This window comes from Gossypium arboreum, chromosome 9, assembly GCF_025698485.1.
Source record: "Gossypium arboreum isolate Shixiya-1 chromosome 9, ASM2569848v2, whole genome shotgun sequence".
Taxonomy (NCBI): domain Eukaryota; kingdom Viridiplantae; phylum Streptophyta; class Magnoliopsida; order Malvales; family Malvaceae; genus Gossypium; species Gossypium arboreum.
Genome location: NC_069078.1, coordinates 2,252,260 through 2,396,438, shown reverse-complemented (window position 1 = coordinate 2,396,438; position 144,179 = coordinate 2,252,260). Strand labels below are relative to the sequence as shown.

The following is a 144,179-nucleotide window of genomic DNA, read 5'->3' as shown; positions in this document are numbered from 1 at the left end:
CCATTGCTCACATTTAATGATAGAAAAACAGGATCAAGGCATGCAAGAAATGAAGACCAGTTTTATCTGTTAATATAGCTTAGTTGACATCAAAATGTGTAACGCCCCAATTTTCGGGAATCCTGTGAATGTTGGCATAGGTTTAATTATGTTACAGGGCCTCTAGAAGGCCCAAGCTTAAGATAGAACCCGGTAATTTTAGTTAATTTTTGTTCCATAAGAAAAAGGGAGTGAAATTATGAAATAGGACCTATGTGAAAATGTTTGAAAATGCTATAGGCTAAATTGAAGTGACCAAATAAATAGGAGTGCAAAAAAGGAGGATTTGCATGACAAACCTCCCATTTTACATGAAGTGGCCAGCCATCATGTTGTTGTAGACAAAATGTGCACTTGATATCCATAATTTATGGTACAAATTGATACAAATTGATACAAATTGATAATAGGTTAGGTAAATGTTCCATGATAATAGGTTAGGTAAATGTTCCATGATAATGGGTTAGGTAAATGTTTCATGATAATGGGTTAGGTAAATGTTTCATGATAAGAATTTCATGTCTTTTGTATTAAAGAATTAAATGGATGAAATATGAAGTTTTATTAAAAGAAAAAGGGGTGAAAAGAACAAAGTTTTGTCCATCTTTGTTCATCATAGCTGAAAGTTAGAGAAGAGAAAGGAGAGGAGAAAGCTCTTGAGTATTCTGTCATTAGGAGGAGGAAAATTGAAGGTAAGTTCTTGGTATCTTGTTTCTATTTTGAGGTTCATGAGTTCTTCTTGATTCTACCTTAACTCTTGAAACATATTTTGGTTTTTGGTTGTGTTGTGAGCATTTGGTCATGAATTAAAATGAAGGGAATGGTTGTTGTTTCATGTTCTTTTGATGAAAAATGGAAGATAGGTGAAGTTGAGCCAAACAAATGAGCATGCATGTGCCTTAGATGCTAAGGGAAAAATCGGCTAACATGTTGTGCTTTAAAATGATGAAATGGAGATTATACTTAAGTAAAATCATAGATATGTGATGATTGATTGGTGATATACATGTTTAAATAACAAGCATGCAAGTTAGGTGTGAAAGAGTGATTTGGTAATAAATCTGCTTGGGACAGCAGCAGTAATGTGACTTTGGAAAATCACCATAAATTGTGGGAGATGAATTAGAAGTTGAATAAATTATGTAATTAAAGCTTAATGAGTCTAGTTTCAAATGGAATAAACGAGAACATATTTTGAATTCTGTACAATGAAAAATTTGATTCGTAATGAAGAGTGGTCAGATTAGTCAAACAGTGAAACATGGGAAACTTTATGAAAAATCTGGTATTGATTGGCTAAACCAAAAATTCTGAAAATTTTATGGATAGAAGATATATGAGTCTATTTTCAGGTAAAATTAACGTCACTTGATTTGGAGTTTCATAGCTCCAGTTATAAATGATTTAGTGACTGTTGTTTAGGAAGACAGCTTGCAGTGAGATTATGATTATGTGGTAAACATTGACAAAAATTTGTTAATGAGTTGCTTATTGATTTCTTATAAGCTTACTATGATCTGTAGGTGTGGTTTGCTGAATATTGTAAGGGGTTAATACGTAGTTCGTATTTGAACAGTTAGATTAATGTGTTAGTAATCCAATTGTAGGCAGTTCTTGTGTGGATCTCGTCAGCATATCGTCGCAAACAGGTGTGTAACTAACACCCTCTTTCTTGGTCTAGATCGGCAAAACTTGAAAAGTCGAAATGCCGAAAATCGGTATTTTGAAGATTTGCGAATGTGCGAATGCTCGTGAGGTAAATCGATTAATGTTTTTGGTAAGCTGCAATGTTTGGACCGCAAAGTGTATGATTTCGTGCCTCGATATTTTTGGGCTTAATGGGCCAAAATTGAATGATGGGCCAACAGCCCAATTCAGTAAGAACCCTCAGTAGTGATTCTGTTAGTACGTGAAAGGTAGGAATATGCATGAAAACCCTAAAATAGATAAATTACTGAAATACCTTTAAAAGTGGAAAATTTACGCTTTACCCCTAGGAGATAAATTACCAAATACCCTTAGGGTTAAATTGACTTAAATGCATGTTTGATCGTTGTTATTTATCGCATGCCATGTTGTTATTATCTCGATGCATGGACTGGGATATTGACGAGGAAGTACTGAAAGTGGCTTGTCCATATCTTGGAGGCTTTGCCTCAATTTATCGTTAATCGAGCAGTTAAGGTCAAGAATCGTGGAGTGTTGGGGTTGGGTTGAGCTATTCCCACATGAAGTGTAGTGGTTGGTGGGTTTAGTAGTCTCCCCAAATGGGTTTGCATATGTTATTGATGTTGCATGTATTTTGAAATGGGCCTATGGGCCATATTGTTATCTGAATAAGGGCTAAGGCCCGCTTTATTGTAATCAAAAGGGCTCGTCCAAGACCACTTCATACTGAATGGGCTTAGGCCCAATAGGCTTGAGCTGACTTGGGCTTTGAATGAGTTTTCCTTACACACCGAGTTTCCCAAACTCACCCTTTTATTTTTATCCACGCAAGAAATCCCCAACCATAGTGGGCTTGGAGTCGTGAGGGAATTCGGAGTGGCCACCCGCTCAAAGTTTGGTTTTCTTCCGTGAATGGACATCCTATTATTTATGTTGAGGATTGGGTTTTTAAATGTAATAAGGCCGCTTAATTATTTTTGATGGTTTTAATATGTATTACTAAGATAGGTATTACTTATTTTAACTGTTGAAATTGGATAGCTTTAGGGCGCGTTTTCAAAAAAAAAAAAACAACAATTGATTTCAAAATAACAAGACAACAAGCAAAGCTTCCGCAATGAAAGTATTTTTCAAAATTAATCACTTTTCCTAAAAATGACTTAATCAAATCGGTTTCCTAGAAATATACATGACGTTAAGGTGTGGCAATGGCGGTGTACATGTCTAGGATTGGATCCGAAGGGAGCTTGGTACTTAAGTAGTCCGATAGACTCACCTCCTCTTTTCCAGTTTCCTACCTGGTGCACAGCTTCCATTCACTTTAACCTATAATGAAATTATCTTTTAAAACACTAAGTTGGTTTTTCTGTATCAACAATATAAAATGTTTTGTGTTGCGACGAAAAAAATTTTACGCTTGGTCGCTAATTATGGTGATTTATTAAACATTTGAAAACCAACTTCCGATTTTATTAACAAAGGGAGTCGCCACCGATCCTTTTTATAGGTGTGATCGGACACCTAATAAAATTATTTTAAAACAAAAAGAAGGCCAAATTTAGGTCTACGTGAAAGTTCGAGAGAAAATTGGGGTTCGGAGTCGATTCTGCGAGGAAGGTATTAGCACCCTCACGACGCCCAAAATTGGTATCTCATAAACATGTATTGACTTGATTTTCAAAAATACGAGTTCAATATAATATTTAATCGTGATCCGATTGAAAAATAGGAATTTTTAGTTTTCGATTTTTTTTTTAGAAAGGGTGTCCCGTTTCACAAGCCGATTTAATTTCACCCAACATAGCGATGAAATCGATAGCTTAATATTAAATCGGTACATTGCCTTATTTTTGAAATTAATTAAAACATGAGAAAAATATTCCTAAAGTGAGAAATTAAAATAGATAAAGAACATAAAAAAAAATGATATCATTAATGAAAATATTAACATGGAATACTAGAATATTAAAATAACAATAATAATGATATTTACAAAATAGAAACAAGTCATGTACTAATAATAAAATAGGAAAAATGATATATTTGGTAATAATAATATAAAATAATAATATGTACATAAAAATACATATATATGTATATATATATAATAAAAGTATTTAATAATAATAATATCTACAATAAAAGAATATATTGGGAAACGTACATAAAAAATATATACATAAAAATTTACAACAATAATATAAAATAATGATATGTGCAAAAAAAATATATATATATATATATATACATATGTATATAAAATATACACTAATATAATAATAGTTATAATAATACTAGCAATAGTAATAATTTGTAATAATAATATATACACAATATGGAATTTAAAATATACATATATATATATATATGTATATAATAGTATTTAAGAATATATACATAAGAAATATATAACTAATGGCATATATACATAATATATATATATAATACACATAATATATATATATATACATATTAGAAATGATAAAAATATTAACACACTACATAAGTGAATAAAATATAATAATAATACTAAAATAATTGATTTAAATAGTAAAATAACTAAAAGGATTAAGTTGAGCTAAAAACAAAATATTTGGGGCAAAATTGAAATAAAAATAAAAGGAAAGGACTATATTAAACACACGCGGAAACATCAGGGGACCAAAACAGCAAATATTCCTTCCCATAAAATGCAGCACATCATTGTGGACTAAATTGAAAATCGCGACAAATTTCGGGCCAAATTAAAAAACAAAAATGACTTAATTGTAAAGTAATAAAAGCGGAAGGGCTAAAAGCGCAATTTGCCCTTCCTTTAAAAACACGCGATCCTAGGCGGTCGGGTCGGGTCGAATCGTCCAAGTCAAAACGACGTCGTTTTGGGTTTAATGACAACCCCAAAACGACGTCGTTTTGAGGGCTATATAAGGCCAAAAATAACCCAAAAAATCATTTGGAGGAGGGAAAGAAAAAAGGAAGAGAGAGGAAGAGAGAAGGAGAGAGAAGGGAGGGGGAAGGAAATCCGGTCAGGCGACCATCACACGGAGGCTCGCGGCCGCGCCACGGCCACCATACACCTGCTGTTTGAAAGGTAAAAAAAAAATCTTCTTTTTTTTTTTTTTATTTTATTTTATTTATATTTTATGTTTTAATATATATAGGTTAAAAACTTAAAATCGGATTAAAATAAAATATAAAAAAATCACCTTAGATTTTTTGTTTCTTCAATATCTAATTTGAATTTGTTTTGGGTCGTTCTATTGTTTTTTTTTGGTTTTTTTTTTGGAAATTTTTTCTCGAATTTTTTTGGTGCTGGAATTTTTGTCGGATTTTTTTTTTGCTTCCCTCTTTATCTCTCCTCCTTTCTTGATTAAGGTTTCAACACCCATCATCACCGCGATTCACCGTGTTAAACGGAAAGGGAGCGCCACGGGTAGATCCGTAATACTCTTTTCTTCCTTGATTCTTTTTCGTTTTAAAGTAAGTTAAAGAAAAAAATAAAACAAAGCAAAGATAAATGAAAGATTGAGATAACAGAGAAAAATTGAAGTTCACCTTCCGAGCTTTCCTTTTTTGTGTTCTTGATACAAACTTTTTATCCCTTTTTTTTTGTTGTTTGGGTGGCTTTATATAGCCTAATTTTTACATACTTTATTATTATTCTCTATTCTTGCTTCATTTTTACTTGTTTGCGGGGCATGAGCATGGACAATGGGGTGTGTGATGGTGTCTTTGGCGGCAGACAAAGATGGGAGAGTGGGAGTGGTCTTTGGTGGCGAGACAGATGGGAGAGTGGGAATGGTGCTGGTGGCGATAAAGCATGGGAGAGTGGGAAGAGGCAAGTGGGAGTCTAGGGTTTTGGAATTGGGCTTGGATGTTGGGTTAGGTTAATTTTAGGTTTTGGGTTTGAGGATGGGTTAAATGGTTTAATGGGCACGGGTATTTTGTAAGCGGCCAAAATTGGCCTACAACAATGCCCTCTTTGCTTATTGTCGTAACGGGAATAGAGCAAAGATACAAAGAAAGGCCAATTTTGCCCGTCTTGCCGAATCTTGACCTCCTCGGCGCTCTTCTTGCTCGGTAGTCTCCTTCTAGTCCATTGCATCCTCGTAGCTTTGATTCAATCCACTTGCACCTTCGATATGTGCCTCGTAGCTTTAATCTATTCCAAAGTAACTTCGAGGATATGAAATTTGTGGCTTCGATCTGCTTCACTGCCACTTCAGGAAGATAAGATCTACAACTTCAATCTGCTCTTCTATTGCTTCAAAGGAAATAACGTTTGGGTCTTCTCTTGGTGAGGCCAAATCTGGTGTCTTCCATCAGCTCTAATCTTTATTCTTTATTCAGCATGTGATCTTGAGCTCAACTCATTTCTCGCAATAGGAATTGACTCTTTAAAAGCAAACATTAAAAACAGAAATTGAAAATAACTCAAAGACGTGAGCCAAAGCTCAACTCATCTCTCACAACATGAGCTAGTCTTTTGAAACTTAATTTGAAAAAGAGATTTTGAAAATACCTCGACATATGACCTAAGGCTCAACTCATTTCTCGCAATATGAGTTGATTTTTGAAAAACAAAAGGTACAACTCACCTCTCGCAATATGAGTTGCTTTTTGAAAGACGTAATTATCAGTGCTCAACTCACCTCTCGCAATGTGAGTTGATTTTTGAAAAACAGAATTGGAAAGTAGAGATCGAAAATACCTCAACGTGCCCCGAGGCTCAACTCACCTATGAGTTGATTTTTGAAACATAAATTGAAATTACCTCAACGTGTCTTGAGGCTCAACTCACCTCTCGCCATATGAGTTGATTTTGAAACATAAATTGAAAATTGAAATTACCTCAACGTGTTTTGAGGCTCAACTCACCTCTCGCAATATGAGTTGATTTTGAAACATAAATTGAAATTACCTCAACGTGTCTTGAGGCTTAACTCACCTCTCGCAATATGAGTTGATTTTGAAACATAAATTGAAATTACCTCAACGTGTCTTGAGGCTCAACTCACCTCTCGCAATATGAGTTGATTTTGAAACATAAATTGAAATTACCTCAACGTGTCTTGAGGCTCAACTCACCTCTCGCAATGTGAGTTTATTTTCTGTCACTTGGTAGAACTTAGGTGTCTTTTCCTTTGATTCAGTGCAGCTATCATCACGTCCTCTTGCTTTACTGGATTACCTGTATATGCCATGCATGATGTCATCATGATATGCACATGTTTGTCTTAAATGCCTTTATGCCTACGTGATTATGCAGTGCTCCTTAAGCATATCTGTCGTATGTCCTTTTCGCCCTGATTGTTGAGGATCTGCGTTCATTGCTTTGATTCTTGACTTCCTCTTCAGGCTTCGTACCCGTCTTCGAGTGATCGACGTTTCTCAGATATCACTCTTCTGCCCCCGATTGAACTTTGTTCTTACTTTGAGACTCTTGCGCTTAGTAACTTTTCATCCAGGTAATGCTTAACATTTCTTTTGTTTAGAGCATGTCATTTCACCATTTATCATGTAAATAAACACATAATGAAAATAGTCAGGTAGGGACAAAAGGATATCTCGTATTCCTTTATTTCAAATGTGGCAAACAAAGAAAGTTAATCGATGATAGTACAAAAATGTCAAAAAAAAAAAGGGTCGATTCAACGGATACAAATGCTCTAGATATTCAACACATGAACTCTTCCACGTTCCTCAATCAATAATCTTTTCGAGCATGGCTTCTTGCGTAGAAGATTTCAAGCTTTCAAAGATGCTTCAAATCTTGTAGTCTCACCGCTTGTTTGTCGTCAGATTTAAAACACCTTGCCTTGTGTTTAATATTTGCTTCATTAGAACGCCTCTTGGGTTTTCATCCTAATCTTTTATGTTTAACCAAAGCGCCCTTTTCGGGTTTTCGCTCGATCCTTTTTTTTTAGATGCCCTTTTCGGTTTTCATCCTAAGCATAATATTTCTTCATCTTGCATCCGAGTTCACCGGATTCGACAACTCTTTCCCATCCATCTCGGTAAGGATCAAAGCTCACCGAGAATGCCTTTTTACAACGTATGGTCCTTCCCAATTTGGTACCTATTTTCCTCGCAGTCTTTTTGTCTTGGGAGAATCTTTCTCAACCGAGTTCTCCTTCATGGAATTCTCTTGGTCGTACCTTCTTGTCATGGGTGCGATCATTCTCTTTTGGTACATTTGCCCGTGACAAATTGCCCTTAGGCGTTTTCTTCAATGAGGTTCAATCGATCATATCGAGCTCGAACCCATTCTCGCTTCTTCTAACTCGATTCCATCAATACTTGCGAGAGGGATCTCAACCTCGATAGGTAGCACAGCTTCCATTCCATAGACTAGAGAGAAAGGAGTTGCTCCCGTAGATGTTCGCACAGATGTGCGATATGCAAACAAAGCAAATGGAAGTTTCTCGTGCCAATCTTTATATGTCTCAGTCATTTTCCCAATGATCCTCTTGATATTCTTGTTAGTCGCCTCAATGACCCGTTCATCTTTGGGCGATAGGGCGAGGAATTATGATGCTTTATTTTGAATTGCTCGCACATTTCTTTCATCATCTTATTGTTTAGATTCGTGGCATTATCTGAAATGATTCTTTCAGGCAAACCATACCGGCAAATGATTTCCTTTTTCAAAAACTTACAAACTGCAGTCTTCGTCACATTGGCAAACGAAGCAGCTTCTATCCATTTTGTGAAGTAATCGATAACCACAAAATGAATCCATGCCCCACATAGAAAAAGGCCACAGAGAAGTCATGACGTGAAGGGGCGAAGGGGCTACATGAATTTTATCGCCATAGATTTGACATTTGTGGCATTTTCCGCAAAACTAATACAATCGCTTTCCATCGTCACCCAAGAGTAACCGAGTCTCATAATCTTTCCGCCATCTCGAAACCATTGGCATGTGTCCCATGATTCCTTCATGGACATCTTCAAGTATCTTTAAAGCTTCGACATCCTCCACGCATCTTAAAAGTACTTGATCCTTTCCCTTTATATAGGATATCCCCATCGAGAACAAATCCTGCGCCATTCTTCCGATTGTTCTTTTGTCATTCTCATTCGCTTGTTCGGATAGCTTTGATTCTTGATATATTCTAAGATATCATAGAACCATGGTCGTCGATCGCCTCTTTCTCAATGCTACAACGATTGTGCGGGGACCTCGTATATGCTCATTTTAGGGGCATTATTTCGCTTCTTTACTTGCTTTGAACATTGAAGCCAAAGTGGCCAAGGCATCTGCCATTGGTTCTCTTCTCGTGGAAGTAATGAAAAGTTGTTTCTTTGAATTCCTTGATCAATCTAGCCACTAAATCATTGTATTTAATCAATTTCGAGTCCTCACTTCCCACTCTCCACGGATTTGGTAAATCACTAGGTTTGAGTCCCCATACACCTCCAAGATCTCGATGTTTCGCTTCGATAGGTATCGAAGCCCCATGATACAGGCCTCATATTCTGTGATATTATTAGTACAGAAGAAGTTTAGTCTTGCAGTGAACGGATAATGATTCCCGTCTAGTGATACCAGAATTGCTCCAATTCCATGCCCTAAAGCATTTGACGCACCATCAAAGCACATCTTCCATGACTTCTTTTCTGATGATTCGGACTCTATTTCTGTGATGCACATTAAGTCTTCGTCTGGGAAATCAAATCTTAAAGGCTCATATTCCTTTGTCGTTCGAGTTGCTAAGAAGTCAGCTATTGCACTCCCTTTTATCGACTTCTGACTTATATAGGTAATGTCATATTCCGAAAGGAGGATCTGCCATCGCGCCATTCTTCCTGATAGTGCCGGCGATTCTATCATGTATTTTATCGGGTCCAGCTTTGAAATCAGCCATATCATATGGTACAACATGTATTGTCTAAGTCTCCGAGCTACCCGAACCAGAGCACAACAATATTTCTCAATGGATGAATATTTTGCCTCATATTGATGAACTTTTGCCGAGGTAGTAGATCGCTTTTCTTTCTTTCTGACTCGTCGTGTTGCCCCAAAGATGCAACCCATTGAACTTTCGAACACGATCAAATACAATATCAATGGTCTTCCAGAGTTGGCGGTACTAATCTTGGAGGACTAGACAAATATTGTTTTATCTTATCAAAGGCCACCTGGCATTCCTCATTCCATTCTCCCGGGTTATGTTTTCGAAGAAGCCGAAAGATTGGGTCACATTGGTTGGTAAGTTGAGCGATAAATCGGGTGATGTAGTTTAATCTCCCTAAAAATCCTCTAACTTCCTTTTGCGTGCGCGGATGTGGTAATTCTTGGATGGCTTTTATTTTATCTGGATCAACTTCGATACCTCTTTTACTGACAATGAAGCCTAGCAGCTTTCCCGAGGTAGCCCCAAATGTACATTTGGTTGGATTAAGCTTTAGTTGAAACTTTCTCAGCCTCTCGAACAACTTCTTGAGGTTCACTACATGCTCTTCTTCCCCTTGGGATTTAGCAATCATGTCGTCGACGTAGACCTCTATTTCTTTGTGCATCATGTCATGAAATAACGTTACCATAGCCCTCTGATATGTTGCCCCAGCATTCTTTAACCCGAATGGCATCACCTTGTAGCAGAACGTTCCCCACATTGTTATAAAGGTAGTTTTCTCCATATCCTTAGGGGCCATCTTGATCTGATTATACCCCGAGAATCCGTCCATAAAAGAAAACAATGAATGTTTTGCTGTGTTGTCCACCAACGTGTCAATATGTGGCAAAGGAAAATTATCTTTTGGGCTTGCTCGATTTAGGTCGCGGTAATCCACGCACATTCGTACTTTTCCATCTTTCTTTGGTACCGGGACTATGTTAGCCACCCATTCTGGATATTTGGAGGCTTGTAGGAAGCCAGCGTCAAACTGCTTCTTGACTTCCTCTTTTATTTTCAACAAGATTTGGGTCTCATTCGTCTTAATTTTTTTTGGATGGGCTTGCATTCGCTTTAATGGGAGCTTATGGACCACTAAATCTTCATCTAGCCCCAGCATGTCTGGTATGACCATGCGAAAACATCTTTGTATTCATGAGTAAAGTGATCAAACTATGCCCGGTACTCTCTAAAATAGAAGTCCCAATCTTCACTTCTTGTTTCCTCTCTTGATTGCCCAAATTTATTGTTTCCACAGATTCTTCATGAGGCAGAATCTGTTTATCCTCTTGTTCTACCATCTTTAACAATTCAGGAGACGAGACATAATCTTCAGCATTTTCTTCGGCTTCAAGTTCTCCTAAGCAAATAGGCTTCTCAAAATCAATTTCAAGATTCAGAATCGGGCTTATTCATGTCGTCAATATCCGAGCACCGAAAGTTGAATGGAAAAGGAAGCTATAGGGGACATCCAAGTATTGGAAACAACAAACAAAATGTTATGTCATGGCAATGAGGCAAATGTAAGGATAGGCTATGAAATGAGAAAATGATTATGAAATTAGTGATAACGCGAAAAATCGTGACAACATGCATCTTCAATGATATTCATTTAAATGATAAAGAGCGAATGCAAGCTCTTACAAAAGAATTCTATTATATCTAAAGACACAATAGAAGGTTAATGTTTAGCATTACTCAAGACTTATGAACTACAAGAAGCTCCTCGCCAATCAATTGTTCAACATAAAACCAGGAGGGCAAAGGCGTATCCTCGAGACATCTTTACTTGCACCACTTTCTTTGTCAATGACACTTATCTTGACATTCGAAAACCCTTTCAATTAACCCCAAGATGTTTCGTGGATCATCTTGTCCGGTACAACATTCTCGCAGATGTAAATGTTTTTGACAAATGAGGTACTCTATCGGTCCCTATTCGGTTCTCGGCCTAAAGTTCTTGCAATTCTTCTCTCTTGTTCCTTCTTCCATTGTCTTCTTCTTTGGCGCATGTCATTTGGAACCCCAAACCGTGTCGGGCCTTGTGGTGCAATCGGCTTTAAAGCCCTAACTATTCCTTGTAGATGTCTCTCTAGACCTCTTCTCGCACGAGCTCCCCTTCCTACGGTCAACTTGACACCCATTCTGGTATTTCTCGATAGTTTTGGCATCGAAATTCTGCTTCCTTCAAATGATGAAAGTGGCATTGACGAATTCAAGGGATCGAAGGAATATTCCACTGCGTTCTTGCTTACTTCGGTATGGCGCATCAGCAGAAATAGATGCAACAATGTCTTCTTCGCCCTCGACTGTGACCAAACAGCCATCCATGATAAATTTCATCTTTTGATGGAGGGATGATGGGACTGCTCCAGCAGAATAGATCCAAGGTCTTCCCAAAAGGCAGTTATAAGAGGGTGTAATGTCCATGACTTGGAACTCGACCTCATAGATGTAAGGCCCACTTCCAAAGGATTTCGATCTTTCCCATGACTTCGCGCCTCGTCGTCGAATGCCCTTACCATGGAATGACAGGGCCTTAAGTAGGATAAATCCATCGGTATTCTGGAAAGCGTGGCCAATGGCATAACATTTAATGCTGACCCATTATCGATGAGTACGTTCGGTATTATGTAGCCCTTGCAACGAGTCGTGATATGCAGCGCTTTCACCAAGCCTCTACCATTTGGCGGTATCTCATCATCACTAAAAGAGATAAAATTGTTCGCATTCAGATTGTTTACCCATCTATCAAGCTTTTCGACAGATATGTTGTTGGCCACATAAGCTTGATTTAACACCTTCAATAAAGCATTAGATGTGGTTACAATTTAACAAAGAGAGATAGAATCAAATTTCGTCTTTGGTTGCTTGCTCAATTGTTCCACCACACTATACTTGCTGTGCTTAATAAATTTCAAGAATTCTTGAGCTTCTTCCTCATTCACAGGCTTTTTAGTTTCTTGCACGGTGAAATTTCTTGCTCGACCTCGACTTCGTGCATCATCGCTTTCCTTTTTGTTTTGAGTCGCTACTTTTCTTTACCTGGCTCAACTTCTTTAGAATAGTATCGTCCACTTGAGTAAAATGACCTACCTCCCCAACATCTTCGCTATGGCTTTGGACTTTTCAACTTCCGGTGTAACGATATTAACATCATATCTCCATGGTACTGTTTTGTTGTCCTTATACGGGAAAGGAGAAGGTACTTCAATTACCATCTGTGGTTTCAACGGCTCTCTCATCGCGTCGTAATAAATTATCAACGGTCGATCAGCACTATAAGGAGGCCCTGATGATTGGTTATCAGAGACGCATACTTCTCTTTCGTTGGCATCTTCCCTCTTATTAAGGACCTTGATCTCCTTATTATCCATCCGGTCTTGAAGTAACCTTTTAAAGTCCTCACATGACTGAATGTCATGTCCAACAATCCCATGAAAATTGCAAAAACTTTGACCTTCTTCTCCAAAAATTCTATCAGAGTGACTGAGCAATCCTTTCTTAACCAATACCTCCCAGATTTTCTGTAGAGGCGTCCTTATTTCTGAAACACATCTCCTGTCCTTCCATTCATCCTCTTTCCCCACTGTGTTCACATTCCCTTCGGTATGGTTAGGAAGCGGGTTCCCGTGGCGTTCTTGGCACTATCGAATCGTAGGATACCCGTCAATGAGTCCTTGAACTCTTCTTTTGAAAGCAAGACAGTTCTCGATGAGTGCCCTGGTTTCTGCGTGATATGCACAACTAGCGTTTGGATCGTACCATTTGGTGTGGAGGTTTAAGGGTGCCATGTAATGGGGTGATATTAATTGCTTCTCCAAAAGTTTTGGGTACAATTCCCCATATGATACAGGAATAAGGGTGAATTGCTGTCTCTCGGGATTGGGCCTTGTTGGTCTTGGTTCATTTCTGGGTTGGCTTTGAGTGGGTAGAGTGTTTTGTGGGAATGTGGTGATGGGTCTTTGGTTGTTGGTGGCGTATACGGGGTAGGACGGATGTGGTGCTTGGTAGTAAGGGGTTTGAGGGGGATAATAGAAATTTGGGGGTGGATAATTTTGAAGTCGGGGTTGGTTAGGATACGAATTGGGAATGTAACGACTCTCAGTTCCCACCATGTGGGCTTCTGGTTCTTTCTTCCTTACGGTTGCTGCTTTCTTTGAGCCTTCTGATCCTTTCATTCTACCACTTTTGACGGCATTCTCTATGAGTTCACCGGATATTACGATATCCGAAAAATCCTTCGTAGCACTTCCCACCAGCTTGTCATAGAATGGTGCTTTTAGAGTATTGATGAAAAGGACCGTTATCTCAGTCTTAGTCAGTGGAGGCTCCACTTGGGCCGAGATATCTCTCCATCTTTGCGCGTACTGTCTAAAGGATTCTCTTGGTTTCTTCTCCATCATCTGCAAGGTCATACGGTGCGGCACCATATCCGATACATGCTTGTCTTGCTCGCAAAATGCTGACGCCAAGTCCTTCCAAGATCGAATCTTTTCTCTACTAAGTTGATTGTACCACCAAAGAGCTGACCCTGTTAGACTATCTTGAAAGCAATGTATGAGTAGTTTATCCTCATTCACATAACCAGTCATTTTTCGCAAAACATGACCAGATCGCCTTTGGACATCTTGTCCCATCATACTTCTCAAAATCAGGCACTTTGAACTTCGGGGGCAAAATCAGATCAGGTACCAAACTGAGTTCTTTGGCACCTAGTGCGGAGAAGACTTCAGTGCCTTCTATCGCTTTGAGCCTTTCCTCTAGACCCCTATATTTTGCGTCATGGTTATCCGATTTCAACTTGGCTACCTCTGCTGGGTCATCCAGATCTGGGACTAGTGGATTAGCAGGACTAGCCCCTGGGTTTGACGCGAATATTCCTTGCCCCAAATTAGTGGGTGGAGCAGGTGGCATAGGTCGATGTTCCAATCCAGTGGGTTCCCCTTGAGTATATCCTCTCTGTGTTGTATATGCGAGCGGTGGAGTGAATCCTGGGGGATAGAGTGGATCCTGATCGTGGTGAATTCTTGATCGAGACTCCTCGATGTCAAGGCTCCACATGGGTCCTTTTCCTTTAACTAGAGCTGACATCATCTCCATCATCTTGGCCATTTGATCTCTTTGCTTGAGTGATTCCTCTCGAGATCTCACCATTAGGTCTCTCGTCTCTTGTTGCGATTTGGCCAGTTGCTCTTGCAATTCTCTTTGAGCCTTTTCCATCCTTTCAATTCTCTCATTGAATTCAGCTTCCATCACTCTAGCTTGTCGGCGCGTTTTATACTGATGACGTGGTTCCAGTCTTGTGGTATTACAACTGCGAATTATATATTTTGTCTTCAGCGACCGAGTATGGGATATGCAATGTATGGATGAATGCATGAATGAATGCACGAATGTCAAAATGTTAATATGTTAATTATGCAAGGAATGCAAAAAATTGGTGTTAATTTCAAGGTAGCCCCATATTTAGGCATTTCATTTATCAACATAGTCTATTACACTAAGTTTCCATTTTTCCAACGGTTACACAAATTTCCTAGCCACATTGCCTTGTTTCTTCACTTGCTCTAAAAACTCTGATATGCTCGATCTTCACTTCGAGGAATTGGCAACCGAGAGCTTCTTCATCGATAATTGAACAACTTGTATAGCCGCTTTGCAATTTCATTGATCAAGAAGTCGAGTTGCATTTCTTTTTCTTTGAGAGTTCCTTCATACGCGTGAATGTCCCTATCGTCTCGCTCACTCTTTTCTTCTAGAGTCTTGAAGGTTATCTAATTGTTGTTAACGAGATTGCGTATATTTTCTAGATCTCGTGTTTTCCTTTTAATTCTTGATGTTCGATGACTATTCGCCAATTCTACGATCCACTATTTCATACTCGGCGTTTTTCCTTCTTAACTCTATCACAGTAGCACAATTTTTTTCTTCCTCTTTCTTTGCTTTTCCCTTCCAAAACTTTATTCCTTCCTTGATATTTCTAATTTCTTCCTTCCATTCTGCTGTCGACTTGCCCAACCCGCTATTCTTTATAGTGCTTCTTAATTTCTTATTTTCCAAATGAAGGTCCCTTAAGTCGTTTCTCACAATCTCGGCTTCTCTTTGTACTTTTTTAGTTCTGGACCTTTCAACCTGAACTTCAATCTTCAGTTGGTAGTTTTCTTCTTGAAGGGCACTAAGGTCCCGAGACATCTTGGCCTTTTCTCGTTCGAATTTTTGTCTTGCCATTTCTAGCTCAAACGGCGTTTCCTTCGAGAAAGGATTCTGGATGGGGTGGTTTGTTGACGAGATTTGCTGACTATTTACCTGTTGCTTCCTCCATACGTCGTAATCTTGGGTAAGGGTATCAGCATACAAAGCTAATTCCATGAAATGAATTTCCTTCCAAGACTTTGCAGTGTCTCGGATTCTCTTCATATATCCTTCACCCATGAAAGCTTAACTCGAATCGCTAATCCTCCGATTATGGGAAGAATTGTCGCAAGAAAATTGCCTTTGAACCAATAGCGGAACATATCCAACTCCTCCCCATAACCCAAGTAAAGGTACCCAATCTTGGCTTCCACATTTGTATAGCAGAACTGAAGGACAGATCCAGGGTGCTCTCCATGTTATATCCTCTGCGCGAAGATTCTGAAAGACTGATACCCAATGTTGCTTGGTGACTTCCTTCGGCTATTCTTTCTTGAGGAAAGCTTCTAGCGGGAAGAATGTTTTAGAAAACATATGGAATGGAGTGCGCTCTACCTTCCAGAAGTGACTCAAGATCCAAACATTGAGCAATCACAGATCCGATAAATCGTCCCTCCCTTTTCTTCGACAACTACTCGGGGACCGAGGTCTCGGCTAGGATGGTTGGGACAGGTTGATTCCTTGTTTTAACCTTTCAAGAAATCAACTCTGCAACTTCGAGATGTCCGAGAACCTTTGGGAAAATAACCAAACCATAAATGGCCAAAGCGAATAGATTTACCCTTTTCAAAGATGTCGGGATGGTTCGAGTCAAATCTCGTAGGAGGACCATGGAATGCAAATGGTTTCGTTCTTCTTCTTTATCTCTTTTCAGCCCATGCATCGGTCATGTCTGTCGGTCTCACTAACTTTTTCTTGAAGGTCATCGGCTTAGGCTCCTTCACATATATTTTGCCGAATTGTACATTGTCGATCTTTGAGTAAAGCAAAGATACTCTTCTATGGTTGAGTCATGTCTTCTTGATTGAAGGTGAAACACCGATAAGCTGGGTCCCGAACCGAACCATGGCTTGAATCAACTGTTCATCTACGGATGGTGATCGGTGAGCTATATCTCCATACCTCTCGGTGAAAATGTCTCTAGTGTCCGAATCCCATCGATTCCAAATTTGAACCAAATCTTGAGGTTATTTTGGCGAACATTCACGCTTATTTGTTCGGCAAATTGGCAGACACCTTTCCACAAGACTATCCCCTTATCCCTCTCGAGTTTTTAGAGACCAGTCCGAACCACGGCATTCTTCTCGATCATTTGTGTAATTGACTCCTCTATCGAAACCCGTTTTTGGCAACCAACCTTTAATCAACACCTTCCTAATATGATGCCTACGATGCATGATGAAAATAAAAATAAAACAAACAAACTCGGTTAGTAAACACAACAATTATAATTTGAAAAACAAATTAAACTACCCAATCCAATTCTCTTGAAAGGTAAAAGGCATTTTCCCCGTGTACTTATTAGAGGTTCGTCATGGCTCCAATTGGATAGCTCGTATGGTTCATTATATGCAGTCTCGGTTTTAGACAGGTACTCGAATTGCTCGTACTATCATCTACTAAGATTAGCACAAAGCCTCGGTCATAACCCATCACAGGCTCACGAGTTCAATTCGAGGGATTACATTTACTTATGCTTATGCGGAGGGACAAGTTAACTCACGAAAGCATAAGTCATATGTAACCCAAAAGTATTCACTAGCCTGTGCGGAGGGACGAGTTAACTCACGAAGGCATAGCGTTTACTTTCACTTAAGCAGACGAGCCGGGTAGAGAGCTTTATGTTATGCAAAATGCAAGTGCACGGTGTATGGGAGAAAAACTCATAAACCTTTGTGTTTTACTTAAAGGAACTAAACCAAAACCATAAAAGTTGAAAACTGAAAAACAAACAAATAAGCAAGTTAGAAGAGATACAAATGCAGGAATTTTGAAAACGAGATTTTCGGATCACGACCAAATATTTACTTTGAACAAGGAAATTTGAAAATTTTAACAACACATGCTTAACTCGACTCGACTCTCAAAAACGCGTCCCCAGTGGAGTCGCCAGCTGTTGCGACGAAAAAAAAATTTTACGCTTGGTCACTAATTATGGTGATTTATTAAACATTTGAAAACCAACTTCCGATTTTATTAACAAAGGGAGTCGCCACCGATCCTTTTTATAGGTGTGATCGGACACCTAATAAAATTATTTTAAAACAAAAAGAAGGCCAAATTTAGGTCTACGTGAAAGTTCAGAGAAAAATTGGGGTTCGGAGTCGATTCTGCGAGGAAGGTATTAGCACCTCACGACGCCCAAAATTGGTATCTCATAAACATGTATTGACTTGATTTTCAAAAATACGAGTTCAATATAATATTTAATCGTGATCCGATTGAAAAATAGGAATTTTAGTTTTCGATTTTTTTTAGAAAGGGTGTCCTGTTTCACAAGCCGGCAATTTCACCCAACATAGCGATGAAATCGATAGCTTAATATTAAATCGGTACATTGCCTTATTTTTGAAATTAATTAAAACATGAGAAAAATATTCCTAAAGTGAGAAATTAAAATAGATAAAGAACATAAAAAATGATATCATTAATGAAAATATTAACATGGAATACTAGAATATTAAAATAACAATAATAATGATATTTACAAAATAGAAACAAGTCATGTACTAATAATAAAATAGGAAAAATGATATATTTGGTAATAATAATATAAAATAATAATATGTACATAAAAATACATATATATGTATATATATATAATAAAAGTATTTAATAATAATAATAATAATATCTACAATAAAAGAAAATATTGGGAAACGTTACATAAAAAATATATACATAAAAATTTACAACAATAATATAAAATAATGATATGTGCAAAAAAAATATATATATATATATATACATATGTATATAAAATATACACTAATATAATAATAGTTATAATAATACTAGCAATAGTAATAATTTGTAATAATAATATATACACAATATGGAATTTAAAATATACATATATATATATATATATATATAATAGTATTTAAGAATATATACATAAGAAATATATAACTAATGGCATATATACATAATATATATATAATACACATAATATATATATATATATATACATATTAGAAATGATAAAAATATTAACACACTACATAAGTGAATAAAATATAATAATAATACTAAAATAATTGATTTAAATAGTAAAATAACTAAAAGGATTAAGTTGAGCTAAAAACAAAATATTTGGGGCAAAATTGAAATAAAAATAAAAGGAAAGGACTATATTAAACACACGCGGAAACATCAGGGACCAAAACAACAAATATTCCTTCCCATAAAATGCAGCACATCATTGTGGACTAAATTGAAAATCGCGACAAATTCGGGCCAAATTAAAAAACAAAAATGACTTAATTGTAAAGTAATAAAAGCGGAAGGGCTAAAAGCGCAATTTTCCTTCCTTTAAAAAACACGCGGATCCTAGGCGGGTCGGGTCGGATCGAACGGTCCAAGTCAAAACGACGTCGTTTTGGGGTTAATGACAACCCCAAAACGACGTCGTTTTGAGGGCTATATAAGGCCAAAATAACCCAAAAAATCATTTGGAGGAGGGAAGAAAAAAGGAAGAGAGAGGGAAGAGAGAAGGAGAGAGAAGGGAGGGGAAGGAATTCGATCAGGCGACCGGTCACGGAGGCTTGTTTAAGACGGCGCCGGCCACCGCATACCCTGATTCTTGAAAAGGTAAAAAAATCTTCTTTTTTTTTGTTTTTATTTTATTTTATTTATATTTAATGTTTTAATATATATAGGTTAAAAACTTAAAATCGATTAAAATAAAATATAAAAAAATCACCTTAGATTTTTTGTTTCTTCAATCTCTAATTTGAATTTGTTTTGGGTCGTTCTATTGTTTTTTTTGGTTTTTTTTTGCTGGAAATTTTTTCTGAAATTTTTTTGGTGCTGGAATTTTTTGTGGATTTTTTTTTGCTTCCCTCTTTATCTCTCCTCCTTTCTTGATTAAGGTTTCAACACCCATCATCACCGTGATTTACCGTGCCGAACGGAAAGGGAGCGCCACGGGTAGATCCGTAATACTCTTTTCTTCCTTGATTCTTTTTCGTTTTAAAGTAAGTTAAAGAAAAAAATAAAACAAAGCAAAGATAAACAGAAGATTGAGATAACAGAGAAAAATTGAAGTTCACCTTCCGAGCTTTCCTTTTTTGTGTTCTTGATACAAACTTTTTATCCCTTTTTTTGTTGTTGTTTGGGTGGCTTTTATAGCCTAATTTTACATACTTTATTATTATTCTCTATTCTTGCTTCATTTTGCTTGTTTGCGGGGCATGGGCATGGACAATGGGGTGTGTGATGGTGTTTGGCAGAGACAAAGATGGGAGAGTGGGAGTGGTCTTTGGTGGCGAGAAGATGGGAGAGTGGGAAGAGGCAAGTGGGAGTCTAGGGTTTTGGAATTGGGCTTGGATGTTGGGCTAGGTTAATTTTAGGTTTTGGGTTTGAGGATGGGTTAAATGGTTTAATGGGCCTGGGTATTTTGTAAACGGGCCAAAATTGGCCTACAACATTTTGAACGCTTCGATGTGGCATGTCGGATCCGGCCATAACTTCTGGGCCTGGTTTGGGGTGTTACAAAATGGGATGGTCTGCATATGCAATATGAGTCCAGATAAATATTCTGGACAAGTATCAATCTTGATATATAGGATCTTACATTAAACAATGTCAAGAAACAAAATTAGTATGTGGTCTAATGCTCTCTTAGCAAACTTTAGAACCCCATATACAGGATCTGGAAACCTTAAAAATTATGAAAATTGTAAAGATTTTAGTGTTTTTTTTTCCATGTCATGAGTACTGTCCAAAACAGAGTGCAGTTGCGTGTGTTTGCATAGCATGGGCAGAAAGCAGAGAGTGCAATGCGACCTTTTTCCAAACATAACCAAAGATTCCCATCACTAAAATCACCACCAACAATTTGCCTCATTAAACACACTAACAAACTATCAATTCTTGTAGCAGAAACATCAACCATTTCTTTAACCCAAATTAATTGTTCCTTTACCGAATCAACAAGCTTACTATACAATTTATTAACAATTCCAACAAGTAATCTTAAAAACATCTTATACCTATCAATGACAATAGCATGTAAGTGCTTAATAGGGTTCAATTAAAACAATATTCTTGGGGATCTGGGATAGTTAACAAAAAAGGGGGTCTTAATTTCGATTGAAGAAGGTCAAAATCTTACCTTGTCAGCAAACTGCTTCACTCGATTCAGCATCGATTTAACATCTGGGTGTTGGATCGATAGCCCTTTCCTCTCACACCGAAGTCAGATTTTCTCGAGAAAACTAAGAGGAAATTGAAACTGTTGAGCTTGAGGATGAATTTGTGGAGGCTAAGAGGATTGTTGGAAGGAAATGGGAATCAGAGGTGAAAAAAAGAAGAAGAAAATGCTCAGATGAAAAAGAAATGAGAAGGGTAAAGATGAAAACTTTTAATGCTGAATTGGTATTTGGTGGGGGGAGGCAGGAATTGTAAACGGTGATTTTTCTTGAATAAGGCTGTAATGCATAGGGCTGTAATAGCCAATTCAGCCAACCAAACAATGTAATAAGGTTGGGCTCACTGAATAAGGCTGTAATGGTTTAGTATTACAGCCAACCAAACATGCTGTAAGACTTTGAATGAGATTGAAGTATCAACAACCTGAATATTTTTACTTAAATATGTATATCTTTCATAACATATGTCATTGATATGATTAAAAAAATAGCAACCATTTTAAAAAAGAAAATTATTTTATTTGGTGACCTTTACCAAATGTATTATGTTGTCTATTAGATTATTTCTAATAGAGTCACACATGATTTGTGAGTATAAACGAATTTGACTTTTATATAAATAAAGCAAAAACCATTATTTCTAATAATCTACATGAAGCATTAAAAGTGAAATATCTAATTGCAAAAGATCCTCTTTGACTCTTGAATTGCATAATAATTTGAAAGAATAATTTGACTATTAAAAACAATAATACTCTCTAAAGCTTGTTATGATTGAAATATTCTATGTGCTCATGCAACAACAATATTATGAAAAATGCTTTCAAAGTATTTTAAAACGATTTCATGCCTTCTAGTGAAAAAGATTTCATTGCTTGAAGTGAATATAATAATACATAACATAAAAAAAATCAAAATATAGAGATTGTGGTTGTCGTTGTAATTGAGGATGTGGTTGGAGACATATTAATAATTGTTATCATGGTGGTTATAATAGTGGTACTTCTAACCACTCGAAAAAGAATAATAAGAAAAAAGAATAAAAAAATGGTGGATGAAATATTCAAAGGTTATCGAAAATTTATGCTACCAATGTGATATGAAAATGCATCGATCACGTACCTGTTGTATGTTTAAGCATCTAGTAAAATTTTATCAAAGCATCCATTAAAAAAATACAATATTGAGATAAATTTCAATATCCCAAAATGAGAAATGGAGGATAAATTTTTAGCAAAAGATGAAATTTTTTACTATAATGCTAAAGCTGACCATGCATATAAGGATGGTTAATATTTTCTTAGTTTGTGTCAAAATTTTGTCGGGATCTAACCATTGAAATTTAATTATTTGGTTTAAGAATCATTAAAATCAATGTCTACTTAATATTTACTTGGGGAAGATCTTTTTCTTTTCATTACAAAGGATGCTTATAATCACTGCTTCTTATCCATGGTAACCTAAGTTAGTCTAATCAACTTCTTTTGAAATTTGATTTGATTTCTATTAAGAAGTTTAATTTATATAATTCTATATCCATAATTCTATGAATTTTAAATCTCTCCATGTATTTAGTTATTGAGATTTTTATGTGGAGATAAATGTTTTTATTTTTATTGGTTCATTTTAATAGAATTGATTGGTTTAATTTCAATTTTGATTAAGATATATGATTATTGAGTAAAAGTACTTGTCATGAATTTTGGGATATTCACCATGTCTGGATAGTTTCATAATTGAGGTAGAGATTAAAAAATATTTATGTTTAAACCTTTATAGCTACAAAGTTACTTTAATCTGACCTTATAATGTTACAAGCCAATTTTTAACCCAAATACCCCTAAACCCATTTACAATTTAAACCAAAAAATTACCAGACCCAATACAACTTAGCCCAACTAAAGCCTAAACCATCTAACTACCCATTCATCCCAATACAAAACAACCCAATTACAATCAAACCCAAACCCATAAAACACTAGCCCAAACCCGAATGGCCCACTAACCCTAACCCTAATCAGCTCCCACTTGTTTCTGCCCCTAACAACCCCTGAGTACCCCAGCGCCGCAATGTCCCATCGCCCATGCTTCTGCCACCACCTGCTCCACCGTCGCCAACTACCACCTGCACATCAAACACGCAAAGCAGCAAGACAATGTAACAAAACAGGCTATAAAAGCCGAATAGAAAACTGAAAATAGGGTTCTTTTTCTCTTTCTTTTTTCTTTGTAAACATCAACTAAAAAGAGAGTTTAAGATTTCAATAAACATACATAGGTCGTATTTCAAACAAACAAAAGGGATTCGAGAATCAAATCAGATCAGAGGAAAAAGGTGACTCCTTTCTACGAGTATTTTTCATTCAAGCATATATATACGAAAATATAAAAAGAAAACAAATAAAAAGCAAAAAAAAAGAAAAAAAATTAGAGTTTTACCTTCTCCGGCCACCGTGCACGGAGGTCGTGCCAGCGCGCCGACGAAGGTCCAATGGATTTGACCAGTGGCCAAGCACCCATGAATCCTCCCTCTCCTCCTCTCTCTTTCTCTCTTTCTTTTTTTTTTTCCTTTCCCCTCACAAATGATTTTTTTTCTGAAATTAGGCCTATTTATAGCCTTCCAAAACGGCGTCGTTTTGGGGGCTATACTTAAGCCCCAAAACGATGTCATTTTAGCCTTACCCGATCCGACCCGACCCTCAGGCCTAGGGTCCGCGTGTTTTTGAATGGAAGGGCTAATTGCACATTTAGCCCTTCCGCCTTTTTTTAATTTACAATCAAGTTTTAATTTACTTTAATTTGGACCTGAAAGTTGTTGCGTGATTCGATTTAGTCCCCTTACTGTTGTGCGTTTTAAAATAGTTCGGAAAATTGCATTTTTAGCCCCCCTTAGTGTTGCCCGTGTTCAAATAAGTCCCTTTCTTTGTTTTTATTTTTAAAATTACCCCAAAACTTTGTTTTTGTTTTAAATTTAGTACTTTCTTCAGATTTAAATTTATTTTCGTATTGTAACACCCCGTACCCGAGACCGTTGCCAGAGTCGAACACAAGGTGTTAACGGACTTAATTCATTAATTAAACAGCTCATACAATTCATTTTAAAATTTCCAGACAAGCTGGCTAACTGCATCACAGTCGCTTTAAAATCATATCTCGAGTTACAAAACTCAAATCCAATTCCGTAAATTTTTCCTGAAACTAGACTCATATATATATCTACTAATTTTTTCTAGAATTTTGGTTGGGCCAATTAGTACAGTTTATTAGTTAAAATCTCCCTGTTTTAGGGTTCAACTACTCTGACCTCTGTGTATTACGAATCAGATATCTCCCTGTACAGAGCTTCAATGACTATACCGTTTGTCTCTAATAAAACTAGACTCAATAAGGAATCTGTACATATAAAGCGTGACTTCTAATTATCTTTGTAAAATTTATGGTGAATTTTCAAAGTCAGAATAGGGGATCCAGAAATTGCTCTGGCCCTATTTCACAAAAATTTAAACATCTCATAAAATATAGCTCATATACCTGTTTCGCTTATTCCATATGAAAATAGACTCATCAAGCTTCGATTCCATAACTTATTCATTATTTAATTCCATTTCTACTATTTTTAGTGATTTTTTAAACTCACGTCACTGCTGCTGTCTGAATCTATTTTATGGTAAATTTTACCTATTTCATGGTTTCCATGGATTAGCTAGCAATTTGACATACATAATACCAAATATGATCATGATTAGCCATTCCAATGGCTAATCATTACCAAGCATTTCTATTTCCATACAACTCAATAACCATATCATAAGACCATATATACAAAATGATTATAATGCTATACATGCCATACTCAAAATATACAAGCCATTATGCCAAGATGGTATACGGATAGTGTGGCGTGCCTCCGACCGTTTCCGATTTCCGAGCTGGCTTGTCAACACTACAAGGAATGAAAAGGAGGAGTAAGCATAAATGCTTAGTAAGCTCACATGCAAATAGCAAGTAACATAACCATATAAGCAAACATAAAACATCATTTGCATAATCATCACCAAGACATTCATATCACCTTTTCATTTATCATCTTACCATATTGTTGTTATATCGAGTTTTCAACCCGAGGGTTAAGTACATACCTGTTCAAATTATCCATTTCACAACACTTACCAATACGTCCCTTTCATCTTGAGTATTCCTCCATTTGAGTAGAACTTTACCGTTGAACACATCGAATATAATTCGGATACATGGAAAGTTTGCACATAAGTGCCACATATGTAGCCAAGCTACCATGTAACCCGCCCATAAGTGAACTCGGACTCAACTCAACGAGCTCGGGCGTTCGCATCCATAAGTGAACTCGGACTCAACTCAACGAGTTCGGATGCCTAGTTACATCTCACGAACTCGGACTCAACTCAACGAGTTCTGACGCTCGCATCCATAAGTGAACTCGGACTCAACTCAACGAGTTCGGATGCCCAAATATCCCAGTGACATGTCACTTGTATCCTAATCCATTCCTGAGGTTCAACGGACCTTTTCCCAATCATGTGTCTCAACCATCTTCTACGGAATGCCGATACGATACTCGGTAGTATTTCACATTTTCTAAGTATATCACATAATTTGACATATTATCAAACAATTATCACAAGTATAATATTTCATAATAATTATCATATCATTAAAAAACATTAAAACATTTAAAATAATAACTATGTTACCAACATTTACATATGAACTTACCTCGTATGCTAAAATGGCTATTTTACCATTTCGTCCATCACTTGGTATTTTCCCCATTTTAGCCAATTTCAGTTTTCCTTGCTCTATCATTTAAAATATAGTCTAATTAGGACTCACATTATTCAAATTGACCCAAAATCATATTTTGGAAAAATTATAATTTTGCCCTAAACTTTTGCATATTTACACTTTTGCCCCAAAGCTCGTAAATTAAAATTCAGCCTATTTTCTTATGTTTTATGACATGCTGATCATTTTTCCTTCTATGGCAACATCAAATTCTCACTCTAACATGTACTTATGACTATTAGGTATTTTTACCGATTAAGCCCTTTTGCTCGTTTTCACTTAAAACCGAGTAGCACAAGTTGTCTAACATAATTTAAAACTTCATATTCTATCATAAAACACCAAAATACACAAATTTCACCTATGGGTATTTTTCCAAATATAAACCCTAGGTTAAATTATTGCTAGCATAAGCTAAATCGAGCTACGGGACTCCAAAACGTAAAAATCATTAAAAACGAGGCTAGAACGAACTTACAATCGAGCTTGGAAGCTTGAAAACCCTAGCCATGGTTTCTCCTTGCTATATTCGGCCATGGGGTTGAAGATGAGCAAAATTGGCTTTTAATTTTGTATTTTAATTCATTTTACCCTAAATGACCAAAATGCCCTTACTACTAAACTTTCCAAAAATTCCATCCATGTCCAATTTTTGTCCATAGACTTAGAAATTGGTAAAATTACTCTTTAAGGACCTCTAATTAATAATCTAATTCAATTTTATGCAAAATACTTCTAGAACACAAGTTTTGCAATTTATTCAATTTAGTCCCAAATTTCAAATTAGGCACTTTATGCATAAAATTTCTTCACGAAATTTTCACACAATCATGCAATCATACCATAGACCTTAAAATAATCATAAAATAATTATTTCTATCTCGGATTTTGTGGTCACGAAACCACTATTCCGACTAGGCCCAAAATCGAGGATATTACAACTCTCCCCCTTCGAGGATTTTCGTCCCAAAATCTTACCGAAAAAGTGGTCTTCACTTTTAATCTCATATTTGGTGTCAAGAACTTGCACTTAGACTGTACCTCCAATACATCTCTTCAATTTCTCATATGATCTAAAAGCTTACAGTCTCAACTCTCAACTGTTCTTAAATTTTCAACCCTTCTCAATTTCCCATGATATCATGACATAAAACCTGGATCTCAACTTGATTTAATGGAGACCGGAATTCCAAGAAATCCGACAATCAAAGAGACCTGAAATTCCATGAATCTGATGAGTAGGAATTCATTCAATACAGATGTGATTTATAGATCTCGCCAAACATTTAACAATAAGATACATCACATTTTCCTCTTTCCGCCATAGAAATAATTCTGATATGGCCTCAAGAATAATCCTTCTCATTTCCATCCCAATATCAACATTGACAAGGATAATTTTGATAGATCCCAATGCTCGGCTTTAACCCCTTTAACAACTCCGATTTTATGTAACATCGGATGCTCTAAACTATCACATTACCTCACTGTCTTGAAACACATCACAATTCATACAACAATACATTACTGAAAGTCAGGAAGTCTTTGCTCAATGTAGACTAGTCTAGTTCAGACGCTTCGGTTACCAATATTCTCATCTATCCGAACTCATCAACATGTAATAAACTTTTCAGCTTTCACAAGATGGAAACCTTATCATTCGTAGTGACTTAAACTAATATTCAACTCTTTCTATTAAATATACACTTTTCGTTCAAACTATTTACTCTTTTATCCGTACAAAATGAAATTCTATTATCGACTTGGGAAAATAATCCGACATAATTGTCACATGAAATCTTTCAAATAAATAATTTACCATCTTGACTAAAACTCGCGCTTTTATCACCTATGCCTTTACCGATGTCAAATCCTTACGAAATTAGAAAAATCCCAATACTAAAATCACCACATTACCAAGATCAAATTAGAAGTATAGTCATATTTGACATGATTATCACGAATGAAGAACGTGCTTGAACATGAGTCATAATTGACAAATTATGGAACAAAGATAACAAGAAAACCGAATAAAGAAATCCAAGATAGAGAAACCGAATAAAGAAATCCGAATAAAGAGATCCGGGATAAAGAAACCCAAGATACGATACTATGCGGAGAATCGAAAACCAAATTCATAGAGAAAATACAGAATACCACGATAATTCTTCAAAGAAAGAAAGTCCAAAAGAAAACATTATTTAATCCCAATGAAATCAAATATAACAAGATCAATATATCTTCCCATACATATATATCGATGAAGCATCAAGTAGAAGAAAGCAGAATCATAATATCATATGAATTCTCTCATCAATTCTTATCGCATTTAAATGAAATAGAATACCCGATGAAATAGAGCAATATAAATTATAAACCAATCAGACTACCAATGCTTTCATCCAACACCAAATTAGAAGACATTCCCATATAACAAGAATTTCTTCAAAAGATCAATAGCCATAGAAATATTTCTGAGAACGGGTGAACACATAGAACATCTCAAAAGAGACTGCTAAATCTGTCCGGTCATAACTGTCACACTCAGATAATTCACATTTGAAATATCATTTCCCCAACTAGTTCTGCCGTCACAAATTTCATATTAAATCATTCACTAAAGAATGTCGATTCGAATAAATTTTGATTTACCAAAGAGAATTCCTTCTCTAACTGGGACAGTGCATAATTCCAATAATCTTTATATCAATCAGATACTTTCTGGCTCTGACTTTACTTATCAGCTCATTTTCAATCTCGGATCATACTTATAATTATTCTATCACTGAACTCTTTGGGTTTTCAACAGAAACTTATTCAATACAAATCTCATGAAATTCCATTATAAGTACCACTTTGGTAAGGGGAGGGTTGTAGGACCTCGACTCGACTTTCTTATACATACACATATGACACAACTTCCATCATCATAGTAACATCATCAAAATCATGTCATTCATTCATGTTGGCTTACACCAATTTTCCTATTGTCCCATTTAGACAATATACTTATGCATACATTCTATATTTTCTAGATAGCTTTACTTATCCATTCATTTAATTAAATTAATTCATGCTCATGACATTATATAAGGCCAAACAAACATAAATATTTGCATCACAATCACAACTTTCATTTCGTGCATCATCATGTACATATCATTACAATCATACAATTCAGTCCAACAATTTAACATAGATAAGTTCATTTCATTATAATCCTTTATCTCATAAAAATTGTATATCATTAACATTCATCAACATTCAACGTCCAATCAAGACAAGGACATTTTCATCCGTATTATGATATTATGACCTTTATTCATACCTCTACTACTTTCTATTTATTCCGTTCATCTTATCAAGTAAGCCACATACACTACATCGTATGAGCATTAAGCAAATATGGATATTTATCACAACATGAACTTTCATCTCACATATTATCACATATGTATCATAAACTTTTATTCATACTTTTCTGAACCGAGACTTATCATAATCATAATTTTACTCAAATATCTCCACATAACATTGAACATGGTCGGCACATTTCGGTTGGAGAGTACCTGTCTAAATAAGGCGGTACTTATACTGCGTCGAAGACATCACACTATCACGCATCGTTGGCATGTATAGCTAAACTTTTACACATGCTAGGTTAGTCCGAGAACCGACTAAACCTGCTCTGATACCACTAAATGTAACACCCCGTACCCGAGACCGTTGCCGGAGTCGAACACAAGGTGTTAACGGACTTAATTCATTAATTAAACAGCTCATACAATTCATTTTAAAATTTCCAGACAAGCTGGCTAACTGCATCACAGTCGCTTTAAAAATCATATCTCGAGTTACAAAACTCGAAATCAAATTCCGTAAATTTTTCCTGAAACTAGACTCATATATATATCTACTAATTTTTTTATAGAATTTTTGGTTGGGCCAATTAGTACAGTTTATTAGTTAAAGTCTCCCCTGTTTCAGGGTTCAACTACTCTGACCTCTGTGTATTACGAATCATATATCTCCCTGTACAGAGCTTCAATGACTATACCGTTTGTCTCTAATAAAACTAGACTCAATAAGGAATCTGTACATATAAAGCATGACTTCTAATTATCTTTGTAAAATTTATGGTGAATTTCCAAAGTCAGAACAGGGATCCAGAAATCGCTCTGGCCCTGTTTCACAAAAATTTAAACATCTCATAAAATATAGCTCATATACCTGTTTCGCTTATTCCATATGAAAATAGACTCATCAAGCTTTGATTCCATAACTTATTCATTATTTAATTCCATTTCTACTATTTTTAGTGATTTTTAAACTCACGTCACTGCTGCTGTCTGAATCTATTTTATGGTAAATTTTACCTATTTCATGGTTTCCATGGATTAGCTAGCAATTTGACATACATAATACCAAATATGATCATGATTAGCCATTCCAATGGCTAATCATTACCAAGCATTTCTATTTCCATACAACTCAATAACCATATCATAAGACCATATATACAAAATGATTATAATGCTATACATGCCATACTCAAAATATACAAGCCATTATGCCAAGATGGTATACGGATAGTGTGGCGTGCCTCCGACCGTTTCCGATTTCCGAGCTGGCTTGTCAACACTACAAGGAATGAAAAGGAGTGAGTAAGCATAAATGCTTAGTAAGCTCACATGCAAATAGCAAGTAACATAACCATATAAGCAAACATAAAACATCATTTGCATAATCATCACCAAGACATTCATATCACCTTTTCATTTATCATCATACCATATTGTTGTTATATCGAGTTTTCAACCCGAGGGTTAAGTACATACCTGTTCAAATTATCCATTTCACAACACTTACCAATCGTCCCTTTCATCTTGAGTATTCCTCCATTTGAGTAGAACTTTACCCGTTGAACACATCGAATATAATTCGGATACATGGAAAGTTTGCACATAAGTGCCACATATGTAGCCAAGCTACCATGTAACCCGCCCATAAGTGAACTCGGACTCAACTCAACGAGCTCGGGCGTTCGCATCCATAAGTGAACTCGGACTCAACTCAACGAGTTCGGATGCCTAGTTACATCTCACGAACTCGGACTCAACGAGTTCGGACGCTCGCATCCATAAGTGAACTCGGACTCAACTCAACGAGTTCGGATGCCCAAATATCCCAGTGACATGTCACTTGTATCCTAATCCATTCCTGAGGTTCAACGGGACCTTTTTCCCAATCATGTGTCTCAACCATCTTCTACGGAATGCCGATCTGATACTCGGTAGTATTTCACATTTTCCAAGTATATCACATAATTTGACATATTATCAAACAATTATCACAAGTATAATATTTCATAATAATTATCATATCATTAAAAAACATTAAAACATTTAAAATAATAACTATGTTACCAACATTTACATATGAACTTACCTCAGTATGCGAAAATGGCTATTTTACCATTTCGTCCACCACTTGGTATTTTCCCCATTTTAGCTTTGAATTTCAGTTTTCCTTGCTCTATCATTTAAAATATAGTCTAATTAGGACTCACATTATTCAAATTGACCCAAAATCATATTTTGGAAAAATTATAATTTTGCCCCTAAACTTTTGCATATTTACACTTTTGCCCCAAAGCTCGTAAATTAAAATTCAGCCTATTTTCTTATGTTTTATGACATGCTGATCATTTTTCCTTCTATGGCAACATCAAATTCTCACTCTAACATGTACTTATGACTATTAGGTATTTTTACCGATTAAGCCCTTTTGCTCGTTTTCACTTAAAACCGAGTAGCACAAGTTGTCTAACATAATTTAAAACTTCATATTCTATCATAAAACACCAAAATACACAAATTTCACCTATGGGTATTTTTCCAAATATAAACCCTAGGTTAAATTATTGCTAGCATAAGCTAAATCGAGCTACAGGACTCCAAAAGCGTAAAAATCATTAAAAACGAGGCTAGAAACGAACTTACAATCGAGCTTGGAAGCTTGAAAACCCTAGACATGGTTTCTCCTTGCTATATTCGGCCATGGGGTTGAAGATGAGCAAAATTGGCTTTAATTTTGTATTTTAATTCATTTTACCCTAAATGACCAAAATGCCCTTACTACTAAACTTTCCAAAATTCCATCCATGTCCAATTTTGTCCATAGACTTAGAAATTGGTAAAATTACTCTTTAAGGACCTCTAATTAATAATCTAATTCAATTTTATGCAAAATACTTCTAGAACACAAGTTTTGCAATTTATTCAATTTAGTCCCAAATTTCAAATTAGGCACTTTATGCATAAAATTTCTTCACGAAATTTTCACACAATCATGCAATCATATCATAGACCTTAAAATAATCATAAAATAATTATTTCTATCTCGGATTTTGTGGTCACGAAACCACTATTCCAACTAGGCCCAAAATCGGGATATTACACGTATTGTCTTTATTTTCTTTTTATATATTATTACTGTTATTTTTATATTTATTACTAATATATATTTATTATAGTTACTACTATATATATATATATTACGTATATATTATTTATAATGTATCTATGTAATATAATTACTAAGTTTTTAAACATTAAAAGTATTTATATTTGTATATTATATAAGTGTTCTAATACTATATCATATACACACATGCATTTTCATATTAATATATATATATATATATAAATATATGTTTTAATATTATATTATTATGTATATGTTTTAATATTATTAGCTATCTATCTTTCATACTATTTTATGTACATTTCTAATACCATCATATATTATAACATCATTATTATTTAGATATATATATATACGTATCTATATAGCGTACAAATAGTTTTTTATTATCATTTCTAATATAAATATATATATATATATATCATATAGGTTTATATACATATCATACATGTTTCTTTATTTTATTTTTATTAGTTATATATATATTATTACTATTTTATGTATATATTTTTTGTCTTTATTACTATTGTTGTTAATCTTAGTCTATGTTTTACATATGTATGTATATATCTCTAGTATATATATATAGGTATATATCCATGTAGTATTGTAATAGGTTTTTTATTATTTCCAATATGTATATATTATGTAAATATTTTTGATGTTATATTATATATGCATTTTTATATATTATGTATGTATATATATATTTTCAATATTATTAGTTTTTTATATATACTATTCTATGTACATATTTCCATATCACCTATATATATATATATATATATATATATATATATATATATATATATATATATATTCCTAGATACTATTATATGTATATGCATGTTTTATTACCATATTGTGTATATTATTATTACATTTATTTTATTCCTACTATATTTATTATTAATATTATTACATATATTCTATAGTTTTTGTATACATTTTTATATATAGTATTATTTTCATATATCCTTATAGTTATTACTATACTTATTATTTTATTCTAATGTTATTATGTATTCATTTTAAAATATATATACATGTATTTATATAGTATTATCAATGTATATAATTTTCTTTATGTTATTAGTATTTATAATGTAATTTGTACATATTCATTATATATTATATAGGTATGCATTATGCGTGTATTTTAGTGTTACTATGTACATACATCTTTCAAGATTTAAATTTTTTTATACATCATGTATATATTGACTATATAAGTAGTATATATATATTTTGACTATTTCATGTATATATTTGAATATTATGTGTAGTATATTTCCGACACTACTACTATTCACATATATATATATATATATTAGCGTGCATATTCTTAATACCGTTATTATTATTATATATATTCTCAGCAGCCCCAAACCCGGCCCGAAGTTATGGCGGATCCGCATGCCACATCAAAACGTTAAAAAAATCCATTCTAAGTCCGAAAATCGTACTTAATGTTCAAAAGATTAATTCATTAAGGGTTAAAGTGAATGGAAGTCATGCACCGTAGGAAACCGGAAAAGAGGTGGTGAGTCCATCGGATTGCTTAAGTACCAAGCTCCCTGGATCCAATCCTAGACATGCATACGCCATTGCCACACCTTAACGTCATGGATATTTCTAGAAACCGATTTGATTAAGTCATTTTAGGAAAAATGATTAATTTTGGAAAATACTTTTATTGCGAAGCTTTGCTTGTTGTCGTGTTATTTTGAAATCAATTGTTGTTTTTGAAAACGCCCTAAAGCTATCCAATTTCAACAGTTAAAATAAGTATTACCTATCTTAGTAATACATATTAAAACCATAAAAATAATTAAGTGGCCTTATTACATTTAAAAGCCCAAAACTTCAAACGTAAATAAAAGGATGTCCAGTTCACGGAAGAAAATCAAACTTTCGAGCGGGTGGCCACTCCGAATTCCCTCACGACTCCAAGCCCACTATGGTTGGGGATTTCTGCGTGGATGAAAATAAAAGGGTGAGTTTGGGGAAACTCGGTGTGTAAGAAAACCCTTCAAAGCCCAAGTCGGCTCAAGCCTATTGGCCTAAGCCCATTCAGTAATATGGTCTTGGGCGAGCCCTTTCGGATCACAATAAAGCGGGCCTTAGCCCTTATTCAGATAACAAGATGGCCCATAGGCCCATTTCAAAATACATGCAACATCGGTAAACATATGCAAGCCCATTTGGGTAATAGTGGTCTTGGGCCAAAGCCCTTTTGATTACAATAAAGCGGGCCTTAGCCCTTATTCAGATAACAGTATGGCCCATAGGCCCATTTCAAAATACATGCAACATCAATAACATATGCAAGCCCATTTGGGAGACTACTCAACCCACCAACCACTACACTCCACCCGTACCAGCCATACACTCCATGTGAGAATAACTCAACCCACCCACCCAACACTCCACGATTGTAGCCTTGCTTTGCTCGATTAACGATAAATTGAGGCAAAGCCTCCGATCGTGGACAAGCCACTTTCAATACTTCCTCGTCAATATCCCAGTCCATGCACCAGATAATAAGAACATGGCATGCGATAAATAACAACGATCAAACATGCATTTAGGTCAATTTAACCCAGGGGTATTTCGGTAATTTATCTACTAGGGGTAAAAGCGTAAATTTTCCACTTTTAAAGGTATTTCAATAATTTATCTATTTTAGGGTTTTTCATGTATATTCCTACCTTTCACGTACTAACGAATCACGTCGAGGGTTCTTACCGAATTGGGCCGTTAGCCCATCATTTCAATTTTGGCCCATTAAGCCCGAAAATATCGAGGGCGCGAAATCATACACTTTGCAGTCAAATTTTTGCAGCTTACCAAAAACATTAATCGATTTACCTCACGAGCATTACGCACACTCGCAAATCTACAAAATACCGGTTTTGGCATTTGGCTTTTGACTTTTGCCGATCTAGACTAAGAAAGAGGGTGTTAGTTACACACTGTTTCCGACGATATCTTGACGAGATCCACACACGAACTGCCTACAATTGGATTACTAACACGTTAATCTAACTATTCAAATCGAACTACGTATTAACCCCTTACAATATTCAGTCAACCACACTTACATATCATAGTAAGCTTATAAGAAATCAATAAGCAACTCATTAACAAATTTTTGTCAATGTTTACCACATAATCATAATTTCACTGCAAGCTGTCTTCTTGAGCAACAGTCACTAAATCATTTATAACTGGAGCTACGAAACTCCAAATCAAGTGCCGTTAATTTTCCTGAAAATAGACTCATATATCTTTTATCCATAAAATTTTCAGAATTTTTGGTTTAGCCAATCAATACCAGATTTTTCTCAAAGTTTCCCATGTTTCACTGTTTGACTAATCTGACCACTCTTCATTACGAATCAAATTTCTCATTGTACAGAATTCAAAATATGTTCTCGTTTATTTCATTTAAAACTAGACTCAACAAGCTTTAATTTCATAATTTATTAAGCTTCTAATTGATCTCCCACAATTTATGGTGATTTTCCAAAGTCACGTTACTGCTGCTGTCCCAAGCAGATTTATTACCAAATCACTCTTTCATACACCTATCTTGCATGCATGTTATTTAAACATGTATATCACCAATCAATCATCACATATCTATGATTTTACTTAAGCATAATCTCCATTTCATCATTTTAAAGCACAACATGTTAGCCGATTTTTCCTTTAGCATCTAAGGCACATGCATGTTCATTTGTTTGGCTCAACTTCACCTATCTTCCATTTTTCATCAAAAGAACATGAAACAACAACCATTTCCTTCATTTTAATTCATGACTAAATGCTCACAACACAACTAAAAATCAAAATATACTTCAAGAGTTAAGGTAGAATCAAGAAGAACTCATGAACCTCAAAATAGAAGCAAGGTACCAAGAACATACCTTCAATTTTCCTCCTCCTAATGACCGAATACTCAAGAGCTTTCTCCCCTCCTTTCTCTTCTCTAACTTTCAGCTATGATGAACAAAGATGGACAAAACTTTGTTCTTTTCACCTTTTCTTTTAATAAAACTTCATATTTCATCCATTTAATTCTTTAATACAAAAGACATGATATTCTTATCATGAAACATTTACCTAACCCATTATCATGAAACATTTACCTAACCCATTATCATGGAACATTTACCTAACCTATTATCATGGAACATTTACCTAACCTATTATCATGAAACATTTACCTAACCTATTATCAATTTGTATCAATTTGTACCATAAATTATGGATATCAAGTGTACATTTTGTCTACAACAACATGATGGTTAGCCACTTCATGTAAAATGGGAGGTTTGTCATGCAAATCCTCCTATTTTGCACTCCTATTTATTTGGCCATTTCAATTTAGCCTATAGCATTTTCAAACATTTTCACGTAGGTCCTATTTCATAATTTCACCCCTTTTTTCTTATGGAACAAAAATTAACTAAAATTGTCGGGTTCTATCTTAAGCTTAGGCTTTCTAGAGGCCCACTAACATAATTAAACCTATGCCAATATTCACAGGATTCCCGAAAATTGGGGCGTTACATATTCATTTTTTTCTCGTATTTGATACTATTATTACGTTTAATCTCGCATGCATTGTTATTGTTTTTTTTTCATTATTGTCATATTCGTTATTTGCTTCCATATATTTCTGGCTCTTTTATTTATTTTTATTTCACATCAATTTGCTTGCATTATTTCGAAAATCTTATTCTTGTTTTTAATAAGTGAGGCAATGTATCGATTTAACATTAAACCGTAAGTTTCATCGCTACGTTGGATGGAATTTTTCGGCTCGTGTTAAAACGGTATATCCTTCTCAAAAACTGAAAACTAAAATTTCATGTCTTTTCAATTGGATCGTGACTAAATGTTACATTGAATTCATATTTTTGAAAATCAAGACGACACATGTTTATGAGATACCAATTTTGGGCGTCGCGAGGGTGCTAATACCTTCCTCGCGCGTAACCGACTCCCGAACCTTACTTTTTCTCTAGATTTTAACGTAGACCTAAACTCAGCCTTCTTTTTGTTTTAAAAATAAAAGAATCTAATAGGTGTTCGATCACACCCTAAAAAAAAAGATCGATGGCGACTCCCTGTTTATTTTAAAATCAAATTTCAATTTTCAAGTTTTCAATAGATTACCACAATTAGCGACCAAGTAAAGCTAAATTTTTACGTCCCTACATATAAGATTTTGCATTTTATTGTGTTATGGTATGTATAAAATATATATTAACTAACCATAGTGATTTATTAGTATCAAGAATTTATTATTTATTACATTTAATATATATTTTATTTATACATATTCATTTTATTTTTATGTGAAGAAATAAAGTTTTTGAACATAAGAAATTTTTATCATCCATGTTGAAAAGAAGTGCAAAAGGATATATTATTTGAAATAAATTAAGCATTCATTAATGTTATATAATAAAATGATTACATTCATGTATTTGTATTATATATATTCCTCGAAGGAATACAATAAACTTATATGAATGATACATGAGATAGTGAAAAGAGTTCATAGTGTTGATATAACCGGTTAGACCACCCCGAATAATTTGATGAAAATTTATATGATTTTATTGAAGAATTAGAAGTTATATTTTAATAATTATCATCAATACTAGTTATTTGGACAACATAATGATCAGACACTTATGTGCCGACTCATTCTTTATTAAGTATTCGTTATCAGCATCGATTCGACACTTTGTGTGTCGAATATTGTTACCGTTACTATTACAGATTCAGCACTTTGTGTGTTGAATCTTTATTCTTTATTCTTTATTCTTTATTCTTTATCGCTTTCGCTACTGCTATCGATTCTTGATTAGGTACTGTGTACCGTTAAGGCACATTGTGTCGTACTGGTGTGTGGTTGGAATCCGTGTATCCGCCGAGTCCGAGTCAAGTTAATAGGGGCAAATGAAATAAATCTACTGATAAAACTAAATTTGAATGATATGGCATATGTGAAAGTTGAGAATTGAAATAAAGAAATAAGAATGATATATATATAATCGAATGATAAAATAAAAAGATTTAATTGTTCATTAAGTGATGATGATTGTAACGTAAAAGTATGTGTGTGATTTAATGTATTTAATTATAAACTGAAATATAGTGATACCACTGAGTATATGCATACTCAAATGACGGTTGTTTCCGTCTTGCAGTTGTAGAAGTCAAGTACTGAACTAGCATCCAAAGCAAGACCCAACTTCAACAAACTTTTGGTGATGTATATTTTCTTTTGGTAATGTGGCATGTACATAGGATGTGTATAAAGGTTATTATGTTTTGAATATAAATGATTTAAAATATTAGTATCGCAAGTCTAAAATTATAATGAACAAGTTTATCCATTTCAATTTAATTAGTACAATGATAATTTTAAATTGATATTATATTGATTAAGTTGATTAGAAAGTATTTAAGATAGAAAATAAATGTTTGAAATGAAAATGGTTTAATTGCAGGGGGTTTTATGTAAAAATAAGCAGAAATGCTGTCGAAATTTATAAAATAAAAAATAAAAAAAAATTGGAGTACTTAAACGAGTCCCTTTTCACTTAAATGTATGATTTAGATTTGAATAGTTCAATATAGGGATTTAGTAATTAAATTATGCTATGAATGTTATTTTATTTGTGAATTATTCATAAGTTGTCTGATACGATTGGTAATGTCTCGTAACTTTGTTCCGACGATGGTTCGGGGTTAGGGGGTGTTACAAAACCAGAGTCAAAGACAGTTGATGGTGGATATTCTTCCCTAGGCATACAAGAAACCAAGCTCCGAGTGCTTTATGTGCTCCTTATGTTGTCTTCTTTGTATTAGTAATTGTTGAGATCTGCAACAAAGACTTGTCTTCATAACAGCCATTGTAATCCTTGCCAACATCTGTGTCAAATCATTTCTTCAAAGGATAATATGTATACACATATGAATATGTGAACATGGTCACTTTAGTGAAAATGAATAGTCCATGTGGTAGTCCATGTGACTTTGGTTAAGAGTAGCTAGTTGTAGCGACATAAAAATATTTTGCTTAGCTCGGTCGCTAATTGTGGCGATTTATTAAAAAAAGTTTGAAATTTGACGTTTGATTTTTGAAATAAACAGGGAGTCGGTTACGCGCGAGGAAGGTATTAGCACCCTCGCGACGCCCAAAATTGGTATCTTATAAACACGTGTTGTCTTGATTTTCAAAAAATACGAGTTCAATATAACATTTAGTCGTGATCCAATTGAAAAGACGAGGAATTTTAGTTTTTTATTGGTTTTTAGAAGGGTGTTCCGTCTTCAACACGAGCCGACAGATTTCATCCAACATAGCGATAAAATCTATGGCTTAATGTTAAACCGATACATTACCTTATTTATTAAAAACAAGAATAAGGTTTTTGAAATAATGCAAAGCAAATAAATAAAATAAAAATAAAAGACGGATCTAGAAATATATTGAAGCAAATATAAATCGACAAATATATTAAAACTATAAAGATATATGCGACATTAAACGTAATATTAGAATCAAACATGCAATGGAAATAATGAATAAATATATATAATAATAATGATATTAAGAACATGTATGCCAAAATATATATACATATATAAATAGTAATGATGTCAGGAATATACTATATATGATAGTAAAAACATAACTTGTAATGTTAAAATATATACATAATATTTACATATATATAAAATAAATATTGAAAAACGTATGTACATGACATATATGAAAAGTATGTACACAATAATATTAAAATAAAATAACAAGTGATGATAATGAAAATAATAGGTATAATAAATAATATAATGATATATGAAGATAATATTATATAATACTATTATATACACGTATAATAAAATATGTACTAATATTAATAATATAATAGGAAAACATAAATGAAATAATATATACATAATATGATATTTAAAAATATAGTATTAAAAGCATGATATATATATACTAATAATAGTAATAGTAAAATACTAATGAATAATAGTCATAAAAGAATATGTAAACAACAAAATGTATAGGTGAAAATAAAAAAAAAACAAATAAAGAGAATTAATAATGCTACATGTGCGTAAACATATATTCATACATGGAAAATGTATATACATAGTATTAGTATTTAAATACATTTTATATAATATTTAAGGAAAAATCGTATATAATATATGCATACTTGATATAGTATTAAAAATATATATATATGATAATATAAAATATGACTAACAACATTTAAGGACATACACCTTGTCGTAACCATTTTTTTTGAAAAAAAACGAGAATCGACTTGGGTTTTGAAAATGAACACAAAAAACGGGAGTCGCCACCGATCCATTTTGACTAGGTGTGATCGGGTCACCTCGTTAAAGTGGTTGTTTTTAATAAATAACTTGATTTATTTAAACAACAATTTTGGTCTCATAAATCAAGAAAATAGGTTCGAGTCGGTTACGCACGAGGAAGGATTAGCACCCTCGATACGCCCAAAATTGGTACCTAGTTGATTAATTAGTGTCTTAGTGTCGGAGATTGAAAACTTGGAAAACTTTTGAAATACGATCCCTTTTTTTGTAAAGTGAACATTGAAATGTCAAAGACATTCTCGTCTCAAAGCAACGACATGTTATATCCAGTGAGTTAGGATACGGCATTTCGAACTTTTGAGAATGAGCTTGCCATTTAAAATAAATATATTTTGACCTCTTTTAAAAGGATATTCGGTTAGTTAGGGCGAACGAGGAAGATCGAGGCCCAGTAAGTTAGGGCACGTTCCCTCGAATTCCCGAACACCGAAAATTGCCTTTACTTGTAAAAGATCTTGTTTCGAAGTTTCGAAGTGTCATACCCAGTAAGTTAGGGCACCACGCTTCGTATCTCCGAAAACAAGCATTTTTAAGACTTGTATCGTGATTTAAAAGGAATATTTCGTTATTTAGGTTAAATGAGAAAAGTCGAAACCCAGTAAGTTAGGGCACAATTATCTCGAATTACCTAATAACGGGTTTTGCTTTTATGAAAGAATTGTTTAATATATTGAGCAAAAAGTGACGCGATTTATAGTAAAACGTAAAGGCAAAATATAGCATTGACATGTATAAGAACATAATAATGGTGTGACGGTGTCAAAACAATAATATGAGCAACCGTAAAAGATGAAGTAATATCAAGGTTAACAGTATGCAAATATAGACAAATGATAAACATGGCAAAGAATAAAAACGACAACGATAACGAAAACGAAAACGATAATAATAATAACAATAGTACGAAACGATAATAGCGCATGTATTGAAACATGATAGTAAACGTGAGTATGAAGTAGTAGGGATTAATGTATATATATTTAACGAAAACATATGTGACATATAAATACCTAAAACAATAATATTAAGCTATTAGTAATGCTATATAACGTATATATACATATACATGAAAATATATGCTACTATATGATAATAATGAAAATATAGAAATACAAAAAGCAAGTATAATAAAAATATTAAATTAAAGTAATAGTATATAAAAAACTATATATATAAATGTGTATGTATACACATATAAAAATGTACACTAATATATAATGATAATAGTGATAATGATATGCTAATAAATAGATATGGTATAATAATGGAAATATAAATATAAGATAATATGAGAAATAAAAATATAGAAGTGACGTAGTATTAAGGTATATGCATAAAATACAATATTAAGAGATATATACACGTAATAAGAAATGTATCCGTATCTAAAATATATACATAATAAAAATGCGATATTTGAAATACTTTCGTAGTATATATATATGCTAAAAATAATAATAATAATGTTTAAAATAAATATTACATAGGTATATACATATATATTGAAATGAATGCAGGATAGTATTAGAAGTATGTACACGTATATATGATATATTTAAGAAATATATATATAGATATATGATATTTATAAGAATATATACATGGTATAATGTTAATATGTATACGTGTATAAAAATATAATATAATATTAACATACATATGCGTTAATAAGAATAATAATATTGAAATTATTAATAATACTTTATAACATATATATATATAAGTATTAAATAAAATGATAATAATGAACTATTAATAAAAATACAACAATAATAAAATATGGCATTATAAATAATACTAAAATGAAATTAGAATAATGAAGGAAAAAAAGGATGAAATTTGAATTAAAAATGGAACTTTGAGGCGAATTTAAAATAAACAACGGAAAAGGGGATTAACTTGAACACGCGAAATAAATGGAGGGGCTGATCAGGAAATTATTCCAAGTCCTCAGAACGCATCGTTTCGATGCGGACCAAAGTGAATCAAAAGCCGAATTAATGGGCTAAAATAAAAAACAAAAGCAGAGGAAAGGGATCCAATTGCAGGAGATGGAAAAGGCAGAGGGATTAGGGGCATAAATACTCCAAAACACGAAAACACGCGGATCCTCGGTTGGCGGGTCGGGTCCGATTCGGGTTGCGCCTAAACGGCGTCGTTTGGAGTGCAGGCTGGGCACCAAAAGCGGTGCCGCTTTGGAGGCTATAAAGCCTAAAATCCTTCAAAATTTCATTTTTCTTTGGTGTTTTAAAAAAGAAGAGAGCTCTCCTCTCTCTGGTGGCCGTGTCTTGATGAGGGCTCCACCAGCCACTGACCGTCGCCGCCAGTAGCTCCGCCACGATGATGGGCAGTAGGGCCACCGCGTCTTGTGGTCGGAGTTTCAAAACGGTATATTTTTTTTTACCTCTTTTTTTTATTTTTATATGTTTATAATACATGTGTATTTTTGAGTAAAATAGGTTAAAAAGAAAGAAAATAAAGATGATAACTAAATGAAATCACCTTGGGCTATTAGATGTTAATTCTCTGTTTGGACTATTTTTTGCTCTTGATATTGCTGTGGTCTCTGCTCTTGTTAGTGTTTAAAATCAAAAATTGCTTTTTATTTTTCACCAAAATGTCCTCTAATGTACAATGGTTATTGTTTGGCTCTTTATAGCCCTATTTCTCTACAACTTGCTTCTCAATTAATTACTCTGTTCTTCTTGCAGGTAAACGGGCAGTGAGGGGACAGTGGCGGTGGACATGACCCTTGGCGGTGGCAGTCAGCAGTCAGTGAGAGGTGTCAGAAGGCTAGGGTTTTCTTTCTGATTTTAAGTTGTATTTGGGCTTGTAGTTTTAGTGGATATTGGACTCGTTTGGGGTTTGGGTAGGTTTTTGGGCTAGGGGGGTCAAATGGGCTTGTACACACCTAATATGGTATAAAATGTATTTACATATGTAATAAATATATGACATTAAAACACATACGCCATATGTATAATAAAAATAACAATATACATAATATAAGGATATAAGAGTATTAAAAATATAAAAATGATGAAGAAATGAGGAAAAATAATATACATAATAATATAATAAGAAAATATTGTAATAAGCACTAAGAAACATCTATATATATATATATATATATATATACATATATAATAAAATAATAACAATAATGAAAATAATAAATGAAATAATAATAGAAACGATGATACCATGTAAAAGTATATATATACATACATGTATACTAAAGTATACACTAACATTAATAATAAATATAATATTATAATACTAATAATAATAGCATGAAATTAAAGTAACTAAAAATAACATTATATCTAAGTATATACATATACATATGTAATGAAACTATACATTAATATATAAAATAATAATAATAATAATAATAGTGATAATATTTAGAGATACAATAAAAATAACAATACTAAAGTAATTAATTTAGACAGTAAAATAACTAAAAAGGATTAGATTGAGCTGAAAACAAAGTATTTAGGGCGAAGTGGAAATAAAATTAAAGAAAAGGACAAAATTGCAACACGCGCATAACTTGGAGGGGTCCAAAGCGCAATAAATCCCTTGGTCAAAACGCTGTGCAGCACGGAGGGACTAAATTGAAAACCATGGAAAAATTCTGGGGCCAAATTAAAATGTAGAAACTTAATTATAAATGCATGAAAAAGCGGAGGGGCCGATTGCGCAAATAGCCCTTCCTTTACGAAAACACTCGGATCCTAGTCAGAGCAGGTCGGGTCGACCCGACCCGGGGCCCAAAACGGCGCCGTTTTAATTTTAAAAGGGGGGACCAAACCCTATAAAAGATAAAAAAAAATTTTAAAAAATCATTTTGAAAGGTAAGAAGAAAAAAAAAAGAAGAGACAAAAGGGGAAAGGGGGAGGGAATGTAACGCCCCAATTTTCGAGAATTCTGTGAATGTTGGCATAGGTTTAATTATGTTAGTGGGCCTCTAGAAGGCCCAAGCTTAAGATAGAATCCGGCAATTTTAGTTAATTTTTGTTCCATAAGAAAAAGGGGGTGAAATTATGAAATAGAACCTATGTGAAAATGTTTGAAAATGCTATAGGCTAATTTGTAGTGGCCAAATAAATAGTAGTGCAAAATAGGAGGATTTGCATGTCAAACCTCCCATTTTACATGAAGTGGCCAGCCATCATGTTGTTGTAGACAATATGAGCACTTGATATCCATAATTCATGGTACAAATTGATAATGGGTTAGGTAAATGTTCCATGATAATGGATTAGGTAAATATTCCATGATAATGGGTTAGGTAAATGTTCCATGATAATGGTTTAGGTAAATGTTCCATGATAGGCATTTCATGTCTTTTGTATTAAAGAATTAAATGGATGAAATATGAAATTTTATTAAAAGAAAAAGGGGTGAAAAGAACAAAGTTTTGTCCATCTTTGTTCATCATAGCCAAAAGTTAGAGAAGAGAAAGGAGAGGAGAAAGCTCTTGAGTATTCGGTCACTAGGAGGAGGAAAATTGAAGGTAAGTTCTTGGTATCTTGCTTCTATTTTGAGGTTCATGAGTTCTTCTTGATTCTACCTTAACTCTTGAAGCATATTTTGGTTTTTAGTTGTGTTGTGAGCATTTAGTCATGAATTAAAATGAAGGAAATGGTTGTTGTTTCATGTTCTTTTGATGAAAAATAGAAGATAGGTGAAGTTGAGCCAAACAAATGAGCATGCATGTGCCTTAGATGCTAAAGGGAAAAATCGGCTAACATGTTGTGCTTTAAAATGATGAAATGGAGATTATTCTTAAGTAAAATCATAGATATGTGATGATTGATTGGTGATATACATGTTTAAATAACATGCATGTAAGGTATGTGTGAAAGAGTGATTTGGTAATAAATCTGCTTGGGACAGCAGCAGTAACGTGACTTTGGAAAATCACCATAAATTGTGGGAGATGAATTAGAAGCTGAATAAATTATGTAATTAAAGCTTATTGAGTCTAGTTTCAAATAAAATAAACATGAACATATTTTAAATTCTGTACAATGAGAAATTTGATTCGTAATGAAGAGAGGTCAGATTAGTCAAACAGTGAAACATGGGAAACTTTGAGAAAAATCTGGTATTGATTGGATAAACCAAAAATTCTAAAAATTTTATGGATAGAAGATATATGAGTCTATTTTTAGGGAAAATTAACGCCACTTGATTTGGAGATTCGTAGCTCCAGTTATAAATAATTTAGTGACTGTTGCTCAGGAAGGCAGTTTGCAGTGAAATTATGATTATGTGGTAAACATTGACAAAAATTTGTTAATGAGTTGCTTATTGATTTCTTATAAGCTTATTATGATCTATAGGTGTGGTTGGCCAAATATTGTAAGGGGTTAATACGTAGTTCGTATTTGAATAGTTAGATTAACGTGTTAGTAATCCAATTGTAGGCGGTTCGTGTGTGGATCTCGTCAGCATATCGTCGCAAACAGGTGTGTAACTGACACCCTCTCATAGACTAGATTGGCAAAAGCCGAAAAGCCGAAATGCAGAAAAGTCGGTATTTTGGGAATTTGCGAGTGTGTGAATGCACATAAGATAGTTGGGTTTGTATATTTGGTAATCTAAAGTAATAAACTGCAGTACGCGCGATTTTGTACATTTTGATAATTTGGGCTTAATGGGCCAAAGATCGGGTTCATGGGCCAACGGGCTCAATTCGGTAAGTATGCGCGGTAAGTGTTCTGATAGTACGTAAATAGTTAGGATATGCATGAAAACCCTAAAAGCAGCTAAATTACTATAATACCCCTATGTATAAAAAATTACTGTTATACCCCTAGGTGCAAAATTATCGTTATACCCCTAGGGTTAATTTTGACTGAAAAGCATGACGATCTGATTCTGTATGATGTATGTGTAACACCCCTAACCCGTATCCGCTGTCAGAACAGGGTTTCGGAGCATTACTACCATTTGCAGATCACTTAAAAAAATTAAAATACTTACCGATTCAATGCATCATATAAAATAAATATATTACCATTCAATCAACAGTTTGGCACTTGTATAAGCATCAAACAACAACATTGTTAGTATACTTGCACATATCTCATATAAATTCAACATTGATATATCTATTTTCTCTACATGTCGCACTGGAGTTTAATAATAGTCTCAATTACATAATTTCCTTGTATCAACATATCAAAGATAATCATATAAGTACATGTCATGAAACATATCATGCTCTTACCGTTTCTTCACAAGCATATATCATTCATTTCATTATATCAATATTTTATGCTTCATCATTTTCATATATTTTATGTATATTTATTCGGTAATAGTTTATATTAAACTTAACATAAATTATATTCCATGTACTTATACTTATTTCGATTATCCATTTTCATAATTATTTCAAACAACGCTTTTGTACATATATTTCCATATGACCAGATCTTGTAAACATTTCACACAACCATTTCATATAACCATTCGTCATCTGATACATTTTATGTAACGCCCCAATTTTCGGGAATTCTGTGAATGTTGGCATAGGTTTAATTATGTTAGTGGGCCTCTAGAAAGCCCAAACTTAAGATAGAACCCGACAATTTTAGTTAATTTTTGTTCCATAAGAAAAAGGGAGTGAAATTATGAAATAGGACTTATGTGAAAATGTTTGAAAATGCTATAGGCTAAATTGAGGTGGCCAAATAAATAGGAGTGCAAAATAGGAGGATTTGCATGACAAACCTCCCATTTTACATGAAGTGGCCAGCCATCATGTTGTTGTAGACAAAATGTACACTTGATATCCATAATTTATGGTACAAATTGATACAAATTGATAATAGGTTAGGTAAATGTTCCATGATAATGGGTTAGGTAAATGTTTCATGATAATAGGTTAGGTAAATGTTCCATTATAATGGGTTAGGTAAATGTTTCATGATAATGGGTTAGGTAAATGTTTCATGATAAGAATATCATGTCTTTTGTATTAAAGAATTAAATGGATGAAATATGAAGTTTTATTAAAAGAAAAAGGGGTGAAAAGAACAAAGTTTTGTCCATCTTTGTTCATCATAGCTGAAAGTTAGAGAAGAGAAGGAGAGGAGAAAGCTCTTGAGTATTCGGTCATTAGGAGGAGGAAAATTGAAGGTATGTTCTTGGTACCTTGCTTCTATTTTGAGGTTCATGAGTTTTTCTTGATTCTACCTTAACTCTTGAAGTATATTTTGATTTTTAGTTGTGTTGTGAGCATTTGGTCATGAATTAAAATGAAGGAAATGGTTGTTGTTTCATGTTCTTTTGATGAAAAATGGAAGATATGTGAAGTTGAGCCAAACAAATGAGCATGCATGTGCCTTAGATGCTAAAGGGAAAAATCGGCTAACATGTTGTGCTTTAAAATGATGAAATGGAGATTATGCTTAAGTAAAAATTATAGATATGTGATGATTGATTGGTGATATACATGTTTAAATAACATGCATGCAAGTTAGGTGTATGAAAGAGTGATTTGGTAATAAATCTGCTTGGGACAGCAGCAGTAACGTGACTTTGGAAAATCACCATAAATTGTGGGAGATGAATTAGAAGCTGAATAAATTATGTAATTAAAGCTTATTGAGTCTAGTTTCTAATTAAATAAACAAGAACATATTTTGAATTCTGTACAATGAGAAATTTGATTCGTAATGAAGAGTGGTCAGATTAGTCAAACAGTGAAACATGGGAAACTTTGAGAAAAATCTGGTATTGATTGGATAAACCAAAAATTCTGAAAATTTTATGGATAGAAGATATATGAGTCTATATTCAAGGAAAATTAACGGAACTTGATTTGGAGTTTCGTAGCTCCATTTATAAATGATTTAGTGACTGTTGCTCAGGAAGACAGCTTGCAGTGAAATTATGATTATGTGGTAAACATTGACAAAAATTTGTTAATGAGTTGCTTATTGATTTCTTATAAGCTTACTATGATCTGTAGGTGTGGTTGGCCGAATATTGTAAGGGGTTAATACGTAGTTCGTATTTGAATAGTTAGATTAACGTGTTAGTAATCCAATTGTAGACGGTTCGTGTGTGGATCTCGTCAGCATATCGTCGCAAACAGGTGTGTAACTAACACCCTCTTTCTTAGTCTGGATCGGCAAAAGTCGAAAAGCCGAAATGCCGAAAACCGGTATTTTGCAGATTTGCGAGTGTGCGAATGCTCGTGAGATAAATCGATTAATGTTTTTGGTAAGCTGCAAAATTTGGACTGTAAAGTGCATGATTTACATGCCTCGATATTTTTGGGCTTAATGGGCCAAAATTGGAATGATGGGCCAACGGGCCCAATTCGTAAGAACTCTCGATGCGTGATTCTGTTAGTACGTGAAAAGTAGGAATATGCATGAAAAACCCTAAAATAGATAAATTATGAAATACCTTTAAAAGTGGAAAATTTACGCTTTACCCTAGGAGATAAATTACCAAATACCCCTAGGGTTAAATTGACCTAAATGCATGTTTGATGTGGTTATTTACTGCATGCCATGTTGTTATTATCGATGCATGGGACCGGGATATTGACGGAGGAAGTCTTGAAAGTGGCTTGTCCACGTCTTGGAGGCTTTGCCTCAATTCTTCGATAATGAGCGAATCTTGCAAGCTGTGGAGTGTTAAATTTGGGTGGGTTGAGCTATCCCACATGGAGTGTATGGCTGGTACGGGTGGAGTGTAGTGGTTGGTGGGTTGAGTAGTCTCCCAAATGGGCTTGCATATGTTTCTTGATGTTGCATGTATTTTGAAATGGGCCTATGGGCCATCATTATTATCTGAATAAGGGCTAAGGCCCGGTTTATTATAATCTGAAAAGGGCTCGCCCAGCACCACTATTACCCGAATAGGCTTAGGCCCAATAGGCTTGAGCCGACTTGGGCTTTGAAGGGTTTTCCTTACACACCGAGTTTCCCAAACTCACCCTTTTATTTTCATCCACGCAGAAATCCCCAACCATAGTGGGCTTGGAGTTGTGAGGGAATTGGAGTGGCCACCCGTTCGAAAGTTTGATTTTCTTCGTGAACTGGACATCCTTTTATTTACATTTGAAGTTTTGGGCTTTTAAATGTAATAAGGCCGCTTAATTATTTTTGATGGTTTTAATATGTATTACTAAGATAGGTAATACTTATATTTAATCTGTTGAAACTGGATAGCTTTAGGCGTTTTCAAAAACAACAGTTGATTTCAAAATAACACGACAACAAGCAAAGCTTCCAATGAAAGTATTTTTCCAAAATTAATCACTTTTCCTAAAAATGACTTAATCAAATCGGTTTTCTTAGAAATATCCATGACATTAAGGTGTGGCAATGGCGGTATGCATGTCTAAGATTGGATCCGAAGGGAGCTTGGTACTTAAGTAGTCCGATGGACTCACCACCTCTTTTCCGGTTTCCTACCTGGTGCATAGCTTCCATTCACTTTAACCCTTAATGAATTAATCTTTTGAACATCAAGTACGATTTTCTGGACTTAGAAAGGAAATTTTTTTTTACGTTTTTGATGTGGCATGCCGGATCCGGCCATAACTTCTGGGCTGGGTTTGGGGTGCTACATTTTACCTGATTATCAATTGTTCAACAGATGTTATAGCGTCTCCCATCCACGGTCTTATTTATCTTTGACGTGATGCCATAGTGTCTTTCAACTATGGTCTTACTCATTTTCTGTCATGTTGCCATGGTATCTTTCAACCATGGTCTTATTCTTTTCATGTCACGTTGCCATGGTATCTTTCAACCATGGCCTTACACATCTCATATCAGGTTGCCATGGTATCTTTCAACCATGGTCTTACACATTTCATATCGAGTTGCCATGGTATCTTTCAACCATGGTCTTACACATTTCATATCAGTTGCCATGGTATCTTTCAACCATGGTCTTACATATTTCATATCGAGAGCACACACCCATGAACCTCATCCTTATAGTGGGATTACCGGTCCAAAGCTAAATCCTCAGTAATATCAACTCATAGAGTATTGTCGGGATTACTAGTCCGGGCTAAATCCTCGCAACGACAATTACTCTAATGAGCTTGGATCTGAATTACTATCCAAGGCTAAATTCAGACCCTAATTGGATTACCCGTCCGGACTAAATCCGTTTTACACATATTCTTCGGGAGGGCTATATCAGATAGGATCACTCGTCCGGCTAGATCCTTTTACCATCAATTCCTTTTCGAGATCCATCGAATTTTCCTTTCATTCAACCGGATTTCTTCTCCTTTTATCAAATTTATCAATGTTTCATAAATTTTCATACAATGAACATTCAAATCATATTCACATAAATAACATACAATCTCAAGCATTTAAGAATATAATTCAAGTTACGAACTTACCTCATTGCTTATTTGTGTTTATAATTTCATTAATCGATATCTTTTCTTTTCCACGATCAAGTCTCATATTTGAGTCGTTCGGATCTTTATAAATAAATTTGACCATCATTTTCATTCATTTCATATTTTAATGCATTTAATTAATGCTCGAGCAAAATTACCATTTTGCCCTAAACTTTAATTAATGACGATTTCATCCTTAGGGTCGGAAAATAAAATTCTTGCAATTTAATCCTTATTTCCAGCTATTATTCTCATATATATTGATAACAATCCATGAATTCTATAAAATATCGAATTTTTCATAATTTCAACACTTTTCAATTTAATCCCTAAAACATGTTTTCCCCCGATCTTGAACTAGATTAATAATTTCATTCAATTTTGTAATTTAAATAATAAAATAATCCATTTCATGCAATTTGGTCATTTCTAACATGTTTACAAAATTGCCCATAAAGTTTTACTTTTATTCAATTTAGTCCTTGAACCTAAAATATGCAAATTAGCCATGCTAGATGAATATTCATACATATTTTTCCTTCTCTTCCTCTCCATTCCACATCCTTAATGTAGATAACACACTTGTAAGTAACATTATCCATAAATTTTATTATTTACTTTTATGAATATTCAAGCTGTCTATCTGCATCATAGTCACTAAATTATTTATATCTGGATCTATAGAACTCCAAATTAATATCATATAATTTTCCCTGAATATAGACTCATATATATTCTTACCATAAAAATTTCAGAATTTTTTATTTAGCCAATAAGTACAGTTTATTCTTTAAAGTTACCCCTATTTGCTGTCTGATAGTTCTGACCCCTCTTCACCAAAAATTAGTTATCTCCTCATACAGGATTCAAATGATGTTCTTGTTTATTTCTCTTAAAAATAGACTCATTCAGGATTTTATAAATATAAATTTAATCCCCTAATTATTTTTATTCAATTTTTTATGATTTTTCAAAATCAGAACAGGGGAACCTGAATTCATTCTGACCTTGTCTCACAAAATTAATTATATCTCAAAATTTAAAAATTCATTGCTTACACTATTTATTCTATGAGAAACTATACTCAATAATATTTAATTCCATATTTTTTTCATCTTCTAATTTGATTTCTACAATTTATGGTGATTTTTCAAAGTTAGTCTACTGCTGCTGTCCAAACTGTTTTTGTGCAAGCTATTAATTACCATGTTATAACACCCTTATTTCCTTTTTCTACACCATTTCTCATCACTTTCTCTTATTTTCTCTTCGCTAACATATCAAAAACCTAGGACCTTATGTAAGAAAACTCTACTATAACATTATTTCCATGCTTTGTCAATAATAACAAACTTAAAAACATATTGAAATCTTGATATACTTACCTTGTTCTATTGATACTAATCTTTAACTTGATTTTCTCTCTCCTCCAGCTTCTATTTCTTGAATCCAACTTGATATTCTAACTCCCCATGCTCTCCTTAACATTTTTTGTCTCTTGGTAGCTATGGAAATTCATTTGATTTTTGGGTGAAAATGGTGAATTTTTTATAAAAGGACCAAATTGTAAAGAAAGCAAAACTTTCTTTCTTCCTCTCTTACTCTCACGTTAGTGCATGGGAAAATATGGATGAGAATTTCTCATCTTTCTTTCTTTATATACTAATAAAATAATAATAAAATATCTTATTAAAGTATTAATAAAATAATATTTATCTAATTAAATAATTATAAAATATCAAAATATCTCTAGCATCATTATTACTTTCTAGATTTCTCTTTCTTCCAATTGACCATTTTCCCTTCATTATCTTTTAAAATTCCATCCTTGAGTCATCATTTAATTTGGTAAAATTGCAATTTAGTCCCTCATAGTTCTTCATCTATTCAATTTGGTCCTAATTCATCCATTTTCTTAGTTTCTAGATCATTCCACTCTTAAATTATTTACACTATTGGTCCTTCAACTTTTCATATTTACACTTTAACCCTCAAATTATGAATATTTACTCTTGTGCAACAAAACTTTTCTCACTTTTACAATTTAGTCCTTTCTTGAATTAATATATCATAATATACTTCTCAATATTGACATAACTTAAAATTTCCCTTTTTGTCACTTTATTTCCTTATTTTACTATATCAAGGATAATATCTTACTGTAAAATTTTTCAGGGTATTACAGTATGCCATGATTATATATCTGTTGCATGGGGACATGGGTTATATTATGGAGGAAGCGTCCTGGTGGCTATGCCACAATTATCTGATCTGGTGGCTCTGCCACATATATCTGTTCTGGTGGCTATGCCACGATTATCTGATCTGGTGGCTCTGCCACATATATCTGTTCTGGTGGCTCTGCCACAAAATCTGTATCTGGTGACTTTGTCACAATATCTGGCAGTCTCGCTGCGATTTCTGTGGTGTGTAGCGGTTGGGCGGGTCGAGTAGTCTCCCCACATGGTGTAAGGCTAGTACGGGGGTGTTATGGATGAATCTGAGTTGGGTTTCTGCATAAATATGTAATATCTGCTCGCTCATTATGGGCCTATGGGCTTTATTCTCAATTGCTCGGGCTAAGGCCAACTTATTCTATTTATGTGGTTTGAGTGATATAGGCTATGGTTGGGTTAATTTACACACGAGTTTCCCCAAACTCACCCTTTTATTTTCATCCACGCAGTAATCCCCAACCATAGTGGGCTTGGAGTCGTGAGGAATTCGAGTTGCCACCCGTTCGAAAGTTTGATTTTCTTCCGTGAACTGGACATCCTTTTATTTACGTTTGAAGTTTTGGGTTTTAAATGTAATAAGGCCGCTTAATTATTTTTGATGGTTTTAATATGTATTACTAAGATAGGTATTACTTGTTTTAACTGTTGAAATTGGATAGCTTTAGGGCGCGTTTTCAAAAACAACAATTGATTTCAAAATAACACGACAACAAGCAAAGCTTCCGCAATTAAAGTATTTTCCAAAATTAATCACTTTTCCTAAAAATGACTTAATCAAATCGGTTTCCTAGAAATATCCATGACATTAAGGTGTGGCAATGGCGGTATGCATGTCTAGGATTGGATCCGAAGGGAGCTTGGTACTTAAGCAGTCCGATGGACTCACCACCTCTTTTCCGGTTTCCTACCTAGTGCACAGCTTCCATTCACTTTAACCTAAAAGATACACTAAGTAAGTTTTTCTGAATCAACAATATAAAATGTTTTGAACGCTTCGATGTGGCATGTCGGATCCGGTCATAACGTCTGGGCCGAGTTTGGGTGTTACAAAATTTGTGTGTTCAATTTCTCAATTTATTCTGCTATTTTCTTGTTCGTTACTTAATCGGGTTAAAATCCTAACAAGTGGTATCAGAGCTAGTTTAATTTTCATAGATCAGCCCGTTCAGAGATGGCAACAACAAGGTTTAAAATTGAGAAGTTTGATGGTGAGACAAATTTCAATCTGTGGCAAGTTCGGATGATGGCAATTCTAGTTCAATCAGGCTTGAAAAAGGTTGTTATCAGGAAAAAGCCTGAGAATCTAAATAAAACAGAATGGGAAGAGCTTGATGAAAAGGCTTTATCTGCAATCCAGTTGTGCCTCACGAATACGGTATTGCAGGAGATATTGATGGAGAAGACCTCATCTGCCTTGTGGAAAAGGTTAGAAACTCTTTATGCGATTAAGTCTCTGGCTAACCGTTTAGTGTTGAAACAACGTCTATTTACGTTTCGCATGAACGAAGGTGAGCTTCTTAGAGATCACATCAGTCAATTCATTACTCTTTTAAATGATTTAAAGAATGATGAGGTTCATATTGACGATGGAGATCAGGCTATGCTATTATTGTGCTCTTTACCCCCTTCATACAAGTCTTTCAGGGAGACCCTGATTTATGGCAGAGACAAACTCTCGTTCGAAGATGTAAAGGATCATTTGTTGAGTAGAGACAAACTCGACAATGAGCTTCATTTGGATAGCAAGACAGATAGGCAAGCTTCCGTTTTGGTAGCATCAAAGAAACGAGATAAAAGGTGTCGCTATTGTAAAAAGTTAGGTCACGTCAAAGCAGATTGTTATAAACTGCGAAATAAAAAAGCTGCTAAGAGTAACGAGGAAGATGTAGCTGGTGCTAATTTGGCCGATGAAAATGGGGATGATTTCTTGTTAGTGTCAACAAGTGATAACAACAAGCTCACGTCCGAGTGGATCCTAGATTCAGGATGTTCTTTCCACATGTGTCCCAATAGAGAATGGTTCTCCACATACAGTTCGATTGAAAGTCGAGTTGTGCGCATGGGAAACGATTCATCTAGTAAGGTAATTGGTATTGGTACTGTTAAAATTAAGATGCACGATGGGACGATTAGGACACTCTCAGATGTCAGATATGTACCTGATTTACGAAAGAATCTCATCTCCTTAAGTATTTTAGACTTGAAATGATGCAAAATCAACATCGAGTCGAGCGGTATTAAAGTATCTCGTGGAGCTCTCGTTTTGTTAAAAGGTAAAAGAACCGGCATCTTTATATTCGGAAGGTTATCAAAGGATCGGTGAAATCGGACGTCCCTCGTCCATTACGGAGTTGAAGTCAACTTGTTTGGAGCGGAGGCAACTTGGTCATAGGAGGGAAAAAGATATGACTGTTTCGTTGAAGTGAGGTTTTCTTTTAGATGCAGGTTTTGAAAAGTTAGGGCACTGTGTTCGTGAAAATCAAACCCGGGTTAGTTTTGATTTGGCAGTGTACAAGTCGAAGGCTAGAAGTCTTCCGCTTAAGCACAAATTCGACTCGCTTAATTCCCTGCATAGTTCAAGATAGGCTCGTGGCGGGCTTTGGCAAAGATGACGTTGTGGAAATATGAGTCAAGGTGGAGATTTGTTAAATATAATTCCTATTTTCAATCAAATTTGACAAATAGTCTTTCAGTTAAACTCTGTTTACTTGTTTCAATCAAATACTGATTAGTTTAGATTATTTTATTATTATTTGATCTATAAATTTAGCCTATAAATAGGCTCTTTTATAACCTTAGAAAATACACCCATTAGAGATTAGAACTCATAACACATTTAGAGAATTTTGTGTTTACGTTTTGTGGGTTTTTTGTTTTCGGGTTTTCGGGGTTTAGTTTTAATCTCCATCTTTTGTACTCTTCGTTCTTTTGCCATTATAGTAAAATTATCTTTGCCCGTGGTTTTTTATCCTATTTGGAGGGGTTTTTCCACGTTAAATTTGTGTGTTCAATTTCTCAATTTATTTTGCTATTTTCTTATTCGTTACTTAATCGGGTTAAAATCCTAACAACTGTTCTTTAACATATACTATGTGTTTAGCTCAGCATTTTATACCTTGTCATCAATAAACTCATACTAATTTTGATGTATTATTGTTGCCCCAACCTAAAATAGTAATCGACCGAGACGAATAAAGAATAGTCAAGTTATATAAAAGATTGAACGTAGTAATGAAAACCTTTTGATTATTACAATCATTTGATGATTGGTCTTGTGCGTACTGAAGGCATACATATGCAAGTTCATCAAGAAAAAAATACCAAGCCTCCTTGTTCTTATTTTCAATAATGGCAAAAGCTATTGGCATATGTTCCGGTTATTTTCTTGTTAACAACCAACATCAACGTTTATGTATATTTGTCTTACTAACGATCAGATTCGACCAAGTTGTACTTGAAGCAGATGAGTACAGAATGAGCAAACAACTATGTTCAAAATGGTTTCCATGGTGAATGAAAAACTTTATTAAATGACAGTACAGATTACATAATGAGCAAATGAATTGCAGAAGGCAATTGGCTTTTCTTTATTCTAGATGATCATGTGGCCTTATTGACATAAACATGGCAGCGTATTGCAGCAACCGGCGGTCACTGCTGTTGCCGTTTTCGGCAGCAGAAATCATCGGACCTCGAGTCCTCGTTCTGTAACGCCGCCAGCCAAGTTGTATATTCACGGCTGCCCATGTCCGCCAATTCGATGAATAGTATCTTGCTGTTCTTTTAAGTCTCTCATTGGCAAATTTGTACCTGAAGTGATCTGTGATGTATTTGAGATGGTTTGAGTCGAGACTGAATGCTTCAATCGGCTCTACACAAACAAATGTTGCGGACGAGGCTGGAAGACGGTCAATAAATGGTCGGCGAAGACACCATGACAACAATTCGTCACCTAGGAAGCCTCCTGGCTCGATTAAACTTGTGGCAACCACACCTTTGCTAAGGCTTTGGATACGTTTTATACGTCCACGAACGACAAACACCATTCTTTGTACTGGATCACCTTCTCTAATTATCTGTTTTATGGGAACAATTACAAGATGAACAAAATTTTGAATAGCTCTTTTAACAAGGTAGGGTAAAGCTCAAACCTTTTCGTCTTTAGAGAATACGAGCGGCTTAACTCTATCACAGATGTTATCCAGAATAAGATCATTCAAGTTATGGAATAAAGGAACCTGAAATGAAAGAGATGCAAGCAATCAGGCCAAGCTTGAACAAATATATTTGAGTTTGATGCAATCAGGCTCATGGACATGTTGAAATTATGATGCCACGTTATAGGTTAAATTATGTTTGGACCTTCTTGATGAGGTCAAGGCAAAGGAAGCGTTTAATGTCTCTCCGGAGGCCTTCGGGCAAGTCTTTGATCAGTTCCATTTCGTCTTCTCCGCCCAAGGTCGCCCATTTTTGGCGTTCGTAATGGCGGACTCGTTGTCTCAAACGAGACGGTAGTTGCCGGCGTTTCATCCACCATTCCATGTCTCGACATCTCAGCTGCATTTTCCTCTTCTTCGCCATGACAGCATGCAAGAATACCTTGATGATGATAATAATGTAGGATCAAATTGTCAGTTAAGTTGGCTATGGAAACTTTGAACAATTTTCAATAGGGTGACAACAAAACCCAAATACAGACCTGAATGTTTCCGATCAATAAAGTGAAGAGCATCAATCCAGCAAGCACAATGCAAATACTGAACATCACTTCTAACCAGTGACTTGTTGGTTCAAGATCATTCCCAAAGGTGCTGCAAATGGATGTCAGATAGTACCAATAAGAATGGTTATTACTATAAGGTATTTGTGTTTAACACTATGTTTGTTATCTGAATATACGGATATCCCCTCTAAAGATCCTCTTTAAATCGTTATCTGGGGTCTGAATTTGGTAACTTTTCCTATATTGGAACTTAATTTTTTTTTTGTCCAATTTAGGCCCTGGTAATTGTTCCCACCTTGGGGTCTGAACTAAGCAACTGTTTCCAGATTTGGTTTGAACTTATTTTTTATGTCCAAGTTAATCTCTAAACTTGGCAATTGTCCCAAATTGGGGGCCTGAACTCTAGGGTTTCCAAAAACTAACTTGGACAAAAAAAGTTCAAGTCCCAATGTGAGAACAATTGCCAAGTTCAGGCCTAACTTGGACAAAAAGAAAAAAATGTTCAAGCCACAATGTGGAACAATTGCCAAGTTCAGAGTTTAACTTGGGAAAAAAAATATTTAACCCCAATGTTGAAAAAGTTACCAAGTTCAAGTTCCAAAAAGTGATTTAACTCCTTCATAAACCCAACCACATCCGAATTTGACAGATGCCTACAGTCAATATGAAAACAGAGGAAAGGAGTAAAAAGGATATTAAGAGTGAAATGTGATTTACCTGAGAGACATTAAGCCCCAAAAGATGGGATAAAGGATCTTAACAGCAACAGAATTGCTAGAAACAACAGGGAGAGCCCACTGATAAATCCCATAATTGAATGGTCCATGAACCTCTAAACATAAAGGTTTTCCCATAACGTTGGTTGAGTTACCACCACAAGTTTTTCCCACTGCTTGAGCTGGAAATGAGAATTGGTAGCACACTTCCTCCGAGCACGACAATGAAAGCTTGCACTGCTCATTTCTCGCGCATTGTTGCCGCAGACATGAGGCTACCCGTTGTATTGCAAGGACATACCAGCACCCTCCAGCAACCTGAGACCACTCCGTTAAAACCAACAAATTGCAATATCAACAAAAGGAAAATGAAGAACACAAGAGTAAAGCGTTGTTAAAGCTTTGTAACGACCGAGTTTCAAGGCATTACCGCGATTTGGACATTTTTCCCCTATGTGCACTTACATTAAAGATGAAGCCTTGAAGGGTGTGAACGTATATTCAAAGAAGACAATACCTTAAATGCAAGTGCACGCGAGCCAAATCCCGGTGCAATAGAGCAGCACTAGAGAGACGCCCTAGAACCTGATTGTTATAAAGTTTGTGAGAAAATGCAAAGACTTACGTGAGAGGCTATGAAGTAGGCAATGAGATTAAGGCCAAAACCCCACCAAATGGTGCCAAAGATGTAACCGGTAACCTTTTGCATCCTTCTCATTAAGCAAATGATGTGGAAAACCTTTGGTAAGAATTGGAACAAGAAGATTAATAACAGTATTGTCATTATAATCTTGATCTGCTCTTCCCTTATTAATTTTGGTACAACTAACCAAAATACTGCCTGCAAAAAACCAAAAAACTCTCTGGTTATGCAGAAATAAAAATCATTTTACTCAACTTCTATTAGCTTTGGAATTATCCACAATAATTGTGTTAGAATTAGATTTTAAATTGAAAACTACTAGTCATAACATAAGTCCATTTGTAACTATATAGCAAAAGACATGGAAACAGGTAACATGTTCCAAGGACAAAAATATCCAACAAGGAAGAAACCTCTGGTGTCTGTCTATGAAGCAACTAAAGTAATTGTCAACAATCTCATCGAGTCATTGTACAATAGGGGGAAATGGCTTTCTAGCTTTTAGCTTTAAGATCATTATGAAAATTACCTAGTAAAAAGAAAAAGTTATATTCAAAAGAGTCCAAAACACAATGTTTATTTGGGGACCCACTTTAAATTCTTAATATTTTGGGTTTAATAATAAAAAAGTTGTAAATTATATGAGTAGTTATTCAATTATGATTTTTTTTTTGTCATCGAATTATAAAAAATTATAAAATGGCCACTCAATAACCAGCGACTCAATTATTCAATTTTGTCTTTTTTTGGTCACCTAACTATCTTGAATTTTTAATATTTCTATTGTTACATTAACCAGCTAGTGAAAAAGAAAACTAAAATTAAATAGTTAGTGACCATTTTATAACTTTCGTAATTGAATTACAAAAAAATAATAATTAGGTGATCTCTACCATAATTTATCCAGATGTAGAGATTTAAATAATAAATTATTAAATATTACACCTTAAAAATAATTGTATAAATCCAGTTAAACTCGAATTCATTAGCAATATAGAAGTTATTTTCCCTACAGTATGGATAAAAAATTACTGTCAATCTTGTAGGAACCCATCAATAAGAAACTAAAAAAGAAGTAGCATTAAAAACATATACAAAAATTGGAAAGTTGTAAAATCTAGGATTACGTATGATGATTTGTTAAATTATGGAGCCTAACTCAATAAATGGAGTAAAAAACTAAAGCTGGCAACAGTCTATTTCTTGCAGCACTTTCAATGTTATGACAGTTTAGGTTTTGTTTTTTCTTTAAAAATAAAATCAAAACATCCTTTCTATTTCAGCCAACAATTCAGGAGTGAACTCAGAAATATTTATTGGGTTAAAATTAAATTATATAAATATAATTTTATTATTTTAATAATTTATATATTTATAATTTTTAAAATTAAATTAAAATTATATCAAAAATTAAAATATAATTTTATTATTATTAATTTAAAATTTCACATCTCATTATTAAAGTTTTTATTAAATATTCATTCCACACAAATTTAAGTCTATCTTCACTCTCAATATTATATATAAAAATAGCTTCACGTGCGTGAACAACGTGATGACATATACTAGGTATATTATTTTTTAAAATAATCTTTTAATTCGATTTATATCACCAAAAATTTTAAGTTAAAATATATCATAAATTTTATTCTTTTGAAAATTTAAATTTTAACTTTTATATTTTTATTTTCAAGCATTTAATCTTTATGATTTTTGAATAATATTATTTAATTTTTGTGTTAAATTTAAATTCATTATAATCTTATTTTTAAAATTATATAAATACTAGTGAATTTTTTTAATTTTAAAATATCATTTAATAAAATTTAAATTTAAATTTTAAAATATAATTTTATTAAATTTAAATTTTAAAATATAAAAAGTAAGTACAAGGATTAAATTCTAAATTAAAAAAAAGACTTATGTCGTATTTTAATTAAAATTTTAATGAAAAACAAAACCAAATTATAATTATATTTTTGGATGAAATTGTTGAAAAATCCAAAAGAAGCCGTGAGGTCAGACGTGGGTTTTATAGGAAATAAATTTTGGTTATCGTGCACTGCTCTGATTTAAAAAAAAAAGGAACAAAAATCGAATTAGGCATCTTTTTATTAATTAATTTTCAGAAAATTAAAAAATAAAATTTTATATATTTTAAAGTTAATTGATATGTAATATTAATTTTACAGTACAACAAAATGAAAATTAATTATAAATTAAATAAGGGTAAGAAAAAGGAACCTGAGGAACCGGCAGAATCACAAAGACATCAAACCAGAAACCTTTGAGGGAACGAACGTAATGAGAAGCGATGGCACGTGCGTCCCACACGAGTTTACCACAACCGACGACCAGCGACTCCCTGGACACGTACGCCAGTCTGAACTGAAGCCAAAGATGGAACAAATGCACGGCGTCCACACACGTGCGAAGGACGGTTACGATGGCAGCGAGGCCACCATCCATGTACAAGCACGGCGACCCACCTCTTCCTATGGATAAAGCATAGAAAAACAAAGGATCAATGGCTAAAGCCATTGCACGAGCCAATAAGAAAGCCCGGTTCCAGTTTTGCACTCGCTTGGTCCTAGGATCAAGCACCCGGCCGAACGGACCAGAAGGTCGCCGAGTATTAGGCGCGGCAGGCTGTTGAGTCTTCTTCTGTTTGGCGGCCGTACGAGCTTGAATTGGAACGAGGGAAGAACCGGCGGAGGCTTCCCATTCCGGTGGGTGAGCTTGGTCACAGCTGGTGGAGTGAAAAACTGGAACACCGACTTGAGTACAAGCGTAACATTCTACGGTGTAGGAAATTGGGTTTTCTTCATTGGTTTCGCCGCTAACACTACCATTATCAGATCTCTCTGGCATTGAGTTTGGAAGTTGAAGAAGTCCAAACCACCTGTGACAAGAACAACACAATTATAACGAAACCATTTTAGATTTTGATTTCAAAGAGAGATGAAAACTTGGAAAGAGTGAAACCTTGATAGGGAGAAGTTGGACTGAGAAGGCATGGTGAGAAAAGTGGAACCATGGGAGAGAAAGGAATTGGGCGAATGGAAGGAAAAGGTAGGAAGGAGGAATAGAAAAAGAGGGGTTGCTTGGGAAGGATGGGAGTTTTTGGAGGGATTAATAATGAGAGGGCTTTTGGGTGTCAGGTAGCACATGAAGAAAGAAGCCAAAACCAGGCACGGAACATGAAGGGTGTGTGTGATCAGAATGCGAGTCCGTGGTGGGCTTGGTTCCACCCCCTCACGCCTCAACCATTGGGTCCACACCCATGCCCCATGACTCTAAAATAAACGTGACTTCGATCAACCATAACCACACCCTTGCCACTTGTCAATATCCAATTTAAACCTCATTTTTAACCCAATAATCTCGCTTGTTACTGCAGTACAAATATTATGGTAACTCGAAGTTAAATGGATAAAATTATCATAAAAGTCTTTACGAGCTAAATTGTATTTTGCTCGTTTACTTAGAAAAATAGATAAATTAGTCTATATATGTTAGATTAAAGAGCAAAATCAGTATGTAAAATTTTATTTATTTATACTATTAAAAATTAGCATTGTTGATAAAATAATTAGAATTACACATGCCATTTTAATGTTCAAGGACTAGTCTTTTAACACTGAAAATGGATAAAACTTTTAACAGAAATATCAGTTTGCTTTTAAATCTAACGTGAAAGAACTAATTTACCCCATTTTTTCAGTAAAGAAAGCAAAATGCAATCAAACTCTTAGTACAAAGACTTCTATAGTACTTTTATCAAGTTAAATTGCATTTAGACTTCTCTACTTAAAAAATAGGTAAATTAATTCCTCCACGTAAGATCAAAGAGCAAATTGATCATTTTATTAAAAGTTTTATCTATTTCTACTATTAAAAATTAGTCTCAGTACTATTGACTCGTGACCAATATCTACCCCCTTAATGGGCATATAGAATGCAAAGGATTAGTTATTGGGCTCACTTCAATAAATACCTTAAGAAATAATTAAAAAAAAATTGGTCTTTGTACTTTGGCACGCTCCATGTAACTATTTAATCATTTTATCAGCAATATCAATTTTTTATTAATAGAAATGGATAAAATTTCAACTGAAATTACCAGTTTAATATTTAAACGAGTAAAAATGGGTTAATTTGTCTATTTATTTTAGTAGTGAAAAAACAATATATAATCTAATTTCTAATACAGAAATTACTACTTATCACAAGGAACAGTCCCTTCCTTTTGCTTATTTATATATACTAGAGATATTTTCTTTAAACAGTTATCTCATTCAGTGACTTTTTGTTGTATGATGATAATGTAATTACAACTTTGTAACAAAATAGAAATTAATAATAATGGACGACAATTTGTTGTATGAAGTTCATTAGAGTCTTAGATGGGTGGAAAAAAAGAAAAATGGTCCCAACCTAAGGACAATAGTCCATATGGCACATGGTGGGTCTATTGTTTGAGAACGAGCAAGATAAATGAGGAATGATAATAGAACGTACGTGGTTGGAGATTGCCTTACTTTTTTGTATTATTTTTGTATAATTGTATTCATTGTTATGGATGTATCTGTATTATACAGTTACTCTACACTCTTCTATCTCACTCATAATCATAAATTCTTATTATATCTGCTTTTTTTAATAAAATATTTACACATATTCATAGTCACTCTCAATCTCTTAAATAGAAGAATAATACGATTCAGCGCACTCAAACTCACATTCTCTTGCACTGGCAATAATGTTACTACCAATCGAGCTAAGACTTAATTGACTATAAGTATATATTTTATTATAGAATATCTCCATTCACTCACATCGTAGGTGTGATGAAATTTATTATGTATAATTTATTTATAAACATAAATTTTCAAATATATAATTTATTAGTAAATCTTTAATATAAATATGTATAATATATTTGCATATATAATATATATACTACTAATAAGTTTAAATTTTAAGATAATATTATTGAGAGAAACAATCACAAATCCCGAATATAAACTATGGAACACGATGAAAAATATATATAAAAAATGACGACAATATATATATATACGCACTTTTACAAGAAATATAATTATTTTGTTTTTGGGTTTATGGTTTCGGGTTTGATGATTTTGTATTTATTTTAATAATTGTAATTTATATATAGATGGTAAAAGATTTCCATTTTGTCTCAAGAGTGGTGAGGGATATAGTTGTAAATAGAGAACTGAAGCTGGCCCCTTTTAGTTTCTTAGTGCAGAACTTATCAACAATTAATGTTGTCTAAAGGGAAATAACTAATTTTAATTGCAAAGAGACAAAGATTTTTATTACCCTTTCAACTATTGAACCCCTGTATAATCTACTGCTTCTTTTCTTTAAAAAAAATGTTGAATAATGAATTGAAAAAAAAAGTGTTATGAATTTTTTTTTGGTCCTTTAATTATGAAAAGTTATAAAATGGTCATTCAATAATTTAATTTTTTTTTGGTTACTAATTGGTTAACGGTTGCAGCTTTTAAAATTGATATAATAATAACTTTAACCTTCAACATTTATAAATTATGTCAATTTGGTCTTACCTCTAAAAAAAATTAACCCTCAATATTTGTACATTGTGTAATTTGGTCCTTCTTTTTATAGTGTTGCTCTTCTTTATGACATTGGGGGTTAATTTTAAAATAATGATCAAAGATGGAAATTATTATAATGGGTTTTTGGGTGTTTTCTTTTCTTTTGTATATTTTCAAACAAGTTTAGCAAATAAATTTGTTTTTAGCTTTTTAGGTAAAAGGGTCACAAAGAGAAACAAAATTGCAACAAGGACTAAATTACACAATATGTATATGGTGAGGGCTAGACTTTTTAAAATCAAGACTAAATTGACACAACGTATAAATGTTGAGGATTAAAGTTGCTATAATGCTAATTTTAAAAGCTGCCCCTATTAGCCAATTAGTGACCAAAGGAGACAAAACTAAATAATTGGGTGACTAAAAAATAAATTTACTAATAGCTGGATGATCATTCTATAACTTTTCATAATCGGATAACCAAAAAAGAAATTTATAATAATTGAGTGATTACTAGTATAGTTTACTTTATATTATATTAGTTTTTATCCCATACAATATACGGATTTATTGTATATATCTATTAAAATATATTATTTTATTAATTTAAAATAATTTTTTAAGATCTATAACGTTTAACAAATAAATATTTAAGTATTACTTATAATTTTTTTTAAGTTTTTATTTAAGTTATCGAGCTGGTAAGCTTTTTCTTAAAAAAAAAATTTCGCCAGTAAGCTCCAATCGATGATTCAACGGTCAATAGGATGGATAAGTACTCATTGACGACTAGAAGAACATACCTTAGACCCAAATCGATTTGGTGGTTAATTTCGGAGATTAGAGAGAAAAAAATTGTTTGAATTTTGGTTTGCAAATTTGTGACGTCCAAAGCTGTTTCATGAAAAAAAAAATTAAATTATAGAAGAGAAAGAGAAAGAGAGCTTTCAATTGGTGCAAGTAGTATGAACAAAGAAAATCATATAACATAGATTTTAATGGCACAATAACTTAAAAATTGATTCTCTTTTAAATTTTAAGAATTTATGTTTATACTTCAAATCAATTTAAGAAGTAATTTAATAATTTTGAGAAAGAGAATTGTTTGACTAATTTATGTGTTAGCTTGATAGTTAAGGTGTTCATCGCCCTTAAATGTGGCTTGGGTTCAAATTACGCTAGTCATGTTGCTGTTAAGGCTTTATTATCTTTTTGTAATTCACCAAAAAACTTTTTTTACTCAATTGTGTATTTGAACCAGCATAGTAAAACACTTGTAAAAAATAATATTAAATTCTTTATATTTAATCATAAAAATTTAAATGAAAAGAAGAAAATAAAAATGAAAGAGAGTTTTGAATATTTTTGGACCCCATATGCTGCATTATTAGTAAGACCTGTTCATAATAGAAGATTTTATTGCGGGCACATTATTTTGGCTCTATTAATCAACACTAAAAAGACAAATCCTTATAATTATTATTATTATTTTCTGTACAAATTCAAGTAATATTGTGATTGGTTCCTCCATCTACTCCAAATTCAATCTCCAACCCTAAAGGAAACAAAATACAAAATATAAATAAAAGGAAAATAATTTGAGATTATAATCATTTCACATCATTTTATTGAAAAATTGTTTGAGTCTTAGTTTAATTGATATAAATATTATTCTTAATATACGAATATGTGAGTTCAAGTGTGCTGAAACGTATTATAAGTATATTTTAAAAAATTATTTATAAAGAAATTGAGGTTATATCGATTTATAAATCGAATTATTTATTTAAATTTAAACATAAATAAGTGAACTAAGTGATGATGTGTATACAAAACATTGAAGGTGACACTGACAGGACAACCATTAAAATACCCCCACTTCACTAAGAAAGCATGTTGTCGGATTCAATTATTTAAGGAATTTAGATGAGAATTGTTGTCTACTTTATTTTAATATATTTTATTCCTAATAATTAGAAAGAAACAAGTAATCCGATGTCTATTTTAATGGTCTCGTGGTCAAGGGTTGTTTATTTGTAGAATTTATTTAAGTTTGATTTTTAAAGAGCAATGATAAGTTTATATTTAGACGGTTCTTTTTGATATAATGTATATATATGGTGTAGATATATTTTTATCGTAAATACGTAAATATTAATATTTTAATTTTATATTATTAAAAAAATAACCTAAGATTATCAAGTTTCAAATAGCAATCCTACTTCTGCATTTTTAATATTGTTAATATAATGTCATTATTGTAAGGAAAATTTCAATTTTAGTCCCTTTAGATTATTTTTAATAAGATAATTATATGTAGAAAATAATAAAATAAATAATACACTAAATTAAAAAATAACTCTTAATTTAAAGAAAATAAACGTAATTATCTAAAAAAATTAACTTGGTAGAAAAACTTTTCAGTAAACAAACGTACGAAAGATTGAAAGATTGAATTTATTCATTAAATCCGTTAAAAAAACAGATTGAAAAAAGAGAACAAAGGCTCAAAAATACAATTAGGGCGATTTAGTGGCCAAATTTATCATTAAGCTTAAAAAAATAGTTAAGTCCTTGTTGAAAAATTTCGCACAATTGAGTCCATATCACTGATCGATTTAACTATTTATGAACATTAATGTGATTGAAAAAAAAAATCACATCGATAAATATATCAATTTGGCATCCATTTGGTATGATTAAAGAAATTATCGATGATCGTTTTAATCATTTTTATGTCTTGACTTGAATGGAATAATGATTAAAGTTTTTATTGAACATCCATCTGGTATGAGTTTAAACCGTATTATCTCATCCTTCGCCTTTAATATTATATAAAAAATATAATATTTTATAATTTTTAATTTTTAATAAATTATTTTCATAAATTTTTTTGGGAGGAAGGAGGGGGGTTCACCATGAGTTTGCTTCCAAACATTGAATGTGGTACCAAATATAAAACTATATGGAAGAGTTAATTAAAATGGTCCCAATTCATTAGCGACTTCCCTTCCTCTCTCGCCCTTACTAATCTGCAAAGGCCAAAAGCCAATTTATGACACCCTTTCAGTACAGAGGTGCAACTCAAATAATACATGGATTTTGAACAACATCTCGAGTGATCCCAATATGCTAAATGGTTAATTCCTTTAACATTCATTATATTCGTATAATGCTTAGAACTAAACATAATTAGGGATGTTTAATAACTGAACTGAATGAGCATTAATTAAATTAATTAGACTGTATAATTCTTTAATCGTTAATCGAATCGAATAAGTTAAAATTTATATATTTTTGTCTTTTGATTAAAACAAGTATAAAAAATATAAAAAAATATATTAAAATTAACCAAATATATGTTTGTCTTGAAAGTTAACCGAATTAATTGAAAATTTATGTCTTGAAACATTACTTAAATTTGAACCGAAATTCCAAAAAACCATTAACCGACTTCCGACTAAATTAAGTTCTATCATCGACCAATTAATCGAATTAGATCTGTTTGGTCAGTTAATTCAGTTTTAACAGAAACTTGAACACCCCTAGACATAATATTTTTCTAATCCTTAGATAGAAAGATAAGTGCACTTGAAGCGTATTCAAATTCACATTTTTTTACATTAATAACGATACGAATACTAACTGAGTTAAAGACTCAATCAACTAATTCTTAATTTTATACCAAGTTGAGTTTGATTTGATTTAAATTTTTTTAAAAAAATTAATTTTTTTTCAAACCGTTACCCGTGACCCGACCCAAGTAATATAGAGGTGTAGAATATTCTAGAAGTGCTGAATGACACTCCGCCGCTACCAACTATATATATTTTTTCACCGGATTATACTTGAAATATATGGTCGATATTTATATTTTTTAATTATTTGAATTTAAATTAATAAATTTGTCCGAAATTTGAATCCAAATTACTTAAATATTATTATCTAAATTTAAATTAAATATTATTATTTGTTAGATATTCAAATTTGAAAAATACCTTATTTCAATATTTTTCAAATATCTAAATTATAAAAATTCAATTGAATCCGTTAAAATTAACTTTGTGTATAAAATTAAAATTATAATCATTATATGAGTAATAGATTCGCGTATTCAAATATGAATCCTAATAAGTAATGTAGATTCGAATAAAAGTATCATGAAAGCTTTAATATTAGGAGTTAAATTACATTTTGCCCCTTTACTAAAAAAAAAAAAGAGGCAACTTAGTTCCTATACTTTAGATTAATGAGCAAACTGGCCCTTCCATTAAAAATTTCATTGATTTCTACACCAGCATGAGGTACACATAACACGCCATATGTCACTATCTAATTATTCCGTCAGCCATGTCAGTTTTTATTAGTAGAAATGATCAATTTGCTCTTTGATTTAACACATAAAGACTAATTTATCTACTTTTTAGTAAAACGAATAAAATACAATTTAACTCTTAATATACTAGTTTCCATAATACTTTTGATCTCTATTTTTGTGGCCAGCAACTCAAGGGCTCATTACTAAATATCCCATTTCGGAATAATGAGGACTAAAAGTGAAAAAGGAAAAGTTGAAAAGTTTACCCCTCGGGCTGGTCCTCGTGTATCAATAATTGATAAGTTTTTTTGTGCATTATAAGTTGCCGTGCATCACGTTTGAGTTTTGTTTTGTACTCAAAAATTAAAAAAGAAAAAGAAAAAAGGGAAGTATCGTATTTGCATGAAAACTGTTTCCATAGCTTTACGGAAAGAGGCGAAAAGGCAATGTAAGAAATTTCTAAAAATATAAAATTCAGATTCGAAATTATTACAACTACATCCCCAACTTCACATGTTCCCACAATTGATTGATAAAAAGTTAAAATTATAACCTTATCATCCCCCACATTGCTTCCAATTTATCATTCATCATGACCTCCCATTTAGATTTGTTTCCATACCAAATCTAACCCAGCTTTTCTCTTTCCTATTCGCCATTTCAAAAATGAATTTTTTTGATTTAATCTCTTCAATTTCGTCACTTAATTGTTTAATAGTGACGGAAGTTTAGCGGTGCATTTTTTACGTTAATCACTTTAAATTTTGGGTAAACTACCTGTTAATTACTCGTTCCTATTCTGATCACCCCAGAATTTTTTTGTGAAGCCTTTTGTTATCAAATCTCAATTACCTTTTTGTAAATTTGAAAATGGCATATATAAATGCTTTTTTTTCTTTGTTTTCAACTTGAGGTGTTTATGGGTTGGGCTAGGCCCAACTAAAATTTTAGGCTAATTTGTTAGGTTCCGGCTTGGTTCTGCTAAAAAAATAGACTTAAAATTTTATCCAAGCTTGACCTGAGTAAAAATGCTAAATCTGGGCCCAACCTAACCCAATTCAGATTAAGTTTTTATATAATTTTTTTAAAATATAATACATCAAAATACTAAAAATATTAAAATAAATGTTTCGAATAAATTGAAAATAAATTAAAAATATATATGTATACTTAAATAACACTAAGATATGTGCAATTTAACAAGCAAATGTCTCTAAAATAGTAACAAAATAAACAATAAAATAAGAGTTATACAATAACAACATAATAGTGAAAAAAAAATAACAACAAAACATTAAAAAAAAAAAGAGCAAGAAAATAATAAAAAATAATGTTTTTTTTTACATTTAAATTGAGCTGCTCTGGGTAAAAAGCTTTACCTGAGACCCAGTCCATTTTCTAAACGAGTCTTATTTTTTTACCCAAACTCATTTTTCGAGTTTATATTTTTACCCAAATCCTCTCACTTTTCATACAAGCCTTCCCACCTACCCACTAACATTGAAAAAAAAAATACAAAGCTTTGGAGTGCACTTGATAGACTCCAACTAGCATGGGATCTAGACTTAGAAAGAGTGGTACTGAAAATAGATAGCACTGAAGCTACCAAGGTGATCCAAGCAAATTAAGGTGAACAACACTTTTTATTGTGGGTTGAGCCATTAAGGACTTACTCCAACGTCCCTGGATAGTTCGTGTTGGACATATGTTCAGAGAGGATAACAAAATATCTGATGGTTTGGTTAAAACGGCATTCTCAAAATCTTTGGGGAAATACTTTAGTTACTGCACAATGATTAATCTAGAAGAGATTTACTTTATCTAATTTAGTTTTGATATTTTACCTTTTTTGTAAAAGAAAAAAAAGCATTAAATCTAGTGCACATTGTAGTGCTCATTTTGGGAATGAAAAAGGGTGAATCTAATAACTTGAAAACTTTATTCAAAAATTAAATAATATTTATAATAAAATATTTATACTAATTTTAATAAAATCACATAATATTTATTATTAATTATATACACCAACCAACAGAGCCTCGATTTTCACAGCAACACTAAGAAGATGCGGAACCAAAGAAACAAGCCTTTAATGCAGAAGACAGATCACATGAAAGTGTGGCAAGTTGGTGGAAGAGATGGGTTCAAGGAAGAAGATGAGGGAAATGAGAAGAAGAAAAAAATAAAGAAATAATTTGATTTAATGGTGGAAGAGTTGAAATCGACGGTGAAGAGATAAATTTAATCAATTTTTTTAATGGTTGTGATCAAATTAATAAAAAAAAATTAAAAGTGACTAAAATAGGAGTGATCTTTACGTAGAGTGACTAAAATAGGATTTTACCATCAATATTTTTATACCGGATATGTAACGCCCTAACTTTCGGGAATCCTGTGACTGTTGGCTTAGGTTTAATTATGTTAGTGGGCCTCTAGAAAGCCCAAGCTTAAGATAGAACCCGACAATTTTAGTTAATTTTTGTTCCATAAGAAAAAGGGGGTGAAGTTATGAAATCGGACCTATGTGAAAATGTTTGAAAATGTTATAGGCTAAATTGAAGTGACCAAATAAATAGGAGTGCAAAATAGGAGGATTTGCATGACAAACCTCCCATTTTACATGAAGTTGCCAGCCATCATGTTGTTGGAGACAAAATGTGCACTTGATATCCGTAATTTATGGTACAAATTGATACAAATTGATAATAGGTTAGGTAAATGTTCAATGATAATAGGTTAGGTAAATGTTCCATGATAATGGGTTAGGTAAATGTTTCATGATAATGGGTTAGGTAAATGTTTCATGATAAGAATTCCATGTCTTTTGTATTAAAGAATTAAATGGATGAAATATGAAGTTTTATTAAAAGAAAAAGGGGTGAAAAGAACAAAGTTTTGTCCATCTTTGTTCATCATAGCTGAAAGTTAGAGAAGAGAAAGGAGAGGAGAAAGCTCTTGAGTATTTGGTCATTAGGAGGAGGAAAATTGACGGTAAGTTCTTGGTACCTTGCTTCTATTTTGAGGTTCATGAGTTCTTCTTGATTCTACCTTAACTCTTGAAGTATATTTTGATTTTTAGTTGTGTTGTGAGCATTTGGTCATGAATTAAAATGAAGGAAATGGTTGTTGTTTCATGTGCTTTTGATGAAAAATGGAAGATATGTGAAGTTGAGCCAAACAAATGAGCATGCATGTGCCTTAGATGCTAAAGGGAAAAATCGGCTAACATGTTGTGCTTTGAAATGATGAAATGGAGATTATGCTTAAGTAAAAATCATAGATATGTGATGATTGATTGGTGATATACATGTTTAAATAACATGCATGCAAGATAGGTGTATGAAAGAGTGATTTGGTAATAAATCTGCTTGGGACAGCAGCAGTAACGTGACTTTGGAAAATCACCATAAATTGTGGGAGATAAATTAGAAGCTGAATAAATTATGTAATTAAATATTATTGAGTCTAGTTTCTAATGAAATAAACAAGAACATATTTTGAATTCTGTACAATGAGAAATTTGATTCGTAATGAAGAGTGGTCAGATTAGTCAAACAGTGAAACATGGGAAACTTTGAGAAAAATCTGGTATTGATTGGCTAAACTAAAAATTCTGAAAATTTTATGGATAGAAGATATATGAGTCTATTTTCAAGGAAAATTAACGGAACTTGATTTGGAGTTTTGTAGCTCCATTTATAAATGATTTAGTGACTATTGCTTAGGAAGACAGCTTGCAGTGAAATTATGATTATGTGGTAAACATTGACAAAAATTTGTTAATAAGTTGCTTATTGTTTTCTTATAAGCTTACAATGATCTGTAGGTGTGGTTGGCCGAATATTGTAAGGGGTTAATATGTAGTTTGTAATTGAATAGTTAGATTAACGTGTTAGTAATCCAATTGTAGGCGGTTCGTGTGTGGATCTCAATCAAGATATCGTCATAAAAATGTGTGTAACTAACACCTCTTTCTTAGTCTAGATCGGCAAGAGTCGAAAAGTCGAAATGCCGAAAACCGGTATTTTGTAGATTTGCGAGTGTCGAATGCTCGTGAGGTAAATCGATTAATGTTTTTGGTAAGCTGCAAAATTTGGACCGCAAAGTACATGATTTCTTTGCCTCGATATTTTTGGGCTTAATGGGCCAAAATTGGAATGATGGGCCAACGAGCCCAATTCGGTAAGAACCCTCGATGCGTGATTCGTTAGTACGTGAAAAGTAGGAATATGCATGAAAAACCCTAAAAGCAGCTAAATTACTATAATACCCCTATGTATGGAAAATTATTGTTATACCCCAGGTGCAAAATTACCAAATACCCCTAGGGTTAAATTGACCTAAATGCATGTTTGATGTTGTTATTTATCGCATGCCATGTTGTTATTATCGATGCATGGGATTGGGATATTGACGGAGGAAGTCTTGAAAGTGGCTTGTCCACGTCTTGGAGGCTTTGCCTCAATTCTATTGATAATCGAGCAGCAAGGCCGCAACTGTGGAGTGTTGGTGGGTGGGTTGAGCTATTCCCACATGGAGTGCATGGCTGGTACGCGTGGAGTGTAGTGGTTGGTGGGTTGAGTAGTCTCCCAAATGGGCTTGCATATGTTTACTTGATGTTGCATGTATTTTGAAATGGGCCTATTGGCCATCATTTATCTGAATAAGGGCTAAGGCCCGGTTTATTATAATCTGAAAAGGGCTCGCCCAAGACCACTGTTACTGAATGGGCTTAGGCCCAATAGCCTGGTGACTTGGGCTTTGAATTGGTTTTCCTTACACACCGAGTTTTCCCAAACTCACCCCTTTTATTTTCATCCACGCAGAAATCCCCAACCATAGTGGGCTTAGAGTTGTGAGGGAATTGGAGTGGCCACCGCTCAAACTTTGATTTTCTTCTCGTGAATGGACATCCTTTTAATTACGTTTGAGGTTTTGGGCTTTTAAATGTAATAAGGCCGCTTATTTATTTTTGATGGTTTTATATGTTTTATTAAGATAGATAATATTTATTTTAACTGTTGAAATTGGATAGCTTTAGGCGCGTTTTCAAAAACAACAGTTGATTTCAAAATAACACGACAACAAGCAAAGCTTCCGCAATGAAAGTATTTTCTAAAATTAATCACTTTTCCTAAAAATGACTTAATCAAATCGGTTTCCTAGAAATATCCATGACATTAAGGTGTGGCAATGGCGGTATGCATGTCTAGGATTGGATCCGAAGGGAGCTGGGTACTTAAGCAGTCCGATGGACTCACCACCTCTTTTCCGGTTTCCTACCTAGTGCACAGCTTCCATTCACTTTAACCTATAATGAAATTAATCTTTTGAACATCAAGTACGATTTTCTGGACTTAGAATGGAAATTTTTTTTGTTACGTTTTGATGTGGCATGCCGGATCCGGCCATAACTTCTGGGCCGAGTTTGGAGTGCTACATTTAGTGGTATCAGAGCCTAGGTTGCAACAACTCGACTGTGGAATGGGTTTACAAAAACAAAGATTTTTGAAAGCGAAAATTTTATAAAGAATGCGAAAAACTTGATTTTCAAAATTTAGATATTTAGAAGGTGGCATTCAATCTCCTACCAAGTCTGTAAGTATCTTGAATTTTTCTCAATATTTTCTGAATTATCTGTCATCTTGAAACCCTACTAGGACACTCTAGATAGGATGATACTGAAACATAGGAAAATCGATAAGAGATTGAAAATGTAGCTAGACTTGATTCTGCGAAAATAAACTCGAACTATCTTTCGATTCATAAAACATCGTAATAAACACCGGAATATTAATTGATGCATAAAATTCGTAATCAAGATAATACGATATGAGTACAAGAGGCCGTGGATGGAGCCAAAGAAGTGCTCGAGCGAGATCTTCGTCTTCGAGACATATGCCGGCGGTGGATGCACCGGTACCACTGACAACAGAGGTAGAGTCTCATGACCGCGATACCGGGGATGATGCCTTGTCACAGGCAATGCTTCGTATTTTGGAAAGGGTTACCGGGGCAAGTCCGGATAATGGAGTTCGGGGATCTATTTCTGAATGACTTCGGGCTAATGGAGCGGAGATTTTTAGGGGCGTGTCTGGTATAGCCCCGAATATGGCGGAATATTGGTTGGAGGCCACAGAACGGATTATGGACGACTTGGACTGCTCTGAGGAGATTGTGAGTGGGGTATCTGTACTAAGTCCTTTGGGTCACTCGGTCGGGTAGACAAAGCGTATAGGGATGTACCATTAGAAACTCAAGGTAAGATTTTCCCGGAGATCGATGGAGTTACTGTTCGGAGAGTTTGATCTCATTTTGGGAATGGACTGGCTTGTTAAGCATAAAGCGACTCTGGATTGTGCTGCTAAACGAATGGTGTTAAGGACCACAAAGGATGAGGAGGTTATGGTGATAGGTGAGCGAATGGTTTATTTGTCCAATGTGGTGTCGGCTTTAAGAGCCGAAAAGTGGATTCGGAAAGGTTGTGAGGCCTATTTGGCATTTATAAGTCAGTCAGAAGAGGAGGGACTGACAGTGGATAAGGTTAGGACCATAAAGGAGTTCCAAGATGTTTTTCCAGAGGAGCCTCCAGGATTGCCTCCGAACCGAGAAGTTGAGTTTGGAAAAGATTTGTTGCCTGGAACGGCGCCCGTGTCCATCGCACCGTATAGGATGGCATCGAAGGAGTTAGTGGAATTAAAGACTCAAATTCAAGAGTTGTTGGATAGGGGCTTCATTAGGCCAAGCGTGTCTCCATGGGGAGCACTAGTGCTATTCGTGAAAAAGAAGGATGGTACGATGCGGATGTTCATTGATTATCGCCAGTTGAACAAACTGACGATTAAGAATAAGTATCCACTGCCAAGGATTGACAATCTATTCGACCAGCTTAGAGGAGCTTCTGTATTTTCCAAGATCGACCTTCGATCTGGATATCATCAGTTAAGGGTCAAGGAGGCAGATATCCAAAAGACGACATTCAGGACTCGGTATGGTCATTACGAGTTTCTAGTTATGCCATTTGGACTAACGAACGCTCCTGCAGCGTTTATGGATCTGATGAATTGTGTGTTCCAACCATTTTTGGATCAGTTCGTAGTCGTCTTTATTGACGATATCCTGGTATATTCTGAAACTGAAACGAAACATGATGAGCATCTCCGTATAGTGCTGTAAGTATTAAGGGAGAAGGAACTCTTTGCGAAGTTCAGCAAGTGTGAATTTTGGTTGAGGGAGGTAACCTTCTTAGGACATGTGGTCTCTGCTGAGGAGATTAAGGTGGACCCTCGGAAAATTGAAGCGATTTTGGAGTGGAAGCCGCCTAGGTCAGTGTCAAAAATACGGAGTTTTCTAGGACTAGCAGGATACTACAGAAGGTTTGTGGAAGGTTTTTCTGTGATGGCAGCACCTCTGACAAAACACATAAGGAAAGGAGTACCGTTTGTATGGACTAAGAAACAGCAGGAAGCTTTTGAGAAGTTGAAGAAAGTTCTAACTGAAACACTTGTGTTAATTCAGCCGGAGTCTGGGAATGATTTTACTATGTACAGTGACGCATCACACATGGGTCTGGGCTGCGTGTTAATGCAAGAGGGTAAGGTGGTTGCATATGCATCACGATAGCTTAAGCTTCATGAGGGAAACTATTTGACTCATGATTTAGAGTTGGCAGCAGTGATATTTGCACTTAAGATTTGGAGACATTACTTGTACGGAGAAAGGTGTATTATATACACTGACCATAAGAGTCTTAAGTATTTGTTGACTCGAAGGAGCTGAACCTTAGGCAAAGGAGATGGATTGAGTTGCTTAAGAATTATGACTGCTCGATCGAGTATCACCCGAGCAAGGCTAATGTGGTAGCCGATGCTCTAAGTCGAGAATCAGATTTGATCCGAGAGCAATGTTTGCTCGTCGAGTCTGATGATGATGGAAGTCTGTTGGCTGAGTTGCAAGTGAGGCCAACCTAGGTGGATCAGATTAAGGAAAAACAGTTGAACGATGAGTCTTTGGTCGCTCGTTTTCAACAAGTTAAGGAAGGGGAAACTTCTGAGTTTGGGAGCCAGAAGAGACGATGCAACAGCAATACCCTCATCTGTTTGGATTAGGTAAATTTCGAGGACGAAATTTCTTTAAGGAGGATAGAGTTGTAACGCCCCAATTTTCGGGAATCCTGTGACTATTGGCATAGGTTTAATTATGTTAGTGGGCCTCTAGAAAGCCCAAGCTTAAGATAGAACCCGGCAATTTTAGTTAATTTTTGTTCCATAAGAAAAATGGGGTGAAATTATGAAATAGAACCTATGTGAAAATGTTTGAAAATGCTATAGGCTAAATTGAAGTGACCAAATAAATAGGAGTGCAAAATAGGAGGATTTGCATGACAAACCTCCCATTTTACATGAAGTGGCCAGCCATCATGTTGTTGTAGACAAAATGTGCACTTGATATCCATAATTTATGGTACAAATTGATACAAATTGATAATAGGTTAGGTAAATGTTCAATGATAATAGGTAAGGTAAATGTTCCATGATAATGGGTTAGGTAAATGTTTCATGATAATGGGTTAGGTAAATGTTTCATGATAATAATTCCATGTCTTTTGTATTAAATAATTAAATGGATGAAATATGAAGTTTTATTAAAAGAAAAAGGGGTGAAAAGAACAAAGTTTTGTCCATCTTTGTTCATCATAGCTGAAAGTTAGAGAAGAGAAAGGAGAGGAGAAAGCTCTTGAGTATTTGGTCATTAGGAGGAGGAAAATTGACGGTAAGTTCTTGGTACCTTGCTTCTATTTTGAGGTTCATGAGTTCTTCTTGATTCTACCTTAACTCTTGAAGTATATTTTGATTTTTAGTTGTGTTGTGAGCATTTGGTCATGAATTAAAATGAAGGAAATGGTTGTTGTTTCATGTTCTTTTGATGAAAATGGAAGATATGTGAAGTTGAGCCAAACAAATGAGCATGCATGTGCCTTAGATGCTAAAGGAAAAATCGGCTAACATGTTGTGCTTTGAAATGATGAAATGGAGATTATGCTTAAGTAAAAATCATAGATATGTGATGATTGATTGGTGATATACATGTTTAAATAACATGCATGCAAGATAGGTGTATGAAAGAGTGATTTGGTAATAAATCTGCTTGGGACAGCAGCAGTAACGTGACTTTGGAAAATCACCATAAATTGTGGGAGATGAATTAGAAGCTGAATAAATTATGTAATTAAATCTTATTGAGTCTAGTTTCTAATGAAATAAACAAGAACATATTTTGAATTCTGTACAATGAGAAATTTGATTCGTAATGAAGAGTGGTCAGATTAGTCAAACAGTGAAACATGGGAAACTTTGAGAAAAATCTGGTATTGATTGGCTAAACGAAAAATTCTGAAAATTTTATGGATAGAAGATATATGAGTCTATTTTCAAGGAAAATTAACGGAACTTGATTTGGAGTTTCGTAGCTCCATTTATAAATGATTTAGTGACTGTTGCTCAGGAAGACAGCTTGCAGTGAAATTATGATTATGTGGTAAACATTGACAAAAATTTGTTAATGAGTTGCTTATTGTTTTCTTATAAGCTTACAATGATCTGTAGGTGTGGTTGGCCGAATATTGTAAGGGGTTAATATGTAGTTTGTAATTGAATAGTTAGATTAACGTGTTAGTAATCCAATTGTAGGCGGTTCGTGTGTGGATCTCACAAGATATCGTCGCAAAAGCAATGTGTAACTAACACCCTCTTTCTTAGTCTAGATCGGCAAAAGTCGAAAAGCCGAAATGCCGAAAACCGGTATTTTGTAGATTTGCGAGTGTGCGAATGCTCGTGAGGTAAATCGATTAATGTTTTTGGTAAGCTGCAAAATTTGGACCGCAAAGTGCATGATTTACGTGCCTCGATATTTTTGGGCTTAATGGGCCAAAATTGGAATGATGAGCCAACGGGCCCAATTCGGTAAGAACCCTCGGTACGTGATTCTGTTAGTACGTGAAAAGTAGGAATATGCATGAAAAACCCTAAAAGCAGCTAAATTACTATAATACCCCTATGTATGGAAAATTACTGTTATACCCCTAGGTGCAAAATTACCGAAATACCCTTAGGGTTAAATTGACCTAAATGCATGTTTGACTATTGTTATTTACTGCATGCCATGTTGTTATTATCTGATGCATGGGATTGGGATATTGACGGAGGAAGTACTGAAAGTGGCTTGTCCATGTCTTGGAGGCTTTGCCTCAATTCTCGATAATCGAGCGCGAAAGGTCGCAATCGTGGAGTGTTAAATGGGGTGGGTTGAGCTATTCTCCACATGGAGTGGATGGTGGTACGGTGGAGTGTAGTGGTTGGTGGGTTGAGTAGTCTCCCAAATGGGCTTGCATATGTTTACTGATGTTGCATGTATTTTGAAATGGGCCTATGGGCCATCACATTATCTGAATAAGGGCTAAGGCCCGTTTATTGTAATCTGAAAAGGGCTCGCCCAAGACCACTATTACCCAAATGGGCTTGCATATGTTTACTTGATGTTGCATGTATTTTGAAATGGGCCTATGGGCCATCATTATTATCTGAATAAGGGCTAAGGCCCGGTTTATTATAATCTGAAAAGGGCTCGCTCAAGACCATCATTACTGAATGGGCTTAGGCCCAATAGGCTTGAGTGACTTAGGCTTTGAATTGGTTTTCCTTACACACCGAGTTTCTCCAAACTCACCCTTTTATTTTCATCCACGCAGAAATCCCCAACCATAGTGGGCTTAGAGTCGTGAGGGAATTCGAGTGGCCACCCGCTCAAACTTTGATTTTCTTCCGTGAACTGGACATCCTTTTAATTACGTTTGAGGTTTTGGGCTTTTAAATGTAATAAGGCCGCTTATTTATTTTTTATGGTTTTTATATGTTTTATTAAGATAGATAATATTTATTTTAACTGTTGAAATTGGATAGCTTTAGGGCACGTTTTTAAAAACAACAGTTGATTTCAAAATAACACGTCAACAAGCAAAGCTTCCGCAATGAAAGTATTTTCCAAAATTAATCACTTTTCCTAAAAATGACTTAATCAAATTGGTTTCCTAGAAATATCCATGACATTAAGGTGTGGCAATGGCGGTATGCATGTCTAGGATTGGATCCGAAGGAGCTTGGTATTTAAGCAATCTGATGGACTCACCACCTCTTTTCCTGGTTTCCTACGGTGCATGACTTCCATTCACTTTAACCTATAATGAAATTAATCTTTTGAACATCAAGTACGATTTTCTGGACTTAGAATGGAAATTTTTTTTTTTACATTTTGATGTGGCATGCCGGATCCGGCCATAACTTCTGGGCCAGGTTTGGGGTGCTACAGGATATGTAATTAATGAAATTGAATATTTTTTAATACACTTGTTTATTGGTTAGATGGGACCATGACCGGAACTTTTTTGATACTTTTGTTCAAATTCAGCATGGGTTCCATTATACTCATCCCTCGCGAGCTCACATCATATAAGTTCACGTCTCACGAGTCAGCATTTTTGATCAAGGTAAATCACCTTACAAGTTGAGGCACTCGTGAGCATAAGATCTTGCAAGCCTAAACTATTGAGATCACTTGCTTGATATAGCCAAGACGTCTGTCATTCACACATCATAAATATTCATTCTCTAAACATGACAACTTATATTAAAACCTACACAAGACCACCTACGATGACAAGATACCCATAGACCAACTAACTTGTAGGAAGTCTTAGACCAATATATGAGCTACACATAGTACATCGAAAATTATCAGAGAACCCCTTAAAAGCTTATGGGAACCAAGGAAAGAGGGCAAGATGCTTCCTCTAAAGAATAGGCTCTCAACTCTCTTTTCTTCTCTTCAATCTTCCCCGATACTCACATATTAATCATCTTAATTTTCTTACGGCTCTCCACCCTTCGAATGAATCATAATAAACTGTCGCAACCTCTTCTTTATATCAACGAGCTTATTTTAAAAAAAAACTTTTATATTTTATTCTTAATTTAGATAAAATTTCTTATGAAAAATTAATTCAATCATTGTTTTCGTATGAAAATTGGAAACATTGATGTATATGCGAACAAACGAAAGGGATTTGTTCACTTATTTAAGCTTTGTAGGAACCTTCCACTTTCAAACATAAAATTATAAAAGAAAGAAGAACTTTGTGATTTACAAGTAATTACAAAAAGGCATTGAAAAAAGCACCCCCACTACGGCATTGTACTCTATGTATCTATCTCCATAGGTCGTAATCTAAAATGCCTAATATATCACGGCTTCTTTACGATTTACACAAAAATATAGGGTGGCCGTACCGCCGGCAAAAAACCAAAAGTTACTGAGTTTCAATCGATGGTGTGACGTGGCACGATGCGGCGCAGCACAGTATATTTATTTTATTTTTTATCTTAAATTATAGTATTATTATAATATTTAATCTCACTGTTACTATTATTTTTACACTAATCGTTCATTTAAACTCATCTTAAGTCTTAATCTTGGTAATTATTTTTATATTGGGGTCTTATTTTATCTAAATTAGTTCTTGAATTTAGCAAATTATTCTCACTTTGGGGTTTGAATTTAGTAATTATTTTCAAAGATTATCATGAACAAAAAGAATCAATCGAAAAGTTACCAAATTCAGGCCTCAGAAAAGTGATTTAACTTTCCCACTTTGATTTAACCGGGTCTTTATTCTCACCATGCGTAGTCTCTATATAGAATTTTGTCTAATTATGTTTCGATTCTTTATAATTGTACTGTATATGTACTTGTAATTTGTAAATATATTTCAAAATAAAATATTTTCTTCACGATGTGATTGAATTGTACGAAAATTGGAGTTAGGGTTTTGAAAGACGAAGGTTGCTATCAGTGTTGTCTTGGCATGATAGTGAAGGGAGGAAATTGGAGATAAAGATGGGGAAACACTATCTTTCTAAACCACAGAAGTTTGGCATTAGTCAAATTGAAGCATTGATTTTATGTTGATCACTTCAGTGGTGAGTTTTATCATTTATATATATATATATATATAGTTTTATAATTAAAATTTTAAATTTTTATTAAATAATAATTCACTAATAATGTATTGTTGTGGTTGAGGTTCTAAAATCTTAAGTATTCAAGTTCGAGTCTTATTATGTAAAAATTATTTGTAGGTTTGATAAATTGAAAGTTTAAGTAATGAATTTTTACTCCTAATTTTTACAGAGTATTATTTTTTAATTTTAATTTTAATTTTATTAATATAATATTTTACGAGTCTGATTCTGATTAAAATTATTAATATAATTAATTATAACTAAAAATCATACTAATCCAAGTAAAGCTTTTAACCTTATTTATAACATGATAAGTGGGAGAGGGAAAGAAAGGTGAGTTTTTTTTTTTTTTTAGAAATTATTGATTGTGAAATTTATTAAAATTTGAAGATATTTTTCTTGCTAATCATGCTTAACTTGAATTTTGATTCTTGCTAAAAGACAATAATAATAATAAAACCTTGGATTTGATATGTTGAATATTTGAAAGAAACATATTGCTTACATTTATCATTAAAAACATATTTAAATTATCTTTTAAGGAGTCGATTGAGTATTAGTTCGAATGGCATGAATATTGTTGCCAATGTAGAAGACGTGGGTTCGAGCACATAATCTGTCACTTAGATTAATTAACTTGTGAATCTTGTAAATTAATTGTAAAATTGTTTAAGGTAAAATAGAGCCATAAACTTAGGGAATTTAAATAAAAACTTGGAAAACCTAAAAGAGATAAATAAATAAAAAAAACTATTTTAAGCCGGGTATTGTAGGGGTGCTTTAACTTTCCTTTCATGTAATCGAACTCTAGAATCTAGACTTAGTCAAGACATAGAGTTTGTTCCTTTTAAGGTTTTCCTTATTTAATCTTAAAATGAGTAGACTCGTAGGTGACTAGCTACATTTAACTCAAATTAACTAGTGTTAACTTTAGTTAGATGAATTTTGTATCTAGTGTTAACTTAAAAATGTTTTTTATGTAGGGTTGTAAATGAATCGAACTTGAACAAACGAACCTTTGTTCATGTTCGTTTGTTTATTTTTAAGTTTGTTCGTATTCAGATTGTGTTTGTTAAAAAATTCAAATTTTTGCTTATGTTCGTTTATTTAAAATTATGTGTGTTCATGTTCGTTTGTTTAATGGTCACGAACATGTTGATTGAACTTAATCGAACATGTTCACGAACAATATTAATGAATAATAAACAAACAAACAATAAATACATACAAACATATATTATTTTAATATTTTTATAAGAAAATACCATTAATAAATAACGAGTCAATAAATAAACTTATAAAGGAGCCAATAAACGAGCTTTTAAACAAGCTTGTTCGTGAATATAAACGAACCGAACACACCTCTATTTGTGTTCGTTCGTTTATTAAACGAATATAAAAATTTTGTTCATGCTCGTTTATTCAACTTAGTAAACGAACATAAACAAACGTTACACGAATGGTTCACAAACAGTTCGTCGAACGTTCTATTCATTTACACCCCTATCTTTATGATTGAACAGTGGAGTTTCACGCGCATTCCAAGAGATAAGAATAAAGCTGTTGATAGGCTTGCTAAGATGGTTTCAGACAACAATATAGAAGAAGAAGAAGAAGAAGAAGAAGAAGAAGAAGAAGAAGAAGAAGAAGAAGAAGAAGAAGAAGAAGAAGAAGAAGAAGAAGAAGAAGAAGAAGAAGAAGAAGAAGAAGTTGATTATGGAATTAAATACAACTTGATTCAATTATATGTGAAGATGGGCCTGGAAAAGATATTGGGCTTAATTATAAATTTATGGACTAAGTACCAGTCTGCAATATTTAAAATATGGGCTTCTACTTTAAAAACAAGCTTTACTTCTTGTCTAATTTGTGAATTCTATTTTCTAGAGAGCTTTGTAGTAAATAAATTATGTTTTCATTGTTTTGATTGAATAAAATTTATTTTTAGTAATGAATAGAATTTCAGTTGAGATTTTATTAATAATATTATAAAAAATTATGATAATTTTTATTAGGGTGAGCAAAATTCGATTCAAAATTGGTCTCTCTCTTAACAAATATTACAAAAAAAATCAAAGTAATTTTCAAAATTTAAAATATTTATAAAATTATAAATTTGTATTTTAAAAAATCTAAAAATATATCAAAAATTTAAAATTTTAATAAATAATAATTTTAGAATCTAAATAAGTGGTTAATGATTTAAGTTTATTATACTAAAATATCTTTTTTTTATTTGGCTTTAAAAAGTTTTCAAATATATTTTGTTTCAAATTTATGTGTTATAACATGAAAATAGTTATATTGTATAAGATTTTAATTTAACATTATTAATTTTTCTAATTTAACTCGAATGGTTTCACTCGATTTGATCGGACGCTCACCCCTAATTCGAGTTATCTGAAAATCTAAATAAGAAAAGCTAAAACTACATCGTTTTGATAAATGTTCCTTTTCTAAAGTTAAAAATAAAAAATATTAAGTTGCAAAACTACATTGTTTTGATAAATGTTTACCCATTAATCTTACTTTCCTTCCCGAATCGCCCCACTCTCCTTTTTTCCTTTATTCAAAATTAATCTAAAAGCTTGTACTTCGTCTACTAGTAAAATAATCGGTCCATGTAAACAGAACATTGAGTATAAATAATAAGATCCGTTAATTCGACTCCACTCGACTTGAATTTTTTTGACTCGATTTGAAAAAAATTCAAATTGAGTTCAGTACTAAAATAGGATTTGTCAACTCAACTAACTCGAAAATTTTTGACTCGATTCGACTTGGCTTGATCGGATACTCACCCCTAATTTTCATAGAATTAAAATGTTGAGTCTAAAATTCATAGAAGAGTAAAAAGATAGAAGGATGAAGATAATTAGAATAAATATTGTTTAATTTTAGATGATAATTTTTTATATCCTTTGAATGATATTTATAGTGATCAAAGTTTTTGCTGAGTAACTACTAGAGCGAGCCCAATGACTAACCTTTTGCGTTTGGTAGGTCCATAGGTCCATTAAAGAGGTAAATGTTAGCCATAAATTTTAAAACTATTCCATACCCAAGTTGAGAATCGAACCCTCAACCACTGGTTACTCACGTAATTTATTTGTTTTACTTTTAATATTAATTCATAGTTTACTTAAATTTATAGAAATGTATAATGCATTTATTAAATTTTAATAGTATTTACAATGCCTTTTATCATATTTACATACTCTAACAATAATTTGACAATATTATAGATTTTATTTTAAAATATTTTAATTAAAGAAACAAAATTAAGCCATGGTAGCAAACTAGTTTTCATATTATGTACTTATCATTTCATATTTCAATAGTTTGCTATAGTAATCCAATTTGGTTCTAAATGCATTTACTTTAAGAATTACTTAACAATACTAAACATGTATTAATATCAAGAGGGCTTAATGATATTATAATTTTTGAATTATTTAAAAAAATTAATTAGGCTCTTTCGAAATTTTTACGCTCAATTGAGCCCTTGAATTTACAAAATTGACCATATCATAAAAATAAAATTATTAGAAAATTATTTTAAAATTTAAGTCTAGAATGAATTTGGACAAATGGTTGATCAAGTTCATTTAAATCTAGACACTCAATTTGTTCAGATTCATTTTGTCAAGATGTAATTTTGTAAAATTATAAAAAATTCCCATTGGTAATATGATTAGGAGAGTATTTAATGGTGAAGACTTGGAATCGTCCCTTTATAAGACGCTTATTGTTTTGCTCTGAGAGTTAAAAATTCAGCGTTAATTATTTAGTTTCGTCCAATAAGCCTATGCTCGATCATGTACAAGATTTTGACTCACACGATTATCAACAAGTTAAAGCATGTAATGCCTTTTCTGATTGTTCGAATTAAGAGACTATTCATTCCATGCAAACCAAGAAGAGCAAGGATGGGTGGATGGCTGATGATAGTTGATCTAGATAAAGCCTACGATTAGTTGAGGTGGTAATTTTTAGAAGATTCTTTTGCAAGATAAGAGACGGCTACCTAGACTTATATATATAATTATGTACCACGTCTCTTCTTCGTTTCAAGTTGAGGGATTCGTCAAAGGGATTCATTGCACCAAATATTCATTGGTTATTGTAATAGGCCCATTTTTCCCGGGCCCATAAAAGACAAAAAACCAAAAATAAAATATATTTATAAAACCAAACAAAAATAAATGAAAGATCAAATTGTTTATAGGGCCAAAGTCCATTTACAAAATCCAAAACTAAAATGAAAAATTAAAAAACAATTCAATAAAAGTCCAATAACCCAACCCAATTACTAAAGTAACCCATTACCCAATTAAATAAGCCCTAAAACCCGAGGCCCAATACACCCAAAAATTATCTCAGCAGCTTGAGAGCACTAGAATCTTCTGGAACGTGCCAGAACAGTGCCAAGGGGTCGGGCTCCCACGAACGGTTTCCTCGCACGGCCTCTTTCACGCACACCTTTCCCCGCTCCTCCGTACGGCCATTCCTGCAAAGAACACACGAGAAGAAAGAGTAACAGAATATATAGCCAAATGACAGAAGGAAAATATAATTTTTATTTTTCATTTATTCTGTAAATCTGGCTATAAAAAGCCATTATTTGTACCTTAATTTTTTACCCATACTGTATGCATACGCACGCACACTACGCATATTAATCAAACAAAGGAAATCAATCAAAGTTCAAGGTGGTTTCCGATTCGAGTTTCTCTAAGTTTTTTTTCCTTTATTTCTTTTTCAATTTGTTTTTTAGAATACATCATTATTGCGTTTTTTAAAAAAAAAAAAGAAAAACAAAGGAAGGGAGCAATATCGTGCAAGTAGGCCAAGGATCTTCTCTTTGCTTCATTGGAATCGAAGTTGAAGGAAGGTCAAGGCTGAAATGGTTCTTCAAAGACTGCAAAGGCTGCAAAGAAAAATCAACAGTTAAGGGACGATTTGGGGTTTGCCTAAGGCAAAGGAAAATTCGGCTGATTTAACTATTCTTAAAGGATAAGGAACGGCGCCGTTTTGACCAATTTCAATGGTTCAAAAACGACGCCGTACAATAGTCACGATCCGATGACTCGGCCTGCGTTCGGATGAAATCCATGTGTTTAGGCCTTGGAGGGAAATTTGTGGTATTAATCCTTTCCGTTTGCACAAGCATTCGATTGTGCCAAATATGCATTGTTTTATTTCTAAATCTATCCCTGTAATTTTCTCGTGTTTACAAATGGGTCTGTGCCTCAACACAACGTTTTGGGAGCTTGAATTATTTCCAGTTCTGATCCTTCTACATTTGCAAGCATGACGCATGAGTCCCTACCTTGATTTCAAAAGCTTATTTTTAAATTATCCTTCATATTTTAACTCAATTTTAATTCAGTTTCTATTTGTATAACTTACCATACACTTACTGTTTGTACATGTGTTGATCCCTTTTGGTTTGTAAATATTTCCTTGAATGACTTATACGTATTTATACTTGTATTATTGAGACCTTAATTTATAATACTTGATTATTTAAAATTCATTTAATTTTTTTATTTGATCTATGTTAATATTTTTTCTGCATTTGTGTCTGTATTTAAGTTGTAGTCTAATTTTAATTATAAAATTTTAATGCTTTGCATAGTGTTTAACTCAAATTTTTACTTGTACTTATATTATTTAAATCAAGTCTTCTATTCATTATGATTTTGAGAATTCATTTAATTTTTCTCATCTATGTATGTTAAATTATGTTGGGATAGCTATTTTATATTATATTGTTTAAATCATTTATATAAATTTTTTAAAATATTTTTGTGCATATTTTATTTTAATGAGGTTTTTATTTTAAAATACTTATTGTTTTAAAATTCATTTAATTATGTATGTGAAGTTACTTGAGAACTTCATTTTTGTGTTTATAAAATTATTATTTTGAAATTATTCTTTATGTTATATTATTTTAATATATTATGTAGTATCTCATTTAAATGTTTTTATGTATAATGGTACGTATATAATTTATAAATTAACTTAATTTTATATATATATTAATAATCTCATGCTATTTTTACAGATAGTTATTCCAAAATCTATTTACATACGCATGTTGTATAAATCTAGTATGTATATTACATCTTATCATGTATTTTATTATTCTTTCATATTTTATAGGTTATTTAAGCTACCATGCATATTGTCAATTTTAAAATTTGTGTTTAAAATATTTTGCATATTATTCGATTCAAATGTTTTATTCTACAATATTTATTTCAAATAATTATATATCCTAGCTTTCATACAAACTTGTCAACTTATGTTATATGTTAATTAATTCATCATTATTTTGAAAATGTCCTATACTAAATTGACTTCTAATTCTATTTTATTTTGTACATATTTTGTGGATCGTTTTATATTGTGCCATGTTAATTATTGTTGCATATTATTTTTGTATTGATTGTTCATCATCCATGATTAAGAATTTGGTTACATTTTACTTAGAATAGTTGTACATAATTGTTGGATTTATTAATTGTGACTTGTTGTATCCTATTATTTCACGTTCATTAATCATTTCCTATGCAAATGTTTCGATACAATGCATTAAGTATTCCATCTATTTTAAAACAAATAAACGTGTTTTGATCGAATTTCTAATTTTCTTTATTATTCAAAAATTTTGAAATAAGGCAATATCTAATGTAGCGACGTAAAAAAAATTTTTAGTTTCGCTTGGTCGCTAATTGTGGCGATTTATTAAACACTTGAAAACCAACTTTCGATTTTATTAACAAAGGGAGTCGCCACCGATCCTTTTTTATAGGTGTGATCGGACACCTAATAAAATTATTTTAAAACAAAAATAAGGCCAAATTTAGGTCTACGTGAAAGTCCGAGAGAAAAATTGGGGTTCGAGTCGATTCTGCGAGGAAGGTATTAGCACCCTCGCGACGCCCAAAATTGGTATCTCATAAACATGTGTTGACTTGATTTTCAAAATACGAGTTCAATATAATATTTAATCGTGATCCGATTGAAAAATGAGAATTTTAGTTTTCGATTTTTTAGAAAGGGTGTCCTTTTTTAACACAAGCCGATTTAATTTCACCCAACATAGCGATGAAATCGATGGCTTAATATTAAATCGGTACATTGCCTTATTTTTGAAATTAATTAAAACATGAGAAAAATATTCCTAAAGTGAGAAATTAAAATAGATAAAGGACGAAAAAAATGATATCATTAATGAAAAAATATTAACATGGAATACTAGAATATTAGAATAACAATAATAATGATATTTACAAAATAAAAACAAATCATGTACTAATAATAAAATAGGAAAAATGATATATTTGGTAATAATAATATAAAATAATAATATGTACATAAAAATACATATATATATATGCATATAATAAAAGTATGTAATAATAATAATAATAATAATAATAATAATAATAATAATAATATCTACAATAAAAGAAAATATTAGGAAACGTACATAAAAATATATACATAAAAATTTACAACAATAATATAAAATAATGATATGTACAAATATATATATATATACACATATGTACATAAAATATACACTAATATAATAATAGTTATAATAATACTAGCAATAGTAATAATTTATAATAATAATATATACACAATATGGTATTTAAAAATATATATATGTATATATAATAGTATTTAAGAATATATACATAAGAAATATATAACTAATGGCATTAAAAATATATACATAATATATATAAAATACCTAAAAAAGAAGGGGAAAGAAGAGAGAAGGGAGGGAAAGGAAATCCGCCAAAGGGGTCGTTCACGGTCGATCGTCGACCGCCAATTGTCGTTAATGCCACCGCCCCACAGTGGCGGAAAAGGTAAAATCAATATATGTATATATAAAGAAAGAAAAAATAATAACACAAAAAAGAAAGAAAAAAAAGATTCGAAAGAAGAGGAAAAAAGAAAAAAAATGCAACCTTTTTACTGATGTTTTTTTTTTGTGTTCAAAATTTGAAGGGATTTTTGTGTTTTTTCCTTTTTCAATCTTTGTAAAATCCCCCCCTCTTTCTTACATGATTTTTGAATGGCTTTTTATAGCCATCTTTTACATGATTTTCTATTTTGTAGGTGGTGGTGGTAGACAATGGATATCAAAAATGGGAGGAAAAATGGGGCAAGTGGGAAAGTGGTTAGGTGGCTAGGTTTTTTTAGTTTCTTTTTTTTTGGGGGGTTAGGTTTTTCTTTTTTCTTCTTTTTTTTTTTGGGTTTGGGTTAGGTTTTTCTTTTTCTTCTTTTTATTTTTTTGGGTTAGTTTTTTTTTAGGGGGGCTTAATGGGCTTTTGAATTGGGTTTAATATTTGGGTTTTGTAATGGGTTTGGGTAGATGTAAATGGGTCATGGGTTAAGGGTTTTAGTGGGTTTAGAGGTTTGGTTGGGTTTTGATGAAATCGGGCCGGGCAATTTGGGCTTCTACATTGCCCTCTTTGCTCATTGTCGTGCAACAGAATAGAGCAAAGACTTTCAAGGAAGACCAAATTTGCCGGTCTTGCTAGGTCTTGACTTGTTTTAGAACTCTTCTTGTTTAGTTAGTCCTTTTCAGTCCACTGCATCTTGTAGCTTTGGTTCACTCCATCGCATCTTATGATATACGCCTTGTAGCTTCAATCTATTCCAATGTAACTTCAAGGATATGAAATTTATGGCTTCGATCTATTTCATCAGTAACTTCGAAAGGTGAGATCTACAACTTCAATCTTCTCTTCTATCGCTTGGTGAGATAAGGTTTGTGGTCTTTTCTTCTGCGACTTGAAAAGGCAAGATCGATGCCTCGATCAACTCCACTGCAACTTTAAGGAGACGAAATCGACGTCTTCAATCGCCTTCAATCTTTATTCTCTACTCGGCATGTGATCCTGAGCTCAACTCATTTTTCGTAATATGAATTGACTCTCTAAAAACAGACATTAAAAACAGAAATTGAAAATAGCTCAGCGCGTGAGCCAAGGCTCAACTCACCTCTCGCAATATGAGTCGATTTTTTTGAAAGACAGAAATTGAAAAACGAAAATTGAAAATACCTCGGCGTGTGATCTGAGGCTCAACTCACCTCTCGCAATATGAGTTGATTTTTTTGAAAGACAGAAATTTAAAATAGCTCAGCGCGTGAGCCAAGGCTCAACTCACCTCTCGCAATATGAGTCGATTTTTTTTTTTGAAAGGCAGAAATTGAAAAACGGAAATTGAAAATACCTCGGCATGTGAGCTGAGGCTCAACTCACCTCTCGCAATATGAGTTGATTTTTTTGAAAGACAGAAATTGAAAATAGCTCAGCGCGTGAGCCAAGGCTCAACTCACCTCTCGCAATATGAGTCGATTTTTTTTTTTGAAAGGCAGAAATTGAAAAACGGAAATTGAAAATACCTTGACGTGTGACTTGAGGCTCAACTCGCCGCTCAATCTGAGTTGATTTTTTGACAATGTAAATTGAAATTACCTCGGCGTGTCCTCAAGCTCAACTCACCTCTCGCAATATAAGTTGATTTTTTTTTTTGAAAGGCGAAATTGAAAACGGAAATTGAAAATACCTCGGCGTGTAACCTGAGGCTCAACTCATTGCTTTCAATCTGAGTTGATTCTTTTGACAACAGAAATTGAAATTACCTCGGCGTGTCTCGAGGCTCAACTCACCTCTCGCAATATGAGTTGATTTTTTTTTGAAAGGCGAAATTGAAAACGGAAATTGAAAATACCTCGGCGTGTGACACGAGGCTCAACTCGCCTCTCAAACTGAGTTGATTTTTTTACAATGAAATTAAAAATACCTCAGCGTGTCCTAAGGCTCAACTCACCTCTCGCAATATGAGTTGATTTTTTTAAAACATACGAAAAATTGACAATACCTCAGCGTGTCCCGAGGCTCAACTCACCTCTCGCAATACGAGTTGATTTTTTTGACAACAGAAATTGAAATACCTCAGCGTGTCCTGAGGCTCAACTCACATCTCACAATGTGAGTTGATTTTTTTGAAAAATATAAATTGAAAAAATACCTCAGTGTGTGATCTGAAGCTCAACTCACCTCTCGCAATATGAGTTGATGTTTTTTTTTTTTGAAAGACAGAAATTGAAAATACCTCGGCGTGTGACCTGAGGCTCAACTCGCCTCTTACAATACGAGTTGATTTTTTTGACAACAGAAATTGAAATTACCTCAGCATGTCCTGAGGCTCAACTCACCTCTCGCAATACGAGTTGATTTTTTTGACAACAGAAATTGAAATTACCTCAGCATGTCCTGAGGCTCAACTCACCTCTCGCAATATGAGTTGATTTTTTTGAAAAACAGAAATTGAAAATACCTCAGCATGTCTTGAGGCTCAACTCATTTCTCACAATATGAATTGATTTTTTTGAAAAACTGAAATTGAAAATACCTCAGCATGTCTTGAGGCTCAACTCATTTCTCGCAATATGAGTTGATTTTTTTGACAACAGAAATTGAAATTACCTCAGCGTGTCTTGAGGCTCAACTCACCTTTCGCAATATGAGTTGATTTTTTGAAAAATGCGAGTTGAAAACACCTCAAAGCGTGACCGAGGCTCAACTCACCTCTCACAATATGAGTTGATTTTTGAAAAGAAATTGAAATTACCTCAACGTGTCCCGAGGCTCAACTTACCTCTCGCAATATGAGTTGATTTTTTGAAAAATAGAAATTAAAAGGCTTAACTCACCTCTCGCAACATGAGTCAATTTAAAACTAAAAGTACCTCAACTTGCCCTCGAGGCTCAACTCACTTCTCAATATGAGTTGATTTTGAAAGAATTGAAATTACCTCAACGTGTCACGAGGCTCAACTCACCTCTCGCAATATGAGTTGATTTTGAAAAAGTAGAAATTAAAAGGTTCTCCCACCTCTCGCAATGTGAGTTGATTCTTGACAAACGAAATTGAAATTACCTCATCGTGTCTCGAGGCTCAACTCACCTCTTGCAATATGAGTTGATTTTTTGAAAGATGAAGTTGAAAACACCTCAACGTGTGACCCGAGGCTCAACTCACCTCTCGTAATATGAGTTGATTTTTGAAAACGAAATTGAAATTACCTCAGCGTGTCCCGAGGCTCAACTCACCTCTCGCAATATGAGTTGATTTTTTTGAATAACAGAAATTAAAAGGCTTAACTCACCTCTCGCAACATGAGTCAATTTAAAACTAAAAGTACCTCAACTTGCCCCGAGGCTCAACTCACTTCTCGCAATATGAGTTGATTTTGAAAACAGAAATTGAAATTACCTCAGCGTGTCCTGAGGCTCAACTCACCTCTCACAATATGAGCTGATTTTGAAAAAGTAGAAATTAAAAGGTTCAACCCACCTCTCGCAATGTGAGTTGATTCTTGACAAACAGAAATTGAAAAACAGAAATTGAAAATACCTCAGCGCGTGAGCTGAGGCTCAACTCACCTCTCGCAATATGAGTTGATCTTGACGAACAGAAATTGAAAAACAGAAATTGAAAATACCTCAGCGCGTGAGCTGAAGCTCAACTCACCTCTCGCAATATGAGTTGATTTTTTTGATGAACAGAAATTAAAATTACCTCAACGTGTCCTGAGGCTCAACTCACCTCTCGCAATATGAGTTGATTTTGACGAATGAAATTGAAAAATGAAATTGAAAATACCTCGGTAGCGTGAGTTGAGGCTCAACTCACCTCTCAATATGAGTTGATTTTTTATGAACAGAATTGAAATTACCTCAACGTGTCATGAGGCTCAACTCACCTCTCGCAATATGAGTTGATTTTGATGAACAGAAATTGAAAAACAGAAATTGAAAATACCTCAGCGCGTGAGCTGAGGCTCAACTCACCTCTCTCAATATGAGTTGATTTTGAAAAATAAAAATTAAAAATACCTCAACGTGTCTTGAGGCTCAACTCATCTCTCAAAATATGAGTTTATTTTCCTTGAAAAGCATGAATTAAAAACATCAAAATACCAAAACCGGTCCTTTGGTAGAATTCGGGTGTCTTTTCCTTTGATTCAGTGCGACTCTCATTTAAGATTTCTTGCTCTATTGAGTACTGTATATGCCATGTTTATCATGATATGCACATGTTTGTCTTAAATGCTTTTATGCCTACATGATTATGCAGATGCTCCTAAGCATGTTTGTCGTATGTCCATTTAGCCACGATTGTTGAGGATCCGTGTTCATTGCTTTGATTCTCGACTTTCTCTTCGAGCCTTATACTGTCTTCAAGCTTCACAAGTAATCGACGTTTCTCAGATATCACTCTTCTGCCCCCGGTTGAACTTTGTTCTTACTTTGAGAATCTTGTGCTTATCAAATTTTCATCCAGGTAATGCTTAACATTTCTTTTGTTTAGAGTATGTCATTTCACCATTTATCATGTAAATAAACACATAATGAGATGCATGAAAAAGGTCAGATAGGGACAAAAATGATATTTCATATTCATCTATTTCAAATGTAGCAAACAAAGCAAGTTAAACAATGAGAGTAAAAAATGTCAAAGAGAAAGAAAGGATCGTATTCAACGGATACAAATGCTCTAGATATTCAACACATGAACTCTTCCTCGTTCCTCAATCAAAAATCTTTTCGAGCGCGGCTTCTTGCGTAGAAGATTTGAGCTTTAAATGCTTCAAATACTGTAGCCTCACTGCTTGACTGATCGTTCGACTGCCAGGTTTGTTTCATTAGGATGCCCTCTCGGGTTTTCATCCTAATCTTTTTGTACTAATCAAGACGCCCTTTTCGGGTTTTTGCCTTGATCCCTTTTTTTTTTTTAAGATGCCCTTTTCGAGTTTTCATCTTAAGCATAATATTTCTTCACAGCATCTGAGTTCACTGGATTCGACAACTCTTTCCCATCCATCTCGGTAAGGATCAAAGCTCCTCCTGAGAATGCCTTCTTTACGACATATGGTCATTCCCAATTTGGTGCCCATTTTCCTCGCAGGTCTTTTTGTATTGGAAGGATTTTCCTCAGCACGAGTTCTCCTTCATGGAATTCTCTTGGCCGTACCTTCTTGTCATGGGTCGTGATCATTCTTTTTCGGTACATTTGTCCATGACAAATTGCCTGAGACACTTTTCTTCAATGAGGTTCACTGATCATATCGAGCTTGTACCCATTCTCGCTTCTTCTAACTTTGATTCCATTAAGACTCGCAGAGGGATCTCAACCTCAATAGGTAGCATGCTTCCATTCCATAAACCGAGAGAAAGGAGTTGCTCTTGTAGATGTTCGCACGGATGTGCGATATGCATACAAAGCAAATAGTAGTTTCTTGTGCCAATCTTTATATGTCTCGATCATTTTCCCAATGATCTTCTTAATATTTTTGTTGGTCTTCCACACCCTGTTCATCTTTAGGCGATAGGGCGAGGAGTTATGATGCTTTATTTGGAATTGCTCGCACACTTCGTCCATCATCTTATTGTTCGATTCATGGCATTATCTGAAATGATTCTTTCAGCAAACCATATCGGCAAATGATTTCCTTTTCAAAAACTTGCACACTGCAGTCTTCGTCACATTAGCAAACGAAGCGGCTTCTATCCATTTTGTGAAGTAATCAATGACCACAAAAATGAACCGGTGTCCATTAGAAGCTTTTGGGGAAATTGGCCCTATAACATCCATGCCCCACATAGAAAAAGGCCACGGAGAAGTCATGGCGTGAAGAGGCAAAGGGCTACATGAATTTTATCACCATAAATTTGACATTTGTGGCATTTTGTGCGAAATTAATGCGATCGCTTTCCATCGTCACCAAGAATATCCGAGTCTCATAATCTTCCCGCCATAGTGAAACCATTGGCATCGTCCATAAATTCCCTCATGGACATCTTCAAGTATTTTTCTAGCCTCAACAAGATCTACGCATCTCAAGAGCACCGATCTTTTCCTCTTTGTACAGATGTCCCCATCAAGAACAAATCCATTGCCATTCTTCCGATTGTTCTTTTTCGTTCTCGTTTGCTTGTTCAGGATACTTTTGATTCTTGATATATTCTAAGATATCATGGAACCATGGCCGTCCGTCTGGCTCCTTTTCAATGCTGAAACAATGGGCAGGGACTTCGTATATGCTTATTTGAAGAGGCATTATTTCAGTTTCTCTGCTCGCTTTGAACATTGAAGCCAACGTGACCAGGGCATCAGCTAACTGGTTTTCTTCTCGTGGGAAGTAATTAAAAGTTATTTCTTCGAATTCTTTAATCAATTCTGCCACTAGGTCACTGTATTTAACTAGTTTCGAGTCTCTCACTTCCCAATCTCCACGGATTTGGTAAATCACCAAGGCTGAGTCTCCGTATACCTCTAAAGTTTTGACGTTTCGTTCAATTGCTGCACGAAGTCCCATGATACAAGCTTCATATTCCGCTATGTTATTGGTACAGAAGAAATTCAGCCTGGCAGTGAACGGATAATGGTTCCCTTCTGGTGATACTAAGACTGCTTCAATCCCATGCCCCAATGCATTCGATGCACCATCAAAGCTCATCCTCCATGACTTTTCTTTTGATGACTCACATTCCTTTTCTGTAATGCACATTAAGTCTTTATCTAGGAAATCAAATTTCAATGGCTCGTATTCCTCCGTTGTTCGAGTTGCTAAGAAGTTAGCTATTACACTCCCTTTTATTGACTTTTGGCTCACATAGACGATGTCATATTCTGATAGTAAGATCTACCATCGTGCCATTCTTCCTGAGAGTGCGGGTGATTCCATCATGTACTTTATTGGGTCCAACTTTGAAATTAGCCATGTCGTATGATACAACATATATTGCCTGAGTCTCCGAGCTACCCAAACCAGAGCGCAGCAGTATTTTTCTATGGACGAATACTTTGCCTCATATTCAGTAAACTTTTTGCTGAGGTAGTAGATTGCCTTTTCTTTCTTTCCTGACTCGTCGTGTTGCCCCAGTACGCAACCCATTGAATTCTCGAACACAGTCAAATACAATATCAATAGTCTTCCCGGCATTGGCGGTACTATCACTGGAGGATTAGACAAATACTGTTTTATCTTGTCAAAAGCCACTTGGCACTCCTCGTTCCATTCTCCGGGATTATGTTTTCGAAGGAGTCGAAAGATTGGGTCGCATTGGTTGGTAAGTTGAGCGATAAATCGGGCGATGTAGTTTAATCTCCCTAAATATCCTCTGACTTCCTTTTGCGTGCGCGGGGGTGGTAACTCTTGAATGGCTTTTATTTTATCTGGATCAACTTCAATGCCTCTCTCGCTGACAATGAAGCCAAGCAATTTTCCTGAGGTAGCCCCAAACGTACATTTGGACGGATTGAGCTTTAATCGAAACTTTCTCGGTCGTCGAACAACTTCTTCAGGTTCGCTACATGCTCTTCTTCCCTTCGGGACTTAGCAATCATATCATCGACGTAGATCTCTATTTCTTTATGCATCATGTCATGGAATAACGTCACCATAGCCCTCGATATGTTGCCCCATTCTTTAACCCAAATGGCATCACCTTGTAGCAGAATGTTCCCACATTGTTACGAAGGTAGTTTTCTCCATATCCTCAGGGGCCATCTTGATCTGATTATACCCCGAGAATCCGTCCATGAAAGAAAACAGTGAATGTTTTACTGTGTTATCTACCAATGTATCAATGTGTGGTAAGGGAAAATTATCTTTAGGACTTGCTCGATTCAGGTCACGATAATCCACGCACATTCGTACTTTACCGTCTTTCTTTGGTACCGGGACTATGTTAGCCACCCATTCTGGATATTTGGAGGCTTGTAGGAAGCCAGCATCAAATTGCTTCTTGACTTCCTCTTTTATCATCAACAACATCTCAGGCCTCATCCGTCTTAGCTTTTGTTGAATGGGCTTGCATTCTGGCTTTAATGGGAGCTTATGGACCGCTACATTTTCATCCAATCTTGGCATGTCCTAATATGACCATGCGAATACATCTTTGTACTCGCGAAGCAAAGCAATCAAATTATGCCTGGTGCCCCCTGAAATAGAAGTTTCAATCTTCACTTCTTGTTTCCTTTCTTCAGTTCCCAGATTTATTGTTTCAACAGATTCTTGATGAGGCAAAATCAGTTTATCCTCTTGTTCCACCATTCTTAGCAAGTCAGGAGACGAGACATAGTCTTCAGCATTTTCTTCGGCTTCGAATTCTCCTAAACAAACAGCCTTCTCAAAATCGATTTCAGGACTCGTAACGGGTTTATTGATGCTGTTGACATCTGAGCACTGAAAGTTGAATGAAAAAAGAGACTATAGAGGGCATCCAAGTATTGGAACCAACAAACGAAATGTTATGGCATGGCATGAGGCAAATGTAAGGACAAAGCTATGAAATGAGAAAATGATTATGAAATTAGTGATAATGCGAAAGATCATGACAAAATGCATCTTCATTGATATTCATTTGAATGATAAAGAGCGAATGCAAGCTCTTACAAAAGAATTCTATTATATCTAGGGACACAATAGAATGTTAATGTTTGAGCATTACTCTGAAGACTTATAAACTACAAGAAGGTCCTCGGCAGTCCAATTGTTCAACATGAAACCAGGGGGACAAAGGCGTATTCTTGAGACATCTTTACTTGTGTCAGCTCCTTTGTCAATGACATTTATATTGATGTTCTGAAAACCCTTTTCGATCATTAACATTGTGCTTTGTGCATTGTCCTGCCTCCCGCAGACGTAAATGTTCTTGACAAAGGAGGGAATTCCATAGGCTCCCATTCTGGTTCTCGGCCTTTTTCAATCTTTCAATTTTCTCATTGAATTCAGCCTCCATTACTCTAGCTTGTCGGCGAGTTTTATCGGATGACGTGGTTCCGATCTTGTGGTATTACAACTGCGAATTATATATTTTATCTTCAAATACCGAGTATGGGATATGCAATGTATGAATGAATGCATGAATGTCAAATGAATGTCGATCATGAATGAATATGCAAAATTTGGTGTTAATTTCAAGATAGCCCTGTTTAGGCATTTCCTTAATCAAAGGAGTATTACACAACGTTTGGTCACTCGTATAATTGACTCCTCCATTAGAAACCCGTTTTGGCAACCAATCTTTAATCAACACCTTCCTAATATGATGCCTATAATGCATGATGAAAAACAATAAAGCAAAGACAAACAAACTTGATTAGTAATTTAATACAGTGAAAAACATAGAGAACTTCAACAAATCGAACTACCCGACCTAGTTTATTAAATGGACCGATCCTCTTATATAGAAAGTGAAAATGCAAAAGGCAAGAGGCATTCCTCCGTGCACTTATTTTGGGGACTACTAAACGGACAGAGGTTCGGCATGGCTCTAGTTAGGTGGCTCGTATGGTTTATTATATGCGGTTTTGGTTCTAGATAGGTACTCGAATTGCCCGTACTATCATCTCGCTAAGATTAGCACGAGCCTCGGTCATAGCCTATCACAGGCTCACGAGTTCAATTCGAGGATTACATTTACTTATGCCTATGCGGAGGGACAAGTTAACTCACGAAAGCATAAGTCATATGTAACCCAAAGTATTCACTAGCTCATGGAGGGACGAGTTAACTCACGAAGGCGTAGCGTTTACTTTCGCTTAAACAGACGGAGCCGGGTAGAGAGCTCATGTTATGCAACAAAATGCACGTGCACGGTGTGTGGGAGAAAGTTGCAAAACTTTACATTTTATTTAAAAACTAAACCAAACTAAAATCACAAAAATTTAAAGCGAAAACAACCGGATAAAACAAGTTAGAATATATACAACACGATGCAAATGCATGATTTTTTTAAAACAAAAATTTGAAGATCACGACTAAATGTTAATTTGAACAAGGAACTTTGAAAGTTTTGACAACGCGAGTTTAATTCGACTCGACTCTCAAAAGGGTCCCCAGTGGAGTCGCCAATTGTAGCGACGTAAAAAAATTTTTAGTTTCGCTGGTCGCTAATTGTGGCGATTTATTAAACACTTGAAAACCAACTTTCGATTTTATTAACAAAGGAGTCGCCACCGATCCTTTTTATAGGTGTGATCGGACACCTAATAAAATTATTTTAAAACAAAAATAAGGCCAAATTTAGGTCTACGTGAAAGTCCAGAGAAAAATTGGGGTTCGAGTCGATTCTGCGAGGAAGGTATTAGCACCCTCGCGACGCCCAAAATTGGTATCTCATAAACATGTGTTGACTTGATTTTCAAAAATACGAGTTCAATATAATATTTAATCGTGATCCGATTGAAAATGAGAATTTTAGTTTTCGATTTTTTAGAAAGGGTGTCCTGTTTTTAACACAAGCCATTAATTTCACCCAACATAGCGATGAAATCGATGGCTTAATATTAAATCGGTACATTGCCTTATTTTTGAAATTAATTAAAACATGAGAAAAATATTCCTAAAGTGAGAAATTAAAAATAGATAAAGGACGAAAAAAATGATATCATTAATGAAAAAATATTAACATGGAATACTAGAATATTAGAATAACAATAATAATGATATTTACAAAATAAAAACAAATCATGTACTAATAATAAAATAGGAAAAATGATATATTTGGTAATAATAATATAAAATAATAATATGTACATAAAAATACATATATATATATGCATATAATAAAAGTATGTAATAATAATAATAATAATAATAATAATAATAATAATAATATCTACAATAAAAGAAAATATTAGGAAACGTACATAAAAAATATATACATAAAAATTTACAACAATAATATAAAATAATGATATGTACAAATATATATATATATACACATATGTACATAAAATATACACTAATATAATAATAGTTATAATAATACTAGCAATAGTAATAATTTATAATAATAATATATACACAATATGGTATTTAAAAAATATATATATGTATATATAATAGTATTTAAGAATATATACATAAGAAATATATAACTAATGGCATTAAAAAATATATACATAATATATATAAAATACCTAAAAAAAAGAAGGGGGAAAGAAGAGAGAAGGGAGGGGGGAAAGGAAATCCGGCCAAAGGGGGGTCGTTCACCGGTCGATCGTCGACCGCCACCCGTCGCCGGCGCCGGCCACCGCCCACGGTGGCCGGAAAAGGTAAAATCAATATATGTATATATAAAGAAAGAAAAAATAATAACACAAAAAAGAAAGAAAAAAAAGATTCGAAAGAAGAGGAAAAAAGAAAAAAAATGCAACCTTTTTACTGATGTTTTTTTTTTGTGTTCAAAATTTGAAGGGATTTTTGTGTTTTTTCCTTTTTCAATCTTTGTAAAATCCCCTCTTTCTTACATGATTTTTGAATGGCTTTTTATAGCCATCTTTTACATGATTTTCTATTTTGTAGGTGGTGGTGGTAGACAATGGATATCAAAAATGGGAGGAAAAATGGGGCAAGTGGGAAAGTGGTTAGGTGGCTAGGTTTTTTTAGTTTCTTTTTTTTGGGGGGGTTAGGTTTTTCTTTTTTCTTCTTTTTTTTTTTTGGGTTAGGTTTTTCTTTTTCTTCTTTTTATTTTTTTGGGTTAGTTTTTTTTAGGGGGGCTTAATGGGCTTTTGAATTGGGTTTAATATTTGGGTTTTGTAATGGGTTTGGGTAGATGTAAATGGGTCATGGGTTAAGGGTTTTAGTGGGTTTAGAGGTTTGGTTGGGTTTTGATGAAATCGGGCCCGGGCAATTTGGGCTTCTACATCTAATATTTGGGAATTCGAAAAATCGTGCTCAATCGTGCTGGGTATTGTAGCACCCCAAACCCGACCTAGAAGTTATGGCCGGATTCGGCATGCCACATCAAAAACGTAAAAAAAAAATTTCATTCTAAGTCCATAAAATCGTACTTGGTGTTCAAAAGATTAATTCATTAAGTATTAAAGTGAATGGAAGCTGTGCACCAGGTAGGAAACCGGAAAAGAGGTGGTGAGTCCATCGGATTGCTTAAGTACCAAGCTCCCTTCGGATCCAATCCTAGACATGCATACCGCCATTGCCACACCTTAACGTCATGGATATTTCTAGGAAACCGATTTGATTAAGTCATTTTTAGGAAAAGTGATTAATTTTGGAAAATACTTTCATTGCGGAAGCTTTGCTTGTTGTCGTGTTATTTTGAAATCAACTGTTGTTTTTGAAAACGCGCCCTAAAGCTATCCAATTTCAACAGTTAAAATAAGTATTACCTATCTTAGTAATACATATTAAAACCATCAAAAATAATTAAGTGGCCTTATTACATTTAAAAGCCCAAAACTTCAAACGTAAATAAAAGGATGTCCAGTTCACCAAAAGAAAATCAAACTTTCGAACGGTGGCCACTCAAATTCCTCACAACTCCAAGCCCACTATGGTTGGGGATTTCTGCGTGGATGAAAATAAAAGGGTGAGTTTGGGAAACTCGGTGTGTAAGGAAAACCCATTCAAAGCCCAAGTCAGCTCAAGCCTATTGGGCCTAAGCCCATTCAGTAATAAAGTGGTCTGGGCCGAGCTATTTTCAGATTACAATAAACTGGGCCTTAGCCCCTTATTCAGATAACAGTATGACCCATAAGCCCATTTCAAAATACATGCAACATCAGTAAACATATGCAAGCCCATTTGGGTAACAGTGGTACTGGGCCAGAGCCCTTTTCAGATTACAATAAACTGGGCCTTAGTCCCTTATTCAGATAACAGTATGGCCCATAGGCCTATTTCAAAATACATGCAACATCAGTAAACATATGCAAGCCCATTTGGGGAGACTACTCAACCCACCAACCACTACACTCCACCCGTACTAGCCATACACTCCATGTGGGGAATAGCTCAACCCACCCAGCCCAACACTCCACAGTTGTTGTAACGCCCCCTTTACCCGAGACCGTCGCCGGAGTCGAGCACGAGGCATTACTAAACTTATTTGAGCACTTAAACAAATTCAAACAATTTATATCACACTTTCCAGACAAGCTGTCCAACTGCGTTACAGATGCAAAAGAAACTCGAAATCTAAATCCGTAAATTTTTCCCAAATCTAGGCTCATATATCTACTTACTAATTTTTTCTAGAATTTTGGTTGGGCCAATTAGTACAGTTTATTAGTTGAAGTCTCCCCTGTTTGTGGTTCGTGCTGCTCGACCCTGTTCACTACGAACCAAATTTCTCCATGTACAGAATTCAAATAACCAAGACGTTTATTTCTATTAAAATAGACTCAAAAGGAATCCATACATATATAGTATGACTCCTAATTAATTTTTATAATTTTAATGATTTTTACAAATCAGAATAGGGAGTTCAAAATCACTCGACCTTGTGTCACAAAATTCAAATATCTCCTGATATGAAAGTCTTTTGCTTACACCGTTTCTTCTATGTGAAACTAGATTCAATAAGATTTAATTTCATATTTTATTCAACCTATAATTATATTTTTATGATTTATGGTGAATTTTCAAACTCAGACTACTGCTACTAACCAAAAACTATTTTAGTACAAAATGTTGTTAACTAGTTTATAACATCTTTACTTCATTTCATTTAAACTCTATACATGCCATATAAATCTTCAAACATAAAACAAAAGCTACCGAATTGATCTGGATAGTGTGCTTTGTTGTGTTGATCCGATCTACCCACTTCACTTCAAGTCAATCTACATAAAAATATTAAACACACACAAGTAAGCTTATTGAAGCTTAGTAAGTTCATAGGTTAAAAGTAATGCTTACCAAACATAATATTTCCAAACAATACCAAAACACTTACTAAAGTTTCCTACGATTCACAACCATTGTTATAATAATTCACATAGTTGAGCTCAACAAGAATAACTACTCAATCTCTTCCATTTGGATCACTTCTCTTTATTTCTTATAATCAAATTAGGAAACGGCTTACGAAATTGAGTGCGTCGTTGCTCAATGCCACGATTCACAACTCAGTATGGTTTTCCTCATTGAAATACCATACCTACATTTTTCAACTCGGTATGGGAAATGCCATACCTACATTTCTTAACTTAGTATGGATTTGATAATACCATACCTACATTTCACATGTTTCAGATGGATAATACCATACCTACATTTCACAACTCAGTATGGATGATACCATACCTACATTTCACACTTTGCCATGGAACAACCATGGTCTTATCCAATCAATTCATCACACGTCACGATCTGAACGTACTCAATCCTGCGTTTTTCCTAATTTGCATTTCCACATTTATTCTTTCATTAACAAAATCTACACAATCCCACAACAAATTCGTATATAATAACACATTATAAACTTCAATAATTCACAAATAAACATCTAAATTCAACCATATGAACTTACCCGGCTAATTTGTAGAAGATATTGAAATTTAGGGACTATTCCGCAACTTTTTCTTTTCCTCGTTCTTCTTTGGATTCTTGATCTATAATATAAAATATTTCTACTCATTAGCATTTATTTGATTTCTATTTCACTTCACAATTTATGCTGTTCAAATTTCAAAATTGCACTTTTACCCCAAAATTTACGCTTTTCACAATTTAGTCCCTACTCAATTCACCCATCAATTGAACTAATTTTTCTCAATTAACACTTTATTTTATCATTATAAACTATTTCAAAACCTTTTATATTCTGAATTTCAACAGCAACCTTCAATTCACAACTTTTTCACAATTAGGTCCTAAATATCATTTCCTATCAAAATCACTTAATAAAACCACCTTAATATGAAATTAGAACTTAAATTTCATAATAATTCATCATAAAATTCCCTTATCCATCCAGGGTAACTTCCAATTTCACCCATAAAATCAAAAACTAATGAATTCTACAAGTGGACCTAATTGTAAAAGTCATAAAAACATAAAAATTATCAAGAAAAAGCAAGAATTAGACTCACATGATGTAAAAATATGAAAAACCAGCTTTCTCCAGACCTTCTATGGCGTTTTGGCTGAGAAAATATGAAGAAAATGTCTAGATTTTTCAATTAATCATTATTTAACTATTAACTTTTATCTATTTCCAATTTTGCCCCTTGTTCACATTGTTTTCTTGCTTATTTCATACCCAAACCGTCCAGCCATTAACCTTTGGGTCTAATTGCTCTTTAAATCCATCTTTTTAAATACTTAAGCTATTTACTCACAATTTAACAAATTTTGTGCTATTTTCAATTTAATCCTTTTAATTAATTAGCCATCCAAGCGTTAAAATTTTCTAACTAAACTTTAATACTAACTCAATGACACTCCATAAATATTTATAAAAATATTTATAGCTCGATTTTCAACTTTGAGGTCTCGATACCTCATTTTTGACCCGCTTGACCTAATAAATTCTTTTAATTCACTAATTTCACCATTTCACAAATTCTTCTAAATTCTTACTTGACTCATAAATATTAAATTACTATCTTGTTCAATCTTATTTGTCGAATTTAGTGATCTCAAATCACCATTTCCGACACCAATTGAAAATTAAGTAATTCTGATTCTTGTTAAATTTGCCGCTTAGTTAACGATAAATTGAGGCAAAGCCTCCAAGACGTGGACAAACCACTTTCAATACTTGCTCGTCAATATCCCATCCCATGCATCGATAATAACAACATGGCATGCAAGAAATAACAACAATCGGACATGCATTTAGGTCAATTTAACCCAGGGGTATTTCAGTAATTTATCTACTAGGGGTAAAACTGTAAATTTTTCACTTTTAAAGGTATTTCAATAGTTTATCTATTTAGGGTTTTTCATACATATTCCTACTTTTCACGTACTAACAGAATCACGTACCGAGGGTTCTTACCGAATTGGGCAGTTGGCCCATCATTCCAATTTTGGCCCACTAAGCCCAAAAATATCGAGGCACGTAAATCATGCACTTTGCAGTCCAAATTTTGCAGTTTACCAAAAACATTAATCGATTTACCTCACGAGCATTCGCACACACTCAAATCTACAAAATACCGGTTTTCGGCATTTCGGCTTTTCGACTTTTGCCAATCCAGACTAAGAAAGAGGGTGTTAGTTACACACTGCTTTGCGACGATATGTTGACGAGATCCACACACGAACCGCCTACAATTGGATTACTAACATGTTAATCTAACTATTCAAATACAAACTACATATTAACCCCTTACAATAATCGGCCAACCACACCTACATATCATAGTAAGCTTATAAGAAATCAATAAGCAACTCATTAACAAATTTTTGTCAATGTTTACCACATAATCATAATTTCACTGCAAGTTGTCTTCCTGAGTAACAGTCACTAAATCATTTATAACTGGAGCTAAGAAACTCCAAATCAAGTGCCGTTAATTTTCCTTGAAAATAGACTCATATATCTTCTATCCATAAAATTTTCAGAATTTTTGGTTTGGCCAATCAATACTAGATTTTTCTCAAAGTTTCACATGTTTCACTGTTTGACTAATCTGACCACTTTTCATTACGAATCAAATTTCTCATTCTACAGAATTCAAAATATGTTCTAGTTTATTCCATTTGAAACTAGACTCATTAAGCTTTAATTGCATAATTTATTCAGCTTCTAATTCTTCTCCCACAATTTATGGTGATTTTCCAAAGTCACGTTACTGCTGCTGTCCCAAGCAGATTTATTACCAAATCACTCTTTCACACATACCTTGCATGCATGTTATTTAAACATGTATATCACCAATCAATCATCACATATCTATGATTTTACTTAAGTATAATCTCCATTTCATCATTTTAAAGCACAACATGTTAGCTGATTTTTCCCTTTAACATCTAAGGCACATGCATGCTCATTTGTTTGGCTCAACTTCACCTATCTTCCATTTTTCATCAAAAGAACATGAAACAACAACCATTTCCTTCATTTTAATTAATGACTAAATGCTCACAATACAACTAAAAATTAAAATATACTTCAAGAGTTAAGGTAGAATTAAGAAGAACTCATGAACATCAAGATAGAAGCAAACTACCATGAACTTACCTTCAATTTTCTTCCCCAAGTGACCGAACATTCAAGAGCTTTCTCCTCTCCTTTCTCTTCTCTAACTTTAGGCTATGATGAACAAAGATGGACAAAACTTTGTTCTTTTCACCCCTTTTTTTTTTAATAAAATTTCATATTTCATCCATTTAATTCTTTAATACAAAAGACATGAAATGCCCATCATGGAACATTTACCTAAACCATTATCATGGAACATTTACCTAACCCATTATCATGGAATATTTACCTAATCCATTATCATGATTATCATGGAACATTTACCTAACCCATTATCATTGAATATTTACCTAATCCATTATCATGGAACATTTACCTAACACATTATCAATTTGTACCATGAATTATGGATATCAAGTGCTCATATTGTCTACAACAACATGATGGCTAGCCACTTCATGTAAAATGGGAGGTTTGTCATGCAAATCCTCCTATTTTGCACTCCTATTTATTTGGCCATTTCAATTTAGCCTATAGCATTTTCAAACATTTTCACATAGGTCCTATTTCATAATTTCACTCAGAAATGACAAAATCAAAGCATGAAATTTTGCCAACATTCACAAAATTCCCGAAAATTGGGGCGTTACAACTCTACCCCCCTTAAAGAAATTTCGGCCTCGAAATTTACCTGATCCAATTAGTTGAGGGTATTGTTGATGCATAGTCTCTTCTAATTCCCAAGTAGCTTCTTCCCTTCCATGATTACGCCACACTACTTTTACCAACAGAACCGACTTCCTTCTTAGAACTTTAACCTCTCGATCTAAAATTTGTATGGGTTCTTCCTCAAAGGTAAAATCAGTCCTTACTTTAATTTCTGCAACTGGCAGGACATGAGCAGGGTCAGAATGATAACGCCTTAACATGGAGACATGAAAAACATCGTGAATCCTGTCTAACTCTGGAGGCAATTCCAACTGATAAGCCACTGGGCCTACTCGCTTCAAAACCCGATAAGGCCCAATGAACCGCGGACTCAACTTGCCCTTCTTACCGAACCTTAATATCTTCTTCCAAGGAGAAATCTTTAAGAAGACCATATCACCTACTGAGTACTCAATCTCCTTACGCTTCAAATCTGCATATGACTTTTGCCTATCAGATGCTTCTTTTAACTGGTCCCTAATTATTCTAACCTTATCCTCAGTATCAGCTACCAACTCTAGTCTAAGAATTTGTCGCTCTCCTAGTTCAGTCCAACAACTAGGTGTACGACACCTTCGTCTATACAGTGCTTCATACGGTGCCATTCGAATACTCACCTGGTAACTGTTATTGTACGCAAATTCTGCCAACGGCAAGTAATCCTCCCAACTACCTCGAAAGTCAATCACGCATCCCTCAACATGTCCTCCGAATCAATAACCCTCTCGATCGACCATCAGTTTGGGGATGGAAAGCCATACTTAAGTTCAATCGTGTCCCCAACGCCTCATGCAACTTTTGCCAAAACCGAAATGTAAATCTGGGATCCCGGTTAGAGACAATCGAAACTGGGACTCCATGAAGTCGTACAATCTCTGCACATACAGCTTGGCTAACTTTTGAAGCTAAAAGTTAGTATGTACAGGTATGAAATGGGCTGATTTGGTCAACCTATCCACAATCACCCACACCGAGTCTTTCTTCGATGGTGTCAAGGGCAGCCCACTCACAAAGTCCATCGTTAGCCTCTCCCACTTCCAAAGTGGTATCTTCACTGGCTATAATAGTCCAGAAGGTAATTGATGCTCAGCTTTCAATTGCTGGCATGTCAGACATTTCCCTACAAACTCCGTTACTTCTCATTTAAGTCCAGGTCACCAGTACAATTCTCGTAAGTCGTGATACAACTTATTCCCTCCAAGATGCATGGTACATAGTCCTCCATGAGCTTCCTTCAATATTGTCTGCCTCAAATCAGAGTCCTTCAGAACACAAATTCTTCCTCGGAAACACAGAACTCCTTCGCCATCTAACCGAAACTCGGAAGTTTCCCATTCCTTAACTTGTTGAAAATGAGTGACCAAAGACTCATCGTTCAACTGCTTTTCCTTAATCTGATCCACCAAGATTGGCCTCACTTGCAACTCAGCCAACAAACTTCTATCATCATACAGACTCAGACGAGCAAACATTGATCTCAGATCAGATACAGTTCTACGACTTAGAGCATCAGCTACCACATTAGCCTTGCCTGGTGATACTCGATCGAATAGTCATAATCCTTAAGCAACTTAATCTATCTCCTTTGCCTAAGGTTCAGCTCCTTCTGAGTCAACAAATACTTAAGACCCTTGTGGTCTGTGTATATAATACACCTCTCCCGCATAAGTAATGTCTCTAAATCTTAAGTGCAAATATCACGCCGCCAACTCCAAATCATGAGTAAGATAGTTCCTTCGTGAGGTTTAAGCTGTCATGATGCATATGCAACCACCTTACCCTCCTGCATTAACACACAGCCCAAACCCACGTGTGATGCATCACTGTACACAGTAAAATCCTTCCCAGACTCCGGCTGAATTAACACAGGTGCTTCATTCAGAACTTTCTTCAACTTCTCAAAATCTTCCTGCTGCTTCTTAGTCTATACAAACGGTACTCTTTTCCTTATGAGTTTTGTCAAAGGTGCTACCATCACAGAAAAACCTTCCACAAACCTTCTGTAGTATCCTGCCAACCCTAGGAAACTTCAAATTTTCGACACCGTCCTAGGTGGCTTCCACTCCAAAATTGCTTCAATCTTTCGAGGGTCCACCTTAATCCCTTCGGTAGAGACCACATGTCTTAAAAAGGTTACCTCTCTCAACCAAAATTCACACTTGCTGAACTTCGCGAAGAGTTCTTTCTCTCTTAACACTCGCAGTACTATACGGAGATGCTCATCATGTTTCGCTTCAGTTTCAGAATATACTAGGATATTGTCAATAAAGACGACTACGAACTGATCCAAATTGGAACACACGATTCATCAGATGCATAAATGCTACAGGAGCGTTCGTTAGTCCAAATGGCATAACTAGAAACTCGTAATGACTATACCGAGTCCTGAATGCTGTCTTATGGATATCTGCCTCCTTGACCCTTAACTAATGATATCCAGATCGAAGGTCGATCTTGGAAAATACAAAAGCTCCTCTAAGCTGGTCGAACAGATCATCAATCCTTGGCAGTGGATACTTATTCTTAATCGTCAGTTTGTTCAACTGGCGATAATCAATGCACATCTGCATCGTACCATCCTTCTTTTTCACGAATAGCACCGGTGCTCCCCATGGAGACACGTTTGGCCTAATGAAGCCCCTATCCAACAACTCTTGAATTTGAGCCTTTAACTCTACTAACTCCTTCGGTGCCATCCTATACGGTGCGATGGACACGGACGCCGTTCCAGGCAACAAATCTTTTCCAAACTCAACTTCTCGGTTCGGAGGCAATATTGGAAGCTCCTCCGGAAAAATATCTTGGAACTCCTTTACAGTCCTAACCTTATCCACTGACAATCCTTCCTCTTCTGACTGACTTACAAATGCCAAATAGGCCTCACAACATTTTCGAATCCACTTTTCGGCTTTTAAAGCCGACACCACATTGGACAAATAATCCCTTCGCTCACCTATCACCATAACCTCCTCATCCTTTGTGGTCCTTAACACCATTCATTTAGCAGCACAATCCAGAGTCGCTTTATGCTTAACAAGCCAGTCCATTCCCAAAATGAGATCAAACTCTCCGAACGGTAACTCCATCAGATCTCCAGGGAAAATCCTACCTTGAGTTTCTAAGGGTACATCCCTATACAGTTTGTCTACCCTAACCGAGTGACTCAAATAACTTAGTACAGATACCCCACTCACAATCTCCTCAGAGTAGTCCAAGTTGTCCATAATCCGTTCTGTGGCCTCCAACCAATATTCTGCCACATTCGGGGCTATATCAGGCACGCCCCTAAAGATCTCCGCTCTGTTAGTCCCGAAGTCATTCAAACATAGATCCCTGAATTTTGTTGCCTGAACTTGCTCAGGCAACCCTTTCCAGAACACGAAGCATTGCTTGTGACAGGGCATCATCCTCGGCACCGCGGCCATGAGACTCTACCTCTGTTGCCAGTGGTATTGGTGCATCCACTGCCGACATATGTCTCGAAGATGAAGATCTCGCTCAAGCACTTCCTCGGCTCCGTCCACGGCCTCTTCCACGAACGGCTCTTGTACTCATATCGTATTATCTTGATTACGAATTTTTATGTATTAATTCAATATTCCAGTGTTTATTACATATGTTTTATGAATCAAACAGTAGTTCAGAGTTTGTTTTCGCAGAATTGAAGTCTAGCTACAGTTTCAGTCTCTTATCAGAATTTCCTATGGTTTCAGTATCATCCTATCTAGAGTATCCTAGTAGGATTTTAGTACAGACAGATAAGTCAGAAAAATATCTAGAAGAGTTCATAGTAATACTTACAGACTTGAGCCGGAGATTCGGAATGCCACCTTCTAAAGATCTAAATTTTTAAAATCGAGTTTTTTTTGCATTCTTTATAAAATTTTCGTTTTCAAAAATCTTTATTTTTGTAAACCCATTCCACAGCCGATTTGTTGCAACCTAAGCTCTGATACCACTAAATGTAGCACCCCAAACCCGGCCTAAAAGTTATGGCCGGATCTGGCATGCCACATCAAAAACGTAAAAAAAAAATTTCATTCTAAGTCCATAAAATCGTACTTGGTGTTCAAAAGATTAATTCATTAAGTATTAAAGTGAATGGAAGCTGTGCACCAGGTAGGAAACCGGAAAAGAGGTGGTGAGTCCATCGGATCGCTAAGTACCAAGCTCCTTCGGATCCAATCCTAGACATGCATACCGCCATTGCCACACCTTAACGTCATGGATATTTCTAGGAAACCGATTTGATTAAGTCATTTTTAGAAAAAGTGATTAATTTTGGAAAATACTTTCATTGCGGAAGCTTTGCTTGTTGTCGTGTTATTTTGAAATCAACTGTTGTTTTTGAAAACGCGCCCTAAAGCTATCCAATTTCAACAGTTAAAATAAGTATTACCTATCTTAGTAATACATATTAAAACCATCAAAAATAATTAAGTGGCCTTATTACATTTAAAAGCCCAAAAAATTCAAACGTAAATAAAAGGATGTCCAGTTCACCAAAAGAAAATCAAACTTTCAGAACGGGTGGCCACTCAAATTCTCTCACGACTCCAAGCCCACTATGGTTGGGGATTTCTGCGTGGATGAAAATAAAAGGGTGAGTTTGGGAAACTCAGTGTGTAAGGAAACCCATTCAAAGCCCAAGTCACTCAAGCCTATTGGGCCTAAGCCCATTCAGTAATAAAGATGGTCTTGGGCCGAGCTATTTTCAGATTACAATAAACGGGCCTTAGCCCTTATTCAGATAACAAGATGACCCATAAGCCCATTTCAAAATACATGCAACATCAAGAAACATATGCAAGCCCATTTGGGTAACAGTGGTACTGGGCGAGCCCTTTTCAGATTACAATAAAGCGGGCCTTAGTCCCTTATTCAGATAACAAGATGGCCCATAGGCCCATTTCAAAATACATGCAACATCAAGAAACATATGCAAGCCCATTTGGGAGACTACTCAACCCACCAACCACTACACTCCACCCGTACCAGCCATACACTCCATGTGGGAATAGCTCAACCCACCCACCCAACACTCCACATTCTTGCCCTTGTCACTCGCTTATCAAAGAAATTGAGGCAAAGCCTCCAAAGACGTGGACAAACCACTTTCAAGACTTCCTCGTCAATATCCCATCCCATGCATCGATAATAACAACATGGCATGCAATAAATAACAACAATCGACATGCATTTAGGTCAATTTAACCTGGGGGTATTTCGGTAATTTATCTACTAGGGTAAAGCGTAAATTTTTCACTTTTAAAGGTATTTCAGAATTTATCTATTTAGGGTTTTTCATACATATTCCTACTTTTCACGTACTAACGAATCACGCATCTGAGGGTTCTTACCGAATTGGGCCGTTGGCCCATCATTCCAATTTGGCCCATTAAGCCCAAAAATATCGAGGGCACAGAAATCATGCACTTTGCAGTCCAAATTTTGCAGTTTACCAAAAACATTAATCGATTTACCTCACGAGCATTCGCACACTCGCAAATCTACAAAATACGGTTTTGGCATTTCGCTTTTCTACTTTTGCCGATCCGCACTAAGAAAGAGGGTGTTAGTTACACACTGCTTTGCGACGATATGTTGACGAGATCCACACACGAACCGCCTACAATTGGATTACTAACACGTTAATCTAACTATTCAAATACAAACTACATATTAACCCCTTACAATATTCGGCCAACCACACCTACAGATCATAGTAAGCTTATAAGAAATCAATAAGCAACTCATTAACAAATTTTTGTCAATGTTTACCACATAATCATAATTTCACTGCAAGCTGTCTTCCTGAGTAACAGTCACTAAATCATTTATAACTGGAGCTTCGAAACTCCAAATCAAGTGCCGTTAATTTTCCTTGAAAATAGACTCATATATCTTCTATCCATAAAATTTTCAGAATTTTTGGTTTGGCCAATCAATACCAGATTTTTCTCAAAGTTTCGCATGTTTTACTGTTTGACTAATCTGACCACTTTTCATTACGAATCAAATTTCTCATTCTGCAGAATTCAAAATATGTTCTAGTTTATTCCATTTGAAACTAGACTCATTAAGCTTTAATTGCATAATTTATTCAGCTTCTAATTCTTCTCCCACAATTTATGGTGATTTTCCAAAGTCACGTTACTGCTGCTGTCCCAAGCAAATTTATTACCAAATCACTCTTTCACACATACCTTGCATGCATGTTATTTAAACATGTATATCACCAATCAATCATCACATATCTATGATTTTACTTAAGTATAATCTCCATTTCATCATTTTAAAGCACAACATGTTAGCTGATTTTTCCCTTTAACATCTAAGGCACATGCATGCTCATTTGTTTGGCTCAACTTCACCTATTTTCCATTTTTCATCAAAAGAACATGAAACAACAACCATTTCCTTCATTTTAATTAATGACTAAATGCTCATAATACAACTAAAAATCAAAATATACTTCAAGAGTTAAGGTAGAATCAAGAAGAACTCATGAACATCAAGATAGAAGCAAACTACCATGAACTTACCTTCAATTTTCTTCCCCAAGTGACCGAACATTCAAGAGCTTTCTCCTCTCCTTTCTCTTCTCTAACTTTAGGCTATGATGAACAAAGATGGACAAAACTTTGTTCTTTTCACCCCTTTTTCTTTTAATAAAATTTTATATTTCATCCATTTAATTCTTTAATACAAAAGACATGAAATGCCCATCATGGAACATTTACCTAAACCATTATCATGGAACATTTACCTAACCCATTATCATGGAATATTTACCTAATCCATTATCATTATTATAATGGAACATTTACCTAACCCATTATCATTGAATATTTACCTAATCCATTATCATGGAACATTTACCTAACACATTATCAATTTGTACCATGAATTATGGATATCAAGTGCTCATATTGTCTACAACAACATGATGGCTAGCCACTTCATGTAAAATGGGAGGTTTGTCATGCAAATCCTCCTATTTTGCACTCCTATTTATTTGGCCATTTCAATTTAGCCTATAGCATTTTCAAACATTTTCACATAGGTCCTATTTCATAATTTCACTCAGAAATGACAAAATCAAAGCATGAAATTTTGCCAACATTCACAAAATTCCCGAAAATTGGGGCGTTACGGGTATGGTTTTTTTGGTGAACCAAATATTTGAATAACCTTTTATAATTTTAGTTGTCGAAACCATTTTTTGGAAAAACGGGAATTGACTTTGGAAACGAAAATGACAGAATGGGAGTCACCACTAATCCTTTTTGATGAGGTGTGATCGGGCCACCTTGTAAAAGTGGTTGTTTTTAATAAATGATTTGATTTATTTAAACAACAATTTTGGTCTGCGAAATTTAGAAAGACAGGTTCGGGAGTCGATTACATACGATGAAGGATTAGCACCCTCATAACGCCCAAAAATTGGTACCTAGTTGATTAATTAGTGTCTTAGTGTTGAAAATTGAAAACTTGAAAGACTTTAAAATACGATCCATTTTTTTGTAAAAACACTCGAGTGTTAAAGACCTTCTCATCTCCAAGTAATAAAATGTCACATCCAGTAAATTAGGACACGACATCTCGAACTTTTGAGAATGAGCTTGCTTTTATTTAAAATTAATGTATTCTAATTTTTTAAAAGGATGTTCGGTTATTTAGGGTAAATGAGAAAAGTCGAAACCCAGTAAGTTAGGGCACGTTTTATCGAATTTCTTAATACCGAAAATTGCATTTATTTGCAAAAGCTCTTATCTCGAGGTAACAAGATGTTGTATTCAGTAAGTTAGAACACAACACCTTGCATCTTCGAGAGTAAGCAATTATTTCAAAACTTGTGTTGTGATTTAAAAGAATATTCCGTTATTTAGGTTAAAGGAGAAAAATCGAAACCCAGTAAGTTAGGGCACGATTGTCTCGAATTACCAAATCTGAAATATTACTTTTATGAAAGAATTATTTTAATGTATTGAGTAAAAAATATAACGGGATTTATAGTAAAACATAAAAGCAAATTATGGTATTAATATGTATAATAACATAATAATAGGTGCGACAGATGTCAAAAACAATAATATAAGCAATTATAAAAGATGAAATAATAGCAAGGTTAGTAATATGTAAATATAAACAAATGCATGAGGAAAATAAAATGATCGAATACATAAGTAAATAAATAAATAAATAAAAATAAATAAAACATGGCAAAATAAAATGACAATGATAACGAAAACGATAATAATAATAATAATAATAATAATAATAATAATAATAATGTAAATAATAATAGTATAAAATGATAATAATACATATGGTATTAAACATGATAATAATGTTAATAATGTAAATATGAAATAGTAAGGAACATATATATGTAACATATAATACTAGATTAAAATATATACAATATTTATTGAAAACAATAATAATATAAAAAACTAATAATAACGATATATAAATATATACATATATGTATTAAAATATATCGTAATAATAGAAATAAAAAATATATACGTAGTATTAAAAATATATACATAATAATAAAAATACAATATTAAAAGATATGTATGCGTAATATATAAAAAGTGTATACATAATGTAATATTAAAATATTTACATAGTATATACATATTAGAAATAATAATGTTAAAAACACAACTATTAATAATATTACATAAATATATACATATATTCATTAAAGATATATACATATAATAAAACACATGCTAATGTTAATAATGATAATAAGGATAATAAAAATATGTACATGAAATAGGATAAAAATATATAACTAATAATACTAACGATATATACATAATATATATAAAAGCATATCTGAAACACATATATATTAGAAATGATAATAATGTTAAAACCAATTATTAATAATATTACATAAATATATACATATATGTATTAAAAGATATATACATATGTAATAAAACATATACTAATATTAATAACAAATATAATAAGGGTAAAAAACAGATATATTAATAATAATATGTATATAACGTGGTATTAAAATATGTGTATAATATAGTATTTAAATATGTATACATATATTTATTAGGAATAATAATAACATTGAAAAATAACTATAAATATATACATAAAATATATAAATATATAAGTATTAATTGAAACTAAAAATAATTCTAATAATAGTAAAAATATACTAATAATAATAATAACGATAATGGTAAATATAATAATAAATAATATTAAAAATAATAAAAATGGTAAAAGTAATGTATAAACTAAATTAAATCAAAAAAGGACTAGATTTGAAACAAAAATGAAGTTTTGGGGCAAATTTAAAAAGAAATAAAGGGAAAAGGACCAAAATACAATACACGCGTAACCTGGAAGGACCAAAACAGAAATTATTCCTTCCATCAAAACGCAGCGTATCAGCGGGGACTAAATTGAAAAGCGCGAAAAATTATGGGCCAAATTGAAACTAAATTGAAACTTAATTGCAAAGTAATAAAAAAGCAGAGGGGCTAAATGCGCAAATAGCCTCTCCAATGAAAACACGCGGATCCTGAAGTTGGAGCGGGTTGGGTCGCAGGTTGACCATGGGTATAGGCCAAAACGACGTCGTTTTGGGGTTAAAAGGCAGCCCCCAAAACGACGTCGTTTTGAGAGGTTATAAAAGGCCCAAATGTAACGCCCCAATTTTCGGGAATCCTGTGAATGTTGGCATAGGTTTAATTATGTTAGTGGGCCTCTAGAAGGCCCAAGCTTAAGATAGAACCCGGTAATTTTAGTTAATTTTTGTTCCATAAGAAAAAGGGAGTGAAATTATGAAATAGGACCTATGTGAAAATGTTTGAAAATGCTATAGGCTAAATTGAAGTGGCAAAATAAATAGGAGTGCAAAATAGGAGGATTTGCATGACAAACCTCTCATTTTACATGAAGTGGCCAGCCATCATGTTGTTGTAGACAAAATGTGCACTTGATATCCATAATTTATGGTACAAATTGATACAAATTGATAATAGGTTAGGTAAATGTTCCATGATAATGGGTTAGGTAAATGTTTCATGATAATAGGTTAGGTAAATGTTTCATGATAAGAATTTCATGTCTTTTGTATTAAAGAATTAAATGGATGAAATATGAAGTTTTATTAAAAGAAAAAAGGGTGAAAAGAACAAAGTTTTGTCCATCTTTGTTCATCATAGCTGAAAGTTAGAGAAGAGAAAGGAGAGGAGAAAGCTCTTGAGTATTCGGTCATTAGGAGGAGGAAAATTGAAGGTAAGTTCTTAGTACCTTGCTTCTATTTTGAGGTTCATGAGCTCTTCTTGATTCTACCTTAACTCTTGAAGTATATTTTGATTTTTAGCTGTGTTGTGAGCATTTATTCATGAATTAAAATGAAGGAAATGGTTGTTGTTTCATGTTCTTTTGATGAAAAAAATGGAAGATAGGTGAAGTTGAGCCAAACAAATGAGCATGCATGTGCCTTAGATGTTAAAGGGAAAAATCAGCTAACATGTTGTGCTTTAAAATGATGAAATGGAGATTATTCTTAAGTAAAATCATAGATATGTGATGATTGATTGGTGATATACATGTTTAAATAACATGCATGCAAGGTATGTGTGAAAGAGTGATTTGGTAATAAATCTGCTTGGGACAGCAGCAGTAACGTGACTTTGGAAAATCACCATAAATTGTGGGAGATGAATTAGAAGCTGAATAAATTATGTAATTAAAGCTTATTAAGTCTAGTTTCTAATGAAATAAACAAGAACATATTTTGAATTCTGTACAATAAGAAATTTGATTCGTAATGAAGGGTGGTCAGATTAGTCAAACAGTGAAACATGGGAAACTTTAAGAAAAATCTGGTATTGATTGGCCATACCAAAAATTCTAAAAATTTTATGGATAGAAGATATATGAGTCTATTTTCAGGGAAAATTAACGGCACTTGATTTGGAGTTTTGTAGCTCCAGTTATAAATGATTTAGTGACTATTGCTTAGGAAGACAGCTTGCAGTGAAATTATGATTATGTGGTAAACATTGACAAAAAATTTGTTAATGAGTTGCTTATTATTTTCTTATAAGCTTACTATGATCTATAGGTGTGGTTGGCCGAATATTGTAAGGGGTTAATACGTAGTTTGTATTTGAATAGTTAGATTAACGTGTTAGTAATCCAATTGTAGGCGGTTCGTGTGTGGATCTCATCAGCATATCGTCGCAAATAGGTGTGTAACTAACACCCTCTTTCTTAGTCTGGATCGGTAAAAGTCGAAAAGCCGAAATGCCAAAAACCAATATTTTGTAGATTTGCGAGTGTGCGAATGCTCGTGAGGTAAATCAATTAATGTTTTTGGTAAGCTGCAAAATTTGGACTACAAAGTGCATGATTTTTGTGCCCTCGATATTTTTGGGCTTAATGGGTCAAAATTGGAATGATGGGCCAACGGGCCCAATTCGGTAAGAACCCTCGGTAGTGATTCTGTTAGTACGTGAAAGGTAGGAATATGCATGAAAAACCCTAAAATAGATAAATTACTGAAATACCTTTAAAAGTGGAAAATTTATAGTTTTACCCCTAGGAGATAAATTACCGAAATACCCCTAGGGTTAAATTGACCTAAATGCATGTTTGACTGTTGTTATTTACTGCATGCCATGTTGTTATTATCTGATGCATGGGACTGGGATATTGACGGAGGAAGTACTGAAAGTGGCTTGTCCACGATCTTGGAGGCTTTGCCTCAATTTATTGTTAACTCGAGCAAGCAAGGTCAAGAATCGTGGAGTGTTGGGCTGGGTGGGTTGAGCTATTCCCCACATGGAGTGTATGGCTGGTACGGGTGGAGTGTAGTGGTTGGTGGGTTGAGTAGTCTCCCCAAATGGGCTTGCATATGTTATTGATGTTGCATGTATTTTGAAATGGGCCTATGGGCCATATTGTTATCTGAATAAGGGGCTAAGGCCCAGTTTATTGTAATCTGAAAAGGGCTCTGGCCTAGTACCACTGTTACCTGAATGGGCTTAGGCCCAATAGGCTTGAGCTGACTTGGGCTTTGAATGGGTTTTCCTTACACACTTAGTTTCCCCAAACTCACCCCTTTTATTTTCATCCACACAGGAAATCCCCAACCATAGTGGGCTTGGAGCTGTGAGGGAATTCGGAGTGGCCACCCGTTCTGAAAGTTTGGGTTTCTTCTGGTGAACTAGACATCCTTTTATTTACGTTTGAAGTTTTGGGTTTTTAAATGTAATAAGGCCGCTTAATTATTTTTAATGGTTTTAATATGTATTACTAAGATAGGTATTACTTATTTTAACTGTTGAAATTGGATAGCTTTAGGGCGCGTTTTCAAAAACAACAGTTGATTTCAAAATAACACGACAACAAGCAAAGCTTCCGCAATGAAAGTATTTTCCAAAATTAATCACTTTTCCTAAAAATGACTTAATCAAATCGGTTTCCTAGAAATATCCATGACGCTAAGGTGTGGCAATGGCGGTATGCATGTCTAGGATTGGATCCGAAGGGAGCTTGGTACTTAAGCAGTCCGATGGACTCACCACCTCTTTTCTAGTTTCCTACCTGGTGCACAGCTTCCATTCACTTTAACCTATAATGAAATTAATCTTTTGAACATCAAGTACGATTTTCTGGACTTAGAATGGAATTTTTTTTTTACGTTTTTGATGTGGCATGTCGAATCCGGCCATAACTTCTAGGCCGGGTTTGGGGTGCTACACCAAATTTTAAAAAAAAAAAACACTTTACAGCAGAGGAAAGAAAAAAAAAGGGGGGGAAGGAAATTTCTCTCGGACCAGTCCACTTGGCCAGAGGGTCATGTCATTGTCGTCACCACCCATGCCACATGATGGCCGAACCCGAAAGGTAATTTTTTTTTAAAATATGTATATATATGTATTTAGTAAAAAAAGGGTAAATAGGTTCTAAATAAAATAAATAAAATAAAATAAAAAAAAACGAAAATAATAAACCTTTTATTCGAAACCTTTGAACTCTCCTTTGTGTTTTTTTTGCTGCGATTTTATGCTCGTATTTAGATCTGTTTCTTGTGTTTAAATCTATTCTTTGTATTGATGAAAAGTGGCCGAATCTTACAATGGTTTTAGATTTGGCTTTTTATAGCCTTGTTACATGCTTTTTTTTTCCTATTATTTTTGCTGTCTTTTCTTCTTTTTGGCTTTTGCAGGTGCAAGTGGAGCAAGTGGAGGTGCTGCAGGACAGGTGGTGTCAGAGGAGCAGCCGCAGAGGGTGGTTGAGGCTTGCGGCTAGGGTTTCTGATTTCTGAAAATAGGTTGTGGGCTAGGGTTTGCATATTGGGCTTTAGAAATTGGGTTTGGTTTTAGTTGTTTGGGGTGGGTTTGTTAATAGGTTTTATTTTATTGGGCCCGGGCAAATTAAGGGTCTTACATTAGTGTACGAGTTTTCAAAAATCAAAAATCAATCGTATTTTTAAAGGTATAAAGGATCGTATCCAATCGTGCTAGGTATGATACTGCATAGCTTTGAAACGAGAGAACTTTGACTGCTAATTTGAACTATTCAAACATTTTAAAAAGAATCATACTTTGAAAAATCTTTTCTTTAAAAAATCTTTTGGTATAAGGATAGCATCAAATCAATTTGGTACCAATTTTTGGGCGTAATGGGGGTGCTAACCCTTCCTCATGCATAACCGACTCCCGAACTCTTTTTATTTTTATTTTACGTGAACCAAATTTATTTTTAATGGAATAAAACGTTCTAGTAGGTGACCCAATCACACTTAAACCAAAAGATTGGTGACAACTCCACATTTTTGTTTTTAAAAAGTCAATCCCCATTGTTTTCAAAATAAAAATAGTTTCGACAGTTATGATTTCTTTTTATAATTAAAAAAAAAACACATCTAGACAAAAATGAATTTGGACGAATGAGTGTCTAGATTTCAATGACCTAGGACAACCTTTTGTCTAAATTCATTCTAAATTATAATTTTGAATAATTTTTATTTTTAAATAATATTATTTTAAAAATATTTATGCATGTTTGTACTCGAATTTGTACGTAATTTAACTAAAAGAAAGTCAGATGTATATTATGCATGTAACTTTTTCACATTCTTCTTTACAACCCTAAAACTTATATAAGAGTGTTTTTGTCTAATTTTGATTTAATTTATTCATATAATTATTATATTCTTTTTAAAAAATAAAATACTATGAATTTGAATTTAAAATTTAAAAGCTAGGATATTTGTCGTCAAATCCCTGTATTGGGAGGGTAAAAGTATTAAGGGAGTCGATGTACCTAGAGTCGGTTTGTATTTTAACCCATATATTGAAAAAATGGGTAAATTAACTCTTATACCTTTTGAAACATGGAAATTAACTCATTCGTTAAAATTTATCCGTTGAATGATGACGTGGAATGTTAAATCCATATTGAATTTTTTTTTATGGATATACTATAAAAATGGTCATCCAACTATGCATTTCGTTCTATTTTGGTCATCTAGCTATTAAATTTTTGGATTTATCCAATGAACTTTTCAAAATTAAATATTTTAGTCACTTTAAGCTGATATGAGCTTTTTTTTATTCGTCTGGTAAAAAAATTAGCACTCTAATATTTACATAATCTATCAATTTGATCCTAAATATAAAAAATTAACAAATTTAACCATCAATATTTACAAAATTTGTCAATTTAGTTCTAAATCTAAAATATTCAATAATTTGGCACTCAACACTTACAAAATCTATCAATTTAGTCTTAACTTTAAAAATTTTAAAATATTTTTTTAAAAAAAATCATTTTTAACCCTTTATAACTTTCAAGACACTTGCAGCAATTTCTTTTACTATAATGGCTTCACACTACATCAAACCAATCGATTTGGAACCTATCTGGAATAATTAGCTTCATTATTACTCAAACATATAACGTTTTTAATGACTTTATTTTCTTTTGGATCTTAATTTTTTGTGTGTTTTATCCTAATTTTTTAGAGTTCTTTTGCAAGTAACTTGAAAGAGGGTGCTATTTTTTCTTATTTTAATATCTCACATAGATTTAACGATAGGTTATAAAGGGCTAAAAATGATTTTTTTTTTTAAATTTAGAGTTAGGACTAATTTAAAAATTTATATAAACGTTGAGGGCCAAATTTATTGAAACATTGAGAGTTAAATTTGTTGAATTTTTATGTTTATGATCAAATTGATAGAATTTATAAACATTAGAGGGCTGATTTTGTTACTAGACAAATAAAAAAAACCCACATCAGCTCAAGTGACTAAAATATTTAATTTCAAAAAATGTAGTGACTAAATCGAAAAAAATTAGTAGTTGGGTGACCAAAACAGAACTAAAGGCATAGTTAGGTGATCGTTTTTATAGTCTACCCATTAAAAAGTAATTTTCAGAGTTCTGCATCACCATTTAACAGATAAAATTTAACGAAAATGTTAAATCACAAGTTTTAAAACGTAAAAATTAAATTACCTATTTTTTAAATAAAAAGAAGAAGAAGAAGTAGAAATGCAACAACCGCATTAAAAGTGTAAAACCAACCCACATTTAAGTGAAAACTTTCCGAAAAGACACAAAGCAAAGGAAGTTTCCTTTGTATTAGTTAATGATTATGGCCTTCCATCAACCCTAAGGCCAAAAGCTTAAGCTTCACTTCTTTTCTTATCATACTTCCAACTACACATTCAGCTGTCAATAACTACCATTAAGCTTTTTTAAGTTATAATTACAACTAAACACTAAAATGTATTTCATACACAACATCTTTTTAACTTTTTCATTAACCTAAAACCTACTTAATCCAACTCGTTTTATAAAATGCATATTAAGTTGTCGTTTGAGTTTTAGCTCGATTGGCATGAGTATTGTCGTCAATGTGGGAGGACGTAGATTCGAGTGCGCTAAAACGCTATGAATAATTCTAGAAATTGTAATTTGAGATTCTTCAGTAATTTCTTTTTTTTTTTTTATAAAACTTCTTTTTAAACATATCTTTTTCTCCAAAATTTTAAATGAAAAGAAAAAGGAAACTTCTTTTTAAATATATTTTTCTTCAAAAAGAAAATGTCATTATTTTTAAACTGTGATGCTGTTGAATTTCTATATAGGATTCATTACATATTTTTCATCCTTTAATTTGTCAATTTTTTTCAAATTAGTCCTGATTTGGTATTTTTTAGTGACACTATTATACTTGAAATATGTGACGAAATAAGATTACAACACGTTGCATTGATGATATCGGTATCATTTGAAAAATAAATAAAAATTATAAAATTTAAGCATGTAAAATATATAAAAAAAATGTTATAAATAAAGAATATAATTCTCGAAATTGAACATAAGGAATTGAAAATTACAAAAATGTTAAAAAAAAAAAAAAACTTGGGCATGATTTACACTTCGAGTTTCCTTGTTCTTTAGAGCCTTAACTAGGAGTCTCTACTCTCCCTAGACCAGTTGTCATTTTCTCTGCTTTTGGAAGTCCCAACTAGAGGATTGGAACAAGGTGAAAGACCTTTGGTGGGCTTTTGTCACACTGTCATCATGGCTCGCGTCCATTTCAAGCTTTCTCAAGAAGATTGCTCAACTTGCTAAGGCTATTTGGCGACTAAGGCTCTTGACTATTTGAAATCTCTGCAACATGAAGTAAAACCAACAACCGATATCCAGAGAGAATGGAAAAGGAATTTTAAAATGCACAAATCCCAATTGAAAATAACTTGGTATTTGCTCCTCAAACTCCCCCTTCTCTATTTCCCATTTTAAACCAAAATTTCTTATCAAACATGGTGAACTTTGTCTTGAAAATTTCAGTTAAGGGCTATAATGGAACAACAAGGAAAGAGCCGGAAAATAGAGAAAATGAAACATAGTTAGACTAATGGGGCATACCTTAATCTTGAGTGGGTTATGAATTATGTATGTGTGACTCGTATACTTTGATTTAAGTAAAAGACAAATTTTAAATAGGTAAGGAATCGAAAGCTGGTGTGTTGGGTATGCAACTTATGCAATATGTAGCATCATTCACAATAGTAAAATTTATAACCCAACTAATGGATAAATAATATACTGTCATCAGCATTACATGATAGATGAAAAGTAAATGTGGTCATGAGTTATTTGCCCTTGTGATAAATGACTTGATTACTAGTTGATAGTAATTGACTTTTCACGAAAGAAGATGTAATAGTTATCATAAGATAAAATAGGATCATATTGAGAGAACAAATTTATCCCAAAGAGATTAAGGATGTACTATGAGAGTAATACACTTATGATAAGGTCATTAGACGACTACTTATTAAGTAGATTTCATAATTGTATGTAATTAGGGAGAGCTCAATCACGATACTATAATAAAATGATTCCGTGACTAAATAAGTTTATAATTAATAAGCGTAAAGTTAGAACTTAATTATAAATTATTTAAATTCTAATTATATATGTTCAATCGATCTCTCCACTAGCTTTTTGAAACCATAAATGAATTGTATGCAGAACTAAATAAACAGAAACGAATCGAAATTATGAAGTTAGAGAAATGTGTTATATTCACAAATGAATATTTTTTCTCACTAAGTATAGAAATTACTTGAGAATTACTTTAAGGTTTTCAAATTATTATTCAATTAATTACAATTAAACAACTGAAGTTTGAAAGTAGAATTAAATTAATTAATCATTGTGAATCCATCAAATAAGGAAATTAAATATATTTCCTCATAGGTTCTTTTACGATAAAATGGTCATACGAATTTAACGAAATTAGAATTGGATTGAGAAAGTTATGTAATTGAGAAATTAATTTATCTAATTAATTAATTAATATTTATTTTGAGAAATAAAAATAAATGTTGGGTTGAATTAAATTATAATATGTTGAGTAAATAATCTTGGAAACACGTATAATTCTACCCAATTCATTGGAGGCTCAATTCCCCTCGTATGACAAGTGAGGGGTGTCAACCCTAGTAATATTCACTAGGGTGTGCCACCCACTTCTCTCTTAGTTAAACTAGGGGAGTGGTTTCTATTTAAATAATATTATTCGTTTAAGCCTTATAAAAACACAATTATTCTATTTCTCCCTATAAATAGATGATACTAGTTGACCTAAAAAAGAGACATTTTGAGTATTTAGTTATGGTTATTCTGCCAAAAAGTAGTGAAAATTATTTACTTAGAATAAATTATATTTTTTAAAAATTACGATCTTTAGCGATTTCTATAAAAAGAATGATTTTCCTACTAAAATTAATAAAATCATTTTTTGTTTTATGTTTGGTTTGTGTTGCTCGACCCCACACTTGACACAATTCATGGTACAAGAATAGTGAAGAATGTCATTCGGCTGAAAATCAAAATTGACTCGAATTCGTCTTGCGAAAATCATAGGTACTTGTCGATAAAAATTTATGGCTATAAATATCACAAATCCGCATAGTTTTATTAATTTTGATAAGATGTGACAATTTTTTTAATTATATGCATGTTTTGGATTATGTATGTGAATGAATGTATTTTATTATTTTATTATATATATGATAAAATAATTTTGCCAAAGTTATGATTCCTAAAAAGTAGATTGGGTGTAATTTTAGGTTTTAATAAATTTTGGGATATGTAATTAGATTGTGGACTATCATCTCCACGTAGGTTTTATTTTATTATTAGAATTATTCATGTGAACCAAAAACGAACTTAGGTTTTTCTATAACCTAATTTTCTAGTGAAACCCGGAGAACCATGACGTATCCAAAACTGGTCGAGATGATGCAAACCCGATCTAACCAACTGGCAAAAGATCGGTAATGGGCCAACTGGAAAAGGCTAGTGGTGATCTGACCGATGGTGATTGGACAACCAATGATGAAAATAGTGACCTTTGGTGGTGACGACGATTCAGTGGTAGATCCCTTATGTGATTTTTCAAGTCTTTTGGGGGTATTTGACTTTCACGTAGAAGACCCAAAGAACGCTTTGGGATAATAAATCATGGAAACTTTAAACAATCAAAGTCATTTAATTTTATGTTTTTATATTATAGCATGATGATATTTAAACTGACTAGAAAATATGTTCATGCATGTGTAAGATAAACATGGCATATAGTTTAGGAAAAAGAAGGTCACATGCACTTGTCATGACCTTTTAATCATTCATGATTGAAGCTGAAAATAAAAAATTGCATGTTTTCTAAAAGATTGAGTGAGAATTTTGAGAAAAAGTAGAAAGCATGAGAATGCGAAATATGACTTATATGACTTATCTACTTCACCAAGGTAAGTTGGAGACTGTTGGATCTAGTGTCCTAAGTGTAGTAAATTCATTTTGTATAATTATATTTTTCAAATAAACTGATTTAATAAAATATCCATTAATTAAATTGATACCCTTTGTAAATTATTCTTGATGCTTTTGCACACAAAGCAAAATGTAAGCAAATGTTGGCTCATTGGTTATCTAAAGTTTAACTAATATTAAGAGGTATTACGTGGTTGGATCATAATATGGAAAGACTTGTATTAGTAGATAAACATAAACATACCCTTAGTCTAATCGAAAGTGAGCAAATTGATTGAAATACTAATATATCGTCTATCAACTCCAATTGAGGAAATACTTTATCTTGAGCATCGGAGCGGATGGCTCCTAATCGATAGAGACATAGATATGACTAACTGGACTGACAATATTGGATAGGACTTACGTAGAATAAATCTTAGATATATTTATGGATTTATTCACTTGTGATGTTCATAGTGTGATATACATTAATCCTAAATGAATGATGGACTATGTATTCGTGACTTGTATACTTTGATGTAAGTAAAAGATAGAGTTCAAATAGATAAAGAATCGAAAGCTGGTGCATTGGGTATACGACTTTTGTAATATGTAGCATTTTTCACAATAGTAGAATTCTTAGCTCAAATAACGGGTAAATGATATCCTCTTATCGGAATTACATGATAAATGAAAAGTAAATGTGATCACGTGTTATTTGTCTTTGTGATAAATGACTTGATTACTATTTAATAGTAATGATTTTTCATAAAAGAAGATGTAATGATTACCACGAGATAAAATAGAATCATATTGAGAGAACAGATTTATCCCAAAGAGATTAAAGATATCCTATGAGAGTAACACATTTATGACAATGTTATTGGACGAATACTTATTAACTTTCGTAATGATATGTAATTATGGAGAGCTCAGATATGATACTATAGTGAAATGACTTAGTGATTGAATAATTTTATAATTAATAGGTAAAAAAGCTGGAACTTAATTATAAATTGTTTAAACCTAATTATATATATCAAATCGGTCCCTCCATTAGCTCGTTGAAACAAAAAATTGAATTGCATATAGAATCAAAAGAGCAGAAATTAATGGAAATAATGAAACTAGAGAAATGAGTCGCATCCACAAATAAATGTGTTTTCTCACTAAGTATAGAAATGATTTTAGAATTATTTTAAGGTTTTCAAATTATTATTTAATTAATTAAAGTATAAAAATATGAATTTTTGTTTTTGATTTTTTTTCAGAATTTTATTTATTTTAATATTTAATCGATTGGATTGAGAATAATTTATTTTAATAAAACATTCCTTTTCTTAAAGTAAAACTTTGAAAAGGAAAATTGATGTTTGTATTTATTTCCGTATGCGAGAAGAGTTGGAATAAGTTGACTGTAGGCTTACACAGTACGAGTCTTATTGAAGACAAACTAAACCGCAAGGGTACTTTCACCACGTTACCCTGCAACTTAAATGTGGTTTCTCTGAGTTAAAGCCAGAACCCGCCACCCCTCCTTTATAATCCCATCGGCATCCTCCCCAAAACCCTCATCTCCTCCTCCCATGTTCCCGCCACGTCGCCTTTTCCATCCTCAAAACAGCCTAAAAGGCTAAAACTATTATCCACCAGCGAACGAGTCGCACAAAAATGTAAAACACAAGCATATGCCATGATTGCATCCAGCGATTACAATTTTGTTTACAAGTATTAATGGTCTTTATTTATTGTGACAGGTGGTTGAAGAAGGATAGCCGGAGCAGCAGTGAACGAGATGGACTGGTTTCGAGCTCCATTGAATGCTACGCATGTACTCAAGTTGGAGTCCCGGTTTTCCATTCCACCAGCTGCGACAGTGTCCATCAACCTCAATGGGAAGCTTACGCTGGTTCATCATTGTTCCCCATGGAGGCCACATCCGACCCGATTAAGAATTTGACCCGAGCTCGGTACACCAGGGGTCCGTTTGGGAAAATCTTGGACCCACGTAGTGGGTTGGTTCAGAGGTGGAATCGAGTTTTGTTGGTTGCACGAGGCATTGCTTTGGCGGTGGACCCGATGTTCTTTTACACTTTGACTTTGATGGTGATCGATGACGGGCCACCGTGTGTGTACTTGGACGGTGAGCTGGCGGCGATCGTGACAGTGGTTAGGACCTGTGTGGATGGGGTGCACTTGTGGCACCTTTGGCTTCAATTAAAGATGGCGTATGTGTCGAAGGAGTCATTGGTGATTGGATGCGGGAAACTGGTGTGGGATGCTCGAGCTATTGCTTCTCACTATGTGAGGTCCCTCAAAGGCTTTTGGTTTGATGTTTTCGTTATTCTTCCTGTTCCACAGGTCAGTATTCTATTTTCACCCATTCATGGAGGCTTAGGTAAACATCAAGGTATAATTATCTAATTATTTTTTCAGTTAAATTAGTTTTTAACAGTGAAAATGAATAAAACTTTTAACAGAAAAGACCAATTTACCTTTTAATCTAACATACAGAGATTAATTTACTTATTTTTAAAATAAAATGAGTAAAGTATAATCTGACTCCTAATATAATAATCTCCACGACATCATTATTATGTTGTAGCAAAGTAGAATGACTTTGAATCCGAGTTTAGCCCTTCATGTATTCACTTAAAAGCCCATCGGATTTAGCTTATTTTATTCATTTGAATTCAATTTTATCTATTTAATTAAGGTTAAAGTCAAGAATTTTTTAGGAATAATTGTATATTTTAAATTTTTTAAAAGACTATAAAAATTTATCATTTTAGGAGGTTAAAGTACAATTTTATCATATATTAATTTAAAATTTTATAAATTTTAAAGGACCAAAATTAAAATTCCTTATTTAATTCATGTAATCACTTTAAGTTCATATTTCAATTCAGGTTTCGCTTATTTCATTCATTTATTTAATTCATTTGGGTTCAAAATTTAACGGGTAAGTACATTTTTTGATACCTATGTTTGGTTTCGATGTTTAATTTAATACTTATATTTTTTTTCTTAAAATGTTACCTAGGTTTAGCTTCCATCACACAAAACAGTATCTGAGATCAATGGTGTTAACTTTTTGATATGGTCCAATAAATATTTGGCACATAAAATTAAAAATTATAATTTTTGTTTTTACTAAATAATTTTATGTAACCCAATGAATACTTTCATGATTTTGATTTTTTTTGGTTTTATAATTTTATTCTTATAAAAATTATACTCTTTTAGAAAACATTAAGAAAACTATAAAAATTGAATTTTTTTTATGAAACATTATACAGATATTTCTAGTTTTTATAATTTTTTGAATTTTTAATATACATTCTTATTCTTATTTTTATTTTTAATTTTTTAGATATTTTTATAATTTTCGAATGATGACATTATTTGGTATTATTGTCACCATATACTAAATGTAAGATTTATCACGTGTCAAATATTCAATGAACAACATAAAAAATTAACACCATTTATCTCATGTACCATTTTATATACCGAAAATCAAAGATAGGTATCATTTAAAAAATATAATGTAGATACTAAAATAAACATCAAACTTAGTTACACCAAATTTTAATATATTTTTCCCATAAAATTAGGATCTCCTTTGTTAAAAAGACTATAATTACACTTCCAACCATTGGTGTCTTCTAAAAATAGCTACTTGTACATCTCAGGTGTAATGTGCATTTATTATCAACTTGGATGAGAAAATGGAAAATATTACCCCAAAAGCAGGCAAAATTTTTCAAGCTAATGGATGTATTCAATGCATAAGAGCTTGAGATCAATAGAGAAATGCTTAGAGGCTTTCAACAATGAGGTTCTAACTACCAGTAGAAAATATCCAAAATTGCCTTAGAAAGTTTGCTTTACCTTAAATTGGGTATCCACTAATTGCTGATATTTCTAGCAAAAGTAAAAGAGAAAATGTCCTTTTCCCTTGTTGTTTTTTCCCTTATTACTATTTCGTTCTATAGCATGGGCTTCACTGACAATTGAGTAAAAGTATTATGAAGATCTTTATATTAAGAGTTGGATTGTCGCTCCATTCACTCTAGAAATGGGCAAATTAGTTTTTGTATGTTAGATTAAAAAGTAAATTGGTCATTCTGTTAAAAATTAACCTTGTACATCAAATGAGGTATATGTAACAAGTCACACATGTTATATCTAATTATTCCGTCAACCAGATCAGTTTTTAACAAGAAAAAAAAAGAATTTTTTAACAGAAATGACTTATTTGCTCTTTAATTTAATGTACAAGAATTCATTTATCTAATTTTTTAAGTAGAAAAAGTAAAATACAATCTAACTCTTATTACTGGACTTCCATGATACTTTTACTTTTCATTTCATTGTGATCAACTTCTTTTTCTTTTTGTGTGTGTATGTACATTGGTTAATTGTACTTATTTGAGACGTTGTGTACCATGATTTCTGGCAGGCGGTATTTTGGTTAATTGTGCCGAAATTGCTGAGAGAGGAACAATACAAGCTAATAATGACGATACTTTTAGTAATTTTCTTGTCCCAGTTCCTCCCTAAGGTGTACCATAGCCTTTGTTTAATGAGGAGAATGAGGAAAGTTACAGGTTATATATTCGGTTCCATTTGGTGGGGTTTCGGACTTAATCTCATCGCCTACTTAATCGCATCTCATGTGAGTTGATTTCCATTTCGATTTTGGGTTGCAGACCTGTGTATTAAGCTTTCTTTGCATTCCACACTTAACAAACTTCTTTGGACATTCTCTTTTTGCTTGCTACACAGGTTGCCGGCGGATGCTGGTACGTCCTAGCGACACAACGTGTCGTCACGTGCCTCCAACAACAGTGCGAAAGAAGTGCTCGTTGCGATATATCTTCCTCTTGCTCTAAGGGAGTTTGCAGTACTCAGCATCTGTCGCTGGCAAATATGTTGAAGATGAGTCGATGCGGAGGGAACTCGACATTGATGACCAAGTCGTTTTGTTTTGATCCCGATGGAATATTCCGATACGGAATCTACGAACCTGCCCTTCCAGTCATTTCTAGCAACTCTCTCGCTGTTAAGATTCTCTATCCTATATTTTGGGGTTTATTGAACCTGAGGTAACCTACAAGTGAACCAAAGTTCGTGACTATAATACTGAAATAAACGCAGTCCATATCATTCAATTGGCTCCATATTGGTATTGCTATTAACTTATAGCTGGATATGACCGAAGCCCCATCAAATAGAACCGAATATATAGTATAAAGAATTTAAATAAGTAGTTTTTTATAACTCGAGTACTTGAGTTTGTGTTTAGCCTACTAGATAATTGAACTTACCTATTGGGCTTTATATATATATATATATATATATATATATATATATATCTGCAAAAGATAAACATTTGAGGCAACTTGACACTTTCTTTGATGAAAAACATATTTGTGCCTATATAATATTCAACAATATTGTTTTGACTACAATGTTTTTCTTCTTGTTTTCTGACTCAGTGTATCCTAGAGGCAAACTTACAAAGCCTTAGTGTTTTCACGTTTCAAGTCTTTATCTAAATCTTTGCGACACAAGCTTTCTATCAGATATTTCAGTTGAAAATTGTAGGTTAATTACATTGTGGTAATTGAAATTTACAGCTCATTCGGAAACGAGCTTAGCCCAACAAGTAACCCTTTAGAGGTGGTATTCAGCATTTGCATTGTCCTTGGGGGCTTGCTCCTCTTCACCTTATTGATAGGGAATATTCAGGTAAATTCAATTACTTGGATGAGTACTCCTTGAATTTTTTTCATTTATTTCCCGGAAAATTGCTAAAGGTCATTTTGATTGTTATGCAGGTATTTTTACATGTGGTCATGGCGAACCGGAAAAAATTGCAGTTAAGGCGTCGAGATATCGAATGGTGGATGAGAAGAAGGCAGTTGCCTTCCGGTTTAAGGCAACGAGTACGCCATTTCGAAACCCAAACCTGGGATACCATGGGAGGTGAAGAAGAGATGACATGGATCGAAGAGCTTCCCGATGGGCTTCGGAGAGACATTAAACGCTATCTTTGCCTCGACTTGATAAAAAAGGTAGCCCGAACATCGTCATTGTATGTTCTTGGTCTAAGCACAAATACTCATCCAAAATTGGAACTTCTTTTCTTAGGTACCACTTTTCGATAGCTTAGATGATCTAATCCTCGACAACATATGCGATCGTGTGAAGCCTCTCGTTTACTCAAAAGATGAAAAGGTGCGCTTAAAAAAAGAAAAACACAACATATTATTCGAGTACCATGCTATAAACAATAACTTGTAGTCCATACAAGACAGATAATACGAGAAGGAGATCCGGTGCTACGAATGGTGTTTGTCGTTAGCGGGCGAGTTAAACGTAGCCAAGGCCTCAGCAAAGGCAAAATAGCCACGAGTATACTCGAACCAGGTGGATTTTTGGGTGACGAACTCCTTTCGTGGTGCCTTCGTCGCCCGTTTATAGACCGTCTTCCAGCCTCATCGGCAACATTCACTTGCATTGAATACACGGAAGCATTCGGACTCAACGCGAATGATCTCCGGTACATTACCGAACACTTTAGGTACCGATTCGCCAACAATCAGCTCAAAAGAACGACTAGATATTATTCATCAAACTGGAGATCATGGGCTGCTGTGAATATACAATTTGCATGGCGATGCTATAGGATGAAGATTAAATCAGATCCGTCGATTCCTGTAATACTTAATGGTGGAAGTGAAGATCGACTTAGAAAATATGCTGCAATGTTCATGTCATTAAAGCCACATGATCATCTTGAATAAGGACAAAGAAAAGAAAAACCTTTTTGGTTCGTCCAAACCGGATGGTCACGAACCGGTGTGCATGGACCGTGACAAATATACTTTTTTTTTCTTTTTTGAAAGGTGAAAATAATGTATAATAAAATTTGTAGATTGAAAATTATACTTGTGTTTATAATAAAACCTTTTTCTTGCCAAATGAAGACATATTTCACTGTCTCGAATTGAGGAGTTTATGAATCGAGTTGGGTTCGAGTAAAATATTAATATATTTTATATTTATTAAAGTTTAATTTGTTTTAAAATTTTATTCAAGTTTGTCATATCGACAATGACTAATTTAAACTCACTTTACGCCTCTCTATATTATTTTTAATTTTAAATATTTATATTATTTTTAACTTTTACTTTTATACTTTTATATATTTTTCATTTATTAAAATTGTATATATACAGCTAAATAGTTTTAATATTTACATTTATAGTATAAACAAAGGTAATTGTAGAGAAAATAATATGATATTATTCTATATAATAGTAACATCTTATATATATGTATACAAGAGTCTTAATAGGAAAGTCTACTATACAAGTAATATGGATACAACTAAAAGTTAGCCTATAAATTAAGCTTACAAATGAGGCACAAATCTTTCAATCTTAAGCTAGGAAAATACTAGATATAGAAAGACAACTAACAACTAACACTCACCCTCAAGCTAGAGCATAAATGTCTGTCATGCAAAGCTTGTCACTCAATATGATGAAGTCTTCCTTCTTAAGTGTTTCATGAACATATCAGCAATTTGTTCTCTTAAAGGGTAAAGGGAGTGCAAATCTTCTTACTAGTAACTTCATTTCTCACAAAATGACAATAGACTTCTATGTGTTTTATCCATCCATGAAAAACAAGATTCCTTGCAATATGAATTGTGTTGGATCTGGTTAGAGTTGTTCATGGGTCGGGCTGGGCCGAGCAAAGTAAAAATTTTAGGCATGTTTTCTATGCTTGAGCTCGGCCCATAAAATGGGCTTAAAATTTTGCTCAAGCCAAATCCAGATAAAAATGCTAAAACCTCCTGCCTATATTAATTTCTATATAAAAATAAATTTTAAAAAAATAATACATCAAATACACTAAACATATTAAAATAAATGTTTCCCAACAATAGAAAAAAATTAAAAATATATATACTTAAATAACACTAAGATAAGTGCAACTTAGCAAGCAAATACCTCTAAAATGGTAGCAAAATTAATAATAAACAAGAGCTATACAATCTTCAAACAATAACAACAAAATAGTAGTAATATAATAGCAAAATAATAGCAAAAAATGGAAAAATAGTGGCAAAACAGTAAACAAATAGTAGTAGTTTTTTTTTTTTTTGCAAATTCGAGCTGGGCCTAACCAAAAAAAGCTTACCTGCGGCCCAAACCATTTAGAAAACGGGCCTTATTTTTTTGTCCAAGTCCATTTTCAGGCCTTTTTGGGCGGGCCTTCCCATGGACAAGTCTAGATCTAGTGTCCTAAGTGTAGTATTTTCGTTTATGTACACTTGCAATTTTTTTGAACAGATTGGTTAATAAAATAATTCATGGATTGCATTAATATATTTTGCATATCTTCCTTGTAGCGATGTAAAAATTTTGCTTTCGGTCGCTAATTGAGGCGATTTATTGAAAATTTGAAAATCGACTTTCGATTTTATTTAAAAAGAGAGTCGCCACCGATCCTTTTTCTTAAGTATGATCGATCACCTAATAAATCCTCTTTTTTAAAAGAAAATTTATTTTTTAAACAAAAAAGAAGGCCGAGTTTAGGTTTACGTCAAAAGTTCAGAGAAAAACAAGGTCCGAAAGTCATTTACGCGCGGGGAAGGTATTATCACCCCCGCGACGCCCAAAATTGGTATCTCATTAAACACGCGTTGTCTTAATTCTCAAAAATACGAGTTCAATTTAAATTTTAATCGTGATCCGGTCAAAACATGAGAATTTTTAAAATTTAGGTTTCTTTTGAGAAGGGCGTTCCGTTTTTAACACGAGCCAATGATATCCACTCAACATAGCGATGAAATCAGTGACTTAGTATTGAAATCAGTATGTTGCCTTATTTATTAAAAACATAAAAAAATATCATTTGCTATAGGAATTTGTAAATAACGCGAACAATGATACGATTAATGACAAATATTAGAATGCAATATTAGAATAAAAATAACAATAATATTCACAATAAAAAAATGATAACAAAATATAATGTTCTACTAATATAATCAAAGAAATAATATATTTGTAATAATAGTAGAAAAAATTAGTATGTACATGAAAATACACATGTATATATATATGTTAATAATAATGATAATGATAATAATACTAGCAATAATAATGAAATACAAAAGCAAATAGAATATAATAATAATGAAATACACATGTATATATATATATATATATATATATATATATATATATATATATGCATATATAATAAAATATACACTAATAGTAATAACAATAATAATAATAGCAATAATATTGAAATACAAAAGCAAATATAATACAATAAAATATTGAAATATAGTAATTAAAATAATAATATATATAAATATATATATACATATACATATATAATGAAAATATACACTAATATATAATAATAATAATAATAATAATAATGGTAATAATATTGAAAAACCAAAATAATATATATATATATAATATAAATATTAAAATAAAGTAATAAAAGTAATACTAGATATAAATATATATACATATACCTATACAATAAAATATACACTAATTTATAATAATAATAATAATAATAATAATAATAATAATAATAGTAATAATATTGAAATACAAAAAAGAAAATATAATAAAATATTAAAATAAATAATAAAATAATACTATATACAAATATATATATATATATATATATATATATATACATATATAATGAAAATATACACTAATATATAATAATAATAAGATGAAAATAAAATAACAATACTAACATATTAAGTTACAATGGTAAAATAATAAGTAATAATAGTAAGGTAATATGAAAAATATAGCAATAATAAAATGATGATATTAATACATAAATGTAAATAGAGGTATAATACTTTAAAATATAATAAAATAAAAATATTGGTAGATAAGTTAGATAAAATAAAGATAGGTGAAAGTATACTAACAGTAATAATAGCATAATAATAATGATAATAAAAATTTTAGTAATAATACTAACATGTTAAATGGTAAAACAAATGGTAACAGTAATTTAAAAATGATAATAGTAGTAAAATAAGATAATAATAATAATAATAATAATAATAATAATAATAATAATAATAATAATAATAATAATAATAATATATGTTAATATCAATAATATTAATAAGTGAAAAAAAGAATAATAATAGTATAGTAAAAATAATAATAATATGTTAATAAGAATAATAGTAGTAGTAATAATAACAATAGTAAGAATGATAATGATAATATAACAAATATAGTAATATAATCAATAAAATATAATAGTAATGAAAATAATGCTAACGGTAATAATAATAATAATGATAGTAATATAATAATAATAATAATATATTAAGTTACAATAATAAAGTAATAATAGAGATAATGATAATAGATTTGATAATAATAGTAAAATAATAGTTAAAAATAATAGATTAAATTGATTAGTTTGATTAAAATATTGAAAATAACAAAAAAAAGGGACTAAATTGAGCCTAAATTAAAAGTTCGGAGCGAATTTGGAATAAAATACAAAGAAAAGGACCAATTTGGGCGCGCGGATAACAAGGGAGGACCAAAATGGGCAATATCCCATCCTCCCAAAACGCACAGCACCAAGAGGGACCAAAATGAGACAAAAACAAAATTTCTGGGCAAAATTAAAAATACGAAAAATTTAATTATAAAATTATAAAAAAGCGAAAGGGCTAAAAGTGCAATTAGCCCTTCCGTAAAAAACACGCGGATCCTAAGCGGGTATGGGTCGGGTCGGACCGTGTCGCATCAAAACGATGTCGTTTTGGGGGCCTATATAATTCAGATTTTTTTTAAAATTTTCATTCTTTCCTTTGTTTTTTTTTAAAAAATTCCTTTCTCTTCTTTTTTTTCTCTGTAGGTTCACATGGCCTGGTCAGCAACTCCGATGACTAGCTATTGTCCTTCGTCGCGTCTCCACCGCCGACGATTGTCGCCGGCCACCGTTAAAAAAAGGTATATTTTTTTATTTTTTTGAAATTTTCCGATTCTTTAGTTTATTATTTCGTATTTTATGCATGCACAAGTGTAAAAAATGGGAGTTTCGAAAGTAAAAAAAAAAAAAACAAAAATAAAGTCACCTAGGGTTTTCAATCTTGCTCTTTTAGCACTTAGATTCTCAGATTTGATGCTATTTTCCTGATTTGTTGTTGTTGAGATCACTGTTTTGCTCTCCTGTTAAGAAAAAAAAAACTAAGGCTTTGTATTTATTCAAAAGTTGTCGTTTCCCCTAACTGATTTTTTTGCTTGGCTTTTTAAAGCCATTTTACACATATTTCCTATTGTTTTCACTGTTATTTGCGTGTTCCTCTTGCAGGAGCAGTTGGGGCGGTGCTGAGACGGCGTCAGAGGTGTCAAAAGGGTAGTGGCAGGTAGTGGTGGCAGACCATAGGGCAGGTGGCCACAGGGGCTAGGGTTTCTTTTCTTTTTTGTTTTTTTTTTTGTTTTAGATATTGGGCTAGGGTTTGAAATTGGGCTTAGTTGGGTTTGGTATTTTTTTTTAGGTTTAGTTTGGGGTGGGTTTAATTTATTTGGGCCGGGCAAATTGGGCTTGTAACATTCCTCACGTAGTTTTTGCATGTAAAGTAAAATAAAAACAAATATTAGCTCATTGGTTGTCTAATGTTTATACTAATTCTAAGCGGTACTATCTGGTTGAATCATAATACAAAAAGACAACTTGTATTAGTAGATGAATCTAAACATGTTCTTAGTCTAATTAGAAATGAGCAAACTAATTGAAAGACTAATATATCGTCTATTAAGTCCAATTGGGGAGATGTTTTGTCTTGGGCGTCGAAGGGGATGACTCCTAGAAGATAGAGACATAGATGTGACTGGCTAGACTGACAGTACACCGGATTGGACCCAAGAAAAATAGATCCTAAATCCGTTTATGGATTTATTCACTTGTGTAACACCCCTTCCCCGTATCCGATGTCAGGTCAGGGTTTAAGGCATTATTGGACTATAACATAAACTGTAACACCCCTAACCCGTATTCGTCACTGGAATAGGGTTACGAGGTATTACCGGACTTATACACTAGCATTTGTACAAAACCTAATCATAAATTTTCATTCCAAATCAAAACTTTTCAAATTTCACCATAAAGACCTAATATGGGCCTACGGGGCCCAATACATACTTTAGAAGTGATTTGGAATTAAACCGGTAACTTTTGAAAACTTAAAAAAAATTTTAAAGTAGTTAGGGGCACATGCCCATGTGGCCAGCCCATGGGCTATTCTGACTTGCAATTTCTTAAGCATCAAAGGGGCACACGGCCTGGGCACACACCCATGTGACTAGGTCGTGTGGTAAACTGATTTTTCACCATTTTTAAGTTATTTTCACATGATCTTGACACACGACCATGCTTGAAACCCGTGTCCTTCACACAACCCAGACACACGGTCGTGTCTTTTGCCCGCGTACTATCTTGACTTCACATTAAATGATGCAGGGGACACAAGGTCATATCACACACTTGTGGGCTTACCGTGTGTCATACACGGTCTGATCACACGCCCGTGTGCCAAGCTGTGTGGACTCAAAATGAGCCTTTTGTTTCAAGTTTTACAACCCTGCATAACTTAAGCTTCAAGCTAATAATTTCCTCAACTTTTAACTCAACCAAAACTCAATTAAACACACTTAACACATGTCCAATTAAACTATAAATCATCCAACCAATGTACCTTCATTGGTACCCTAATTCATATTGAAATTATACTACTTTATCATACTGATCAAATTCATGTAAATTTAACTTCCAAAATATGTATATTTCGTACCATGCTTCAACATGTATATTTCGTACCATGCTTCAACATCTTTCATGTTCATTCACTATCATTTACAAAATAACATCTTAACAACTTAGGTACATGCCATTTTACCAAAAGAAAAGTATTTCACCACTATGAGTCCAGGATTGGCTTGGATGCTGAGTCCCTAGCTTTCTTTCGTACCTAGCCCTGCGTACGGAAAACAAAACGTACGCTGAGTATGCACTCAGTGGTATTTCTATAAACTAACACTTAAACAAATATTAACATCAAAATACATTTAAGTTACTTAATTCAAATCTATTTGCACTACTTATATTTAAAGCTATTTTTCAATGAAACATTCAGTTCAATGATATCAATCAGAAACAGTTGATTTTCAGTACAGTGGCACAATCATTCAATAGTTCAGTACATTAAATTACCCCTATTAACATAACTCGAACCTAGACGGATACATGGATCCAACCCATACACCGAGATAGTATATAGTGTTTCATTAACCGAAGCAGGAATACACCGTAACGATAATAAAGATAAAGATGGCGGTACACGAGTACCTTATCGAACGAATTGAACGATATGATAGTAGACACTTATAGTGCCTCATCGACACAAAGTCGGAATATCCCTGAACACTCCCAATCCTATGGCATGCCAACTATATCTGACTAGCCAGACACTGTTAATAGGGTTTTCACTTTCAAATTTTCGTATAACAGTTAATACATTTCAAATTTAACAATACTTACCTTTAATTTACTTACCATACATAATAAAACAATTTGATGTCTTTATTTGATGTCTTTAAAACAAACACTTCTGGTTTAACATTAATTTCCAAGAGGATCATGACATATATTGGGTTTCATTGGACACTTTTAGGTTATCTTCAAGATAATTTAAAATATTATATCTAATTAAAAATATTTATATTTTTCAGAGAACATAAAACTATAATTAATGAAGTGTGTTTTTAGATAATAATTACATAGTCTTTAATCAACTACTTGTTTAAGCAATAAGTAATGATGTCCATAATCATGGCTTTGAGTCATTTGAGAACATAATAGACCAGCTCCATATGACAAGTCATTATAATTTATAAATCCCATAAACAAATCCAAATAAAATCATCATTTTCTTTTTTATTTTTGAATTCCATTCTTTAATGTGTTTTTAAATCATTAAACGTTGCCATTAAATTACTAATCTGAAAATTAATCACTCAGCAATTTATATGTAATGAATAAGCAAAAGTCAAACAATAAAATATGTAGGAAATAATTTCTAATAAATTAAAATAAATAAAATAATTTTTCAATTCTCATAAAATTAATATAAATTAAATATGCTTGTCCATTTATGCAACTTCCTTCCTCGTTTCTCCACATCCTTGAGCTCCATAGGTTAACCACTAATTGACTCATCGCTTGAACTATGGTTATTATTATCGCCTAATTCAATCACCACATAATCTTCATCACCACCATTACTGATTGGATCTTGTGGAGCTAAGCTTGGTGCGTTGATGGTACTACTCGAAATACTCGTTCTGCAAAATGGGCAATTGGCATTGTTTTGAAGCCAAACATCAATGCAATCTATATATCATGATCAGAATTATCTTGATCTATTTTTTGGTTGGACTGAACTGATTGGTTGGGGTTTCAATGACTGTTTAATTATTTCCAAACTATAGTTGATTTTGTCAGGCTTATGGTAGATATTTAAATAAGATGAAGCCATTTGGTCTCAATTATAAATTGTTTCATAATTATTAGATATTTTTAGTATGAAAATTAATAATATTTTGGTTTATTTGGATTTCAAGACTTGAGTTTTTATGACTATGGCTAGTTCGAACAGTCCTATACATGTGGATAATGGGTTTAATGAGTATGAAAGTGCTGCCAAACGTTAAAAGTCTACCATTTCAAAGGTGTGGGATGAAATGACAAAGCTTGAATGCGAGAACAAAAATGAATTGAAGGCACAATGTAATCACTGTAAGACTATCTTATATGTTAAATCTTCTAATGGAACCTCTCATTTAAGACGTCATCTAAATATCTGTTTGAAAAAAGTTAATAAAGACATCAGTCAATACACCATAGCCACTCAACCATCAGTAGGAGGTGTTTTATTTAAAAAAATACAAGTTTGATGCTGATGAGTGTCGTAAGCTGTTTCTACTTTTCTTGTGTGTGGCAAGCATTCATTTAGGACAGTTGCTAAATACATGATGAGTATTGCTAGTCCTAATTTTAAGAATATAAGTAGATATACAGCTGCTAGGGATGTCCTAATATATTATGCAAAAGAGAGAGATCGTGTTAAAGAAGAGTTGGCTAAAACACCTGGTTTAATTTGTCTAACTTTCGATAATTGGAACTCGGAGCATACTAATGATGAATATATTTGCATTATTGCTCATTGGGTTGACGAAAATTGGAAGCTATAAAAGAGAATCATAAGGTTTAGAGCTTTATTTCCTCCGTATGATGGTTTGAACATAGCGGATGAACTTGTTTTATGTTTATCTCAATGGTGTATAGACAAGAAAATTTTTAGCATCACTTTGGATAATGCTTCTTATAATGATGTTATGGTTTCTTGTCTTAAAAATCATTTTCGTGCAAACCGAGCTATTTTGTATGATGGTGTTTTTTTTCAAGTTAGATGTTGTGCACCTATATTGAATCTTATAGTTAAAGCTGGTTTGAAACTTGCTGATGATGTTGTTGGTAAGATTCGAAATGGAATTAAGTACATAAAAAAGTCAGGAATTCGTAGAAAAATATTTTATGATGTGGCTGACAAAAGTTTTCATTTGAATATGACCAAAAAGTTGCGTCAAGATGTCTGTGTGAGATGGAATTCTACTTATTTGATGCTTGAATCTTCTCTTTACTATAAAGATGTGCTAGATTATTGGGGCCAACGGGATAAAGATTATCAAATATTTTCACTTTCTAACGAGGAGTGGAGAAATGTTGCTATTCTTTGCAAATTTTTGAAAGTCTTTTATGATGTGGCTTGTGTTTTTTCTGGTTCTAATTATCCAACGAATAATCTTTATTTTAAAGGGGTTTGGAAGGTTCACAAGGACTTGCTTGATATAGTTAAAGGTCCTTATTCGTTTTTAATTCCAATGGTTAAGCAAATGCAAGAGAAATTTAATAAATATTGGGCTGAGCATTCGTTGATATTGTCATGTGCTGCAATTTTAGATCCTCGTTACAAGTTGAATTATATGTAGTATTGCTTTACTACAATCTATGGTATTCATGCTTCAGATTTTGTTGAAACCATTCTTAGCAATCTTAGACTCTTGTTTGACGAGTATGTTAAGAAATCCAAATCCACGTCTTCCTCTTTGGCTGAGAGTTCTAATGTTTCGGATAAAAATCCTGTTGATTCTAGTTTGGATGAACACAATGTCAATAGTGTTGATTTGGGGGAGATTTTGATGAGAGTGATGATTATAAACGGTATTTAAATGAATCTAGCACTAGGAGTGAAAAGTCACAGTTGGACATTTATTTGGAAGAACCGGAGCTTGAGTTGAATAGTCAAATAGATATTTTGGATT

At 33.5% G+C, this 144,179-nt stretch overlaps 2 protein-coding genes and 4 long non-coding RNA genes across 7 annotated transcripts; 3 read left to right on the top strand and 3 right to left on the bottom strand.

The window, feature by feature from the left end:
• The first annotated feature begins 481 nt into the window (after positions 1-481).
• On the top strand, positions 482-1,738 carry LOC128280821 (uncharacterized). Its single transcript, XR_008270998.1, has 2 exons — positions 482-731; positions 1,647-1,738. It is a non-coding gene; the product is annotated as an uncharacterized LOC128280821 (long non-coding RNA).
• A 46,144-nt stretch (positions 1,739-47,882) lies between these two features.
• On the top strand, positions 47,883-120,736 carry LOC128280819 (uncharacterized). Its single transcript, XR_008270996.1, has 3 exons — positions 47,883-48,088; positions 48,924-49,049; positions 120,496-120,736. It is a non-coding gene; the product is annotated as an uncharacterized LOC128280819 (long non-coding RNA).
• Positions 57,074-63,016, bottom strand: LOC108483407 (cyclic nucleotide-gated ion channel 2). Of its 2 annotated transcripts, none has more exons than XM_053019357.1 (8): positions 62,640-63,016; positions 61,899-62,556; positions 59,637-59,852; positions 59,013-59,338; positions 58,272-58,383; positions 57,935-58,171; positions 57,724-57,810; positions 57,074-57,648 (listed from the first exon to the last, which is right to left on the bottom strand). In XM_053019357.1, exons 1-8 carry the CDS (start codon positions 62,822-62,824, stop codon positions 57,160-57,162), a joined length of 2,310 nt encoding a protein of 769 aa, XP_052875317.1. In that variant the 5' UTR covers positions 62,825-63,016; the 3' UTR covers positions 57,074-57,159. The 2 variants fall into 2 exon arrangements, with proteins under 2 accessions (XP_052875317.1, XP_052875318.1); XM_053019358.1 differs by having other exon boundaries at positions 59,013-59,329.
• Positions 86,833-87,635, bottom strand: LOC108482094 (uncharacterized). The gene is made up of 2 exons (XR_001870822.2): positions 87,261-87,635; positions 86,833-87,140 (listed from the first exon to the last, which is right to left on the bottom strand). It is a non-coding gene; the product is annotated as an uncharacterized LOC108482094 (long non-coding RNA).
• On the bottom strand, positions 104,047-105,667 carry LOC128280820 (uncharacterized). Its single transcript, XR_008270997.1, has 3 exons — positions 105,587-105,667; positions 105,025-105,106; positions 104,047-104,335 (listed from the first exon to the last, which is right to left on the bottom strand). It is a non-coding gene; the product is annotated as an uncharacterized LOC128280820 (long non-coding RNA).
• Positions 120,737-129,115: 8,379 nt separating the features above from the next.
• On the top strand, positions 129,116-134,702 carry LOC108454412 (cyclic nucleotide-gated ion channel 2-like). Its single transcript, XM_017752865.2, has 8 exons — positions 129,116-129,374; positions 129,459-130,062; positions 132,167-132,382; positions 132,493-132,812; positions 133,347-133,458; positions 133,548-133,784; positions 133,861-133,947; positions 134,028-134,702. Coding segments are annotated over exons 1-8 (2,067 nt in total). The 5' UTR covers positions 129,116-129,372; the 3' UTR covers positions 134,517-134,702.
• Positions 134,703-144,179: the final 9,477 nt, after the last annotated feature.

Excerpts from the sequence above, each read along its gene's own strand:
- LOC108483407 (XM_053019357.1), bottom strand. The coding sequence starts at position 62,824 with ATGTGCTACCTGACACCCAAAAGCCCTCTCATTATTAATCCCTCCAAA. Across the intron at positions 62,557-62,639 it reads TCCAACTTCTCCCTATCAAG|GTGGTTTGGACTTCTTCAAC; the intron begins GTTTCACTCTTT and ends TTCTTGTCACAG. Across the intron at positions 57,811-57,934 it reads GCCTTGACCTCATCAAGAAG|GTTCCTTTATTCCATAACTT; the intron begins GTCCAAACATAA and ends CTTTCATTTCAG.
- LOC108454412 (XM_017752865.2), top strand. Across the intron at positions 132,383-132,492 it reads CCTACTTAATCGCATCTCAT|GTTGCCGGCGGATGCTGGTA; the intron begins GTGAGTTGATTT and ends CTTGCTACACAG. Across the intron at positions 133,459-133,547 it reads TATTGATAGGGAATATTCAG|GTATTTTTACATGTGGTCAT; the intron begins GTAAATTCAATT and ends ATTGTTATGCAG.